We start from the raw sequence: 144,179 nt of genomic DNA, 5'->3' as shown, positions 1-144,179 counted from the left end.
TAATGATAATCATCACCAAATTGACATTGTTGTAAGCATATTAGAATAGACGGCCGGTTAAAACTGTCATTTTAACCGCCTTAAAATTCCCAGCTCTACATGTCCATAGAACACTCTCCATGCCGGGTGTGTTATTAAAAACATGAGAACCAGGCGTTGTATTAAAAAATATTCATACTTTCTAAGAAAGAAGTTTTATTTGACTATGTTATTTGAGCCTTATTTGGATAAGATGATTCTGTTAACATATAAATCACATCAAGTGATTTTATGCAACTGTGATATTGATGTTCAGGTTAACCTCAAAATCCTAAGAAAACTAAAATTAATGATTGCTAAATCAGGCTCGATTAAATAAGGACGAAAATCCCGAAAACCGCTTACGCCAGAACACTTGGATATATAATAGTCCAGTCATTTTGTGGTTGAACCTGCAACTTATTGCAAAAGAAGCTTTCTTACCGCCAATCGTTTCGAATAAGTCCCTAGATCAACATACCAAAAGTCCCAAAGGATCCATGCATGGGAACATCTCGAAAATTTAACGGATTCTAAGTCGTGCTTTTGCGTAACATGAAAACGAGGCTCAAAAACAGAAATTCTGTTATTATGCTTGTTTATGGCCAGAATTTCATTCATTTTATCCAAAAACCATGAAATGTACTTTAAATATGCCTGAAAACTTTCATCCGAAGGAAAAATTGATCAAAAAGTATTCTGTAAGCAAAATAAATCTCATTATATGGGGTGCGCGCGGACTGCGCGTGCAATGATTTTGCCGGTCAGTATATGGTCAACTGCGTTTGACGCATATATTAACTCCAGAACTTCCCTCTACCCTGATCCTACCATAGGATGACTAATGCTACCAAGGAAGCTTATTTGCGTGTGAAAGGCTCCTAATTGCAAAATAACTTTGCCTAAGTCACGGTTAGCTGGTTCGGCGCTGATGATGTGGAACACCTTCCACCAAAGGGGCTGGTCAAATGTGACGATGGGGTTAGCGATGTTGTGGCGCCGCGCATGTTCAGACACAAATTTTTTAGAGTGGAGGAAATACATGTCACGTCGCTTGGGTTCAGGTCCCCTGATGGTTACCCCGGTGGACAGCTTGCATCATTCCAGCCCATGCTAGGCGTGTGGTGTTAAACAGCAGAAACGTCTTTCAAAGTATGTCCAAATTCGCTGTGGGATCTACTACTACATTTTTGCAACAACTACGTTATTGTACTCTATTTCCACTTGTGATTGCCTTGGCTCAGATGGCGGGCGTATCAGTATTTCTTTTTTTCCAGCTGCTGAGATGTCTTGAGGACTAATCTTTCGTCTCGGGACTCGACGGGACGCTTCTTTTTCGGTCAGTGCCAGGAGTGATGGTACAAATCATGCCCATGCCATGAAAGGTGTCGTTACCGTCAAGGGTTCGTAGATTATGTTCCACATTGTCAGCTACGTACTAAACAAACTCTCTGCCATAATCCAGAAGCCATGGCGATGAAGGGTGTCTATTAAAAATCGCGAACTTGTAAAGGCGCAAGAATCACTCTTGGTCGCGCCACCTAAACGATAGCCCGTCCAATTGATGCTAACTTCCCGTTATCTTTACCAACCAGAATACCCTCCAAAAACATCTTTAGCATGGCTGGGAGGAATTCAGCGCTTTTCTCAGCTTCTTTTTCGATCAAAGGGTAGATTTCGATGGATGTTTTATGCAATTTGATGTCATTCTTGATCAACCTTGAGGCAATTCAGATTATACTTAATTTTTCCGTGTCCAGATCAACATCCTTTTGTTGTGAGTGAAATTTGTGCAGAATATCTGATGCGGTACGTACTTTCAAAGTTTTCCTGAAGTCTTGCTTTCATATGGGTGCGGCTATGCGGCAGTAGTCAAGTCACCAAGATACTCCTCCATTTTATCCATTAGATCCATGACAGTAATTTGTTCGTCGTCGTTCTCCTTAAGAAAGCTCGCCACTTTGACAAACGCTTCGTTTTTTTCCTCATCTTGTGGACGTCCGATTTTTCTTTTCTTACTATCAGGCTGATCTGTAGCCTCCCACGCAGTCGTTCTTAGGGGGCGATCGTGTATCGTCCCTAAGAACGACTGCGTGGAAGGCTAGCTGATCTGAGGCACTGAATACTTTTGGCATTTGTTTCTTGGTCCTGAAGTTGACGCTGCATAGCTGATGGTAAACAGCACCGGCGGCCGGCAAATCATAGACATTTGAAATTCTCGCCTGTACCACTTCAGCCCAAAAATCCCTTCTTTCAGAACATGCCTCTAGTACAGTCTCTCTTGTCTTGAGGGTTGTCACACGGAACACTTCTCCTGGCTTTTTCTTTTGCTCCTCAAAATCAATTTCGTTACCACAGTAGAAACAGTCCGTATTAAAGCTAAAGAACCAATGAACGACGTTGGCTTAAGGTTTGCGAGCTTGCAATTTCTTGTTTCTTGGCTTGGGCAATGTAACTAGGGTGGGAATACGCGCGGCGACATGTCTTGTGTACCTTTTAACCGGGAACAGTTTGGATGTTGTCATTGCGCTCTGCACTTGCGCGGTTTATACCCTCACTTCCCTTCAGACGGAGAGATACTAGTGTCATGTCATCTAGTCTTCAAGCGATTTTTGGCAAATCGCACAACACATTTCATCCATTTTAGGCTCTTGCTGGTCTAAAAATTACCAGGATACAAATTAGACTGTGTCAAACGTGCAATAGAATCATAGACGCTCTATGTTTAGTCCAATAAATTTCAGCAATCGGGTTTAAAACCTTTCGGAAACATATCATTCTTTATAAGTAGAAGAAAGGATAACATTGTTCTTATTTTAACTCACTGCAGCGTCGTATGTAGTGATCTCGCTTTTTAGTTTATATTTTCGAAGCCAGAATGTAATACGTTGCATTTCAACTGCGCTGAAAGACTCAAAGAAATACTGTAGCCGCAGAAACTCGCTAGAATCGGTTTAGAAACAATGCTTTGGATGTGATACACTATGATTCAGCAAAGGGAAACGTCTCCATTTTGAAAGAAAATTACTCTTGAAGAGAACTCAGAATACACTTACCTGGTCGGAGCACAGAACATTGAAGTTCTCAAGCCATTTCGTTCGACGGAGATTAAAATATCTGCTGGCGTCAAACACAGCACACTATAACCTGCGAACTCTCCCGCCTTGGGTGTGAGTCTCGGCTCCGAGTTAAAAACTTCGATCTCACGCCAACTCACGCTTTTCTTACTCTTTCCGCACGAAAATTAAGCTTTCTTAAATTGTATCACTATTTTTGAATAAAGGTTTAAACAGTTCAACATGTTTCATTAAAAAGTAAAAAAATAAAAAATCGCTCCAGATAAAAAAACAACTTAATGTCATTTAGTCCTATACACAGGGTTGCGAGTTTTAACACGGCAAGCACCTGAATCGAAATACACTTAAAATTAAAGCTGTGTACATATGAAATGTCCCAAATTAACTTGATTTCTAAAATAAAAAAACCTTCCACTTGAGATATCTTTCAAATTTTGTTGTATTTTTGACTTTTAAGGCATAAACACGCGCGTTTTTGTAAAAGCTTTATTAAGCCTCGTTTCCATGCATCTCTAAAAACGTGTCTCGAAGCTTCTCAAAAAACCCATTTTTCAATAACTTTCCCTTCCGGGATTTTCTGGGACTTTTGATATGTTATTAACGATAAGTTTCTCGGTCAAAAACCGTTGGAATTTCTTCTGTTGCAATTAGTTGCAGGTTGACCCATTATTTTTAGTAAAATGACTGGACTATATCTTTTACAGTGCCAACAATACAGTTGTTGAGGACATGACCTTTTTAATGATTAAAATCCATAAGTTGCGGTAGCCGAATAAAACTAACATTGTCAACCTATCAGTCAGAACAAGTAATTCGTTGACAACTTATTGGATAATAAACATTTATCTGACTCAATCTTACGGAATGTTGCCTGCCATGTTTTTGCCAACTCAACCCACTGACGACTTCCTCGAGACTTCCTGTGCTAACTATCACGTATGAGAAGACACAAGACACATATGGTAAACCAAAACAACAAGTACAAATATAAACGCAATGATAAGTGCCAGACCACATGACTGAATGGATTGGCGCCTTACTGATTTGTTTTAGCCTGCACCAGGCGTACGGTTAGTTGGGTAGCAGCGCGAAAAAAACGGCGAGCGAAAAATAAGGGGAGGGGTGTGGGAGAAAATTCAAGGAGAGAGAACGAAATTCATTTCGCACTGAATTTTAAGAACTCCTAAAGCGAACGAATTTGGTTTTTGATTTTGGAGTAAACAAACAGTCCTACGTGACTTAACGGTTCATATCATAATTATGTACATCTGCCTATTAAACATCAGTCTTCTGATAACGTATTCGTTATATGTGTTTTTAAAGTGCACATCATGAAGGAATAGTTGTCAAAAACCTTTTAACGTGGTCAACTCTGTAAAACTGGCTGATTTCTCGCACGAGTGCAGTTTCCTGTCGGACTTTCGCCCTGTGCAGTTAGACACTTTCGAAAAAGTTATATGTTTTGTCGTCTTCGATTTCTTGGCCCCTTTCTATCGCAAGATGAGTCTACAGTTCTATAGGATCTCAAACATTCTGTGAAGAATGTTAATGTCCTGTATTTATAGTGACACCAGGACCAGCTGTTTGATTAAAACTGTTGCAAGATGCGCCCATTCAGTTCTTATCACGGATGTTTATTTGTTGTCTTCATCCAACCAGGATAACCGACCATCTACTATGTTTATCGTGTTTATTATTCGTAGAAAGAGTTGACGCTCATTCTAAGACAGTCGGAAGTTTTCCATTATTAAATAAGATCTGCAAGAAATCTTTAATTCTATTGTTCTCGAAGGGAATCGAATTTCAGGAAATCTGTATTTAAGGTAATTTTTAATTCCGGGTAGCTCCACGACATGTCTTTTGCCCCTTCCATATATTACATTTCTCAGCTGTGATCATTAAAAGACAGGTCAGCAAGAACCATAACGTCGCATCGTGTCTCGTTTTCAACGTCTCTTCAATTCGGTATATACATGGATTGTCGTTAGTTATGACCGGTACAGTATTTTATCTTTACCACAAAAAAAAAAGGTTTCTATAAACAGCTGTTTTGTAATCCTTTTTTTTTATTTTAAATTGTAACGTATTACAAAAATATGGAACCGTGATATTATTACAAACTTACAAAATCGATGGAACCAGATTTGTTTTTACAAAATTCGTGCTGGTATCAATCTTATATAATATATATATAATACATTGGCAAATAAATACATAAATAATTTTTTCTTCGTGGCCAATCAAGTATAAATATATGTAGTTTCTCGTCAATACCGTTGTGACTGGAATTCTATGCGCAATGGCAAGCCTTAGTTCTTCTAACTTTTCTCTTTCCTTTGCTCCCTACATGTAAATCGATTTCTACAAAATCATATACGGGAGAGCATTTTGGATATCCGAACTGCGGTACATTGCCGAGGCACTGAAAACTAGCAATGTTACAAACCAGTTCAGCATATCCATAGCAGTAATACTGCCCTTTAACACAACTGCTCGCCGATGTCGACGGTTGGAATCGCGCTGCTTGGCAGAAGTCTCTTAGGTTGTATGTCACCTCTCTTTTGCCTCTGAAGCCTGACGTTTCATTTTGTACTGACTGGTTTGTTTCTTCTTTTTCTGTGGTAAAAAGATACTCCGTTTCATCCTGTTCTTGCGGCTCAAAGTACGGTTTGCCAAGTACCTGATTTTGCATAAGCATACACCCAAAAAGGACGAACAACAACTGCAACGAAAACGTAAAAGACAGATGAAGAGTTTAAAGAAATTATATTTTAAGTAATATGTAGTTGGGCAGCGGTTTTTAAGATAGCAGACGAGCCTTCTTGGCCGTAATTTTAAATATGACAACCTACATATACAGCTATTTCAATAAGCGTTGTCGGGTCAAAGCTAAAACCTAAAAGGCAAGACCGAATGGCGTTTTGGGTATTCACTGCTAATTTACATATAAGCTTCACCTGCATTAAGGTCGCGGGGGACACCTTAGGCTCATCATTATGCATTTATTTAAAGCGTATGCACGAAGTACAACGACTGACATCGACAACTTTACGAGATATTTATGACTGGACAAAAATATGGGCGCGTGCGCGTGATTTGTAAAAAATCCCTGTTTCTTTGATATTTTAACCAATTTAAACAACACTTAGCGATATACGTTCATATAGATTGTAGGAAGTCTTTGAGCTTAGTTTCATTTAAATTTGAATATTTCTGCAACTCAAAGTAATCACAAAAATATTCGGCATAAACAATCGTGTCCTATTTAAAAACGCATTGTTCTCACCATAAAAGCGTGGAATATAATTACCATAATTACATCTCTCCTTGGCAAAATGATCGTATTTAGGTCGGGACACCTTCGGAAATCTCAAAGTTTTGACTTTTCCGACAATTTTGTGGCAGAGAATACAGCACGGATACAGAACTTCATGACTTGCCACTGCAGATAGATAAACTATGAATACTGTAGTGTGTCATAACAGAAGCGGAATTTTAAATGAGCGCTTTTGGAAAGAGGTAGAAGACATTAAATTCAAATTTGCGCACTTAAACCGCCGCAATTTGCTGGCAAACTTTAAATTAAAAAATCCGCTTCTGTTATGACACTCTAGAGGTATTGACTGATTAGTTTTTGACAAGATCCCAGTGTGCTGTCTCCTACTCGTTCCGCAAACTCTGCCACAAAATCATGTTTCAGTTTCCCAATTTGACACTCACGAGGCTATAACATCGCCGTTAAATGCAATCTACCAAATAAAAGACGACATTCACAATCTTTCATCATTTCTTAATGTCTCTGTAAAATTTGAGCTTAATCGCACCCAAAACAGCTGAGAAATAAGCGTTTTAAAAGATGCAGGTCAAGCAAAATTTCCCTTCATGAATTTATTCATGCTGTAGGTATCCCCCGCGACCTTAAATACACAAATTTGTATTTCGCACGTGAAGAATTCACGAGTTTGTTTCTTCGTTTCAGGAAGCCTTTCTGTAGCTTTACTTTCACTGTCGCTTGGCTCTGAGTTTTTGAAAATTCTTCTTTAATTCAGTGTGGCTAAAAGCACCTTGTTTCACATGTTTGAAGAAAAAGAAAACGTGAAAATTTGCGTTAGTCGTTTCACTATATAATTTAGTATTTAGCACGTGCAGTTACTCTCTTCTTCTACCCATACTGCCTTTCAGTCTTGTCTTTAAGCTTTGATCCGGACAACGTTAACTGAAATAGCTGTATCGCAAGATGGCAAATACCATATACGTTATCGAGACAATTTGTTGAATAATAGTGAAAGTTTAAATCTGTTGCTGACAACTTTAAAACCATCAACATTTATAGCATTAAAGGAGCCGAGGAAGGAAAGCTTCTAGCATTCCGTTTCCCTCAGCTTTTATCATCGAGAAGACCAACGACTCGACTAGATACATAATAGAGCTCATCTCGCAAAACAGACATAAAGTATTACGCACATCTAGGGTAATGAAATGGAGCAGTGATTGATCAGGTAGCAGTGTTATGGTCTACGCCAAAGAAAAACTTTTGTTTATAAAAAAAGGTATTAATTTCACGTAGAATAATGTAAATATTGTCTTATCTTCTTGATGTACTTTGCATACGAAATGTTCCATAAAATGAAGAGTGAGAGTTTCATGAACATAAGAATGTGGTATAAACCATTTTGCAACATACTGCAGTCTTTTTGGTACGTCATCACTATGGTATTTAATTATTAAAGAAAGAAGCTTGATGGCTTTGCAGTAAAACAATCTAAGGTGGACTTCAGTGACTATTTTTCTTACATGAAGAAGTAATATTTAGTTTCTTACCGTTGAACACAGGTTGAACTTCATTTTCATTCTGACTTAGTCTTCGAAAGGCGGTTGGTTTATAGTCTTCACAGATTCTTCAAAATATGTTTGACTTTTTTCTTTATGCAGACCCGCATTTATATCTCCCGGGGATGCAGACTGGATTTGCTATTTTTAACGGTAGCGTTGTTCGTTATTTATGGTCTCCGAAGTCAGAACTGTTTAAGCGTTACTTGGGGAACAAAATTGTTTCCTACATTTCCGTTTTAACGCATGAATTCTCAAGCTGGCCCTGCGACGCCGTACATACAAGAGAAAGCTGGACACGAGATATTCTTATTCTGCCAGTTTTACACTTGCTTGGCCGGTGGGGTGTACATCTAGGGCTATTTTTATGCCAAGTACTATCAATTTGAATGAATAATAATCCATAGTCTTGCAGATAATTTTATAGCGAAGGTTAATTATTCACAGGAAGAGCTGAAGGCACACCTTCAGCACAACCATCTTACGTTTAACTTCAACCGTTCTTGATCGCTCTTGAATCGTAAATGTACAACTACATTCAATTTACCGTCAATTTATTTTGGAAGTCGTTGTAGGTGTTTATGGGTATTAACCGTATTACCTCCCAAAACTGATGAATTCGTTACTTCTCCTTGCAATTCGAATGGACAGTCAACTACACAGGTGAGGAATGAGAGGAAAATAATGAAAATCAACAACTAGTTGATATCGTGAGCATTTAAAAATAGACGGCCGTTTAAAACTGCCATATTAACCGCTGCCCTACATATACATAGAGCACTCTCCATTGTGTGTTATTTAAAAGACGAGAACCAGGCGTTTTATAAACAAATATTCATACATTTCCAAAGAAAGAAGTTTTATTTGGCCATGTAATTTGAGCAATTGCATGAAGTGATTTTAAGCAATTGCGATATCGATGTTTAGGTTTCTCCCCAATTCCTAAGAAATCTAAAATAAATAATAGCTAAATCAGGCTCGATTCCGGTCAATAATGACGAAAACCCCGAAAACCGTTAACGCCAGAACTAGTGGATATATAAGTCATAAACCAGATAAACGACCTGCTGGCATGGTTCACTATAAAGAATAGGGAAGATCAAGAATGATTACGAAGAGTCGCTTTTTTAACTTGTAAATTGACTCAATTTTCCAAGATGTCTGGAGTGTGACGTGACTCTTTTAATTTAATTCCAACGAAAACTTACAAAAACTAAAACTAAACTCAAGTGAGATACTGACCCGGAAATCCTTTAACGGAAGCTGCAAGAATCATATATTTTACAGTGCCAACAATGCAGTTGTTGAGGACATGACCTTTTTAATGACTAAACTTTATAAGTTGCGGTAGCCATAAAGCTAAGATTGTCAACCTATCAATCAGAACAAGTAATTCGTTGACAACTTGTTGGATAATAAACATTTATCTGACTCAATCTTACGGAATGTTGACTGTCATGTTTTTGCAAACTCAACCACCACTGACGACTTCATCGAGACTTCCTGCACTAACTATCACGTATGAGTAGGCACAAGACACACGGTAAACCAAAACAACAAGTACAAATATAAACGCAAGGATAAGTGCAAGACAACCACATGACTGAATGGCTTGGCGCCTTACTCGTTCGCTTTAGCCTGTACCAGCTGGTGATCGGTTAGCTGGGGACCAGTGCAAAAAATTGCGAGGGAAAAATGACGGGGAGGGTTGTGGGGGAGAAGGAGAGAGAACGCTTGTAACGATTTTTAACAAAATTCATTCCGCCGCTATTAAGATCTCCTAAAGTGAACCCGTAATAAACTAACAGGCCTACGTGACTAAACAGTTCATACCATAATTATGTACATCTGCCTATTAAATATCAGTTGACAAAAAACCTTTTTAACGTGGTCAACTCTGTGAAGCTGGCTGATTTTCTCGGACTTTCGCCTTATGTAGTATACACTTTCGAAAAAGTTATATGTTCTGCCGTCTTCTTGGCTCATTTTTATCACAAGATGAGTTTACAGTTCTATAGGAACTGAAACATTCTGTTAAGAATGTTAGTGTCTTGTTAAAGTGAAACCAGGATCGGCTGATTGATTAAAACTGTTGCAAGATGCGTCGATGCAGTTCTTATCACGGATGTTTATTTATTGTCTTCATCCATCCAGGATAACCGATCATCTACTCTGTTTATCGTGTTCATTATTCGTAGAAATACATGTAGTTGGCGCTCATTCTAAGACAGTCGAAAGATTTCCAGTATTAAATAAGATCTGCAAGGAATCTTTCTGTTGCTCACGAAAGGAACCGAATTTCAGGAAATCTGTATTTAAAGTAAGTTTCAATTCCGGGTAACTCGACGAGATGTCTTTTGCCCCTTCCATATATTACATTTCTCACCAACATGAAACTCTCCGGTGTTGACAACCAATCAGAGGGTATAGTAGAATCTGGTATACCGGAACGAGCTTTCGTCAATGACAAGATTGTTTAAAACCGTTCCTTCCCTCCCTCGCCCCAAGCCCCTCACTATTTTCCACTTGCCGTTTTTTCCAACAATCCCATTTTCGTGTCTCGTATACAACGTTTCTTCACTCAGGTTAATGCATGAATATTTGTAGTTAGTCGTGCATGACCGGTAAAGCATTTTATCTTTACCACAAAAAAAAAAAGGTTTCTATAAACAGCTGTTTTGTAATCCTTTTTTATTTTAAATTGTAACGTATTAAAAAATATAGAACGGTAATATTATTACAAAATTACAAAATAGATGGAACCAGATTTGTCTTTAAAAAATTCCTGCTGGTATCAATCTTTTTTTTTTTTACAAATATATAATACATTGACAAATAAATACATAAATACATTTTATTCGAAGTCGACCAGGTATAAATATATGGAGTTCCTCGTCAATACCGTTGTGACTGGTGTTCTATGCACAATGGCAAGCCTTAGTTCTTCTAACTTTTCTCTTTCCTTTGCCCCCTAAGTCGATTACTACAAAATCATACACAGGAGAGCATTTTGGATATCCGTACTGGGGTACATTACTGAGGCACTGAAAGCTAACAATGTTACAGACCATTTCAGCATATTCATAGCAGTAATACCGCCCTTTAACACAACTGTTTGCAGATGTCGACGGTTGGAATCCCGCTGCTTGGCAGAAGTCTCTTAGGTTGTAGGCCACTTCTCTTTTGCCTCTGAAGCCTGACGTTTCATTTTGTACTGACTGGTTTGATTCTTCTTTTTCTGCGGTAAAAATCTGCTGTGTTTCATCTTGTTCTTGCGGTTCAAAGTACGGCCCGACGAACAACAACTGCAACGAAAACGTAAACTGACAGATGAAAAAGAATGATGTTTTAGGCATTCTGTTGTTGGGTAGCGCTTTTTAAGATAGCAGACGAGCCTTCTTGAGCGTAATTTCAAATATGACAACCTACATAATATTATATCGCACGATGGCAAATACCATATATGTTATCGAGACAATTTGTTGAATAATAGTGAAAGTTTAAATCTGTTGGTGACAACTTTAAAACCATCAACATTTATAGCATGAAAGGAGCCGAGGAAGGAAAGCTTCTAGCATTCCGTTCCCTCAGCTTTAACCATCGAGAAGACCAACGACTCGACTAAATATATGGGAGAGCCCATCTCGCAAAACAGACATAAAGTATTACGTACATCTAGGGTAAAGAAATGGAGCAGTGATTGATCAGGTAGCAGTGTTATGGTCTACACCAAAGAAAAACTTTTGTTTATAAATAAAAAAGGTATTAACTACACGTAGATTAATGTAAAAATTGTCTTATCTTCTTGATGCACTTTGCATACGAAATGTTCCATAAAATGAAGAATGAGAGTTGCATGAACATTAGAATGTGTTATAAAACCATTTTGCAGCATACTGCAGTCTTTTTGGTACGTCTCCACAATGTTATTTAATTATCAAAGAAAGACGCTTGATAGCTTTACAGTAAAACAATCTAAGGTGGACTTAAGTGACTAGTTTTCTTACATGTAGAAGTAATATTTAGTTTCTTACCGTTGAACACAGTGAACTTCATTTTTATTCTGAATTAGTCTTCGAAAGGCGGTTGGTATATATATATAGTCTTCCCAGATTCTTTAAAATGTTTGACTTTTTACCTTATGCACACCCACTTTTATATATCCCGGGAACGGAGACTGGATTTGCTATTTTTAACGGTAGCTTTGTTCGTTATTTATGGTCTCCGAAGTCAAAACTGTTAAAGCGTTACTAGTAGCTGGGGCAAGCAATATATAAAAACAAACAAAACAAAGTTCAAGTTTATGTTTGAGTTCAAATATTCGTATTCTTATTCATTAATTATAATTGGCTTACCATTTTGGGCAGGGGAACGGTTTAATAACTAAAGTATTATAGTGCTAGTACTTATAATAGACATTATTTACATGTAAATGATTTCGGGCCTTTATTTCAAAACTACATTAAAAAAAAACTTTGACAGAAATAAAACAATTTCATAGTATTTTTACAATATTTTTTGAAACAAAAATTGAAAAAGCCTGCGCTTAGGCTCCGCTGTGAATCATTTGTACAAATAAATATATTATTACATCATAAATAAGGGGTCTGACTCATGATAATCACTGCCTATTACAGCTGCACGATTTTGTCCATTTCACTCTTTTTGTACCTTGACGCGTAGTGATGCTTACCCACACGTGATTGTGAAAGCATCTTGGAAAACCATGCTGGCCAATATTGCTATGGCAAGCAAAGCTGTATCCTTCACATACAGCCTCGGCAAAGCCTCTGCAATTATATCGTGCCTTCACGCAACCCCTTGATGAAGATCCTGGGCCTGTATATGCTGGACACCAGCACTTTAAGTACTCCCATGGTTTGGTTAACTCGTCACATTCCTTGGATCTTTTTACTCGGATTGCTGATGTTCCGTTTACTGCGTGACTGGCTTCAAGTTCTTTTTCAGCAAAATTCTGATCCTTCTGTTCTAGTTCTTGTGACGTGAAAGGTTTAGGCAGAGTGTGATTGGGCAAAAGCATAACAGCAAAAAGTACCATCACAAACTGCAACAAATAGAGAAAAAATATTTAGTGAAAAAAGTGTTTCCTATTCAAACACATGAATTGTTGAATATCAACTGTAACGGCCATGCTCTCCTTTATGGACACTGGACCTACGCCCGCATAAGGTGGATAAACCTCTATTCTGTATGGTCAACGTTTTTCTAGATCATAGATAATATAAATGATGTCCCAAAATATTCAAAACCCACGTCGAACTTTAAGCCACAGCGGAGTGGTTTCACTTAAATGTCTTGGACGTATATACCATAGACCACAGAATAACGTGGTCAATTTCTTTTTTTACGAAACAAAAAGCACCGGATATTCAACAGCGATTTGAAGAAACCCTGTGCGAATTAACGCATCCACAACAGCTCGTAAGAGCGCAATTTCCTGCTAGAAAACTTGACGAGTTTAATGGAATTTTTACCGCAAATGTCAGAAAGTGAATTACACCACTCGCTGTTTTTTTTTTTTGGAAAAGTCGCAGAAGTTTTTAAAATTTTCCTAAAGTTGCCTTGCAATACGTTAAAAGCTATTTTATTGCTATAGCCTATTAACTCGTCGACCATGGCTCTTGACCAAGTAGCGCGCAGTCTCGCAGTTATTGAAGAAGATTAAATAAACTACGAAAACTCGTCAAAAACTTCTTCAATGAGGCAGAAAAATAATCTTTCAGTAATGGCGCTTGCTTTTCCAAATTAACACTTAGATAACAGTTTAGCCAACGATCTTTTTATTTTGAAAGTACTGGTGATCTAGCTAAGGTAAAAGAATTTATTTAGTCATTTAATTTGTGTTATAAAACTATTGGACTCTGTGGTGTATAGCAGAACCGCAAGGACCGTCCTTCAGAAAATCAAGATACCAGCAACCCATTTCACAGAATTTTAAACCGCGTTCAAATTTTGTTCATTATGAGCCCTTGAACAATAGTCAAAAAATCCGGTTATCATGTACATAACACTTTTTAAGGCGAATCGACATTATGATTATTGAGATTCTCCTTTTAAACAAACCATAAGATTATAAAAAGAAACTGGAATGACCTCCTATCTCACCTTTGTAGTTAAGTTGATTTTCATTTTCAATCCTAATAGTCTGCCCGTTGGTACTGATGAGTTTCTGTTAGGAAGTTTGCAAATCTTTTTAATTTCTTCAAAATCTTCTAGACTTCTTGGCTTAAGAATCATTGACTGATAATTCTCCCTCGCATCAGATCTTTTATATCTGTCGTGGGAGTGTTTATTTGCTATTTTTAAGAGAGGTATATTAAATTATTTTTAGCCACGGAATCAAAATAGTTCAAGCGTTAGTGGGAAAAATTTCACAGGATTCGTTAAAGTTTTCCGTTTTATCTCCTTAAAGGTCTAAAACATGATTAACATGAGGCGTACTAGTTCATACTAAGAAAGGAATATATTTTACTTGCGTTACTAAGACAACCATCCTGTTAGAAGCTTAACATTGACGGTTTCCAGCCTCGTTACTTTGTAGGCTATAGGCAGTCTTGTATTTGTAAAAAATCTCTGTTTTTGTTCGTTTTAATCCCTTACAAAATCCTAGTTATACTGATTTTTCTTTAGGCTCGGTTCTTAAATACTTCGGAGTAATATTTTCTGCCGGAAGATAATAAACAAAATGATATTTAAATTTTCACAGGAAATGCTGAAAGAGAAGGCACGCCCTCAGCAAAATACTCATACGAGTGACTTCAACCATCTTTATCCATTCTTAATCCATCGTAATCTATTGTTGTTTCGGAAGTTTCCATTATCGGACATCTTAACGTTTGTTGATATTATATCGAGAAAGTCGAAAGTTTTATTTTTTCTTAAGAATATCAAAATAGTTAAGAAATGTTACACCAAAATTAATTATCACAGCTATTAAGAAACGTACAGCAAAACAGTTAGGAAACTCGGGTCAGTGAAAAGGTCTAAATCAAAGCTCTTCAGGAAAAATAGGGAAAAAATGATAAAGATTAGGAATATGTAAATAAAATAAAAGAGAATGATTATGCTGGGAATGTCTCTTAAGAAGTAACACTATTCTAGCTAACTTCTTGACTCTTTTGTCAAGCAAAAAGGGTACTGTATTTCTTCCAGAAATAATTTCTAAAACAACAATCGTGTTCAGTAACTTCCTCTTTACGCTTAAAAAAATTAAGCGTCTTACTGGAAAATAAATAGTATGGAAGATAATCATAGCACCAAAAATAATCTTTAGCACCACTCTATAACAGCCTAAAGGAACAAGCTTAAGGTTGTCCACTAGGAAGTCGGCAAAGTTGTGCTAGGTTATTTAAAAATTCACCAGTGTTTCAACCCGAAAAGAGACGACGACCAAATAGGGTCCTGCTACTGACTCATAAAAGACGCCCAATATCAGAAATCTTGCAAATCACCAAAAGCACCGTAAAAGTATTTAGTCCGTACCCAGGAGATTTGACATCTCATCCGTGAGACCGGAACAAGTTATGAGAAATGTTTACGTATTAATTTATTTTTACTGTCTCGGGAATTTTTTTTCGCTCTCGGTACACCCCAGGGAGACTGAGTTCTACACTAGGCAGAAATTCGAATTGTTTTTAAATCTACCAGGGCTTAGCCTTTTCAAGCAGGGGTCAATTCAATAAAACATTTACAGGAGTAATTTACAAGTGTTGCTATTGTTCTCAAATTCTAAAACAATACACTTGTAAATTACACTTGTAAATGTTTTATTGAATTGACCCCCCCCTTTTTTTTTTTTCCCCAGGTTTGTTACAAGGGGAAGTCCTCCCTAAGAACTAGCTAGAGGAAAGTATACGTGTAAAACGCAAGAACAAACTATAATTAATAAAACATTGATGTGTGAAGGCGACCTAAGCATTGACACAAGGATACATACAAACAACTCTGTGAACGGTCACGATGCACGAATGGATAAAGTGACGAAAGTATAAATGTATGAGTAGGCATAAGACATATGATAAACCAAAATAATAAATACAAATATAAACGCACGGATTAGTGCAAGACAACCACATGACTGAATGACTTGGCGCCTTACTGGTTTGCCTTAGCCTGTACCAGCTGGCGATTGGTTAGCTTGGGACCAGCGTGAAAAACAGCGAGGGAAAAAATAAGGGGGGAGGGGGGGTTGTGGGGGAGAAGGCTAGGAGAGGGGACGCTTGTTGAGTTTTTTAACAACATTCATTCCGCCGCTATTAAGATCTCCTTAGGTGAACCCGTTTGCTTTGTAATTCAAGAATAAACTAACAGGCCTTAGTGATTAAACGGTTTATACCATAATTATGTACAGCTGCCTATAAAAATATCAGTTGACAACAATAACAAAAAAAAAACCTTTTTAACGTGGCCAACTCTGTGAAGCTGGCTGATTTCTCGCGAAATTTAAAGTGATTTCCTGTTGGACTTCCGCCTTGTGCAGTTAGACACCTTCGAAAAAATTATTTGTTCTGCCGTTTTAATTTCTTGGACCATTTTCATCGCAAGATGAGTCTACAGTTCTATAGGATCTGCAACATTCTGTGAAGAATGTCAATGAGTTGTGTTTGAAGTGACACCAGGACCGGCTATTTGATAGAAACTGCTGCAAGATGCGCCCATTCAGTTCTTATCACGGATGTTTATGATATTGTCTTTATGCAACCAGGATGACCTACCATCTACTCTGTTTATCGCGTTCATTATTTGTAGAAAGAGTTGACGCTCTTCCCAAGTCAGACAGACGTTTTCCAGTAATAAGATCTACAAGGAATCTTTCTCACGGTTGTTCACGAAGTTCACGAAAGGAATCGACTTTCAGGAAATCTGTATTTACGGTAATTTTCAATTCCGGGTAACTCCATGACATGTCTTTTGCCCCTTACATATATTACATTTCTCACCAACATGAAACTCTCCAGTGGTGAGAAAAGATGACAAGATCAACCAATCAGAGGGTATATAGTTGTAGAGCAGGAGGGCATTTTGCGTGCGCATGCGTGCAACCGCTGTACAAAGACCGCGTGATCTTGGGAATAAAAATGGCGCGGAAGATTCAAACTTTGTTTTTTGTACTGTTTATCGTCACATAATTTAATATAGACGTAAATTTCGCTAAGAAAAAGTGTTTTGTGTGTGGCAAGGCTCTTATAAAGCAGATTTTCTGGCCTGCTTCGGGATCGTTGTTGCAAATAATGGGAAAATATGTGGGACAGGTAGGAAAGCCTTCACCGACAAAAATCAAACAGGCCGTAAAAAGAGGAAAACATTTATCCGTGTGCAGGAGTGTGATAAATTAGGATCAAAACTTCACATCAAATCAATTGCTGTAATACAGGCAGAGTGCGAGCAATATTATAGCTTGTCGGGAGATTTTTTGCCTAAAGGGACGGCCACCAAAGAAAAGGGTTTTCCCTGAGGGGAACGACATGTTTGGGTGTTCTGCACATGATAATGCAGCTCACTGATGACTCCAAAGCAAAGCCAAGTTGCCCTTTGACTGGCAAACAGGGTTTCCTGGAACAAGAACTGCAGTTCTTTTAAACACATTTAGGCGACACAGAAGTAAAACAGCCGTTATAACAGAATGAACATCAAACTTAAAGAAATAAACGTTGAATGAAAAATTGAAAATAACATTGTTTATAGTTAAAAATTATTTCTTAAGACATTTTATACAGCAGTTATTAGAACGTTTCTGAAAAATATATATATCGCTTGTTCGTTTTATGCTATTTTTTGACTGGTGATCAAGGCTAGATTTTGATAAAGGAGCCAAAAATGTACTAATTAACATAGTAAAATGTAAACAAATAGTCTACCAGCAAAGAATTACCATAACACTTTAAAATTAAGACCGATCGCAGTAATTATTTTCTTGTTCAACAGAATAATTGTGGTATCATCGAAATGTGAAGTTATTTTGACCAATGCTCACGTTTAAGGAAATAATCACAAACGATAGTTTCTCTGTTAGGATAAACCAGCGAGAACGTACGTTAAAGAAAGCTAAAAATTTCCACAATTGACCATTTTTTAACGCTACCTTCGCAGCATTAGGCGATAGTTTAAGTACTTCAGGCTCCATATATCATCGGTAGACGTTGGAGATCAAGGCTAGATTTTGAGATTTTTGCATTGTGAGAACGACTAAATTGTAGTTTTATGACAAATCTGAACAAAATCATGACCACTCGCTCAAACCCGGGATACTTGATTATTACATCGTATAGTTAAAACTGCTGTTTTACACTTTAGTACTAAGGAGCCGTAGCGCTTTGTCCGTTTAGATCTTCCGGCTATTAAAAACATGGGCAAGGTATTTAGGTTCTCGACATTCGGTCGCCATTTTGTCCACGTGCTATGTTTAATACACATAGCCAAAGTCGATCAGATAAACAGCACGCCGACACCAAACTTTGCTTGTTGTTGTCAGAAGATAAAGCAAGGACTCTTAGTATTGTATACAGCAAGTAAAACTTAAAACACGTTTCATTTTGAGCTAGAAATTAGGCCATAAATTGTGGAAAATATGTAAACAATCGATAGCAGAACTTCTCTGTCGTGCGCACTAGTCCATATCGACGCATGCGCACGCAAAATGCCCTCCTGCTTAGTTGTAGTATACTGGAACGAGCTTTCGTTGACAAGATTTTTTACTAGCGTTCCCTGTTTTTCTCGCCCCCTCCCTCGCCCCATACCCTTACTATTTTCCACTCGCCGTTTCTTACACCAATTCCGTTTTTCGCGCTGTTCCCTAATTACTCGGCAAACACCTGGGATAGGCTAGTTTGCTTAAGCTCGCCAGTAAATTAATGACACTTTTACTGGTTCTTTTACTCAGTTGTGCGAATTTGGTATGTGCACCTATACAGGCTTTTTTTTCTTCTGTGTCAGCTATTTGCATTCTAAGGGACCGTGCTACGTGCTCGTCGATCAAAACTGAGCTGTGATCCTTAAATGGCACGACAGAAAACTCTGAATGAAATTATGTACGCGTTACTAAGTTTTGTCTCGCCATAAGGTCGCATCGTGTCTCGTTTATAACGTTTCTTCAATCAGGTATATACATGAATTGTAGTTAGTCAGGACTGGTATTTTACTACAAAAAAAGGTTTCTATAAACAGCTGTTTTGTAATCCTTTTTTATTTTAAATTGTAATGTATTACAAAAATATGAAACCGTAATATTATTAAAGAATTACAAAATCGATGAAACTGCTGGCATCAATCTTTTTTTTTTACAAATATATAATACATTGACAAATAAATACATAAATACATTTTTTTCTTGGCCGATCAAGTATAAATATATGGAGTTTCTCGTCAATACCGTTGTGACTGGGATTCTATGCACAATGGCAAGCCTTAGTTCTTCTAACTTTTCTCTTTCCTTTGCTCCCTACATGTAAATCGATTTCTACAAAATCGTATACGGGAGAGCATTTTGGAAATCCGAACTGGGGTACATTACTGAGGCACTGAAAGCTAGCAATGTTACAGACCAGTTCAGCATATCCATAGCAGTAATACCGCCCTTTAACACAACTGCTCGCCGATGTCGACGGTTGGAATCGCGCTGCTTGGCAGAAGTCTCTTAGGTTGTATGCCACCTCTCTTTTGCCTCTGAAGCCTGACGTTTCATTTTGTACTGACTGGTTTGATTTTTCTTTTTCTGCAGTAAAAATCTGCTCCGTTTCATCTTGTTCTTGCGGCTCAAAGTACGGTTTGCCAAGTACCTGATTTTGCATAAGCATACTCCCAAAAAGGACGAACAACAACTGCAACGAAAACGTAAAAGACAGATGAAGAGTTTAAAAGAATGATGTTTTAGGTAATCTGTGGTTGGGCAGCGCTTTTTAAGATAGCAGACGAGCCTTCTTGAGCTTAATTTCGAATATAACAACCTACATATATCGCACGATGGCAAATACCATATATGTTATCGAGACAATTTGTCGAATAATAGTGAAAGTATAAATCGGTTGCTGCAAACTCTAAAACCAACAACATTTATAGCATTAAAGGAGGAAGGAAAGCTGGCCTCTAGCGTTACGTTTTTTCAGCTTTAACCATCGAGACGACCAACGACTCGACTGAATACATGGGAGAGCTCATCTCGAAAAACAGACATAAAGTATTACGCTGACGCACATCTAGGGTAATGAAATGGAGCAGTGATTGATCAGGTAGCAGTGTTGTGGTCTACGCCAAGAAAACGTTTGTTTATAAATAAAAAAGGTATTAACTACACGTAGAATAATGTAAAAATTATTGTCTTATCTTTTCAATGTACTTTGCATACGTAAGGTTCCATAAATGAAGAATGAGAGTTGCATGAACATTAGGATGTGGTATAAACCATTTTGCAGCATACTACAGTCCTTTTGGCACGTCACCGCTATGTTATTTTATTATCAAAGAAAGGAGCTTGATAGCTTTGCAGTAAAACAATCTAAGGTGGACTTCAGTGACTATTTTTCTTACATGTAGAAGTAATATTTAGTTTCTTACCGTTGAACACAGGTTGAACTTCATTTTCATTCTGACTTTAAGTCTTCGAAAGGCGGTTGGTTTATAGTCTTCACAGATTCTTCAAAATGTTTGACTTTTACTTTATGCACACGCGCTTTTATATCTCGCGGGGACGGAGACTATATTTGCTATTTTTAACAGCAGCGTTGTTCTTTATTTATGGTCTCCGAAATCAGGACTGTTTAAGCGTAACTTGGGGAACGAAATGTTTCCGACATTTCCGTTTTAACGCATGAATTCTCAGACTGGCCCTGCAACGCCGTGACGTACATACAAGAGAAAGCTGAAGGAGATAGATTCTTATGCCAGTTACAAGACTTGCTAGGTCGGTGGGATGTACAACTAGGGCTATTTTCATTGCAAGTTCTATTAATTTAAATGAATAATAATTAACAACGAAGGTTAATTATTCACAGCAAGAGCTGAAGGCACACCTTCAGCACAACCCTCTTACGTTTAACTTGAACTTTTCTTGATCGCTCTTGAATCGTAAATGAACATGTACAACAACATACAATTTACCGTCAAGTTATTTTGGAAGTCGTTGTAGGTGTTTATGGGTATTAACCCATTCAATTACCTCCCAAAACGGATGAATTTTTTACTACTTCTTGCAATACGAATGGACATTCAACCACATATAGGTGAGGAGAATAATGATAATTATCAACAAGTTGACATTGTTCTGAGCATATTACAGTGGAACCCCGATATAACGATCCTCGATATAACAATATTCCCAGTATAACGATGAAAATTCTAGATTTATGTCGCGGAAAAAGTAACAGGAAAATGTATGGGACAGAACACCGATATAAAGATCTTCGATATAACGATAATCCCGATATAACGAAGAGAATTTAGCGGACCAAATGTAAAATCTTCTCTGATATAACGATATTATCATTTCACAGTCACAATTTAAGCAAAACATTGAATTTATTCCAATAAAATGACAGTAATCGAGTAATCTCTAACGTTTCTGACAACAGCTTTGTACGATAATATATGAAAGTGATACTGTATTTAAAACCTCTTTATCTAGTAACACAGTACAGGAGGACAAAACGAAGCTGTTCCACTGAAAAGCTGTTCTTCATGCACTTTCCAGCTGGCTGAGAAAAAAATTCAACCCATCTGGCTGGCCGTGTTTTTTTTTTGTAATCGGCAGTTTTCTTGCTTTCTAAAGTATAACCATGTAAAATTTCGTAAAAAATCTAATGACTGGTTCGTTAGAAATCGTGCGTTTTCTCGGCCAGGTGGGAAGTGCATGAAGAACAGCTTTTCTGTGGAACAGCTCCGTTTTGTCCTCCTGACAGTATATGTTAGGTTTACCCCGATATAGTCATATTTTCGGTTAATTTGCAGCCATATCGTTATATCGGGAGTTTCGATATAACAATTTCTCGATATAACGATATAGTTTTAATGCTTCCTTGGCATATCGTGTACGCACTGTATCGGGGTTCCACTGTAAAACAGACGGCCTGATAAAACTGCCATTTTAATTATATAATTAAGGAACGTAAAGTATTATATAATTAAGGAACGTAAAGCGGTTATATATATATAACCGCTTTACGTTCCTTAGCCCTACATGTACATAGACCACTTTCCATTGTGTGTTATTTAAAAAAAAAAGAACCAGGGGTTTTATTAACAAATATTCATACGCTTCCTAAGAAAGAAGTTTTATTTGGCCATGTTATTTGAGCCTTATTTGGATAGGATGATTTTGTTAACATATAAATTGTATCAAGTGATTTTATGCAATTGTGATATCGATGTTCAGGTTTACCTCAAAATCCTAAAAAAATAAAATTGATGATTAATAAATCATGCTCGATTAAATAACAATGAAAACCCCGAAAACTGTTAACGCCAGAACTAGTGGATATATAAGTTATAAACGACCTGCTGGCATGGTTACCTATAAAGAATATATAGGGAAGATCGAGAATCATTACGAAGAGTTGCTTTTTTCGACTTTTTTTGCTTGTTTACAAGCAAAAAAGTAGAATAGCGTTTACATGGGCTCAAATCTGAACCGGAAGGGATCGCATTTTTGTTAACTCTCAAGGGAATACTTTCCGCTGTGGGTGATCAAAGCGCGTGACTTGTAAAGTGTCACTCTATAGTTGTGCTTCAGCACTTCCGTTCTTGTAGTAAAAACGTGACTTGTCAAATTTACAAACATTATATAAGGATCAAAAACGTGAGTAGCCTAAATCTTACGTCACATAACCAATTAAGAATGTAAGCGGTTCAGCGCAATTTTTACTAGTACAAGTCTTTAGGCGCTAATATTAATTTAACCTAAAACGATAAACAACGCAAATTTGTACTCGTACAAGTCTTTCACACACTAAAACGTTGCTAATAGTTAACCAAAGGGAACTCATTTCGTGACAATTGATTATTTCTGCTGAGTTGCACAATTTAGAATTGCACTTTTACTAAAAATAGATTTCGCTGCATGATACCCCTCGCGTGAGTCGGACAACAATTTTAGTTTCGGCAGAGGCTTTGTATGGAGGGACGCATTCTTGACAAAAAAAAGGGCGAAAAAGGCACAATTTGAGGCCGAGATTCTCGAAAGGCTCGAAAAATGATAGATTCCAAACATTTTTGCTTTAGTAAGTGAAAAACAGATTGAAGGTATCCAAAAAATGGCCCAAAATTGAATTTATTAGTCGAAGATCAGGCAATGACACCTTGATTCCCACTGCAACATTATTCAGGCTGCCGAGAAATTTAAGCGGCGGATAGCGAATTACTATCGAATTATATAATTGCGAAGGATAGCACTTGTATGTTCGCTTCATTTAGGCCCCGGAAAGATCGTCGGTTGCAAGAAATTCAGAATTCTTCCCGAATTTGACGGCACTGATCGCCGGCCATCCGTTCTCAGTCGACACATGATAGATAGAGGGCGAAAATATTATGCTATTCAAACGCCTTTCTAATGGAATTGACGGCAGGGTTTGATTTTAATAATTTAAATTTATCCCCATTACTATTACAGACTGCAGCTACAGCTGCCGAACTCGATCAGTCTATATTAAATACGCGACAATTGTGTAACGAAATTGACCTCTATAAATATTCGGGTCAGGCAAGGAGACCGATCGGACGAGCGTTTCTTTGTGTAATTTTGTGGTGGCATAAATCTGAGGTTAGCTCTGTTGTGTTGCAAAATGTGCCACTAAGAACAGTGTAAACGTTTTGCATTTCTCATAAAAATAAATGTTTTCTTTCAGCAAATCCCGGCAGCAAATCGGGCCTTTATAATCCATTCAATAACTGAAAGTAAAACATTTTACACATTTATTGAATAATCACTCTGTTTGACAAACCTTTTGTTTCAAACCACGGTTTAAGCTTTCTACGTTGCACAGGTAAGGCTTTCTCTCGAATTCCGAGCCAATCTGGCCATGGTTTTGTGCCTGGGTTTTGTGAAACAATCGCCAAATATGCCTCCGAAGTGCCCGCCAACCATATCATTGTTCTTACAGAGAGCGGTTTGTTTGTCCGAATTTTATCTGACTCACACCGGGGGTCAAATTCTGTGACGTCATTAGTGCGCTTCGCTAATTGCAACATCATTAAATGTGTTAAGTGATATTTACAAGTGTTTCTGTAGTAGGCCTTTCTCGATTATGCTAGCATTTTTTCCGGCATTTTTTGGGAAAACGAGCATTTTTTTTCGTTTTTTCTTGAAAAAGAATTGCTAGCATTTTCTGTCATTTTTCATGACTGTGATCCATATTTCAGAACTCAGAAGGATAAATAATCCTAAAGTTTCACAATTTTGACTACTTAATTTGATTGTTTTCTGTCTGTTTCGACTGTTTGTGCGTTGTGTTACTTGTTTACTTGTGTTGTGTTACTTGTGTGTGTTTTTTTAATTTTTTTTATTTTTTTTTTAATTTTTTTTTATAAACAAACAATTATTAAGTATCACCTGTTGTTGACTGATATGAGCATATAATGTAAGAGTTTGTACGTTTTGTTTGAAATAAAACAGAGCATTCTTTGGAATTCAAGTGGCATTTTTTAAGAAATCAGGCATTATTTTAGCATTTTTTTGGCCTCATGCGAGAATTTCTAGGAGCATTAAATGCCAGTTTTACTAGCATAATCGAGAAAGGCCTATTCTGTAGCCTGTTGTGAAATTACTTCCAGTGGAAGCAGTAAACCCCCCGGGGGGGGGGGTGCTCCCATAAATTTCGGATAGGGGTGTGCCCCCAAGGTTCTTAAACCCTTACCCTATTCAAGGATAAAGAAAGCGAAAATTTATACCCTTTTTAAGGGTCCAAACCGAGAAATGACACCCTATTCAAGGGAAGGAGACGCGTTCCGTGATGACCCAAATAACGGCTAACCGCGCACGGCCAAACACAAATCTTTATAAAATCGCTTTACTAATACTTGAACGGGTAGTTCAGTTTTAAGATACCTTTTTTTGTTTATCTGGGCATTTATTAAAGCTGATAGAATATAGGTACCCTATCTAAGGATCACACCAGGAACAAAATGCCAAAAGGAGCAAAAATGATACGCTATTTAAGGACCGAGAACCTCAAAAATCATACCCTATCGGGCGGCACATACCTATATAGCCCATATATGGGAGTACCCTCCCCCCCCCCCCCCCCGGGCAGTAAACGCTAAACGTTTCTTCTGTTCTGAAGTTAATGCATCGCCATTAGAAAAATAAACAGCAACGGTTTTACTGGAAATGTAGTCGTTAGAAATGGCATGTGTAGCCGTAAGGTAAAGAATAACGCGAGGAGAAGCGGCTTTTGGTAATATTCAAACAAAAATGTACTTCTCAATGTGGGGTTAAGATTGCGTGACGAGACAAAAGGTAACTCTGTGGTGCGTAACCTAACGTGCGATCAGGCGTTATTTTTCTCGCTCAACGGAAAAATGAGCCTTCCCTGAGCCTTCCCTCCGCCTTTTTAACCAAGCCAAAGTATATGAATCGCAAAGCACCCAGCCGTCGCGACTGACAAATACAGCATTTCCTCCGCGAAAATAAAAAAAATGCTTGAACTGAAAGACGTTTGAATTCTTCCATGATATGTTCGAACAACAATGCCCAGCATAAACCTTTTACTCATACTAACTTCATGCAAAAAAAGTCGATATCTCGAAGAGACCTTTGATTTGAACTTGTAAGTAGTCTCAATTTTCATGAGATGTCTGGCGTGTTACGTGACTCTTTTAAATTCCAACGAAAGCTTACATACTTATAATTACTTACTATACTGACCCGGAAATCCTTTAACAGAAGCTGAAAGAATGATATATTTTACAGTGCCAGCAATGCAGTTGTTGTGGACATGACCTTTCTAATGATTAAAATTTAAAAGTTGCGTTAGCCATAAAGCTAAGATTGACATCCTATCAGTCAGAACAAGTAATTCGTTGACAACTTGTTGAAAAATAAACATTTATCTGGCTCAATCTTACGGAATGTCGTCTGTCGTGATTTTGCCAACTCAACCCACTGACGACTTCCTCGAGACTTATCACGTATGAGTATCACACGACACATATGGTAAACCAAAACAACAAGTACAAATATAAACGCAATGGATAAGTGTAAGACAACCACATGACTGAAGGGCTTGGCGCCTTACTGATTTGTTTTAGCCTGCACCAGGCGTTCGGTTAGTTGGGGAGCAGCGCGAAAAAACGGCGAGCGAAAAATAAGGGGAGGGGTGTGGGAGAAAAGGAGAGAGAACGAAATTCATTCCGCACACTTTTAAGAACTCCTTAAGCGAACCAATTTGGTTTGTGATTTTGGAGTAAACAAACAGGCCTACGCGACTTAACGGACGGTTCATACCATAATTATGTACATCTGCCTATTAAATATCAGTTTTCTGATAACGTATTCGTTATATGTGTTTCCAAAGTGCACATCATGATAGAATAGTTGTCAAAAACCTTTGAACGTGGTCAACTCTGCGAAGCTTGCTGATTTCTCGTGCGAGTGATTCCCTGTTGGACTTTCGCCTTGTGCAGTTAGTCACTTTCGAAAAAATTATATACTTTACCGTCCTCTTGGTTCATTTTATATCGCATGAGTCTACAGTTCTATAGGATCTGAAACATTCTGTGAAGAATGTTAATGTCTTGTTTTTATAGTGACACCAGGACCAGCTGCTTAATTAAAACTGTTGCAAAATGCGCCCATTCAGTCCTTATCACGGATTTTTATTGTTTTGATCAAAGCAGGATAACCAATTTTCTATTCAGTTTATCGCGTTCATTATTTGTAGAAAGAGTTGACGCTCTTTCCAAGCTTCAACTAGTCGGAAGTTTTCTAGTAATAAGATCTTCAAAGATCTTTCTGTTCTTCACGGAAGAATCGACTTCGCCCCCCCCCCCCCCCCCCCCCAGTATTTTATCTTTACCACAAAGAAAAAAAAAAAGGTTTCTTTAAACAGCTGTTTTGTAACCTTTACAAAAATATGGAACCGTAATTAATACAACATTACAAAATCGATGGAACCAGATTTGTTTTTACCAAATTCCTGCTGGTGTCAATCTTTATTTTTTTTTACAAATATATAATACATTGACAAATAAATAGATAAATACATTTTCTTCGTGGCCGATAAAGTATAAATATATGGAGTTTCTCGTCAATGCCGTTGTGGCTGGTGTTCTATGCACAATGGCAAGCCTTAGTTCTTCTAACTTTTCTCTTTCCTTTGCTCCCTACATGTAAATCGATTTCTACAAAATCATATACGGGAGAGCATTTTGGATATCCGAACTGGGGTACATTGCCGAGGCACTGAAAACTAGCAATGTTACAAACCAGTTCAGCATATCCATAGCAGTAATACCGCCCTTTAACACAACTGCTCGCCGATGTCGACGGTTGGAATCGCGCTGCTTGGCAGAAGTCTCTTAGGTTGTATGTCACCTCTCTTTTGCCTCTGAAGCCTGACGTTTCATTTTGTACTGACTGGTTTGTTTCTTCTTTTTCTGTGGTAAAAAGATACTCCGTTTCATCCTGTTCTTGCGGCTCAAAGTACGGTTTGCCAAGTACCTGATTTTGCATAAGCATACACCCAAAAAGGACGAACAACAACTGCAACGAAAACGTAAAAGACAGATGAAGAGTTTAAAGAAATTATATTTTAAGTAATATGTAGTTGGGCAGCGGTTTTTAAGATAGCAGACGAGCCTTCTTGGCCGTAATTTTAAATATGACAACCTACATATACAGCTATTTTAATAAGCGTTGTCGGGTCAAAGCTAAAACCTAAAAGGCAAGACCGAATGGCGTTTTGGGTATTCACTGCTAATTTACATATAAGCTTCACCTGCATTAAGGTCGCGGGGGACACCTTAGGCTCATCATTATGCATTTATTTAAAGCGTATGCACGAAGTACAACGACTGACATCGACAACTTTACGAGATATTTATGACTGGACAAAAATATGGGCGCGTGCGCGTGATTTGTAAAAAATCCCTGTTTCTTTGATATTTTAACCAATTTAAACAACACTTAGCGATATACGTTCATATAGATTGTAGGAAGTCTTTGAGCTTAGTTTCATTTAAATTTGAATATTTCTGCAACTCAAAGTAATCACAAAAATATTCGGCATAAACAATCGTGTCCTATTTAAAAACGCATTGTTCTCACCATAAAAGCGTGGAATATAATTACCATAATTACATCTCTCCTTGGCAAAATGATCGTATTTAGGTCGGGACACCTTCGGGAATCTCAAAGTTTTGACTTTTCCGACAATTTTGTGGCAGAGAATACAGCACGGATACAGAACTTCATGACTTGCCACTGCAGATAGATAAACTATGAATACTGTAGTGTGTCATAACAGAAGCGGAATTTTAAATGAGCGCTTTTGGAAAGAGGTAGAAGACATTAAATTCAAATTTGCGCACTTAAACCGCCGTAATTTGCTGGCAAACTTTAAATTAAAAAATCCGCTTCTGTTATGACACTCTAGAGGTATTGACTGATTAGTTTTTGACAAGATCCCAGTGTGCTGTCTCCTACTCGTTCCGCAAACTCTGCCACAAAATCATGTTTCAGTTTCCCAATTTGACACTCACGAGGCTATAACATCGCCGTTAAATGCAATCTACCAAATAAAAGACGACATTCACAATCTTTCATCATTTCTTAATGTCTCTGTAAAATTTGAGCTTAATCGCACCCAAAACAGCTGAGAAATAAGCGTTTTAAAAGATGCAGGTCAAGCAAAATTTCCCTTCATGAATTTATTCATGCTGTAGGTATCCCCCGCGACCTTAAATACACAAATTTGTATTTCGCACGTGAAGAATTCACGAGTTTGTTTCTTCGTTTCAGGAAGCCTTTCTGTAGCTTTACTTTCACTGTCGCTTGGCTCTGAGTTTTTGAAAATTCTTCTTTAATTCAGTGTGGCTAAAAGCACCTTGTTTCACATGTTTGAAGAAAAAGAAAACGTGAAAATTTGCGTTAGTCGTTTCACTATATAATTTAGTATTTAGCACGTGCAGTTACTCTCTTCTTCTACCCATACTGCCTTTCAGTCTTGTCTTTAAGCTTTGATCCGGACAACGTTAACTGAAATAGCTGTATCGCAAGATGGCAAATACCATATACGTTATCGAGACAATTTGTTGAATAATAGTGAAAGTTTAAATCTGTTGCTGACAACTTTAAAACCATCAACATTTATAGCATTAAAGGAGCCGAGGAAGGAAAGCTTCTAGCATTCCGTTTCCCTCAGCTTTTATCATCGAGAAGACCAACGACTCGACTAGATACATAATAGAGCTCATCTCGCAAAACAGACATAAAGTATTACGCACATCTAGGGTAATGAAATGGAGCAGTGATTGATCAGGTAGCAGTGTTATGGTCTACGCCAAAGAAAAACTTTTGTTTATAAATAATAAAGGTATTAATTTCACGTAGAATAATGTAAATATTGTCTTATCTTCTTGATGTACTTTGCATACGAAATGTTCCATAAAATGAAGAGTGAGAGTTTCATGAACATAAGAATGTGTCATAAACCATTTTGCAGCATACTGCAGTCTTTTTGGCACGGCACCACAATGTTATTTAATTATCAAAGAAAGGAGCTTGATAGCTTTGCAGTTAAACAATCTAAGGTGGACTTCAGTGACTATTTTTCTAACATGAAGAAGTAATATTTAGTTTCTTACCGTTAAACACAGGTTGAACTTCATTTTCATTCTGACTTTAAGTCTTCGAAAGGCAGTTGGTATATAGTCTTCCCAGATTCTTCAAAATATGTTTGACTTTTTAGCTTATGAACACCCGCTTTTATATCTCCCGGGAACGGAGACTGGATTTGCTATTTTTAACGGTAGCGTTGTTCGTTATTTATGGTCTCCGAAGTCAGAACTGTTTAAGCGTTACTTGGGGAACAAAATTGTTTCCTACATTTCCGTTTTAACGCATGAATTCTCAAGCTGGCCCTGCGACGCCGTACATACAAGAGAAAGCTGGACACGAGATATTCTTATTCTGCCAGTTTTACACTTGCTTGGCCGGTGGGGTGTACATCTAGGGCTATTTTTATGCCAAGTACTATCAATTTGAATGAATAATTATCCATAGTCTTGCAGATAATTTTATAGCGAAGGTTAATTATTCACAGGAAGAGCTGAAGGCACACCTTCAGCACAACCATCTTACGTTTAACTTCAACCGTTCTTGATCGCTCTTGAATCGTAAATGTACAACTACATTCAATTTACCGTCAATTTATTTTGGAAGTCGTTGTAGGTGTTTATGGGTATTAACCGTATTACCTCCCAAAACTGATGAATTCGTTACTTCTCCTTGCAATTCGAATGGACAGTCAACTACACAGGTGAGGAATGAGAGGAAAATAATGAAAATCAACAACTAGTTGATATCGTGAGCATTTAAAAATAGACGGCCGTTTAAAACTGCCATATTAACCGCTGCCCTACATATACATAGAGCACTCTCCATTGTGTGTTATTTAAAAGACGAGAACCAGGCGTTTTATAAACAAATATTCATACATTTCCAAAGAAAGAAGTTTTATTTGGCCATGTAATTTGAGCAATTGCATGAAGTGATTTTAAGCAATTGCGATATCGATGTTTAGGTTTCTCCCCAATTCCTAAGAAATCTAAAATAAATAATAGCTAAATCAGGCTCGATTCCGGTCAATAATGACGAAAACCCCGAAAACCGTTAACGCCAGAACTAGTGGATATATAAGTCATAAACCAGATAAACGACCTGCTGGCATGGTTCACTATAAAGAATAGGGAAGATCAAGAATGATTACGAAGAGTCGCTTTTTTAACTTGTAAATTGACTCAATTTTCCAAGATGTCTGGAGTGTGACGTGACTCTTTTAAGTTAATTCCAACGAAAACTTACAAAAACTAAAACTAAACTCAAGTGAGATACTGACCCGGAAATCCTTTAACGGAAGCTGCAAGAATCATATATTTTACAGTGCCAACAATGCAGTTGTTGAGGACATGACCTTTTTAATGACTAAACTTTATAAGTTGCGGTAGCCATAAAGCTAAGATTGTCAACCTATCAGTCAGAACAAGTAATTCGTTGACAACTTGTTGAATAATAAACATTTATCTGACTCAATCTTACGGAATGTTGACTGTCATGTTTTTGCAAACTCAACCACCACTGACGACTTCATCGAGACTTCCTGCACTAACTATCACGTATGAGTAGGCACAAGACACACGGTAAACCAAAACAACAAGTACAAATATAAACGCAAGGATAAGTGCAAGACAACCACATGACTGAATGGCTTGGCGCCTTACTCGTTCGCTTTAGCCTGTACCAGCTGGTGATCGGTTAGCTGGGGACCAGTGCAAAAAATTGCGAGGGAAAAATGACGGGGAGGGTTGTGGGGGAGAAGGAGAGAGAACGCTTGTAACGATTTTTAACAAAATTCATTCCGCCGCTATTAAGATCTCCTAAAGTGAACCCGTAATAAACTAACAGGCCTACGTGACTAAACAGTTCATACCATAATTATGTACATCTGCCTATTAAATATCAGTTGACAAAAAACCTTTTTAACGTGGTCAACTCTGTGAAGCTGGCTGATTTTCTCGGACTTTCGCCTTATGTAGTATACACTTTCGAAAAAGTTATATGTTCTGCCGTCTTCTTGGCTCATTTTTATCACAAGATGAGTTTACAGTTCTATAGGAACTGAAACATTCTGTTAAGAATGTTAGTGTCTTGTTAAAGTGAAACCAGGATCGGCTGATTGATTAAAACTGTTGCAAGATGCGTCGATGCAGTTCTTATCACGGATGTTTATTTATTGTCTTCATCCATCCAGGATAACCGATCATCTACTCTGTTTATCGTGTTCATTATTCGTAGAAATACATGTAATTGGCGCTCATTCTAAGACAGTCGAAAGATTTCCAGTATTAAATAAGATCTGCAAGGAATCTTTCTGTTGCTCACGAAAGGAACCGAATTTCAGGAAATCTGTATTTAAAGTAAGTTTCAATTCCGGGTAACTCGACGAGATGTCTTTTGCCCCTTCCATATATTACATTTCTCACCAACATGAAACTCTCCGGTGTTGACAACCAATCAGAGGGTATAGTAGAATCTGGTATACCGGAACGAGCTTTCGTCAATGACAAGATTGTTTAAAACCGTTCCTTCCCTCCCTCGCCCCAAGCCCCTCACTATTTTCCACTTGCCGTTTTTTCCAACAATCCCATTTTCGTGTCTCGTATACAACGTTTCTTCACTCAGGTTAATACATGAATATTTGTAGTTAGTCGTGCATGACCGGTAAAGCATTTTATCTTTACCACAAAAAAAAAAAAGGTTTCTATAAACAGCTGTTTTGTAATCCTTTTTTATTTTAAATTGTAACGTATTACAAAAATATAGAACGGTAATATTATTACAAAATTACAAAATAGATGGAACCAGATTTGTCTTTAAAAAATTCCTGCTGGTATCAATCTTTTTTTTTTACAAATATATAATACATTGACAAATAAATACATAAATACATTTTATTCGAAGTCGACCAGGTATAAATATATGGAGTTCCTCGTCAATACCGTTGTGACTGGTGTTCTATGCACAATGGCAAGCCTTAGTTCTTCTAACTTTTCTCTTTCCTTTGCCCCCTAAGTCGATTACTACAAAATCATACACAGGAGAGCATTTTGGATATCCGTACTGGGGTACATTACTGAGGCACTGAAAGCTAGCAATGTTACAGACCATTTCAGCATATCCATAGCAGTAATACCGCCCTTTAACACAACTGTTTGCAGATGTCGACGGTTGGAATCCCGCTGCTTGGCAGAAGTCTCTTAGGTTGTAGGCCACTTCTCTTTTGCCTCTGAAGCCTGACGTTTCATTTTGTACTGACTGGTTTGATTCTTCTTTTTCTGCGGTAAAAATCTGCTGTGTTTCATCTTGTTCTTGCGGTTCAAAGTACGGCCGACGAACAACAACTGCAACGAAAACGTAAACTGACAGATGAAAAAGAATGATGTTTTAGGCATTCTGTTGTTGGGTAGCGCTTTTTAAGATAGCAGACGATCCTTCTTGAGCGTAATTTCAAATATGACAACCTACATAATATTATATCGCACGATGGCAAATACCATATATGTTATCGAGACAATTTGTTGAATAATAGTGAAAGTTTAAATCTGTTGGTGACAACTTTAAAACCATCAACATTTATAGCATGAAAGGAGCCGAGGAAGGAAAGCTTCTAGCATTCCGTTCCCCTCAGCTTTAACCATCGAGAAGACTAACGACTCGACTAAATATATGGGAGAGCCCATCTCGCAAAACAGACATAAAGTATTACGTACATCTAGGGTAAAGAAATGGAGCAGTGATTGATCAGGTAGCAGTGTTATGGTCTACACCAAAGAAAAACTTTTGTTTATAAATAATAAAGGTATTAACTACACGTAGATTAATGTAAAAATTGTCTTATCTTCTTGATGCACTTTGCATACGAAATGTTCCATAAAATGAAGAATGAGAGTTGCATGAACATTAGAATGTGTTATAAAACCATTTTGCAGCATACTGCAGTCTTTTTGGTACGTCTCCACAATGTTATTTAATTATCAAAGAAAGACGCTTGATAGCTTTACAGTAAAACAATCTAAGGTGGACTTAAGTGACTAGTTTTCTTACATGTAGAAGTAATATTTAGTTTCTTACCGTTGAACACAGTGAACTTCATTTTTATTCTGAATTAGTCTTCGAAAGGCGGTTGGTATATATATATAGTCTTCCCAGATTCTTTAAAATGTTTGACTTTTTACCTTATGCACACCCACTTTTATATATCCCGGGAACGGAGACTGGATTTGCTATTTTTAACGGTAGCGTTGTTCGTTATTTATGGTCTCCGAAGTCAAAACTGTTAAAGCGTTACTAGTAGCTGGGGCAAGCAATATATAAAAACAAACAAAACAAAGTTCAAGTTTATGTTTGAGTTCAAATATTCGTATTCTTATTCATTAATTATAATTGGCTTACCATTTTGGGCAGGGGAACGGTTTAATAACTAAAGTATTATAGTGCTAGTACTTATAATAGACATTATTTACATGTAAATGATTTCGGGCCTTTATTTCAAAACTACATTAAAAAAAAACTTTGACAGAAATAAAACAATTTCATAGTATTTTTACAATATTTTTTGAAACAAAAATTGAAAAAGCCTGCGCTTAGGCTCCGCTGTGAATCATTTGTACAAATAAATATATTATTACATCATAAATAAGGGGTCTGACTCATGATAATCACTGCCTATTACAGCTGCACGATTTTGTCCATTTCACTCTTTTTGTACCTTGACGCGTAGTGATGCTTACCCACACGTGATTGTGAAAGCATCTTGGAAAACCATGCTGGCCAATATTGCTATGGCAAGCAAAGCTGTATCCTTCACATACAGCCTCGGCAAAGCCTCTGCAATTATATCGTGCCTTCACGCAACCCCTTGATGAAGATCCTGGGCCTGTATATGCTGGACACCAGCACTTTAAGTACTCCCATGGTTTGGTTAACTCGTCACATTCCTTGGATCTTTTTACTCGGATTGCTGATGTTCCGTTTACTGCGTGACTGGCTTCAAGTTCTTTTTCAGCAAAATTCTGATCCTTCTGTTCTAGTTCTTGTGACGTGAAAGGTTTAGGCAGAGTGTGATTGGGCAAAAGCATAACAGCAAAAAGTACCATCACAAACTGCAACAAATAGAGAAAAAATATTTAGTGAAAAAAGTGTTTCCTATTCAAACACATGAATTGTTGAATATCAACTGTAACGGCCATGCTCTCCTTTATGGACACTGGACCTACGCCCGCATAAGGTGGATAAACCTCTATTCTGTATGGTCAACGTTTTTCTAGATCATAGATAATATAAATGATGTCCCAAAATATTCAAAACCCACGTCGAACTTTAAGCCACAGCGGAGTGGTTTCACTTAAATGTCTTGGACGTATATACCATAGACCACAGAATAACGTGGTCAATTTCTTTTTTACGAAACAAAAAGCACCGGATATTCAACAGCGATTTGAAGAAACCCTGTGCGAATTAACGCATCCACAACAGCTCGTAAGAGCGCAATTTCCTGCTAGAAAACTTGACGAGTTTAATGGAATTTTTACCGCAAATGTCAGAAAGTGAATTACACCACTCGCTGTTTTTTTTTTTGGAAAAGTCGCAGAAGTTTTTAAAAATTTTCCTAAAGTTGCCTTGCAATACGTTAAAAGCTATTTTATTGCTATAGCCTATTAACTCGTCGACCATGGCTCTTGACCAAGTAGCGCGCAGTCTCGCAGTTATTGAAGAAGATTAAATAAACTACGAAAACTCGTCAAAAACTTCTTCAATGAGGCAGAAAAATAATCTTTCAGTAATGGCGCTTGCTTTTCCAAATTAACACTTAGATAACAGTTTAGCCAACGATCTTTTTATTTTGAAAGTACTGGTGATCTAGCTAAGGTAAAAGAATTTATTTAGTCATTTAATTTGTGTTATAAAACTATTGGACTCTGTGGTGTATAGCAGAACCGCAAGGACCGTCCTTCAGAAAATCAAGATACCAGCAACCCATTTCACAGAATTTTAAACCGCGTTCAAATTTTGTTCATTATGAGCCCTTGAACAATAGTCAAAAAATCCGGTTATCATGTACATAACACTTTTTAAGGCGAATCGACATTATGATTATTGAGATTCTCCTTTTAAACAAACCATAAGATTATAAAAAGAAACTGGAATGACCTCCTATCTCACCTTTGTAGTTAAGTTGATTTTCATTTTCAATCCTAATAGTCTGCCCGTTGGTACTGATGAGTTTCTGTTAGGAAGTTTGCAAATCTTTTTAATTTCTTCAAAATCTTCTAGACTTCTTGGCTTAAGAATCATTGACTGATAATTCTCCCTCGCATCAGATCTTTTATATCTGTCGTGGGAGTGTTTATTTGCTATTTTTAAGAGAGGTATATTAAATTATTTTTAGCCACGGAATCAAAATAGTTCAAGCGTTAGTGGGAAAAATTTCACAGGATTCGTTAAAGTTTTCCGTTTTATCTCCTTAAAGGTCTAAAACATGATTAACATGAGGCGTACTAGTTCATACTAAGAAAGGAATATATTTTACTTGCGTTACTAAGACAACCATCCTGTTAGAAGCTTAACATTGACGGTTTCCAGCCTCGTTACTTTGTAGGCTATAGGCAGTCTTGTATTTGTAAAAAATCTCTGTTTTTGTTCGTTTTAATCCCTTACAAAATCCTAGTTATACTGATTTTTCTTTAGGCTCGGTTCTTAAATACTTCGGAGTATTCTTAGTAACTTCGGAGTTATATAAAGATAATAAACAAAATGATATTTAAATTTTCACAGGAAATGCTGAAAGAGAAGGCACGCCTTCAGCAAAATACTCATACGAGTGACTTCAACCATCTTTATCCATTCTTAATCCATCGTAATCTATTGTTGTTTCGGAGGTTTCCTTTATCGGAAATCTCAACGTTTGTTGATATTATATCGAGAAAGTGGAAAGTTTTATTTTTTCTTAGAATATCAAAATAGTTAAGAAATGTTACACCAAAATTAATTATCACAGCTATTAAGAAACGTACAGCAAAACAGTTAGGAAACTCGGGTCAGTGAAAAGGTCTAAATCAAAGCTCTTCAGGAAAAATAGGGAAAACATGATAAAGATTGGGGATATGTAAATTAAAAAAAGAGAATGATTAAGCTGGGAATGTTTCTTAAGAAGTTACACTATTCTAGCTAACTTTTTGACTTTTTTGTCAAGCAAAAAAGGTACTGTATTTCTTCCAGAAATAATTTCTAAAAGAAACAATCGTGTTCAGTGACTTACCCTTTAACGGCTTAAAATAATTAAGCGTCTGACTGGAAAATAAATCGTATAGAAAATAATTATAGCACCAAAAATAATCTTTAGCACCCCTTTATAACAGACCTAAAGGAACAAGGTTGTCCACTAGGAAGTCGGCAGAGTTGTATTAGGTTATTTAAAAATTCACCAGTGTTTCAACCCGAAAAGAGACGACGACCCAAAAAGGGTCCTGCTATTGACTCATAAAAGACGCCCAATATCAGAAATCTAGCAAATCACCGTAAAAGTACATTCTTTAAGTGTTTTGCCCGTACCCAGGGGATTTGACATCTCATCCGTGAGACCGGAATAAGTTATGAGAAATGTTTACGTATTAATTTATTTTTACGGTTTCGGGAATTTTTTTTTTTTCGCGCTCGGTACACCCCAGGGAGATTGAGTTCTACACTAGGCAGGAATTCGAATTGTTTTAAAATCTACCAGGGCTTAGCTTTTTCAAGCAGGGGTCAATTCAATGAAACATTTACAAGTGTAATTTACAAGTGTAGCTATTGTTCTCAACCTCTAAAACAATAGCTACACTTGTAAATTACACTTGTAAATGTTTTATTGAATTGACCCCAGGTTTGTTACAAGGGGAAGTCATCCGTAAGAACTAGCTAGAGGAAAGTATACGTGTAAAACGCAAGAACAAACAAGAATAAATAAAACATCGATGTGTGAAGTCGACCTGAGCATTGACACAAGGATACATACAAACAACTCTGTGAACGGTCACAATGCACGAATGGATAAAGTGACGAAAGTATAACTGTATGAATAGGCATAAGACATATATGATAAACCAAAATAACAAAAAATTAATACAAAAATAAACGCACGGATAAGTGCAAGACAACCACATGACTGAATGACTTGGCGCCTTACTGGTTTGCCTAAGCCTGTACCAGCTGGCGATTGGTAAGCTTGGGACCAGGGTGAAAAACAGCGAGGAAAAAATGAAAAAATGAGGGGGGGGGTGGGGGGGGGGGGGTTGTGGGGGGAGAAGGCTAGGAGAGGGGACGCTTGTTGAGTTTTTTAACAACATTCATTCCGCCGCTATTAAGATCTCCTTAGGTGAACCCGTTTGATTTGTAATTTTTGAATAAACTATTAGGCCTAAGTGACTAAACAGTTCATACCATAATTATGTACAACTGCCTATAAAATATCAGTTGACAAGAACAACAACAAAAAAACGTTTAAACGTGGCCAACTCTGTGAAGCTGGCTGATTTCTCGCGAAATTTAAAGTGATTTCCTGTTGGACTTCCGCCTTGTGCAGTTAGACACCTTCAAAAAATGATTTGTTCTGCCGTTTTAATTTCTTGGACCATTTCCATCGCAAGATGAGTCTACAGTTCTATATGATCTGAAACATTATGTGAAGAATGTTAATGTTTTGTATTCGAAGTGACACCAGGACCTGCTGTTTGATAGAAACTGCTGCAAGATGCGCCCATTCAGTTCTTATCACGGATGTTTATTATATTGTCTTGATCCAACCAGGACAACCTATCATCTACTCTGTTTATCGCATTCATTATTTGTAGAAAGAGTTGAGGCTCTTTTTAAGCCAGACGGACGTTTTCCAGTAATAAGATCTACAAGGAATCTTTCTGTTGTTCACGAAAGGAATCGAATTTCAGGAAATCTGTATTTAAGGTTATTTTTAATTCCGGGTAACTCAACGACATGTCTCTTGCCCCTTCCATGTATTACATTTCGCACCAAAAACTCTCGTGGTGATAAAAGATGAAAAGATCAACCAATTAGAGGGTATATATATAGTGTTGGTATACCAGAACGAGCTTTCGTTGTCAAGATTGTTTAACAACCGCTCCCTCCCCTCCCTCGCCTCAAGGCCCTCACTATTTTCCACTCGCCGTTTTTCACACCAATCCCGTTTTTCGCGCGCTGTTCCCCAATTACTCGGCGAGCATCTGGGATATGCTAGTTTGCTTTTGCTCGTCAGTAAATAAATTACACTTTTACTGGTTCTTTTACTCAGTTGTGTGAATTTTTGTATATGCACAGGTACAGGCATTTTTCTTCTGTGTCAGTTATTTGCATTCTAAGGGACGATGCTACGTGCTCATCGTCGATCAGAACTGAGCTGTGAGAATTAAATTGTACGACAGAAAGAACCTGAATGATAATTATGTACGCGTTACTAAATTATGTCTCGCCATATCTCCATAAGGTCGCATTGTAGTTAGTCAGAGGCACCCAACGAGACAATTTTACTATAGGTGTCAGAACACCATTTTTACGTTATACGTGTTCTTTATGTGCGATTTAAAGCCTTATTTTTAAACTATCAAACTTTAGAAAATTTTAGGGATTCTCGAGAATCGTAGCTGGCCTTTTTTCCTACCCAAAACGACATTTTTCTCTCTCCAAAAACAACATACAGTACTATTCCCATTTCACGAAAGTTTGAGTTAAAGAAATCTCCAGCTTTTCATCACACTTTAATCCGATAATCGATTGCGATTATAGATATTCCGAACAAATATTCACCGAAACGGTCTGTTGTGTGCCCCTGGTAAGTCATGACCGGTACAGTATTTTATCTTCACCACAAAGAAAAAAAATGTTTCTATAAACAGCTGTTTTGTAATCTTTTTTTTTATTTTAAATTGTAACGTATTACAAAAATATGGAACCGTAATATAATTACAGAATTACAAAATCGATGGAACCAGATTTGTTTTTACAAAATTTCTGCTGGTATCAATCCTTTTTTTTTTTTTTTTACAAATATATTATTTTACATTGGCAAATAAATACATAAATACATTTTCTTCGTTGTCGATCAAGTAAAAATATATGCAGAGTTTCTCGTCAATAGCGTTGTGACTGTTGTTTTATGCACAATGGCAAGCATTAGTTCTTCTAACTTTTCTCTTTCCTTTGCTCCCTAAATCGATTTCTACAAAATCATGTACAGGAGAGCATTTTGGATATCCGTACTGGGGTACATTACTGAGGCACTGAAAGCTAGCGATGTTACAGACCAGTTCAGCATATCCATAGCAGTAATATCGCCCTTTAACACAACTGTTTGCAGATGTCGACGGTTGGAATCGCGCTGCTTGGCAGAAGTCTCTCAGGTTGTATGTCACCTCTCTTTTGCCTCTGAAGCCTGACGTTCCATTTTGCACTGACTGGTTTGATTCTTCTTTTTCTGCAGTAAAAATCTGCTCCGTTTCATCTTGTTCCTGTCGTTCAAAGTACGGTTTGCCAAGTACCTGATTTTGCATAAGCATACTCCCAAAAAGGACGAACAACAACTGCAACGAAAACGTAAAAGAGAGATAAAGAGTTTAAAAGAATGATGTTTTAGGTAATCTGTGGTTGGGCAGAGCTTTTTAAGATAGCACACATCGCCACATGTTATCGAGACAATTTGTTGAATAATAGTGAAAGTTTAAATCTGTTGCTAAAAACTCTAAAACCAACAACATTTATAGCATTAAAGAAGGAAGGAAAGCCTCTAGCGTTCCGTTTTCCTCGGCTTTAGCCATCGAGTAGGAAAACGACTCGATTTAATACATGGGAGAGCTTGTCTCGCAAAGCAGACATAAAGTAGTACGCACATCTAGGGTAATGAAATGGAGCAGTGAGTGATCAGGTAGCAGTGTTATGGTTTACGCCAAAGAATAACGTTTGTTTATAAATAAAAAAAGGTTTTAACCACACGTAGAATAATGTAAAAATTGTCTTATCTTCTTGATGTACTTTGCATACGAAATGTTCCATAAAATGAAGAGTGAGAGTTACATGAACATAAGAATGTGGTATAAATTATTTTGCAACATACTGCAGTCTTTTTGGTACGTCATTACTATGGTATTTAATTATTAAAGAAAGAAGCTTAATGGCTTTGCAGTAAAACAATCTAAGGTGGACTTCAGTGACTATTTTTCTTACATGTAGAAGTAATATTTAGTTTCTTACCGTTGAACACAGGTTGAACTTCATTTTCATTCTGACTTAGTATTCGAAAGGCGGTTGTTACTGTAGTATTCTCAGATTCTTCAAAATGTTTGACTTTTACCTTATGCGTACCCGCTTTTATATCTCCCGGGAACGGAGACTGGATTTGCTATTTTAATCGGTAGCGTTGTTCGTTATTTATGGTCTCCGAAATCAGAACTGTTTAAGCGTTACTTGGGGAACGAAACTTTTCCTACATATCCGTTTAAACCGCATGAATTCTCAAACTGGCCCTGCGACGCCGTACATACAAGAGAAAGCTGGACACGAGATATTCTCATACCAGTTTCACACTTGCTTGGCCGGTGGGGTGTACATCTAGGGCTATTTTTATGCCAAGTACTATCAATTTGAATGAATAATAATCCATAGTCTTGCAGATAATTTTATAGCGAAGGTTAATTATTCACAGGAAGAGCTGAAGGCACACCTTCAGCACAACCATCTTACGTTTAACTTCAACCGTTCTTGATCGCTCTTAAGTCGTAAATGTTGAGCTATACATTCAATTTACCGTCAAGTTATTTTGGAAGTCGTTGTAGGTGTTTATGGGTATTAACCCATTCAATTACCTCCCAAACTTGACGAATTTGTAACTTCACCTTGCAATATAGGCGAGGAGAATAATTAATGATAATGATCAACAAGTTGACATTGTGTGAGCATATTAAAATAGACGGCCGGTTAAAACTGCCGTTTTAACCGCTTTAAGTTCATCCGCCCTACATGTACATAGACCACTCTCCATTGTGTGTTATTTAAGTGCTACCGACTGGAATTTTCGAGAAAAAAATTTCAAAACTCCTAATTCGCATTTCTTCATATTCAGTCAAAAGAAACCCTTTGGTGAACTATTTACGAAAATGACATTTAAAATTTTCAAAGGGTTTTTATATTTGAGAAAATCGGCAAAAGGTTAAAAGGCCGTTTTCGCGTCCCCGCCGCCATAAAATTTTGTCGAATTTTTGTGGGTATTCAAAACACTCGTACGGAAAGAAGGTTGAACGTATGAAATTTATCTTTGGCAGGTATGCGGGGCATCCAATATACTACACAGAAACCTAAAAATATTCTAAAACGATGCAATTAAACAGATCTTTTTTAAAGACCGAAAATTGGTATTTTGAGCACTTTGGTAAACACTTGAAACAAGGGTAACTTTGGTGGCCATAATCGTGTCCTGGTACATCGAAATTTGGAATAAAAAATAGATCGGCGTCAAGTACTATTATGGTTCTGTAACATATAAAAAATCCAGCCCGGGCAATTGAAAAACCACCCGTTGAGAGAAGTAAACGCATAGTGAATATTTCATGTATTGACTACAAAAATTGTCACGGTCACGCAACACTAGTAAACACATTTCGATCTGATTTATTCAATGTGTTTTAGTTTTGCTCACTTTGGCTACAGTTTATGCTCGAAAAAGTCTACCTATCTTATGTATAATTTACTGTTTTGTATTCATATAAAAATTAATTTTAGAGGATGGGATAATTGATCTGACCGCAAAAATACAAAGGTCAAGTTTCGTGTCATATTTACCGACTTTGCCGCCCACACTGTGTAACTCGCACTGTGAAAGAAATAAAACAATTCAAAGCGAAATGTCTTCACAAAGTAGTCTCGAAGCGTGTCATATTTTATCCTGGTGGTTCTGTTTCATTAAATTGCTAACTATTTAACACTGGTAAAAGTTATTTTTAGTTCCGGCTGTATCGATTCTGTAAAGTTTTTCGAATACCTCAGTCTGTGTGTCAACAACATGAATTTTGCAAATACATGTACAGTATGTGTTCATAAACAAGATGATGATCTTAGGGGTCGACCATTTAACTCTTGACGGGGGGGGTGGATGATTTCTGGTCAGCAAGATATTTTTTTCCTAGCAACCTGATGGGCAGGATATTTTTTTTCTCTTCTAAATGCCGTGCAGGATATTTTTTTCCCCTCCTCGTTTCTCTGCAGGATTTTTTTTCTCAAAAAGTGTCATGTGTTTACATTTACAGAATTTACCCGGTATTTACATTTACATTGTGGTGATTGTTGTAATAGTTCAATATAGAGCTGCAAAGCCTTAAAATGTTGTAAGCTATACAAAATCATTCTTGTATAGCTACATGTTTTCGGAAAGTCAAGTTACCTATAAAGGAACTGTAGGCTAACTAGGCTAGCCAATGTGTTATTTAGGGTAACCATAATGGCATGCATGACTCCTATGACACGCAATCCTTGTTGACCGTGCAAGCCAGAAATCCCTTATCCCATTATATAGGTCTATTAACCGCAAGCTACCTAAGCTAATAACTATAGGCTAACCGGAATGTTGTTTTGGCTAAACCAGAATGTGATTTAATAGGCTAACTGGAGTGGCTCGCTGGTTCACAGATTATCGGACCCTAGGCCCTATAAAGCTAAGAATGCATTGCACATTCTGAAGCATGACCAACTCCAAAGGGAGCAAGCAAAGAATGGTTGCAGTTTTGCTGGGATTTTGTAAAGTCTCCCTGGAATGATGAAATAGCTTTGCAACATTTTTTTTCTTGCTTGCAGCAGTGCAAGAAATTTTTTTTACTTCATTTGTGCTGCATGCAATTTTTTTCTTCCGACAAGCGTTTGCAGGAAATTTTTTTTCGAAATCATCCACCCCCCTCTCAAGAGTTAAATGGTCGGCCCCTTATCGACAAGCGTATCTATAGGAGAACATCGAAAAATGAAGTAACTGTGTTCAACTGCTTGTATATTTTCCTTTTAAGAGTGCGGGTCCTCGACTTGATATTATACACCAGAACTGATACATGTTTACCAAGAACTGCAAGAACTGGAATTAGATGTCTGTCTGAATGTCTAATGATTTCCTGTTTAACAATAAAAAAACACTCTTGGCTATAAAGCAAAAGATACTATACCACCAGCAGCAGCTTACCATACATGTCCAAACATAACAAGTAACGATTCTCGGCTGGTTGAGCAAATACCAAACACATTCGAAAAGGCGATCTCCACAGCCGTTGTCAGTCGTCGTCACGCTCTCCACTTCGCTCCACTGTTCCCAAGCTGTCTGCCTTTCTCCCGTTTGCAATTTTTACACAGGTTCTCTGTCTTTTTACCGCGGCATTCACAACCAATCTCGACTCACTCTTTGTACCTCCAGACTCTTAAAATCAAATTCCATCCTTTGGATAGCGGGGAAAGGGAAGGTTTTATACGGGTGTTGGGTTGGGGGGGGGGGGGGGGGGTAGGGGGTCAAGGTTTATTTTGTCATTGATCTTATTGTCCCACAAAGTGACTGACCAGATTACCAGAATTGCAGAAGTAATCGTTACCTTAAGGTTGATATTTTTAGCGGCTACTTATTTAAGCCATTTTTCTGAGCAATATTTAGTGACTATTTAATTTTATAGCTATTTCAGAATTTGTTTTTTTAAACCAGGCCCTTGTGTGGGAAATGTTCTAGGCAAACTCTCTTTCGAAGAAAAAACTGTGGCAGCTACAATTCTTTTGCAATGAACTTGGACTAGCTGTTCCTGTTCCACAAGTGAGGAAAAGGGCTCTTTATGTGGTCCTGTTGCAAGAACTTGTCCAGGAATGTAGTTGCATGAATGCGGGACCAAGTTAAAATGCTCTGTGTTCTGTTGCGTCTGCAACTATTAAAATCAGTGGCGGATCAAGAGGAGAAGCCATTGGGCCCTGGTCCCCATTATTTTTAGGCTAAACCGAGGCCCACGGGACCAAGAAAAATCATCTTCAAGAGCTATTAAATTTCAGGTCAGGATGATTGGGGCCCCCACCTACCTTAAGGTCTGGATCCGCCACTGTTTAGTACACATAAGCTAGCTCCTAATAAATTGTCCAATACTAAGTGTCGTCGTACTAGCCGTGCATTTAAAATTACTGTTTTATACACCTCGAGTGACTTCTAGTACACGCATCTCCAAGCTACGTGAGATCCGACAAAGAATTGTGCCAAAGTCTTCCTAACGTTGTGTGGCCCTCTGCATTTAATCGTCCCACATATCCTAAAATAAGGCAAAGGGCAAACCTTTAAATACTGAGAAGTGGAGACAGGAAATGATTTCCGACCAATTTTTTTCTGCAAGGTTGGTCCTTTTCTTCTCTCTACTACAAGGCTTTTTGTCGCTGTTGTTTCTTTTTTTTAAGTTAAACCTCTCTTCCTGAATTCCTATCCACCTCAGTATCTGCGGGCTGAGGGCCAACCCTTAGCTAGTTCCCAGGCTGCTGTCAGTACAACATACCTCAAGGGTGCAATTTTTAACGGCTTCTAATTTTAGTGATTTGAGCGAGTAGCACGAAAATCGCTAAATTAAGTACTCACTAAAATTAGTCTTCGTCAAATTTATACTCGTTAAATTTTAGTACCTCCCTCCCCCTCCCCAAACGAAAATAAATTAATCATAGTCGACATCAAAAATTCTTTTAAGAAATGGATATCGAAACCCCGGGGGGGGGGGGGGTACTCCCATAAATTTCGGATAGGGGTGTGCCGCCATGGTTCTTAAACCCTGACCCTATTTAAGGTTAAAGAAAGCGAAAATTGATACCCTTTTTAAGGCCCAAAACCGAAAAATGACACCCTATTTAAGGGGAGGAGAAACGTTCCGTGACGACCCAAATAACGGCTAACAGCGCACGGCAAGACACAAATCTTTATAAAATCGCTTTTCTAATACCTGAACTGAAAATTCAGTTTTCAGATATCTTTTTCTCGTTTAGCTGGGCGTTTATTTTAGCTAATAGAATTTAGGTACCCTATCTAAGGATCACAGCGGGAACACATTGCCAAAAGGAGCAAAAATGATACCCTATTTAAGGACCGAGAACCTCAAAAACCATACCCTATCGGGCGGCACATACCTATATAGGCCACATATGGGAGTACCCCCCCCCCCCCGGATCGAAACTTTGTTCTTTCTGACAATGCCGTCTATTGATTCTGTTCTTTTACTGAACATTTATTTCCATCTTAGCTATTACTTTATGAAATACTGGTTTACACTGGGTATCTTTTTTTCTAGGGCATGCTGTTTTTTTTTTTTTTAAAACAATCTGAAAATCGCTAAATTACACTGTCGCTAAATCTTGCTCAAAAAAATCGATAAAATTACTACCATCTTAAACCTTAAGGTAACTGATTACACCAGGTAATCTGGTTAGTCACTTCGTGGGACAATAAGATCAATGACAAAATAAACCTTGACCCCCTACCCCCCCCCCCCCCCTACCCCCCCACCCAACACAACACCCGTATAAAACCTTCCCTTTCCCCGCTATCCAAAGGATGGAATTTGATTTTAAGAGTCTGGAGGTACAAAGAGTGAGTCGAGATTGGTTGTGAATGCCGCGGTAAAAAGACAGAGAACCTGTGTAAAAATTGCAAACGGGAGAAAGGCAGACAGCTTGGGAACAGTGGAGCGAAGTGGAGAGCGTGACGACGACTGACAACGGCTGTGGAGATCGCCTTTTCGAATGTGTTTGGTATTTGCTCAACCAGCCGAGAATCGTTACTTGTTATGTTTGGACATGTATGGTAAGCTGCTGCTGGTGGTATAGTATCTTTTGCTTTATAGCCAAGAGTGTTTTTTTATTGTTAAACAGGAAATCATTAGACATTCAGACAGACATCTAATTCCAGTTCTTGCAGTTCTTGGTAAACATGTATCAGTTCTGGTGTATAATATCAAGTCGAGGACCCGCACTCTTAAAAGGAAAATATACAAGCAGTTGAACACAGTTACTTCATTTTTCGATGTTCTCCTATAGATACGCTTGTCGATAAGATCATCATCTTGTTTATGAACACATACTGTACATGTATTTGCAAAATTCATGTTGTTGACACACAGACTGAGGTATTCGAAAAACTTTACAGAATCGATACAGCCGGAACTAAAAATAACTTTTACCAGTGTTAAATAGTTAGCAATTTAATGAAACAGAATCACCAGGATAAAATATGACACGCTTCGAGACTACTTTGTGAAGACATTTCGCTTTGAATTGTTTTATTTCTTTCACAGTGCGAGTTACACAGTGTGAGCGGCAAAGTCGGTAAATATGACACGAAACTTGACCTTTGTATTTTTGCGGTCAGATCAATTATCCCATCCTCTAAAATTAATTTTTATATGAATACAAAACAGTAAATTATACATAAGATAGGTAGACTTTTTCGAGCATAAACTGTAGCCAAAGTGAGCAAAACTAAAACACATTGAATAAATCAGATCGAAATGTGTTTACTAGTGTTGCGTGACCGTGACAATTTTTGTAGTCAATACATGAAATATTCACTATGCGTTTACTTCTCTCAACGGGTGGTTTTTCAATTGCCCGGGCTGGATTTTTTATATGTTTCAGTACCATAATAGTACTTGACGCCGATCTATTTTTTATTCCAAATTTCGATGTACCAGGACACGATTATGGCCACCAAAGTTACCCTTGTTTCAAGTGTTTACCAAAGTGCTCAAAATACCAATTTTCGGTCTTTAAAAAAGATCTGTTTAATTGCATCGTTTTAGAATATTTTTAGGTTTCTGTGTAGTATATTGGATGCCCCGCATACCTGCCAAAGATAAATTTCATACGTTCAACCTTCTTTCCGTACGAGTGTTTTGAATACCCACAAAAATTCGACAAAATTTTATGGCGGCGGGGACGCGAAAACGGCCTTTTAACCTTTTGCCGATTTTCTCAAATATAAAAACCCTTTGAAAATTTTAAATGTCATTTTCGTAAATAGTTCACCAAAGGGTTTCTTTTGACTGAATATGAAGAAATGCGAATTAGGAGTTTTGAAATTTTTTTCTCGAAAATTCCAGTCGGTAGCACTTAAAAATGTAGAGCCAGGCGTTTTATTAAAAGATATTCATTCCCTTTCTGAGAAGTAAATTTTATCTTGGCCATGTTATCTGAGCCTTATTTGGGTTAGATGGCTCTGTTTAATTATATAGGAAATATGATTGCGAAGATAGTGAATAATAACAAAGACTGCCATTGTCGAACTTGTAAATAGGCTCAATTTTCCAAGATATGTGGCGTGACGTGACTCTTTTAACTCTTTCAGTGCTAAATTTCTCCAAAAACAAGGTTATTTTCTACCGTTAAACTGAATTTTTGATGCTACGATCCTGAATTTCCCTTAAACTTTGCTTAAAAAGCACTTTTCCACAATGTAGCAAGATTTTGATGAAGATTCCATTGAAAAATGTACAAAATTGTACTTTGGGGCATGCGCATAAGCCAAAATTTGGACTTTTTTTTTTTTTTTTTTTGCGAAATCGTTTCCATTTTTTTCTTGCTCCTTTTCCTTTCGTTTCTCTCGGCTTTGTTATTTCCACTTCTTTCTACTGTATCCGTCCTTCCTTTAGACCAAAAAAGTTTTGATTAAAACATTGGTAAACCCTGAAAAGAGGACCTCGATCTTTTACATGTGTTTTGGCCTGTTTAAGCACCGATTTTGCACTAAAAAGTGATTGACTTTTTCTCGATTAGCTCTGTCAGGATGCGACCGATACGCAAAATGAATAGTTCTTTGAAAAGGTCAAACCTAGCTCTATCAGATGCTTATAACTAAAATCTGCTGACTTAACATTTTTACAAGTGTTTTATCGTAATATCACTATATGTTTTGACGAACACGCCGCCTTGAAAAGTTGAATATTTACAAGATGACACTTGTAAAAAAGTTTGTTGGGTGGCCACGGTAAGGCGCGTCGCACTGTAAGATCTCCAAAATTTTCAATCCGGGTGATTCGACGACATGTCTTTTGCCCCTTCCATATATTACACTTCTCCCAACATGAAAATCTCCAGTGTTGATAAAGGATGACAAGTTCAACCAATCAGAAGGGAAAAAGTAGTGGTATAACGGAACGAGCTTACGAGCGTTACCTTCCTCCCGCGCCCCAAACCCCTCACTATTTTCCACAAGCCGTTTTTCACACCAATCCCGGTTTTCGCGCTGCTCCCCACTTGTTCGGCCTACACCTGGGATAGGCTAGTCTGCTTTAACTCGCTAGTAAATTAAAGGGGCAGTGTCATGGGGATTTTGATGCATTTGTCGCCATAACGGAGCTAAAATTATAAATAAATAGCTTTGCTCATTAGAGAGATGTGCCTAGAACACCAAGGTGAAGATATTAAGTGAATCATTCAAAGGAGGGCAAAGTACAATAGGTTTTTGATGATTTATTCAAGATACATGGGTAGTGTTTGAAAACGTCTGCCAGACGTTTTCAATTTCTGATTAAAATCTCATGCTTCTACAACTCATGTTACCACTTCTTTTGTTACTTTGGTAGACTGTTATAGTCATTTTTAACAAAGCCAAACCATTTTTTTTAGGTTTCATGAAAGTAATTTTTTTTTTGGACTTTTGACTTTTCGAAGTGATGCTGATGATACTGCCCCTTTAACGATACTTTTTCTGGTTCTTTTACTCAGTTGTGCGAATTTTGTATATGCACCTAAACAGGCTCTCTTTCTTCTGTGTCAGTTATTTGCATTCTAAGAGACCGTGCTACGTGCTCGTCGATCAGAACTGAGCTGTGATCATTAAATGGCACGACAGAAAGAACCTGAATGATAATTATGTGTGCGTTACTCAATTCTGTCTCCCCATATCTCCATGAGGTCGCATCGTGTCTCGATTACAACGTTTCTTCAATCAGGTATATACATGAATTGTAGTTAGTCAGGGGCACCCAACGAGACAATTTTACTACGAGTGTCGGAACACTGTTTTTACGTTATACGTGCCCGTTTTTGGCGATTTAAAGCCTTATTTTTGATCGCTAAGAAAAGTGTATCTTTTCGGATACGCTAGCCGAACTATCAAACTTTAGAAAATTTTAGGGAACGAAATATTATTAACCGAACTTACGAGTCACTGTTGCCTTCTCAAAAATCGTAGCGGCCTTTTTTCCTACCCAAAACGACATCTTTCTCTCTCCGAAAACGACATGCATTACTTTGCCCATGTCACGGAGTTTGAGATAACAAATCTCAAGCTTTTCATCTTGCCCCTGGTTAGTCAGACTGGTACAGTATTTTATCTTTACCACAAAGAAAAAAATGTTTCTATAAACAGCTGTTTTGTAATCTTTTTTTATTTTAAATTGTAACGTATTACAAAAATATGGAACCGTAATATAATTACAGAATTACAAAATCGATGGAACCAGATTTGTTTTTACAAAATTCCTGCTGGTATCAATCTTTTTCTTTCAAATATATAATACATTGACAAATAAATACATAAATACATTTTCTTCGAAGTCGATCAGGTATAAATATATGGAGTTTCTCGTCAATACCGTTGTGACTGCTGTTCTATGCACAATGGCAAGCTTTAGTTTTTCTAACTTTTCTCTTTCCTTTGCTCCCTAAATCGATTTCTACAAAATCATACACGGGAGAGCATTTTGGATATCCGTACTGGGGTACATTACTGAGGCACTGAAAGCTAGCGATGTTACAGACCAGTTCAACATATCCATAGCAGTAATATCGCCCTTTAACACAACTGTTTGCAGATGTCGACGGTTGGAATCGCGCTGCTTGGCAGAAGTCTCTCAGGTTGTATGTCACCTCTCTTTTGCCTCTGAAGCCTGACGTTCCATTTTGCACTGACTGGTTTGATTCTTCTTTTTCTGCAGTAAAAATCTGCTCCGTTTCATCTTGTTCCTGTCGTTCAAAGTACGGTTTGCCAAGTACCTGATTTTGCATAAGCATACTCCCAAAAAGGACGAACAACAACTGCAACGAAAACGTAAAAGAGAGATAAAGAGTTTAAAAGAATGATGTTTTAGGTAATCTGTGGTTGGGCAGAGCTTTTTAAGATAGCACACATCGCATGTTATCGAGACAATTTGTTGAATAATAGTGAAAGTTTAAATCTGTTGCTAAAAACTCTAAAACCAACAACATTTATAGCATTAAAGAAGGAAGGAAAGCCTCTAGCGTTCCGTTTTCCTCGGCTTTAGCCATCGAGTAGGAAAACGACTCGATTTAATACATGGGAGCCGGAGCTTGTCTCGCAAAGCAGACATAAAGTAGTACGCACATCTAGGGTAATGAAATGGAGCAGTGAGTGATCAGGTAGCAGTGTTATGGTTTACGCCAAAGAATAACGTTTGTTTATAAATAAAAAAAGGTTTTAACCACACGTAGAATAATGTAAAAATTGTCTTATCTTCTTGATGTACTTTGCATACGAAATGTTCCATAAAATGAAGAGTGAGAGTTACATGAACATATGAATGTGGTATAAATTATTTTGCAACATACTGCAGTCTTTTTGGTACGTCATTACTATGGTATTTAATTATTAAAGAAAGAAGCTTAATGGCTTTGCAGTAAAACAATCTAAGGTGGACTTCAGTGACTATTTTTCTTACATGTAGAAGTAATATTTAGTTTCTTACCGTTGAACACAGGTTGAACTTCATTTTCATTCTGACTTAGTCTTCGAAAGGCGGTTGGTATATAGTCTTCTCAGATTCTTCAAAATGGTTGACTTTTTACCTTATGCACACCCGCTTTTATATCTCCCGGGAACGGAGACTGGATTTGCTATTTTTAATGGTAGCGTTGTTCGTTATTTATGGTCTCCGAAGACAGAACTGTTTAAGCGTTACTTGGGGAACGAGACGTTTCCTACATTTCCGTTTAAACCGCATGAATTTTCAAACTGGCCCTGCGACGTCGTACATACAAGAGAAAGCTCCAGAAGAGATATTCTTATGCTAGTTTCACACTTGCTGGGCCGGTGGGATGTACATTTAGGGCTATTTCCATGCCAAGTTCTATTAATTTGAATGAATAACAATCCATGGTCTTGCAGATAATTTAACAACGTAGGTTAATTAATTATTCTCAGGAAGAGCTGAAGGCACACCTTCAGCACAACCATTTTACGTTTAACTTCAACCGTTCTTGATCGCTCTTGAGTCGTAAATGTAGAACTACATTCAATTTACCGTCAAGTTATTTTGGAAGTCGTTGTAGGTGTTTATGGGTATTAACCCATTCAATTACCTCCCAAACCTGACGAATTTGTAACTTCTCCTTGCAATATCAATGGACAGTCAAATACTCAGGTAAGGAGAATAATGAAAATCATCAACAAGTTGACATTGTTATGATTATTTTTAAGTAAACGTCAGGTTCAAAGTGTCATTTTAACTGCTTTAAGCTACCCAATCGTACATGTACATAGACCACTTTCCATTGTGTGTTATTTATAAATGATATTCATAAAGGATATTCATACTCTTCCTGTGAAGAAAATTTTATCTTGACCATCTTAACCAATGTTGGTTTAGATGATTCTGTTACATACAAATTGTATCAAGTGATTTTCTGCAATTGTGAGATCGGTGTTCAGTTTTACCTTTAAATCCAAAGAAATCTAAAAGAAATAAAAGCCAAATCAGGACGAAAACCACGGAAACCGGTAATAGCAGTACTAGTTGATATACACTCTTTTTTTAGAGAAGAACGTCTAATTTTCGGCCGAGGCTATATTGTTTCGAAAATTTGAGCCTAATATGTTCTTAAAATGTTCTTTTTTTAATTTTACAAACGAAGTGGTATTGCAGTAAATTAGTTCCTAAGAAATATGCATATGTTCACATCACCAGTGAGTGATGATAATGTTGGTTACAGGTCAGGATTTAAATAAAAATTTATTCATTTAGTACATACTCACAAAAAATGGGAAAAAAATAAAATTCGTTCTTTCCCAAATTTCAGCCTTTGGCACGTTGCTAGGATGTTCTTAATTTTTTGCCTTTTTTCAGCCTAGACTTTCCCGTGCGATTTCTTAGGGAAATTTGTTTTATATTAGATTTTCACGCTTGTGAAGATTTTTAACAAAATTCATCTCCCGCCATTGGGTTTGTGAGTTTAGAATAAACTAACAGGCATACGTGACGATTGTACGGTTCATACAATAATTTTGTATCGGTTTTCTGATAACGTATTCTTTATATGTGTTCAGTTCTAAAGTGCACATCATGAAGGAATAGTTATCAAAAAAATCCTTTCGAACGTGGTCAACTCTGTGAAGCTGGCAGATTTCTCGCCGAGTGATTTCCTGTCGGACTTTCCTCTTGTGCAGTTAGACACTTTCGAAAAAGTTATATGTTTTGCTGTCTTCTTGGCCCATTTCTATCGAGATACGTCTATGTTCCCTAATCTGAAACATTCTGTGAAGAATGTTAATTAATGTCTTAGCTTGTATTCATAGTGTCATTAGGACCAGCTGTTTGATTAAAACTGTTGCAAGATGCGTTGATTCAGTTCTTAACACAAATATTTATTATATTGTCTTGATCCAACCAGGATGACCTATCATCTACTCTGTTTATCGTCCGCGTGTTGCATTATTCGTAGAAAGAGTTGACGCTCACTCTAATTATAAGACAGTCGGAAGTTTTCCGGTATTAAATAAGATCTGCAAGGAATCTTTCTTTTGCTTCACGAAAGGAATCGACTTTCAGGAAATCTGTATTTAAGGTAATTTTCAAATCGGGGTGACTCGACGACATATCTTTTGCCCCTTCCATATATTACATTTCTCACCAACATGAAACTCTCTGGTGTTGATAGGAGATGTCAAGATCAACCAATCAGAGGGTATAGTAGAATCTAGTATACCGGAACGAGCTTACGCTTACAAGATTGTTTACAACCGTTCCCTCCCCCCCTCGCCCTAAACCTCTCACTATTTTCCACTCGCCATTTTTCACACCAATCCCGTTTGTCGCGCTGCTCCCTAATTACTCGTTGCACACCTGGGAAAGGCTGATTTGCTTTAGTTCGCCAGTAAATTAATGACACTTTTACTGGTTCTTTTACTCAGTTGTGCGAATTTTGTATATACACTTATACAGGCTCTCTTTCTTCTGTGTCAGTTATTTGCATTCTAAGGGACCGTGCTACATGCTCGTCGATAAGAACTGAGCTGTGATCATTAAATGGCACGTCAGGGAGAACCTGAATGATATATAATTATGTACGCGTTACTAAATTCTGTCTCTCAATAAGTTCGCATCGTGTATCGTTTATAACGTTTCTTCAATCAGGTATATACATGAATTGCAGTTAGTCAGGGGCACCCAACGAGGCAATTTTACAATAGGTGTCGGAACACCGTTTTTACGTTATACGCGTCCTTTTTGTGCGATTTAAAGCTTTATTTTTAAACGCTAAGAAAAGCGTATCTTTTCGGATATGCTAGCTGAACTATAAACTCTAGAAAATTTTAGGGACGAAATATTATTATCCGAACTTACGAGCCACTGTTGCCTTCTCGAAAATTGTAGCTGGCCTTTCTCCTACCCAAAACGATATTTTTCTCTCTCCGAAAACAACAGGCATTACTTTGCCCATGTCACGAAACTTTGAGCTAAAGAAATCTCCAGCTTTTCATCACACTTTAATACGAAAATTGATAGCGATTATAGGTCTTCCGAACAGATATTCACCGAAACATTCTGTTTGGTGCCCCTGGTTAGTCACGACCAGTACAGTATTTTATCTTTACCACAAAGAAAAAAAAAGGTTTCTATAAACAGCTGTTTTGTAACCTTTTTTTATTTTAAATTGTAACGTATTACAAAAATATGGAACCGTAATATTATTACAAAATTACAAAATCGATGGAACCAGATTTGTTTTTTTCAAAATTCCAGCTGGTATCAATCTTTTTTTTTTACAAATATATTATTATACATTGGCAAATAAATACATAAATACATTTTCTTCGTGGTCGATCAAGTAAAAATATATGGAGTTTCTCGTCAATACCGTTGTGACTGTTTTTTTTTTATGCACAATGGCAAGCATTAGTTCTTCTAACTTTTCTCTTTCCTTTGCTCCCTAAATCGATTTCTACAAAATCATACACGGGAGAGCATTTTGGATATCCGTACTGGGGTACATTACTGAGGCACTTAAAACTAGCAATGTTACAGACCAGTTCAGCATATTCATAGCAGTAATACCGCCCTTTAACACAACTGTTTGTAGATGTCGACGGTTGGAATCGCGCTGCTTGGCAGAAGTCTCTCAGGTTGTATGTCACCTCTCTTTTGCCTCTTAAGCCTGAAATTTCATTCTGTACCGACTGGTTTGATTCTTCTTTTTCTGCGGTAAAAATCTGCTCCGTTTCATCTTGTTCTTGCGGTTCAAAGTACGGTTTGCCATGTACTTGATTTTGCATAAGCATATTCCCAAAAAGGACGAACAACAGCTGCAACAAAGACAGATGAAAAAGAATGATGTTTTAGGTAATCTGTGGTTGGGCAGTGCTTTTTAAGATAGCAGACGAGCCTTCTTGAGCGTAGTTTCAAATATGACAACCTACATAATATTATATGGCACGATGGCAAATACCATATATGTTATCGAGACAATATGTTGAATAATAGTGAAAGTTTAAATCTGTTGCTGACAACTTTAAAACCATCAACATTTATAGCATGAAAGGAGCCGAGGAAGGATAGCTTCTAGCATTCCGTTTCCCTCAGCTTTAACCATCGAGAAGACCAATGACTCAACTAAATACATGGGAGAGCCCATCTCGCAAAACAGACATAAAGTATTACGTACATCTAGGGTAAAGAAATGGAGCAGTGATTGATCAGGTAGCAGTGTTATGGTCTACACCAAAGAAAAACTTTTGTTTATAAATAAAAAAGGAATTAACTACACGTAGATTAATGTAAAAATTTTCTTATGTTCTTGATGCACTTAAGCTTTGCATACGAAATGTTCCATAAAATGAAGAATGAGAGTTGCATGAACATTAGAATGTGTCATAAACCATTTTGCAACATACTACAGTCTTTTTAGTATGTCACCCACTATGTAATTTATTATCAAAGAAAGGAGCTTGATAGCTTTGCGACAAAACAATCTTAGGTGGACTTCAGTGACTATTTGTTTTTACATGTAGAAGTAATATTTAGTTTCTTACCGTTGAACACAGGTTGAACTTCATTTTCATTCTGACTTAGTCTTCGAAAGGCGGTTGGTTATTGTCTTCCCAGATTCTTCAAAATGTTTGACTTTTTACTTTATGCACACCCGCTTTTATATCTCCCGGGAACGGAGACTGGATTTGCTATTTTTAACGGTAGCGTTGTTCGTTATTTATGGTCTCCGAAATCAGAACTGTTTAAGCGTTACTTAGGGAACGAAACGTTTCCTAGATTTCCGTTTAAACCGCATGAATTCTCAAACTGGCCCGGCGACGCCGTACATGCAAGAGAAAGCTGGACACGAGATATTCTTATGCTAGTTTCACACTTACTTAGCCGGTTGGGTGTACATCTAGGGCTATTTTTATGCCAAGTACTATCAATTTGAATGAATAATAATTCATAGTCTTGAGGATAATTTTATAGCGAAGGTTAATTATTCACAGGAAGAGCTGAAGGCACACCTTCAGCACAACCATCTTACGTTTAACTTCAACCGTTCTTGATCGCTCTTGAATCGTAAATGTAGAACTACAATCAATTTACCGTCAAGTTATTTTGGAAGTCGTTGTAGGTTTTTATGGGAATTAACCCTGTTACCTCTGAAAACTGATAATTTTTTTATCTTCTCCTTGCAATATCAATGGACAGTCAACTACACAGGTAAAGAGAATAATGAAAATCAACAATAAGTTGACTCTGTAGCTGTGTGAGCACTTAAAAACAGACGGCAGGTTAAAACTGTCATTTAAACCGCTTTTTAAATGTGTAGGGCTTAAAAGCCCTGCATGTACATAGACCATTCTCCATTGTGTGTTATTTAAAAAATGAGAACCAGGCGTTTTATTAACAAATATTCATACACTTCTTAAGAAAGAAGTTTTATTTGGCCATGTTATTTGAGCCTTATTTCGATAAGATGATTCTATTAACATATAAACCCTTTTAAGTGATTTTATGTATTTGTGATATCGATGTTCTGGTTTAGCTTAAAATCCTAAGAAAACTAAAATTAATGATTGCTAGATCAGGCTCGATTAAATAAGGACGAAAACCTCGGAAACCGGTAAAACCAGTACTAGCGGAGGCTGCTGGTATGGTTCACCAAAAATGTGGAAGATTGAGAATGATGACGAAGAGTGCCTTTGCTGAACTTGTAAACGAAAGGGCTCAATTTTCCAGGATGTGTGGCGTGACGTGACGTGACTCTTTTAAAATGTAAAGATAACTTACAAAAGTTAAAACAAAACCCAAATGAAAAACTTACCCGGAAAAACCTTAACCGGAAGCTGCAAGAATGATATCTTAAACATGGCCAACATTGCAGTCGTTTAGAACGTGACCTTTTTTAAAGATACATAAAAAAGTTAGGTTACGGTTGTCGTACAGCTTAGATATTCATCCCATCAGAAAGACCGCATTTTAAACCAGTTCTTCGTTGACAATTTGTTCGATAATAAATAATCATCCAGCTCAATCTTTAGGGCTCCTGTGCTAATAATCTGGCGATCCCGGCGGGTGATATCCGCTCCGATTTCGACGCGGAATTTAATATTAGATTTTAATAGCTATTTTATACTCGAAATGGCGCTATATTTTGATATCTATCTTATGCGTTTTCGTTGATTTCGGTAGCAAAGGAAAGATAAAACTCAGAAGAACAAAGCCTTGCCATTGTGCTTGTGACACAAATCGGAATGATGCTTCGTATCATCACTTTTAAAATCGCGAGCTCTTGTATAAACCGGATAACCTTTGCTAACCTTCGAACGCGATGTTCGACGAGTCTTTGGTCTCTGATGAGTCTCTTGGCGGAGACGAAACATGCGTGTTAGGATAGCCACGAAATTATTCTTTAATTCACATGTTACGCAATTGGGAATGCTTAAGTGAAAGATGCAAGGCCAGATTGCCCCCATCATTTCAAACGCGATGTTTGAAGAGTTGACTTCATCGAAATGTCTCTGATAAAACTCTTCAGTGGCGGAGACGAAACATGCGTGTCAGACTTGCCATGGAATTAGGCTATATTACTTTAAGGGTTTTCCTAAGCTTTTCATCTCCAGTTACAACTGAGCGGCCGGGTAAGGTAACCTATCTAGACTCTATCTATTCCCAAGAAAACCGGCCAAGAGTTAGGATGTTAAAAGGAAGTGGCCCGTTCTTGTCGAGAGATGCCAACACGTTAGTCACGCGATTTCTATTTACGATTCTTGTAAATTATCATCAACCGTAATATTTTTACAGGTACACCTGTAGTGAAACTGCGGTTGGGAAACGCTTTTCAAGTTTTCAGACGATTCTACTTGAGCGCACTTCAATTACATCAAACTAGGTATATTCAACAATTATCCTGTGGAATTGCGCGGGCCATCTATAGGGATCGTGGCAATTTGTTGAATAATAGTGAAATCGATGTTATACTTCACTGCTGGAAACTCAGAAACCGGCAACATCTTGCATTTATTTAACTTAGCATAGAATTCCACAACACTACCGGGACATAAGGCATGTAAAAACCCCTCCGGCAATCTAGAAATAACTGAGTACATATAGCTAGGGTTGCAACTGGGTTGCAACTGGGTTGCAACAGGCAAAGATAACCTGTGATTACTATTTAACAATTAGACTACGAGCCAATTGTGCACCTACAATATTTTGCACTTTGAAGACAAAAATCAAGAAAATTTACCACTTAAAAAGCTACTCGCGCGCGCGACTGTTTTCTATCGGCGAATAGAAAACAGTGGGAGAACCAATCAGATTCGCGGATTTCCAATAGAACACAGCTGAGTTTCTACTAATGATCTTTATAACAACCGGCGAAATGGCTGAACAGTCTAACGAGAAAGTAAATTACCATTCTTCTCAACTGGATGACTCGAAAAAAGAGGAAAAATTAAAACCAAAAGGCAAAGTGAATGCAAGATTGTCTTCGTCGGGCGAAACTCGCTTAGTTCAGGCATTATGCCAAGCTGCCAGTTTAGTTAACTACACAATTAATATATATTTAACACTTCTGAATGTCGGCTATTTCATTGCTGGATATGAATTACGTACTTTCCTTTTTAAGAAAACTTTCGAGCAAAGATTGTCTTGAGTAATTTTGCGATTCTCTGCCAAGTTTTATTTACTTTTAAGTCTGGTTTCCAATCCGAAATAAAAAGACGACTCGATGCCGGCAGTGTTTAAAATATCAATGGTTTTATTATTTTTTTCTAAAAAAACCCACTGAAAATATAATAATAGTATTAGTTGATGTTCTTGGGCGTAAGTATGTTTTTGGCCCTTCTCAGAGCTCATTTAAGACGGTTTACGAAACAAAAACTTGCCACTTTTTTCAAGATGCGTTGTTTATGACGTAGCTCCTTTAAAAACATGTTAAGAACACATGTTCAACCCACAGAAATCATTGTTAGGTTTCCTGCTCACGCCGCGCGGATTTACTGAACGAGGAGGCGTTGGTATTTTCGCACGTATTTGCGAATTTGGCTAATTTATTAGAGCAGTGGTTTGGTGGTTTATGTTCTTCCACGATTGTTTTTGGTTTTTGTCACTTTCTTTCCGGCTTCTCTTCGGCAGTTATGACCTCAACTGTGCGTCTGAACCGCGTGCCAAAACTCTGCTGCCAAGGACTTCTCTAATAGCCTTCTACGCAGCCGCAATTTGAGAAGAATACGCGAGAAGCCAAAATAACGTATGTGTAGGAGGTTATTTCGCGAATGTTGCGTGGCCCGAATAAGACCTAGACTGAGGCTGGTTTGCGAAATATGGCCGCCAACTTGCCTCAACGGAAGGGTCGAAGACAGTTAAGAAGAAATTGTGAACTGTATCGCATTTTTTATGAAGAGGGGAAAGGTAGAGAAAGAAGAAGTTGAGACGTAAAGCAGAGATTTTAATTTACTCTATGGAGCAAGTAACCAGTTGTGCTGGTGAGTTTTTTTTCTGGCAATCGAAGGGTTTTTACTCCCTTGTTTCCCTAAAGCGGCCTTCAAACGACAAACTAAAGTTGGCAAACTCATGTTGGCAAACTCAAGTTGGTGTGTGTGAACGACACAACAACAGTTGGCAAACAAGTTAGCAAACTGTTGGAGAGAATAGAAACAAGTTCTATTGTCGTCGTCAACAGTTGGCCAACTTGTTTGCCGTTGTTGCGTCGTTCACACGCGCCAACTTGAGTTTGCCAACACGAGTTGGCCAATAGTTTGTCGTGTGAAGGCCGCTTAACACTGCCTCGTGTTTGGATTTGAGTTCAAGTTTCATATTCGAGTTAAAGTTTTTACACGGGAAGAACCTCAACGATCTCTACAAACAAATATTATTATTATTATTTTTAATTCCTTTCTTCAATGATAAACATGTTTATATTGTTACAATATTACATGCAAAAAGTGAACGAGTTGATTTGTTTTACAAAACTCTTTTCGGTGTCAATTATTGTACAAAAAGTATATTATACCTTAATAAATAAGCACATAAATTTTTATCCGTTTTATACTTAAAATACATGCAGTCTCGCATTATTGTCAATACGAGTCACTACGCACAATGGCAAGCCTTAGTTCTTCTAACTTTTCTCTTTCCTTTGCTCCCTAAATCAATTTTTACAAAATCATATACGGGAGAGCATTTTGGATATCCGTACTGGGGTACACTGCTTAGGCACTGAAAACTAAGAAGTTGACAGACCGTTTCAGCATAACCATAACAGTAATACCACCCCTTTACACAACTGTTTCCCGATGTTGACGATATATAATGGGCTGCTTGGCAGAAGTCTGTCAGGTTGTATGTCACCGCTCTTTTGGCTCGGATGCTTGGTGTTTCATTATGCACTGCTTTGTGTGATTCACCTTCTTCTTCGGTAAACCACTGCTCCGTTTCATCTTGTTCTTGTGATTCGACGTACGGTTTACCTTGAGTCTGGTTTTGTAAAAGCGTACTCGCAAAAAGAACGAACAATAGCTGCAACGAAAATACAAAAGATATATGACGAGTTTTCAGAATATAGCGTAATAACGAGTATAAGGTAGCTAAAAATTTTATGGACGAATCTTTGCAACCTTCGTATATTGAAGTATATCTCTTAAGACGGATATCGATCACTATCCTATCTCGCACAGAATGCCAAGCTTCAAGAATTAGTCGTTGTTTCCACACCGTTGACCTGTCAACAATTTCGACGCTCTCCAAATCTATTTGATGGTCGTTAAGCATATGGTTGTTTGCCATCAAAGAGTTTCTATCCAACGTTGCGATGGCCTTTGCGTGTTCTTTCATACATGTTTTAAGCGCATGTGATGTCTGACCAACATAAACACAGTCGCAATCGTTACACTTAATTTTATATACAATTCCTCTGGTATCCTCTTTTCGATCCTGTCTTAATGATAACCTGTGGTTTCTATAAAGCTTTATAACAACGAAAAGGCTGAAAAAGCGAACGAAAAATAAAAAGTTCTCAGTCTCCTCAGCTAGATAAAGAGGGGAACTACTAAAAATCGAAGAAGTATCAAGGCGGCAAAGTTAATGCGTAAACCTGTGACTACTCGAGAGCAGCATTTTTGCCAAGCTAATACAGTAAACACCCGCTTATAAGAACAAGTAGATTAAGAGCATCAGGCCGATATTTAGCCAATAAAGCACCATATAATTAAACAGAAACAATTCGGTCTGATAAACAAAACAAATTCTTATATAAAATAAACAAGAGGATGCTAGCTATAGAATGAGAAAGTAACATATCTCATGTTAAAGTACTATGAGGTGCACACCTATATTAGTAATATTATGTGATGATAACGATGATGATGGGTGTTTACTGTATTTCATATAATAGCCAATCCGGTAACCTCAGAATTTCGTAGAAAGCTGGTATGAAACCAGTTTTACCTTGGTCTTCAATAACTATACTGTGACTTATAAAACGATGAACAGGTATTTGCAACATTTAGGTTCTTATACCTTCAAACACAAGTTGAACTTCATTTTCATGGTAGCGTTTTCAGAGGGAGGTTGGTGGTTCTTCCTCTTCTCAGATTCTTCAATGTATTTGGTTCAACAACCGGAAACGAGAAGCGAACGACAGTAGAGGAAGTCTTCATCGTTCCTTACATGTGCAAATCTTTTATATCTCCCGGGAGAGACTATATCTGCTATTTTTAATAGAAGCGTTATCCGTTATTTTTGTCATTTGAGTCAGTGCTGTTTAAGCGTTGCTGGGTAATAATGATGTGTCATTATTTTGCTGGGGGAAAGTAACACAGCTTATACATTTCTGTTTTAAACGCTTTAAGTCTCGAACTGCTTAGATAGTGCATGAAATAAAAGGCTGTGCAAGAGATATTCTGGCGGCCAGAAGATATTTCCTACGGCAATAGATTTTTAAAAATTCCCTACGGCAAAAAGCTTTCAAATGCAATGACTTGAGAATTGAGTAAAAGAGACTTGAAATCAAAAATTTAATTCATGTTTATAAAAATCTTTTGTATGAGTAATATATTCATGCTGGCAATTTAACAACGATGATTTATAATTCAAAGGAAGAGCTGAAGGCGCGCCTTCAGCATATTCCCCTTACTTTAACGCCAACAGTTCTTGATCGCTCTTATATGTAACGTTACAAGGGAATTATTGTATAGTTATTTTGGATGTCGTTATAGGTGTATCAGGGTATTGAACCATTTTATTTCATTCCAAAAGTTATGCATTTCTAACTTTTCCCTACCATATCGACGCACAGTCACCCACACGGTGAAGAGAATAACGAAAGCATCAGCTAGTCGATACTGTTATGATTATTAAAAAAAGCCAGCTGGTTGAAGCTGTCGCTTAACCACTAAAAAATTCCCATGCCATACATTCAATAAAAAGAGAAAGAGATATATATCTTACTAGCTAGACGCCTTGTTGGGAAGGTTTTAAAGTATTGATTTTTAATTATTTATTATTGTTATCATTGTCCTACATGCCTATACTACCAATCTCTTAGCAAGGACGTTTCCATAAAAAACTTAGCTTGGCCACGATATTTTAGATTATACTGTCCCATCATGTACAAATTACAATTCTGCAATCCACCGTACGGACAAGATAGCAGCTGTACGTTTTACCACAATACCTTGCGAGCCTAACACACAAAGACAGTAAGGTAAAGTACCAGGTAAAATAACAACTAAAGCACAATAAGTCGGGCGCAAATTGTACAGGAAGCTGGAAGTAGCTATCTTTGCGTAACTCATAAAATTTAATAACTTTTTTTAAATTCTTAATAAAGGTGCTTAACTGGTGTCAGAAAAGAAGCAGATTTAGCTTTAATTTTTCAAGAAAACAGAAGTAATTTGTCAAGCCACATAAAAAGCTTGAACGATTCTGACTAGAAGTTTTAAAAGAATTATCGGGAAGCCAGCATCGTAGCCCGGCATGGCAACACCAGCGTTGATTAGAAAATGTATTTTCCGTTGGTATTCAGCGTAATAAGGTATGCAAATCAGACGTGGCAGTTTCTTTTCATATGATTAAACCCATTCAATGTAGTCGTAAACGAGTATGAAAGTTGTCTCTCATGAGAGATTTCGTCAACTCTTATCGACTATCACCAACTCGGGCCAAACGAGAACGAGAGTCCGTCAAACTCTGAGTCTCATCGATTTCTTAGCACGTTGAAAGTCGATTAGAGCGCACGAAAGTCAATGAGAGTGCATGAGAGTTCCATGCCAAATGAGAGCGAGAGTATGAACTTTCATCAACTCTCATCCTCATTTGGCCCAGGCTTTACGAATACGAAATGAGCACGTGCGCAAGAGTCCACACCTTCATAAGGGGGCGTCATATGCGCTTTGACAACCCCAGGAAGGTAGGGAGAATTGCAGTTGAAACTTTGCGATCAACTAATCAAAGAGATTACATATTAAGTCAAATGAATAAACGTTCATCTTTCCTAAATCCATTTATTTATATACAATAATTAAATGTAGTTACAAGAATACGGACCTTTAACAATAAAATATTGATACAATATTACAAAATGGAAGGGTCGAGGAATTATTTTTATAAATTCCTTTTACAATCAATGAAAAAATGTACAAATACACATAAAAAAATTAATAAGTTAAATATTTAGTTCTTCCTTCATCGTGTACTAAAATACATGCAGTTTCTCTTTAAAATTGTGTTTGATAACACTATGCACACTTGCAAGACACTGTCCATCTGACTTTAAACTTTCCAATCATCACAAAATTATTATGATAGACGGGGATACATTTTGGAATCCTGTGCTGGGGTACACTACTGTCGCACAGAAAAGGAGCGTACTTATTACAGACGGTTTCAGCATAACCAAAGCAGCCATATCGCCCTTTAACACAGGCGTTTTTAGATGTGGATATCAAACGGGCTGGCACTGGGCAGATTTCCGTCATGTTTTTAAACACCTCTCTTTTGGCTCGGATGCCTGACGTTTCATTTTGCAGCGCTTGGTTTGTTGCAAGCTTTTCTTCGCTAGGACTTTTCCCCGTTTCATCTTCTCCGTATGATTCGTATGGTTTACCATGAACGTGATTTTGTAGAAGCATACTGGTAAAAAGCACAAACAATAACTGCAAGGAATACAAACAAAATGTATTAGAGGGTTTAAAGTGCTAATTTGTGGGAAAAACAGTTAAAATTTGATAATAATAATAATAATAATAATAATAATAATAATAATAATAATTATAATAATAATGATGATGATGATGATGATGATGATGATGATGATAATGACGATTATAATGACGATGATGATGATGATGATGATGATGATGATAATGATGATAATTTGCGTCGAATTCCTAATTTCGTGTGGTGTCCTGTGCACATACTGGGTATCCTGCGTACACCAGGGGAAATTTTGGAGTTAGCAAAAATGCCCCACTTTCATGTTATCGATCTTGATTTAATGCCCGTACACACGAAGACATACCAAACACGACATCGCAATTATCAACGCAGACCTTCACTGACATTTCGATTTGTACGTTTAACTCTATACTGTTGGTAAGTTAAACTAAATGTTACTAACTCCCCATTCAATGTAGTCGTAATGTTTATCCAAGTCTAAGGGAGGTGTGTGCGAAGACTGGTGAATACATCAAACGGTAAATTTTCATTTTGCTGTCAACCTTCTCGCCTTCAATGACTAATGGCCATGCTGTTTCGGTGAGCCATGTTAAAAAAAAGCGCGTCCTGATCAGCCATTGAACTCAGCAGTCATTAAGCAACATGACAACGTCACGGCCTGTGGTCACAAAATAAATCTACCGAGTTAACTCGGCGGCAAGAATGCCACAAAAGTGACACATGCCAAGCGAATTGTATAGGTCAATTGCGTAAAGCGGGCGGATTTAAGGCACACACAATTGACTGAAACGCACTCCGCTATTTTATGATTACTACTAGTAATAATAATAAAATAGCTGCCGTTTTTTCTCGACGTCACCATTCTTTTTATAATTAAGCAAGGGAAAAATCACGAAGGTGGCCATTATAGTAAACTGGGTACTATATAGTAAATGACGCAAAGAGTACTGCACAAAATAGGGTAAAGTGGCGCTCACTAGTTAAAGATCTATGTTACAGTTAGGAACGAAGAGGATTAAAGAAGAAGAAGAAACTAGGTTCTAAATGTTTAAAACTGCTGGAGCGATCTGTGGTCATAGCTTAAAATATAAAAATGGTTTAAACAGATCTAAAAATATAAAAAGGATACTCTAAATTTTCGGTCGCCTTCTGCGGTCTTCTTCAGAGAATGATGGATTTTGCAAGGTTCGCAGAATTCTAATAAGTTGCATTGACGTTATTGTTCGTTGCCCCCCTGGGGAGCAACTAGCGATGCGTAAACCCTTGGGAAGGGCGCTCTTTCGTTTATAGTGTTTTCGTCGAGGAAAGAATGTAAAGACTCCAGAAACAGTCTTTTGTTCTTGCTGCTCACACCTGTTTCAAGAATTTCGGCGTAACTTGGATGTATGTCGTGGCCGATTTCTGCATGATGTTTAATCGCGGAGTTGATATTTCCGTTTGTCCTTGGACCGACCGAATAAAGAGCGGTTGAAAGGAATTGTATACAAAGTGACTTGCAGAACATGCTCATTTGCATACGTTGGGGAAAGCAAAAGAAGCTGGAAATCGCGAGGAGCCGAACACAAGCCCGGAACAAACGGAAATATCAACTCCGCGATTAAACATCATGCAGAAATCGGCCACGACATACATCCAAGTTACGCCGAAATTCTTGAAACAGGTGTGAGCAGCAAGAACAAAAGACTGTTTCTGGAGTCTTTACATTATTTCCTCGACAAAAACACTATAAACGAAAGAGCGCCCTTCCCAAGGGTTTATGCATCGCTAGTTGCTCCCCAGGGGGGCAACGAACAATAACGTCAATGCAACTTATTAGAATTCTGCGAACCTTGCAAAATCCATCATTCTCTGAAGAAGACCGCAGAAGGCGATCGAAAATTTAGAGTATCCTTTATATATTTTTAGATTTGTTTAAACCATTTTTATATTTTATTCTAAATGTTTTAGTTCAAATATTTAGTTTCTTACCTTTGAAAACAGGTTAAACTTCATTTTCAGACCGAGTTTGTATTCCGAATGGGGTTGGTACTTGTTCTTCTTCTTCTTAGATTCTTCCAAATGTTTGTCGTTGTGCATGTTGACGGTGCACACAGCACATCTTAAATATCTACCGGGCGAGACTGTGTGCTATTTTTAATAGAAGCGTCGTTCATTATTTTTGGCCTCGCAGAAAGAACTGCTCAAGACTTTCTAGGGGAATGAAATGCTGCTTATATTTCCGTTTTAACAGGTTAAAGTTCTCAATTTACCCAGGTCGTCTATACGATATTCTTATGATTACATTGGGTCTGTCAGTTGATTTTAAGGCAATAGCCTTGAAAATGTTAATGAATTTTGAAATGAGTAAGCAAGACTTTAAGTTTTAACAAAATCTTAATTTTAAATATTTGATTAATGTAAAATTTCTTCATGACAAACATTTAACAAAGAAGGTTAATTATTCACAGGAAGAGCTGAAGACACGCCTTCATCAGCTTATTCCTTTTAAATTTAACTTCAACCGTCTTGAATCGCTCTTGCATGTAAAGGTAAAAGCCACGTTCCAGTTATTTCGGAGATCGTTATAGGTGTGTTTGGGTATTAACCGGTTATACTACTTCCCAAAAGTGGTTAATTTATATATTCTACTTTAAATACCAATGCACTGTCAACTTTTATAGTTGGTGAGAATAGTAAAGTTATTAATAAGTTGATATTGTTTCAGTGATTGTTTTTAAATAAACGGCTAAACCGCTTTTAAAAGTTCCAGAAGCCGTCAAGCCGTACAAACAGCATTTAGCATCAAGATGCTAAAGCAAAAGCAAATCACAAAAGAAACACGCTTAAAACCGTAGCCCGATAAAACAGTAGGAACAGCAAAGAATCAGAAAAGCATTAATTAAATGCATAACCATTTAATGATTAACAATAATTTTACGGCTGCCATGAAGCTAAGATATTGATCTTATCAGCGACTTTCTATTTATCCCTTCATTTTTGTTTTTGAACTGATAATTAATGATAATAGGCACGAAAAGTGAAATGTCTGAGTCACGCTTTAAAAACATGCCGTTTCCTCTTTACATCCGGATTTGGGTCCTGTTTCTTGGCAATAGAAAGACTTCTATTCCCCAATCAGGTCTAACTGGGTATGGAAAGCGTTAAACATCTTTTCAGGCAATAAAACTAAAGATCACAAATCGATTTTTCAACGAAATTAAATCCGTCAACCGAGGGCTGTCAGGTCAATAAAATCAGAGTATGTGTTTTTACAAGTAGTTCAAGTGCATTTCAATTGAAAATGTGCGCAGTTCTCGATTATAGTAGAATTAAATTTCAAATTGTAAGGTCATATAAACTTTCTATTAAAACTATAACTATATTTATTTTATCGCCTTCCAACAGCGGATTTAGTTTCGTTCAAATAACGAGTTATTTGTATGAATATATTGGACCCTGGAGCAATTGATTACAAAGATATCGTTATCTTCAAATCCAGTTCAGACAATAATAATAAGATTCATCCCGAATGTTGCAAACTCATGTCGTTGCATGAAACGCACTGCCATTAATGATGATGATGATGACGATGGCGATTACGATGACGATGACGATGACGATGACGATGATGAGGATGAGGATGATGATAACGGTTTATGGGACAATGCATATATCCACACAGTGAACCATTATGCAGTGTTTTAATGTGTCTGTGTACTTTTAAACTAGTACTGCATAGCTGCCGTACACTCACTCAATTTTCTTAGAGACAATTTGTTACAGGGTGAGGAAATTGCACACGCAAAGTTAAGTGTCAATAAACTGTTTAAGAAACTCGATGTAGGCTTTTCAGACTCCCTGCGCAGCCTTAAAACGTATATAAACACCCAAACAGCTCCACTGATATCTAACAAATAATATTAATCATTTAACAGAAAAGAGTTCCAGTTTGGGACAAAAAGAAGAGAACTACGGGAAATGCTTAAAATGACCTCGGTAAGGCATTCTTGTTCCACATGTACCCACAGGCCCAGGTTTTATTAATCATTGCTTTATTTTTTTTTTTTGTCTTCATTAGTTTAACAAGCCACTGTACTCCATGATATAAACGACTGAATGCTTCTGACGTCGAAACAGTAACTTGAAAAACAATATCGTTGCTACGGTAACATCTGTTGATTGTAGATGAAAACAAACAGATATTTGTCACATATCTGTTGAAACATGTGATGAGTATGACAAAAAGTTCCACTAAAAAAAGCTAGCCTCCTTAAATAGGGATAACGGAATTGAAATGTCATTCATTAAACGACAGCTTATCCTCGTTGTATTATACCAATAAACATTTTCTTTTACTTTTACAAAAATAGAGGAAACAGGTTGGTTTGATGAATCCATGTTTTATGTAAACATCAAACGAGACGTAATAAAGAGCCTTATTCTATAAACGGATGCGAGAATGAAACTGGCTTTTATTAGTCAAGATTATTTCTCACGCACAAATATCAAAATAGAGAAATAAAAGAAAACTCTGACATTTTTTGCAGCTTTTTACAAAGAATGGTTGTATGTTTATCGTTTAATGAGGCTTCATCCATGTAGATCAATCCTAAGATACAAATTACTAAGCAAATAGTAATTTGGATCAGTTTTATTAATTACTGTTGTGTAAATAGACCAAACAAGTTAAAAATTTAATTAAATTCATAACAGTGTACTGCTTACTTACATTCACAAATGTTCTAATTTAAAAGGTAAACCCGCGTTTCTCTGCATTTATTCAGAAAAAAAGACAAGGGCGAGCACAGTATCTCTAACTGGGCTTCGAAAATGATTGAGACAGATGTGATTTTTCTTATTGTTGCCAATGGACTTCTTAGCTTCATTGGGATTCTCGTCAATTTTTTGGTGATCTTGGTTGTGCTGAAAAATCAGCAAATGCGGAATGAACTAAACTTACTCGTTGCCAGCTTATCTGTTGCGGACCTGATCGTTTGCTTCGTGGCACAACCGATGTACATTGTTGTTTTGAGCTCTGAAGAAAGCAAAGGATTTAGATATGTTTTCGAGCTGACAGCCTTCATCGGTCTTCATGCGTCCTTCAACAGCCTTACTGGAATAACAATCAACAGAATGGCCGTGCTCCTCCATCCGTTTTCCTACACCATGTCTCATCATCGTAAACGATTGTATATAAGCATACTTGGCGGGATTTGGGTTTCGTCTGTAATCCTTGCCTACTATTTCACCACAGATTCTGGGCGAGCGATTACCCCGTACGTACACACTGTCATGTTCAGCATGTTCATCTTTTCATATGCGTATATATTCTGGGTGGCAAGAAAACAAGTACGCAAGATTGCAACTCAGATGCAGTCGGTTTCTTTCAACCATAAGGCAACGAAAATTCAGAGCGAAAACAATGCTGCCAAGACTTCGGCAATTTTAGTGAGTGCCTCACTAACGTGTTTTTTCCCTGATATTGTGTTCGACTACATGCAAATCGTAGACGAAATGAGGTTTAGCTGGTCGTTCACCCTCTTGTTTTTAAGTTCTTCGATAAATCCTTGTATTTACGTCTGGAGGAACGAAAGATTCCGTCTGGCACTGCTGCGAACAATTCATTGCATTCCGGCTTTGAGAGATCGCATTATATCATCGAATCGGGTTTATCCAGCTCAGATGGAGAGTACTAACCAAAAGGGAGTATCAACGAAAGGAAAGGCGAGCACAGTTCAGGGACAAGCCAGTTGCAGTATTGAGGACCTGGAGTAGAATAAACAAGAAATTTTCTGAAAAAATCTTGCACGCCTACCGCATGTTCAAGTCTCGCATAAGATATCTTTATGTTGCCAGATAGCGATGAAACATCACGTTTCTTTTCGTTTTTAACATATCGTGCTAAAATTGAACTTATCATCTCGAGAATGAGGTCCGATATACAAAAATGTACGCCCTAACAAAAGAAAAGGTTTAAAATAGCGAATTCCAGCAACAGAATTCAAGCTGGACTGATGGATCATTCTAGTTAGTACAATATAATTAATATTTGGGCAAAAGTTGTAGTTTCTCAATGTCACCGCGAACAACTATAACTAATTTAATCAGCCGGCGGCAGACTATTTCAAAATTTTTACTCTACAGGTCATGATTCTGGACAAAAATGTCGTTCGTTTGATGGTGAGTTAAAAGACGCCTTATTAGGTTAATTTTTTCAACCTCAGCGTTGTGAACAAATAGTATATTTGTGTTTGAATATTTCATTTTGAACCTTTGTAATTCGGACTGAGAAGAAAGTCATAATTCCCAGTGGATAAAGCAAACAAGTATAATCTGCAAAGGTAAACCTGTCGATGTTGTTGTCATGCGGACCAGTTTCAATTATACCTGAAACACGAGTTAATAAAAGAAAGCAAAAAAAATTACAAAAGTGCTTTTTTTTCAGCTGTTATTTCTTTTACCAAAAAAAAGCTCCTCTTTCTTTAAAACCGAAAAACAACCAAAGGAAAATAAAATACATAAGTTTAGTAATGGTGACTGAAAAGAAGCTTATCAAGTTATTAAGTATGATGTCTCGGGAATCGAGAGCCGGCTACTTCAGTATTGAAGTTAGCATGGAAATAATTAAATTTATAATTATACTTTGCTAAAAACAATTGTACGAAAACGTTCATATGTTATTGACACTAGCCTTTTCGTTATATTTTAATTGCACCCGCTACAACCTGTCATACAAACTGTTATAAATAAAACTTAGCAACTGGATAACTGCGACCACGTTCGCACTGAAGTTTTTTTTTTCCTTTAAATATCTTCTCAAGCAGACAGTATGAGGAGTTTTCAAAGCCATGATTATATAAAATCTTGTCTTTGCACGTCAATCAGCAAGCATCATAATCTTTCGACAGGAAATCGGCAAATATTGACTAATCTTGCACAACTAGAATATTATAAATGAAAACCACCGATCTAGCGAAGGTTATTTAATTTCGAGCTGCTTTTGATCATCATATCAATCTACCGCGAGGAGTTTTGGCGCATATTGGGTTGCGAATTCCAACTGCATATATTTTTTTCATAAAAAGATGCATAAATCTCCACGTTTTCGACCGCGTCTCGTTAGCTTTTAATTTCGTCCATACTAAACTTGGTTTCATCGTCTAAATGCTAAATAAATGCTATAAGCAGGCCATATTCAATCAGGGGCGAAAAAAAGCACGAGAAAGCAAAAATTTCTGTGAGGTTTTATCGAAACGTTCAGTTCTTGTATAGTGACCACTACGATAACTTGTTTGTAGGGGGAAGCTCAACATGACGTTATTAATTTTGGTGCTTTGTAGCCGTACCCGTTGTAATTCACTGGGAATTTACATAACACTCTTGTCATGGCATTTAAGGTTGCTTACAGATCGTTTCGTTCTTTTCTGTTTTATTTCCTTTGAAAAAATAAAATTCTGAAAGGGAGGTCATTGACATAAATTTCAATTAGAACTTGAGAACCGACAGGTTGCTGTCACCAGGAATAAACTTTACAGTCGATGATCAAATCTCATGTCAGCACATTGCAAAATTAAATTTATCTATTTTCTAAGTTTCTTTTAATTCTTTTTTTTCTTTCATTTTTTTTTTGTTCTTTTTTTTTGTGAGAAAGTATGATATCCTCTTTTTCTGACCATCAAACAGCCCATGCGTGTGTCGTGAAGAAGCGCTTTCTGTCAGAGAGAAAAACGTTTTATTCAAATAGACCTTTTGCCAGCTACTTGTCATTCTTTTGTGTTCATGCAAATCTCCTATCAAGCCTTGCTGAAGGGTCAAATATCTTTTGATGTTTCAACATGCTAACAAGGCTTGAAGAGCAATTTGCAGGGACACAAAAGAATAACAAGTAGGCTGCAAACGGTCGATTATGAGACACGAAAAACACGTTGCCACGTTTTGACGGCATTTTTTTAAAATAAAGCTCCAATACTTGAAAAGAACATAAACGTTGCAATCTTAGGCCCCGTCCACACTGACCCGGGTAAATTTGAAAACGCATCTTTTTTTCTCCGGTTAGGCCAACCGTCCACACTGAAACGGCGTTTTCGGTCACCGAAAACGGAGCTTTTCAAAAACGCTCACCAATGAGCGTTTGGACTTGAAGTGTGAAATAGTGTATTTTTATATTTTATTGTAAATAGTTTTAGAGGGCCACTGGTTTGTTAGTATTTTTTATGTTATTTTAGTGCTACCCTCGTTAAATAAAGACTTTTCTTTTACTTTTACTTACTAATGAAGCGTATCGTTTTCAAATTTACCCAACAGTTAATGTGGACGGAAAACATTTTACGCGGCGTTTTCAAATTTCTCCGTTTTTAAAATTTACCCGGGTCAGTGTGGACGGGGCCTTAATGAAAGCCAGGAAATTTCCTTTGAAATTTCCACATTTGACTTGATACGACATTTCTTCGACACCGTCCACTGTGAAATCTACCTGCAAACGTTTGTATACAGAGTCAAATATTTATCTTGGATAATAGGGTGCTCTGGCTAGCCTGCGTTGCAGACGAACTAAGCCACGGTACCTGGATTTAGTTTGTCTGCAAAAAAAGTTTAAACCTTGGTGAAAGAATGCATTAGCCTTTTGAAAAATCTCAACGTTGGCCACCAATAAACAATTAACCATTAATTTTTTTTTTAATTGTCTGAGGTTTTGACGTCATTTTCTTAAATAAAAGGCCAACTTTCTACTTCGTTTAATAGTTGGTATGCCTTGCAGCCTGCGTGGCTGGCGTTCAAAGGGGAAAGAGAAGTGGAGTTCGGGCGCGAAGCGCTTTGCCCTCTCTCCTCGCACCTCACGATCGAACTCTCCTTCAACTTCCCCTTTGAACGCTGGCCACGCAGGCTATATTCTTTGAAAGATTGCATCAGCTCCTTTTGAAAAATACCAGAAAAATATTTGACTTGGTAAGAATTTTTTCTGGGACGGTCCACTGCAAAGACAAATGCTTGTTTCGTTCCAAAAAATTGACACAATTATAAATATTTTTCGCTCTACAAAATAATACGTGTTTGCATTGGTGCCTGTGCCTGTGATAGCAGTAAATAAGGAAGATGGAAACTATTAACTTGAAATGTAGCCTTTTCGGAGAAAGAAAAGAGGTATGGGGACACCTGCTTCTAAGGCAATTATAGCCGGAGGATTAAGTACTGCGGGGAATCCAATTTTGTTTGTAATCATAACATCGCAAGTGATAAACAAAATAGGAAAGACACATGACAGGACTCTGATTTGTTTAAAAACAAGTATAATTACAGACAAAAAAAATCAAATAATCTCCACTATAACAAAACTTGAGAGTGAAATTATAAAAGTTTAGCTTTTCTAATCATAAAAGTGATTAACAAAATCGGAAGAGAGCGAAGCAGGAGACCAAAAGCCATTAATATGATTACAAAGCAAGTGTCAGGATAGTATAACAACTGAAACCGATCGAACTGTCGACATGGTCGGTCCAGAGGTGATTCTCCTCATTGTTGTCAATGGACTTCTTAGCTGCATAGGGATTATCGCCAATTCTTTGGTGGTCTTGGTCGTTTTAAAAAATCAGGAAATGCGAAATGAACTTAACTTACTCATCGCCAGCTTAGCATTGGCAGATTTGTCTGTTTGCCTCGCGGCACAACCGATGTACATTATCACATTGAGTTCTGAAGAAAGCGACGGTTTCAAATATGCCTTTGAGTTAACAGCGTTTATCGGCCTTCATGCCTCCTTTAACAACCTCACTGGAATAACAATTAATCGCATGGCCGTGCTTCTCCATCCGTTTTCCTACACCATGTCCAATCATCGCAAACGCTTTTACGCTGCCCTGCTAGGAGGTATTTGGGTTTCGTCTGTAATCCTTGCTTTCTATTTCACAACGGATTCTGGGCGAAAGATAGGCCCGTATGTACACACTGTTATGTTTAGCATGTTTATCTTTTCCTTTGCGTATATATTCTGGGTGGCAAGGAAACAAGTACGTAAGATTGCAACTCAGATGCATTCGGTTTCTTTTAACCATAAAGCGATAAAGATTCGGAATGAAAACAGTGCTGCTAAAACTTCAGCAATTTTGGTGAGTTCTTCACTGGTTTGTTTCTTCCCTGATATCGTGTTCGACTACCTGCATATCGTAGACGAGATGAGATTTAAGTGGTCTTTCACTCTCCTGTTCTTAAGTTCTGCTATAAATCCTTGTATTTACGTCTGGAGAAATGAAAGATTTCGTCTGGCACTGCTGCGAACAATTCATTGTATTCCAGCTTTGCGGGATCGCATTATATCATCGAATCGGGTTAATCCTGTTCACATGGAGAGCACTAACCAAAGGGGAGTGTCAACCAAAGGAAAGACGAGCACAGTCCGAGGACAAGGCAACTGCAGTATTGAGGACATGGAGTAGAAAAAACAGCTTAGTACTTCTGCACCAAACCCTTTATCTGTCACATTTTCAAGATTGGTACTCCCACACAAGATCTTAGCTCTGCGAGATATAGTTAAGGCCTCCTAGATTTTTGTTTGTTTGTTTGTTTGTTTGTTTCAGGGCTGTTACTAGCAAGAGGCAAGACGAGGCACTTGCCCTTTCTAAATCCTTACCCAAAATTAAAAACAAAATATGTTTTATTGGAAAAATAATCCCCAGTTGAACATGATTGATTTTTCTCATAGACTACATTTTGTACCTCATAAAAAATGTATCTGAAAACGATTCAGAGCTTCCAGATTTCAAAATTTTCTGGATGGCATGCCCCAAGAATCCACTATCAAGATAACCCTCGTCTATGGTAAAAAAGGTCTGGTTACGGCCCTTACTTAAATATATGCTCACTGCCAAAGAAAAACAACACAGTAAAATAAGAAATCCCCCTGATGAAGTGGAATTATTGATAGCGGATAATTGCTAAGTTACAGAGAACTTTGACCAATTTGTTGCTGGTTTTAATTAGATGGACAAACCACCTTCTTTTTAGTACGGGTACTGGTAGAGGTATTGACCCTTAACCCAGAAGGTACCGTCTATCAACATCTTTTTCGTCTTTCACCTTAGTGGCATGTTTGAATATAAAAGAAAATATATTTGGACACGTAGAAGCTTCGACACATTTTCTCAGTGGCTATAAAAATAATCAGGGGTGGCTTGCAAACATAAACCTGTAGATATTTTCATCAAACAGATCGATCAAAATAGAGAAAAAACGACAAGCACTTTTTTCCATCTGTTGCTTCCTATAACAAAGTAATCTCTATTTTATTATTAAAAACCATTGTCCATTGTTTAAAGATACTAGAACATCTTAGTATTGAATTACGAGCATGGGAATATTTTTGCGATTTGGCAGCAGAATTACAATTAGATTTCACTGAAAAGTGTGCTTAAACATGTACTTGTCATTGACACTATCCATCCTTTCTCTTCCAAACATGATAAGCACTCGTTCCAGGAAAAAAAAACCTTGTAGCGCATTATGATATGAGAAAAATTTAGCAAAATAGTTATGTTAATGGGCTGAAATACAAAATTTCTCGGACGTTTCGAGACTTCTGTCTCTTCATCAGCGCAGAAATGCCGTTAACGTATAGCTTGTAATGGAAAAATTACCTTGATTCTCTGTGACGTCGATCCCGCGTGGTTTTGAACCCATGGCCACGGTATTAACGCCATGTTCGTGTCCGTTATCTGCACCGGGTTCAAAACCACGCGGGATCGACGTCGCACAGAAGCAAGGCTAATTTTCTATCACAAGACTCTACATCCAAACGGAATGAACATTGACTTTGCTTTTCTGTGACATTACAAGCGCGGCGGCGCGCTTATGTATGTCGAAGACGCACTTTAATTTTTTTTTAAATTTATGAGCGCGTGCTACCAGCTAACGGCTTTTCTAAGCTGATGAAGAGACAGAAGTCTCAAAACGACCGAGAAACTTTGTTTTACAGAAAAAAAAAAAAAAAAAAAAAAAAAAAAAAAAAAAAAAAAAAAACCAAAAAAAAAAAAAAAAAAAAAAAAAAAAAAAAAAAAAAATAGTCAAGAGAGTAGGTAAGTGAATTTTATCGGATATTTTCCCTTTATTTTGAATTATAGTTTTTACGATCGTTATATTCCCAAACAAACCCTTATAATAACGTTATTACGCAATGTCACTATGTAGATCTATATTTGACGGCTCCTTTAGGACTTGGGATAACTATTTGTAATAAGGTAGTGGCTATGACGTCAAAAACTAGAGATGGATTGAAGTCTATGTTTTACGTTTTGTATGTTTCATCGAATTTACAATTAAAAAGTTATTTTAATTAAGGTTTTAAGCTCAATTTAATAGGGACATAATGGGCCGCTTAGAAATCGTTTCATTCCAGTTCTTTATTTATTCCTAAAACAATATATAAAATTCTGAATAGAAGCATTGATGGTACAATTTTTAACGTACAGTCCAAACGCGAAATGAATTTTAATTACCAGCTAAGAAACCGACAAGTTGCTGTCAGTGGGGAGATAAATACAATATACAGTCGCCTGTGGATCTAAACTCACGTCAACACATCAACATAATTTCCTATCTTGACAATCATGCAATTTGATCCGCTTTTTCTGTTCTGCCCCCCCCTTCCCTTCTCCCCTCTCCCCCCCCCCCCCCCCCCCCCCCCTCTCTTTTTTCTGTTCCTTATAGTTATATTTTGTTTTTGCAAAAACGTATGTATGTGTATTTAGGATATACTGCGGTTTTGTCTTTCTTTGCCTTTCAAACAGTCTTAACCGTGTAGAAAAGAATACTTTTTTCTCTGCCACGCAGGGCCATGTGCTACTCGAAATTAATGGCAGTTGCAAGTAAATCCTTTTTCACTTTCTGTAATCGTATCTAAAGCAAAATTCGTGATTTTGATTGGCTCTGCGCGCACCTGTTTGTCCCGTAATTGGCGCGCGATCACGACGGTTTCCAATTTATTTACAGGTATCCAATTTGAACAAATTCAAATTCAAATTAGATACCTGTAAAATTACAGTTAAAAATATCCACTTATTATAATATAACAAAACTAAAGAAGAAAATTAGAAATGTTTAGCTTTTCTTATTACATAAGTAATTAACAATATCGGAAGAAAGGTAATTGGGAGACCTATTGTCATGACTACGATTACAAGGCAAACTCGTGTTTCGCTGGCTGCCCTTATTTACCTTCAAGTACATAAAAGACAATTGTTACCATAGCGAGTGAAACCACATTTCCAACATGGTTGGGACAGAGGTGATTCTTCTTATTGTCGTCAATGCATTTCTTAGCTGCATTGGGACTATAGCTAATGTTTTGGTTTTCTTGGTCGTTTTCAAAAATCAAGAAATGCGAAATGAACTTAACTTACTCATCGCCAGCTTAGCATTAGCGGATTTGTGTGTTTGCCTAGCGGCACAACCGATGTACATTGTCACATTGAGCTCTGAAGAAAGCGAAGATTTCAAGTATGCGTTCGAGTGCACAGCCCTTTTCAGCCTTCATGCCTCCTTTAACAACCTCACTGGAATAACAATCAATCGCATGGCCGTGCTCCTCCATCCGTTTTCCTACACCATGTCCCATCATCGCAAACGCTTTTACGCTGGCATGCTAGGAGGAATTTGGGTTTCGTCCGTAGTCCTTACGTACTATTTCACCACGGATTCTGGGCGAAAGATAAGCCCGTATGTACACACCGTCATGTTCAGCATGTTCATCCTTTCTTTTGCATATATATTCTGTGTGGCAAGGAAACAAGTACGCAAGATTGCGTCTCAGATGCATTCGGTTTCTTTTAACCATAAAGCGATGAAGATTCGTAGTGAAAACAGCGCTGCCAAAACGTCAGCAATTTTGGTGAGTACTTCACTGGTTTGTTTCTTCCCTGATATCGTGTTCGACTACCTGCATATCGTAGACGAGATGAGATTTAAGTGGTCTTTCACTCTCCTGTTCTTAAGTTCTGCTGTAAATCCTTGCATTTACGTCTGGAGAAACGAAAGATTTCGTCTGGCTTTACTGCGAACAATTCATTGTATTCCAGCTTTGCGGGATCGGATTATATCATCGAATCGGGTTAATCCATGGTCACTTCAGATGGAGAGCACTAACCATCAAAAGGGAGTATTAATGAAAGGAAAGGCGAGCATAGTCCATGGACAAGGCAACTGCAGTATTGAGGACATGGAGTAGCCAAACATATTATCTGCCGCCGGATATCCAAGTTTGGTACACACAAGATCTTGGCTTTGCAAGCAAGTGATATAAGACATCCTAGATTTTGGTTTTGGGTTTGTTTCCGTTTTTGCACCGTATGTACAATTAAGAATGTAGTCCAGTACTTAAATATACGCTTACAGCCAAGGAAAAACAACACAACACTGTGACAAGCAAAGCTTACACTAATTTTGCAAAATACGAAATCAGCCGGCGGAATACAAGTCGTTTAGAAAATGGACTGGCTTTAGTTGTATATCATTTTGCTCATCAGTGCACTGACAAGGTAAGAAGTAAATCGGATGATTGCAAAGTTACAAACAGCTTTTGCGAAGAACTACTTCTTTCCCTGGCACTTCTTTTTTTACGTGTACTGTAGATGTATTGATTATCGACCAAGGAAGAACTTCAAACAGCATTTTGAAAAAAACGACAAGGACTTTAACAGCTGTTATTTATTCTAGCAAATTGAAGTTGATCTCTTTTAATATTTTTAAAAACCGAAAAGCCATCGGTCATGATTTTGAAATAAAATGTTGCTTTATCTATCGCATTTTATATAGGGGAACGAGTATACCTTAGCGTAACATTCACATGGAAATCTTTTTTGGGATTTGACAGCAAGTTTGCAATTAGATTCCATTGAAAAATTGCGCGTAAACATGTAGGTATATTTGACACTATCTATTCTTTATCTTCCAAACATGACAAGTACCCGTTACTGCGTGTCGCGTTGCGAATTTTTTTTTTTTTCAGTCAAGAGAACTTGGATGCAAGCAATTGTAAAAGAAACGAAGAAAATGAATAATAAAACACCGTTCACATTGAAATTTATTGTCATACTGAGTTAAGAGTTGAAGAAGTTATGGTTATTCGACTAAGACCTCATAGCCGGCCAAAAATATTACAAATACACCTTCCAGTTCTATACACAGAGACTGACATACTGATAAGAGTTATGACGCATATTAGGGTGCAAAATCTACTCGAGAACGTTTACCTACATGGTACTACTGATACATATAGGGTGCTCTGGCCAATTATGGGTATATTTTCGTGTCAATTAATATAGCATTCACTAGCAGCTAGGTAAAAATTTTCAGTAGTTGAATATTTACTTAGTGGGATACCTTTTTTGTAATAAGGTCGTGGCTATGACGTCGTAAATCATGGGTTGATTGCAATTTGGACGATTTTCATCCTCGCAATTCAAATAAGTAAGTAAGTAGGGAAGTAAGTAAGCAAGCAAGCGCAGCAAGCAAGCAAGTAAGTAAGTAAGTAAGTAAGTAAGCAAGTTAATTTGCTTGAAACAATTCGGGCCGACAAGTCATAGCGTGTAAACCGGCCTTTATAGAATTAAAAAAAAAATGTCTCCCATTTAATGGGCCGCTTAGAAATCGTTGCTTTCTCTTATTTCTTATAAAAAATATATATGAGGTTTCGAATGAAATATTAATAGTATAAATTTTAACAATCCAAACGCATAATGATTCTAATAACCAGCTACGATCAATAATAAGTTGCTGTCAACAGGAAGTAAAAGGCAATTCACAGTCTCCTGAGGATCTTATCTTACGTCAACACATCAAAAAAAAAATTCCTTTCCCGACCTGCATTTCGATCCTATTTTTTCTTTTCCTTTTTGTTATATTTTGTTTGTGCAAAAACGTAGGCTAAACTGCTGTTTTGTCTTTCTTTGCCCTTCAAACAGTTCCAACCGTGTAGAAAAGAAGTTGTTTTTCCTCTGATCATGACTAAGGAAAACGCACTACTCGAAATTTATTGGAAAACATGCGCCCATCTGCAACAGAAAAACAAAATGAAATACAATAAATTAATTAAATAAATCAGTTTTCACTTTCACTTTACCGACATTCAATTCGATTAATTTGGCTGTCTTTAATTTCGTTTCAAAGTTTTGCCCAACCAGCTGTTTTGATGGGATGCGTCAGCTTTCTGTGAAAACTTCAAGGGGAATCATTTTCCACTTATTTTTGGCCACTTCTAAAGGGTGGCTTTTAGTGTTTTTTCGTATCTGGCGTAGCACACAACTTTTAAAATACTCTTAGAACGAACTGTTGTTTTTTGCTAGATTCAAGATTGTAATCAGGATACATTTTGTATCAGATGATTGTATTAGGATACATTTTGCATCAGATGACTGTATCAGGATACATTTTGCATCAGATGACTGACTGACGCATCCTCAGGATACATTTTGCATCAGATGACTGACTGACGCATCCTCAGGATACATTTTGCATCAGATGCCTGACTGACGCATCCTCAATAAACTCTTCACATTGAATGTCTCGTATTAGTGTAGTCAGAATTTATTATTTTAATCATGGCGAATTATCTACTCCTCAGAAGCTTACGACAATCACGATTATCGACAAAAAAGGACAGGGGCAAAATATTTGTTGGGGGGGGGGGGGGAGGGGGGGGGGGGGGGGGGGGGGGGGGGGGGGGGGGCCCCCCCCCCCCCCCCCCCCCTCCCCCCCCCCCCCCTCCCACTACCCCCTCTTTTCTGACTGGCGTCCTAGATAACAAAACAAGGAGGTTTTAATACAAAATGTCGTATAGTATACTTCGAACAAGTAAAATATTAAACTGAAGTTAATGGATTCGCCGCTTTCTTGTTTCTGTGTCGTGGACGAGGAGTCTCTCGAGCATTTTTTTTTCTTAAAGTATGTATGTTTATCGTCTTTGGCTTTCAGTATTAGACTGGCTCGGTCAAGTGTTATTGGATAAAATATTGTACATACATAGCTTTTAGTGAAACTGATGTCGTTTTTGGTTTCTCGAATACTAGTAACAAGGACATAAAAGAATGTAAACCACGTAATTCTGATAGGCTAGTGTCTTCTATATCAAGGTAGAGCCAATGAATATATTCCACTCTTAGCCTTTTAAAAGCCAAATTCAATTACACACGTAAGATCGAAGAGAATATTGATGAATGAAGCCCACGATAAGCTGCTAAGTCATTAAGAAATTGAAATACTACTTCCGATCCGAGATAACTACTGGCTTTTCTTAATTATTATTTTTTATGTTTTTTTTTTTACTTTTCTTCGCATAATGCATGTTAACTTTATGTCATTTTTTTTTGCTTTTATGTATGTATGTATGTATGTATGTATGTATGTATGTATGTATGTATGTATGTATGTATGTATGTATGTATGTATGTATGTATGTATGTATGTATGTATGTATGTATGTATGTATGTATGTATGTATGTATGTATGTATTTGTATGTATGTATGTTGTTTTCTTATTAATTACTAAAATTTGATTAAAAAGAAATAAAATACAAAAAAGTAATCGTGTAAGTGATTATCACAATAGTCGGACGACGCTACTTAGCAGGGTTAATGAAGGGATCTATTTTTCCCTTTCTCAGCTCGACGTTTTCCTTTTTCTGTCGTCATCTTATTCAGTACCCAAATCTCCCTGAGTACGGAATTACCCTGGTCCCTTTCTCGTGCCCAGACGCCCTCTTGATACCCTCTCCTTCCCTCAGCTTGCGCATTGTGAACAAAAACAGTTAAAGCATATTCAGTTTTGACGAGTTACTTTATTTCTTATACATGTCCATCACTGTTTGTCACTAATCATTGCCCACATGTCAAATGCAGTCTTCTTTTTTTAACGTTTAACCTACGGAAGATGAAAAATTCGTATGAAAGTTAAGCAGACAGTGAAACATTCCACAATGTTGTCATTAGGTTTTAGTAATCTACATAAAAGTTAATTTGCTGGGAAAGTTGAGGTGAACTGGTTACTGCATATCCTGTTCCAGGCTCTCGGTAGTTGGGGAGAGCGAAAAACGCGCGAGCGAACTACCGAGAGCCTGGAACAGGCTTGTTACTGCATGCAAAGCGTGTACATTGGTATTTCTAAGGCAAACTTGAAAAGCAATTGTTGTCAAGGACTGTGTGGAGTTTTAAATTTTGCAAAAGGAAAAAAGGTGCAGGTAAGTCATATTACACATAAACGTATGTTTTGCAGTCTTTTTAGAGTCGATCGATAAGAAGACCGTGTTGGTTATAGAAAATATATCAACAAAAGCAGATGTATGCGAGCTAACTACTTACACTCGTTGCATGTTTTGGGACATTCCTTCCTAAAACTTGGCATTCTATCGCAAAAATATCGATTACCAGCACAATAATCTTTCGTATCTCTGCAATCTGCAATGAAATATATGAACAGGGATCACTGAAACTTTCTACACGTTAGGCGGGATTGCGAATTTATAGTTAATGGTTTGGATTCACAGAATCTGAAGCTTTAAGGAAACTTCTCATCTAATGAAAATTAAACTTGCGTTTTTAAAGTAGGAAAAATAAGTGTACCCCACTTGTAACGATGGAAGATTTAGATATAGTCATTTCCTTATAATTTTATAGGAGGTTTTTATCTCGAATTAGGCGAATTTAGTGCTAAGGCTCTTATTGTATTTCTCGCCATTTAAATTTCATTGAATAACATCTTCTTCTACGCACAAGTAATGGATAACCGTGATGCTAAGTTCAAAAATTCTCAGATTAAATTTAATGTAAACTAATGTATGCAAGAAATTCGATTGGTGTCTTTCTGAGCCTACTTAATAATCTTAAAATTGATTGATTAATTGATTGATTGACTGATTGATTTAAAAGCTTACAATTTACACACGTATGAGCAATCGACTCTCCCACAGTTGCCTTTTCTTGGTGAATTATTTCATTATTTATACCTTAAGCTAATTAATAGGGACCTTCAGATTTGACTGCGAGTACAACATCGAGTCGGTCGACTGTTGGAATCTCGCGTTCCCCCACTTCTCTCCCTTGCTGACTCACATTCGGGGGGGTGAGGAGGAGGCACACAATGGTGACTCGTCTCTCTCATCTCGTCTCTCTCCTCTGGTCCCTGAAGTACAAACCAGGCGGTGGAGGTTTCTCTGTTATTGGTGGCGGCTTGGTATCCGGGCTAGTGGTTGGCAGTGGTGGTACTGGTGTCTCTGGCGCTGGTGGTTGTGGGGTGTTTTGACCGCCTCCATCACCTTCTCCTGTGAAATAAGGGCCGGAATACTGAACAGAGTTGCAAAACATGTTTCTGCATCTTGTGCATGAGAAAAACGCACAAGCACGTCTATGGTATCTTCAATCGTTACAATTCCTTATTCGTTCCTTAATTAAAACGATGAACATATTTGATAGCGGCTCGTATCCATCCGTTCTTTATATGGCTAAACGATTGTTTATTTAACAAGTGCGTCTATGGCTAGACGCAGTAATTCATTGGAGGTCCTCTTTCTGGGCACGATCGAATGGGGCAAGACGAGTTCTCGACGCGCGACAAGAAATGAAAGGATTTATAGTAATCGAGGATTTCAAGTCAATTGTACTTTGCGCTCCTTTTGGTTGCCCCACTGGTGTCTATATTATGATTTCCCCAACCATGTTAAGCAAGGCTAGCGCTTACACTTGTATTGATACCATTTCCTATGCTCACATAATCTTGCAAATGAACACTCAATTTTCTTCGTCACACAAATGTGTAAGCTCTCCCTGATTCCTAATAAAAAGTGTGTCTGGGAACATTTTGAACTTAAGCATATATCACTTACATACCTATCATGTCAAGTATCCACGATACATGGTTTACAATCTTTGTGAACACCGTAGGATAAGCAGTTGTACACCGTTTCATTCCAAAACTAACAGCTCCATGCAGATACCAAGTGTTTCCCATCTCACAAACAAAGGGTCCACCACTGTCACCTCGGCAACCTCCAGACGCACCCTCCCGTCCCTCCCCAGCGCACAAGTGCACATTACTGTCATATAAACTCCTGTACTTTGCTTTGCAATCTTCATCAGACCTGACCGGAAGCTTGGCCTGTTTTAGTTTATCAGCAGCTGGGCCCCAACCGGAAACAAGACCCCAACCTACAAGGATCAAATGTACCTGAGATTGTTAGCAGGACATAAACGTGCTTTAATGAGAGATGCACCATTTTTTTAAAGTAAGCTGTCTACATAAAAATCATTAAATGAAATCAACATGTGACATTTTATCTTTAAGGGGCAATAGCTTACTTTACAAATAATATTAAGTTATACATCAGCAGCCAATGCAATGATGGACGAATTCTGGAGCAGAAAGATACGTAACGTCTATGAAGACACTCCTAAGGAAGTAATTTCTTTTCATTGTCATTAACATGCATTCTCCATGCGTTACTGTAACCCTGGTACATCAATTACGAAATTTAAAGTACCAATCAAGCGCATTCCTTATTTTCTGAGTTTTGAGATAGTTTTAAGAAAGGCGAGCAGACAGAAAAGAGATCACACACTTCAGGGAAAAAAACAAATGGGGTATTTCAACGTAAGCTATCGCAAAAAGTCTTACCAACGATCCTATGGCTCAAAAACAAAGGTCCTTAAAGTTTGAAAAAAATGAAAAAAAAAAAAAGATGACTGACATCGCGAAATCATATTTGGCGCAAAAATAAAGCAAAACAAACCTGTTATATAACATTTAGCGTTCAAGTCTGGGGTTTTATTGGGAAGACAAACTGTTGCCACTTTGTCACTCAGTTCCACTGGGCTTTCCAGTTGAAGAACAGCAATGTCGTGCCTTAGATGTTTCATGCTAAAACCGCTGTGCATGTGTATCGCTTTGACCTTTAGCTTCTGTTGTACATCAGTTGTACCTTTTCGTCTGTGAGCACCTAGAGACAAGCAGAATGGAAAAGTGCATCTCAAATACTTGTACATTGGTTGGATACTGTTATCTTGAACTCCCCAGGAAAATTAAAAGTTGGCCAAGATAGCGGAGGAAGGTAGTGGAGACTTGGCACGTAATACAGTTCAGAATAACAGCGGCTATTTTTTTTTCTTTCCTGACAGAGAAACTTGAGATTAGGTAGATACTTCATAGAATGTTACTGTAGAATCGCAGATTTTAAATACAAAAAAATAATGAAATTTGCGTAGTACTGTACTGGCTACCCCACCACGAGAAAGCAGGGATAAAATTAAAATTAGATCAAGAGAAACTACAAACTGTTCAATTACCGAGATAACCTATTTCGAGATGACTTACAATATTATTGACAAATACGACCAAATGCAAAGGAAATGGCGTTTTGTTCGAGATAGCGGGATACTATTGCGGGATCCTATTGAAAGATCATATTTGCAGGCGCTCTGTTTCCTTTTTTCCGTTACAGGAAAAAGAAGGTTGTATGGCTGCATGCAGGGTGAAATAGTTTGCACCCATGCTAATAGCACATTTGTTGGTTTCCAAACGCAATATTGGGCATGAAAAATGTGTCATTAACGAGAAGTGTAGCAATATTGGATGCAAAGTGAAAACTAACCCAGAGTCAATTGTACTACGGCAACAATTCTGTCAAATTAAACGAAAGACAACGCTTTCCAAGAATATGCGAAAAAAACTTTCTCTATCTTACCAACAACTACTGTGTATGCACTTGGATCAGGAGTTTTGCTAACGCAATGTGCTGCAGTCACAATCCAATCAGGCCTTATTAGTGATCCACCACAAGTGTGGTAGCCGTTTCTACGGAGAGAGATCTGCCACGGCCATGAGTGCGGGGCTGCATTTTGACCGTTAACCACCCGAACTGAGGATGGTCGCTTGCCACACCCTGTTGATTAAAGACGAAGCCATTAATCAAAAGGGAACTGAATTTAACATTCTACTTTATGTCTCAGAAACGTTCACTCACTGTGCAAACTCTAGAGTAATAAATAAACATGCAATTTAACAATGTACCATTAGACTTGCATTTTATTTTTATTTTTCAGGTTTTAACATTTTAATGACAACAGTTGTTGTTGTTGTTGGTGGTGGTGTTTCTCTTATCATGATTTTAAAAGAAATGTATTCCATTTTTTTTAACATGAGAAAATAGATTAAACTATTAAACCATAACTTTATGCTGTTACGTAGAGTTGCCACGAATTCGAAGAGTATTTCAGGTTACAGGTCCTATGGGTCTCTTTCTTTATCAAAGCTTTTCAAAAGTCATTTTTGTCGAATATGGAATGAAGTTTAGCTCGAATCAATGTGCTCTCTTGTTACTAAGCAATTGTTTTTAGTTACGCCCGCATTGTAGATATGACATTCCAGAGCGTCGCAGGAGAATAACCAGTGATTTAAGCAAAATATAACAACATCAGAAAACAAATTCAACACAGTAACAAACTTTGATATTTACCGTCACCCAACGCAGCTCTAAGTGAAAGGAAGATTAGGCCAACGAAAATCACCATCTTTAAGAAGTAGATAATAAAAAATTTGTCAGACTTTTATTTGATGCAGTTAAAATTATGTGCACCATCACCTGCCGCAGATGTTTTAAAGCTGCTCTAATTTATTTCACTTCAATCTCTCCACAGTCCTTTTTTGGTCATTAACGTATCAATGGAAAACATCAAAAAACTTAAGAGCTTTATTACATATAGCTACACAACTTGAGTTATATTAAAACAACCCATATACATTTGCTACAAAGTTCCTTTAAGAGAAAAAAGTAGCAAATTTTGAGTTGGATTGCTACTCACATTAACAACGTTAACTAGAAATAACACTCCCACCTATAGAGAAGTATACGTATGTGCATGCCAAAGACAAAAAAGGGGGATAAAACAACAGAACAAGCACACGACATATTTTGAGGCTGATGACCAACATTAAACGCACGATGAGCCAAATAAAACAAAAATAATATAAATAAAAAAAACACTAACCTTGACAAAGCGCAGGTGCCAACAGGGCAACAATTACAAACGTGAGGACGAACATCGTAAGATGATTTCGTCTACCCGCCTTTTCAATACTATAAAATGTCGCTAAATATCGGTGACTTTTTGATTTTGAAGAATCCTAATCTTTTATGCGTGAAGCGTGTCTCTTATTCTTTCAGGCATTGAAAAGCGCAAGGGCTTTATTGGATTTAACTAAACAAAAGGTCTCTTTTGTATAACAAAGAAATGGGCATGACAGAGGCTAAACCGATATAATTGATCAGTTGGCTTGACTGTGACCTTCATTCGATGCCCATCTGCAAAGGTGTGTGTAACATGTCAGTTCAACCTGATAACACATACTGTTGCCGGAACCACATCATGTTAGATTTCCACATACTTTTCAAACATGATATTTTGTTTTGAGGATAGCGATAGCCCTGTTCTGCGTAAAAACAAAATGCCGTTAACTGCAAGGAGAGGAGTTTTTGAGTTACCGTATTTTCTCGATTAAACGCCGGACCCCGATTAAACGCCGGCCTCGTATAAACGCCGGGTCAAAATTGCTAGTTTTTAAATAAACGCCGGGGGCGTTTGTTCGAGGTCCCGGCGTTTATTTGAGGTCAAGCTAACAAGTAAATATATTCTGTTTGTCACAAATCTCGATTGCAACATAAACTATCTAATCCGTAATAGTGCACCTTTGGGAAATAATCACCTTTGGATACCCAGGGACACTTTTTCGGGGCAGAACGAAGAGAAAAATTGTCCCGCCTTGACAAAATGCAGCTTGGTCTCGCAGCGCGGTAACAATAAATCAATCTGAAAAAATTGGCAGAAAATTGCTGTCCGTTAATAAACGCCGGGCCCCATTAAACACCGGCTTCAATTAAACGCCGGGTTCACGAAGTCAAGTTTGAAATAAACGCCGGGGACGTTTATTTGAGAAAATACGGTACCTTTTTCATTCTTTTAGGAAGAAATATAGAAAGAAATATATTATTGATTTTTTTCCTGGTCGTATTAATGCAGGGATGAGTTAATAGACCTCATGCAGACGACGATCACGTAACTTTTATCCTACCAAAACTTCAGCCTAAAATTAACGAACGTTAAACTGTAAAAGTTTGTGATACTTTATATAATTGAAAACTTGTTTAGTAAATTTGGTAATTCTAAAAAAGAGTTTTGTCTTACACTGACTTCAAAATCGTCAGTCTTTCATATCATCCCCATTTGTGTTCCTTTTTAGTGTAGTGTTTGTACACTACACTAATGGAGTTAGTTTAGTATGGAAGCGAATTCCGCTACGCCAGACGTAAACAGTTAATTGCGCGGTCAAGTGGAACAAGCACGTAGACATACATATGCAAATTAGACTGGAACTGGCTTGTTATTGTCCACGAATGTTCTAGAGCAATGGGTTAAAAAAATTCGCGACAAGGCTCAAACGCGCTCTGGGCAATTGAGAGAAAAAAGGTACTCGCAACATAAGATAAATGTACTTCACCAAAATAAACTGATTAAAGACTTACAGCCAGTGTACAACTCTGTGAGATGGTAACAGATTCACGCGAGTAATAACGCAAACAAAATACTTGATGTAAGACTTCTAAGTGGATTCCGGAGATACCGGCAGTAAAATGAGAGGACATTTAAAACTTATAAAGGATACACGTCACGCAAGCCAGTAGTAAGAGATTAATATTTGAGCTCTGGGCAGTTAATAGGGAAAAAGGTCATCGCAACATAAGATAAATGTACTGCACCAAAATAAACTGATAAAAAACTTATAGCCAGTGCCCAACTCTGTGAGATGGCAACAGATTCACGTGAGTAATCGCGCAAGCAGAATGGATTCCGGAGATACCGGAAGTAAAATGAGAGGACATTTAAAACTTGTAAAGGATAAACGTCACACTAGCTAGCCTCTCTCCTCCGCAGAGGCCTCTTTCGTGTTTCGTACGGGCTGGGAAATGGGGAGAGGTGAAAAGTAAGCGCGCGGAGCCTGGAGAGAAACGAAACGAAAGCGCGCGGGGGACACTGTGTTTTCCCCTTCCCCCACTAAAGAAGCCTCTGCGAAGGAGAGAGCTAGCTAGCAGTGAGTGATTAAAATTTGAGCTTGCTGAGACGTCAGCCTGGTAGCAAGTTCATACGGACATCATTATTGAAGAATGTCACAAGGCTGACTCTAATTATTTTCCGTACAAAAGCTACCTTCTTTAGTCACTGAGGTGATGTGCTTAAGTCTTTTTTAACAAAATTTATAGTTTAGTCACTGCAAGATCTGATCATAAACCGTTTTCAATGTGTTAGGGGAAATTCTTCTTTAGACAGATCACGTTATTAAAGAACGTGGCAGGATGACTCGAATTATTTTCAGTAAGTAAGCTACCTTCTTTAGTCACTGAGGTGATGTGCTTAAGTTTTTTTTTTCACAAAATCAATAGTTTGATAAGTGATGCCATTAACTACCTCCCTTATTTACTGCAAGATATGAAAAACCGCTGTTAACGTGTTGGGTGAAATTATTCTTTAGACAGATCATTATCTCGTCTGACAATTGCCAGACATACAAGCTCGACTGGTGACGAGTCACGTGACAACTCTCTCAAACACTACACTGTCCGTTCGGACCGCTCGTTAATTATAAGTCCCTCTAGCTTTGACCTCTTAAAAGGAGACTTAATAGGGGCGGGGGGCTGGGGGTTAAGAGACGGAGTGGTTTTTTTTTTTTCAAATCATATATTTCAGTTATGGTGCATAAAAAGAAATGAAGTCCGTTTTTTATTTTTTTAAATTGATTGCAAGGCTTGCACAACGACAAAATAATATTTATTGGCCTGATATTCGACTTGCTGGAGAGGTCTTTTTTAGGGTCAGTATACGTAATTTTTGAGGGGCAGTATTGAAACCAACCGTGACTTGGCTAACGCGCGTTCACCCGCTTTTCATATGCTGAACCTTAAGGAAAATAGTGAAGTTTAAAATTAAAGAGATCAATCTTGTATAAATACAAACAACACTTTAGAAGTTGTTCCGAAGAATTCCAAGAGTGAAAACATTTTTAATAACAACCAAAGGGAGATACGATATGGACCCTTTAAGCCTTTGAGAACAACAACAACAACAAAACAAACAACAGTGGTATTTGAATCGTTGATTTTATTTTCCGCAGTACTGTTGTATTATTTAACGCTGACCCATCATATCATGACAGTCAATTACTGATTTATTATTGAATGCTCAACCTACGGAGAAAAAAACAACAACAGAAAATGTGTAAAAAAAAAGCGAGAAGAGGAAGTGACCAAGTGTATTCATTTCTAGTTAGCATCATAACCATTTTAAACTATAACAGTTATTATAATTTAGTCAAAATGCTTACAATTATTACAGGTAACTGGGCAATCCCTCTTGATGTCCGGCATGAAGCGACAAAATATTTTGTTGTCTGAACAGTCTTCTCGTTTATCTTTGCAACCTGTGAAATGAGCACAGAATGATAAAAGGAAGCCCTCATGTTTCCGTTTTGTTGTCAGTTTACCTTACTTAAGTTAAATAGGCTGTAAGCGTCAATTAGTTGAAATATGGCTATTTTTTGTTCCACAAGACAAGCTTACCAACAAGAGAACTCAGGAAACGAAAATCGCAGTTTTTTTTAATATGCTACTTACTCCAAATTCGCTTTGTTTTGTTTTATCTTAACAACAGTTTCATGTTTTTAACTTACCTGGCGGGAATGTTTTTGGAGGCCGCGTTGGGACTGGCGGTCGGTTTTCTAGGAAATGAAATTGATAGAAAATTTGTAACAATAATTTTGTTATTTTAAAGGCAATCATTGAACTAAATTAAGCCCCAAAGCTGGGTACCGTATTTTCTCGATTAGACGCCCCCGGCGTTTATTACAAAGTTGACCTGGTGGACCTGGCGTGCATTTGACTCCTGCAGTTTTTTTAGCCTGGTTTTCATTTAGCAACGGTTTTTATTCGTAGTTTTTGACAACTACGTATCTGTTTAATATAGCTACAGCTTATCATAGCTTAAATAAATATCCTAGGGACCTATATTTAACTCCACCTTGGATACCCAGCGTTTTTTCGGTACCCGGCGTTTAATCGAGAAAATACGGTATATTAAATCACTATCAGGGACAACAACACAAAATGGCTTCCAATTACATTTTAACATGCAGTACAGTTCCTTTCTTAAAGAATTGATATTTAGTTCATTCATGTCTAAAAAGCAGTATTTAGCATACTGGGGCATTAACTAAGGCTTAGCTGAGGGGGAGGGGGGTGCATGGAACTATGGAACTTTAAACGGGCTATTAGTTATTCTTTACCTAGTTTGTCCATTATCCAAGGAATGTAAGTTGTGATTCGTGCAAACACGGTGTTATACTTAGTCGGGCATCCCCGCTTGCCAAAGCTAACAGCACCATGAAGGTACCACGTTCCACCCTTCTCACAGACAAGCGGGCCCCCGCTGTCTCCCTGACAACCACCTGAACCACCCGAATGTCCCTGGCCAGCGCAAAGGTGAGCCTTCCTGTCATAGCGACTGTACTTCTTTTTGCATTCTTCATGTGACACTACTGGTATCTGTGCTTGTTGAAGAATATCTGGTGCTGATCCACCCCCGGAAAGACGTCCCCACCCTGCCACGGAGACCATAAAGGAAAATACGTCAATGATTCTATTTGAAATTAAAATGAACCAAAAATATCTAAACGTCAATCTTTAATTCTCTTTATCTCATATTACAGATATAATTTGAAGCAGTAAGGTGGCAATGAGAAAAGAAAACATCTACTAAAGTACAGTTCTTTTTCTTCCACAAAGTATATCAACCACGAGAACGAGTGTTTCATCAAATTTCTAAACACCGAAACCAGAGAGTCAAGAATACAACGCCTACCGAAATTCGAGACAACGTTAGAAGAAGTCTGCATAGCAATCAAAGAAAATTTACTTTTACTTTTAGAGGTAGAAAAGGTGAAGGTCTCTCAGTAGGAGTTAAGCGGCCTTCACACGAAAAACTAAAGTTGGCAAACTCATGTTGGCAAATTCAAGTTGGTGTGTATGAACGACACATCAACAGTTGGCAAACTGTTGATGAGAATAGAGACAAGTTCTATTTTGTCGTCAACAGTTGGCCATCTTGTTTGTGCCGTTGTTGCGTCGTTCACACATACTAACTTGAGTTTGCCAACACGAGTTGGCTAATAGTTTGTCGTGTGAAGGCCGCTTTACGCTTCTCACGTTAAGAAATGAAAAAAGGACTTGGTTAATTATCTGATTTGTATTTTAAACACTGAATCTTTTTCCCAAGAAACGTAGTGAGAATACATTGAAGAATACTAAACCTGTAATGTAACATTTTGTCCCGGGGCTTGGTTCCTCCGTAGGAAGACAGACCGGAGACACTTTGTCACTTATCTTAGCAGAACCTTTCAGCTCAAGAACAGCAATGTCGTGCAGCAAATTTTGCATGGTAAAACCGTTGTGTTTATAAACAGTCTTCACCTTGAACTCTTGTTGGACAGCCGTTGTACCCTTTCGTCTGTGACCACCTGACAAACAGATATTTTTGTCTCATATAAGAACATAACAAGGTGAATTTTTCAGCAATAAAAAGTACTAACTCTGTCTAAAAATACCAGTGGTAATGTTATAAGAAATAATTGAGTATCATCAACTAAGATATCTTGCTTAGTGAAGAAGTCACAGTTTCTGTATTCTCAAAATAATCATCAGTTTTGTTTCGTTTCGTTAAACTATCCACTAAATTGCCTTGTACTTTAGTAGATATTCCGTTTGACTTAAATTTTATATTCCAGTTTTCATTTTTATTGGTAAGACATCTTTAGCGATTAACAAAGTGAACAAACTTAACGGAACAGCAAAAGTGATAACAACTTGGTACGCTGCATAGGCAACAGATTATACGCTGCATAGGCAACCGTGTATAATAATTTTCAAGACCTGAAATTCAGTGCACCTCAATTTAGTTTACCTACTACCACTGTGTATCCGTCAGGATATGGACCGATAAACACAATGAGCCGCGGTCACAATCCAGTTAGGTTTAATCAGAGATCCACCGCAAATGTGGCGACCTCTGACACGGAGAGAGACCTGCCATGGCCATGAATGAGGGGCTGCATTCTGACCGTTAACCACTCGTGCGGAGAACGGTCGCTTTCCACATCCTTAAAAACGAATGGTAAATAAAATGATAATGATAATGTATTTATATAGCACATTTTCCATGTGTTAATGTTCAAATGCGCTTTACCCATTTTGTAATTTAGTACATACAGTCAAGGCCAGGCAACAACACCGGGAGCTTCGCGCCCTACTCTTTGCGAAAAGCGAAAATTACAATGTTAAAATGAGCAGCCGGCCGTAATTAAGAAATTATTCTTAATTTCGACAAGGCAGATCAGAGGACATTTCAGTGGAGACTTTTGCTATAGGGAGGGAAATATTGCCAGTTTTAGGAAGATTGCCCGATAACAGGATATTTCACCACCTTACTTCACGGCACTTCTGTTAAGAATTGAAAATGAGCCATGTTTCTAACAGTTCTAATAACCATCATAACCTTATCATTTTTTGCTAGTTTTATAACAACAACTAAACGGCTTACCTTGGACGATTGAAGGCGCCAACAGTGTAATGATTACTCCAATGAAAAGGAACATCTCTGAACAACTTTACGTGCTTTGTTGTTACACTGCCAGTCTTATGTACCTTGCTTGCTACCTTTTGTAATACTAACCATGCAGTCTGTTTATATATTTTCTTAGCTGGTTATACTTAAAAGATATTGCCATTAGAAGAAATATAAATCTTTCACGTAAGAAATTTACTAGAAGGCAGCTTTTGTAGGTAACACAAGTTTATTATTAAAGATAGATACACATAATGCTTCTTCCTTAAACAGAAAATGAAAGCTCTGGTGCAGGTAAACCAACATTTAGTTATTTCGGATTATGATTCGGGCAGATCATGAATTCATGACATGCTTCACCTGCAAAGTTATATGAACATCTTACACCTGATAAACCCAAGGTGGCATAGTTTCTTGGTAAATGCTAGCTTTCCATACGGACACTCCAGGGCCTTATTTATTGTAAATTCCCTGTTGCATCCCACGAAGGAGGGGGAAGAAGCTTTTTTTTTTTCAGAGGGGGATACTGAATTTAGCAAAATGTCAGTAGATTGTTATTTTAACGCTTCCTTAAACAACCAAAATTAGTGTCCATTGTGTTATATTTGGATGGATATATTCGTTTCAAAAATCGTTTGTGTATGAAAAAATATCACTATCAAATTTATCTTAATTCAAACCAAAACAGGTGCTTCTTTTGAACAAACATAACACGTCTCTGTGCATACTCTCTAACAACGCAAAATGCAAAACAAGATTTACGATATGGGTTTATAATCAAAAAAGTTATAATTATTATTACTTTTTTTCATCCGCTACTAAGCCCTCCTCTCTAATTAGGCCTTAGTTTATTGCCAAGATTCCCCATTTCCCCATTCGTCTAACATCCCCTTCCCCTCCCCACTTCCCCCTCTTTTTTTTTCAAAACGACATTTAAACGACAGTCTGTATTACTGGTGCTGTTAAACCGTACCGAACCCGTCCGGTCACTTATTCTCATTTAGTGTATACCACACAAGTAAATAGTGCTTTTCGCGCGAGCTGATTGGTAAACTCGGAGGTGATTCAGCAAAGTACTATTCACCTCCGAGCAGCTAAAGAGAAAAAAAAACTGCCTTCGCGCGTCGCTTGTTTACCGAAAGTAATGTTTTAGTTGCTCAACTTGTGTGGTATATACTAAAACAATATTATTCACCTCAGTGTCGGTGAATGTTGTGGTTTTACCTCCACTTCGGTGAATAATTGTTAATTAGTACATGGCGAACTGTGGGAGGAAAATAATACAACCTGGCCCATGCTAAAATAAATCGTAAATGATCGCGAAAGCTGGAAGGGCGGATTATCAGTTTCAATCAGTAATTTGTCCTTGATCTTCGGCTGTATGACATTTTACCTCTTGTGCTAGAACTTGACTATCTCAGATGCGTATCATAAAATCTCGAAAATATCCCCCATTAAAAAATAAAAAACTAATCCTCAGACACAAACATTTCAGACGCAAAAATATGTAGTTAATATTCCTAACCCATAACTTCTACTATAATTATGTAAACAAACAACATAACCAGAACATTTTAGGGGAAAAAGGGTGACAGATTGAGCACTCCAATTCGAATCCCCCAAGGGTACTGAGTTAGAGGTGATAATCCTGTCTAGGGATTGATAGTCCCCAGGATACCTAATAATCGCACCGGGAGTGCTAATCCCCTAGTTTACTTAGTACGAGGTGCTAATCATCAAGAAGGGGTGATAATCCCTCAGGGGTACTGATTGAGAGGTGATAATCCCCCAGTTTAAGGAGTAATATGAGCGTATGCGGTACAGGGTGACCTATAAGGGAGCACTTAAATTCTGAAGTCCCCCCCCCCCCCCCCCAACGTCTGAAAAGGCCCACCAAATCTCAGGCGTAACGTCTAACCCTGTCGCTTTAACAGGGTTAACATTTCAAACGGTGTGAGTGACAGAAAAAATATATATATCAGTTAAGAACATATGCTATACAAAAATCATAGAAATACGTGTTTTTGTATGCTTTCCTACAGTATGAAAATAAAGTCTAAAGTATAAGATTATGTCAAATTCTGCCCAGGCAGTTAACAAAAAATGTTCATTAATTTCATCGATTGTCTTATGGACAATAATAGTTTTATGTAGGCCAGAATTAGGGTAACAGAGGATAGTTACTTAACTAAAAACAACAACAAAAACCGACATTTCTGCAACTGAAAGTGTCTTTTATTTTTGCTTATTATTCTATTCAAATGAAATCTGAATGATGCATCGATGTAATCCAGCTTCTCTCGGATTATCTTATTCCGATCTAACCTGTAGGGAGAAAAGGATATCGTATAAACGTTAGCAGCACAACAGTTTTACCTACAGGTAGGTAGGCAGGCAGGCAGGCAGGCAGGCAGACACCACCGGCTAATATATTTCTATGTGACACGATGCGATATTGTGTACTTTATATTATAAATGTTAAGTTATTTCTTTATTTATTTTTTGTGGCAGAAAATAAAGCAATGCTTTAATTTACCATAACTGACGATTTTAAGAGCTACTTACAATTATTGCAAGTCTTCTTGCAAAGGTCCCTGACTATTTGTGACACGCTGCAATAGTGAGCATTTGCTGCACATGCGTCCCATCTGTCTTGGCAATCTGTGCAAAGGATGTGATTTATATAGAATTAGTTCAAGTTAAAATATCCGAAGATTTGCATACTAGATGTGTTGCCCCAAATTACACAACTGTGGTGAACCTTTTGGGTATGGGACGCTCTTCTCAATTTCAATCGTAGTGACTACCCTTCCAATAAAGTTGCGTCTACTTCGTGCGGCTGTTTACTTTTAACATGAAATTATAAGTCGGGTTATCAGTTGCTTTAAAATTCCTGATAGATTAGAGATCTCTTCCTTTGGCGTTATATTTAAGATTTCCTGTATTTCCCTCGAGGGGTTTGTAATAACCATGCAGCCATGAATGGATTGAACACACTGATTTATTCGACACGAACTCACATTACAAATCACGTGATCAATGTCACGCAACAGATCTAAGTCACAACATTCCTCCCCTCTAGGATTACAAACTATCTGTCCCAAAACTTATGAGAAATCACTCGCAATCACTGGAACAGCAAAACAGAAACTTATGTGTCCTCTAATAATAAACAGTCCCTGTGATAAAGTCACAATCAACACAGGTAGTCTTTAAGGTATTCTCTGATAACAACTGTCCCTGTGAATAGTCACGATTAACACAGGTAGTCCTTCAGATATCCTGGTCTGACCCTTTTCCGCACAGGGCGTGACCTTAGAGGACTTGACTCCACGGGTGTCTGGGTAGGTGTTGCTGGTGTTGCCGGTGGAGCCTTAGGAACATCAGGCTCATGGCTAACAACAGGGTCAGGTGACGTTACATGAACATCAGGCAAGGAAATTGGTGTCACGCTGGGTGTGTTGCCCGCAACTGGTTCTTCCACGACCTCATTCTCACGGCGTCGAACATGGTCATGATGCCGCCGAATGACAGTTCCGTCGTCTAGCTGGACACGAGTTGACACCGGACCGGTTTTCTCCACAATTGTCCCCGACATCCAGGTCTTTTTGTGCCGGAAATCTTTTGCATACACAGCTTGACCTTCCGCTACTTCCCGCGTTTTGGCATGGTAATCGTGTGCGGTTTTCTGCTGAGACTGTTTGTCTCGCACCTTGTTGGCCACGCTCGGTATCAGGCGATTAAGCTGTGTGTGTAGCTTGCGTCGCATAAGTAACTCAGCAGGTGGAACTCCTGTCGTGCTATGTGGTGTGGTCCTGTAGCTGAGGAGAAAGCGTGATAGCTTGGTCTGGACGCTGCCCTCCTCCATCTTCTCATAGCCTTCCTTAAAGATTCGCACAGCCCGCTCCGCCAAACCATTTGAGGCAGGGTGATATGGTGACACCTTGATGTGCTTAATTCCATTCTTCTTCATGAACTCCTGGAATTCTGAGCTAGTAAAGTTGCTTCCATTGTCGCTGACCAGTGTTGCTGGTAGGCCATGTGTAGCAAACATCTCTCTGAGTTTCTCAATGGTGGCGGTGGACGTGGTGGACCTCATACGATGCACTTCCAACCACTTCGAGTATGCATCTACAACTACAAGGAACATTTCTCCTTTGTAAGGTCCTGCATAGTCAATGTGAATCCTTGACCATGGAAGTCCCGGCCACTCCCAGGGGTGCAACGGCGCCTCTGCTGGTGCACTCTGATTTGACTGACATTTGTCGCAGCTTTTCACTTGCTTGACGATGTCCTGATCCATGCCTGGCCACCAAACGTAGCTTCTTGCTAGGGCTTTCATGCGAGATTCACCAGGGTGGGCCTCATGCAGTTCAGTGAGCACTTTCGATCTTCCCTGCGGCGGTACAACCACTCTGGCTCCCCAAAGTACACAACCATCTTCTACGCTCAATTCGGTCCGCTTGGTGAAGTAAGGGTTTAGCTCTTCGGAACTGTTCTTAGTCGGCCATCCTTCCAAAATGAAGTTAAGCACTTGTGAGAGGATTGGATCCCTCTTGGTCCACTCTTTGATGTGACCACTGTGCACAGGTGTGCCTTCCAAATGTTCCATTAACAAGATGGTTTCACCTGGTACTGGAACTTGATCAGGCGTCTCAGGCAAGGGTAGCCTGCTCAAGCCATCTGCATTGCCATTGGTCTGGCCGGCCTTGTACGATATCTTATACTCATAAGCAGACAAGGTCAGTGCCCATCGCTGGATTCGCGGTGCTGCAAGGGCAGGAATCCCTTTCTTCTCATTCAACAAACCTTCCAAGGGTTTATGATCGGTCTTGATGGTGAATGGGTGTCCATAAAGGAACTGATTGAACTTCTTGACGCCAAAGATTATTGCAAGAGCTTCCTTCTCAAGGGTTGAGTAGTTCCTTTCAGCTGCATTGAGAGATCTGGACATGTATCCAATTGGTCGTTCAGCTCCGCCTTCCACCTTGTGGGATAGGACCGCTCCCACTCCGTAATCGGACGCATCGGTGGCAAGGATTAGTTCCTTCGAGGGGTCAAAATGGACTAGCAGCTCGGCTGATTGCAACAGTTCCTTAGCTTTCTCAAATGCTTCTTGCTGTTCTTTTAGCCACTGCCATTTTGATCCTTTCCTTAAGAGCTGGTGTAGAGGCTCCAAGACGGTTGCTAGATCAGGTAAGAATCGATGGTAATAGTTGAGCATGCCCAGAAAAGCTCGTAACTGACTGACTTCCTTTGGCTCTGGTGCATTCTTGATTGCATCAACCTTCGCTGCCACAGGCTGAATGCCATCACCATTGATTACATACCCACAGTATGTGACTTGCGGCTGCATGAACAGACATTTTGCCAGGCGTAGCCTTAATCCTGCATCGGAGAGCCTGCTAAGCACTGCTTCTAGGTTGGCTAGATGATCTGTGTCATTCTTTCCACTGACTAAGATATCATCAACTCGTACTACAACATGGGGAATGCCTTGTAGTAAGTTCTCCATTGTACGCTGGAAAATTCCGGGTGCTGAAGAAACCCCAAAGGGCAGTCTATTGTATTGATAGAGTCCCTTATGAGTATTGATTGTAGTGAATTTCTTCGACTCCTCATCCAATAATAACTGTTGGTATGCCTGTGACATATCCAGTTTGGTGAATTTGTTTCCTCCGCCAAGTGTGGCAAGCAGATCCTCAGTCTTGGGGATCGGGTAATTATCTAACTTGGAGACTTGGTTGACAGTACACTTATAGTCACCACAGATACGCACTGATCCGTCTTGTTTCACCACTGGAACGATTGGCGCTGCCCATTCTGTGAATTCTACTGGAGATATGATGCCCTCACTTTGTAATCGCTCCAGTTCCTGTTCAACTTTCGCTTTCAGGGCATAAGGTACTGGACGAGCTTTCATGAACTTGGGTGTGGCCCCTGGATCAACGTAGATTTTGGCTTCGGTGCCCTTCAGTGTACCGAGTCCTTCGCCAAAAACATTCTTGTGTGCGTCTAGGACCTTCTGCGGCTGAGGGTTAATCTCCTGTACGTTAAAGATACTGTTCCAATTAAACTTAATTACTTGTAGCCAGTCCCTTCCAAGTAGATTTGGACCAGGACCCTTCACCACCATGGCTGGCAAATTATGCTGTTGGTTTTGGTACTTAACAGGAATCAGCACCTCTCCTAACACTGGTATTTTCTCTCCTGTATACGTGCTCAATATGGCATTGGAATTCTTTAACTCTACTTTGTCACCTAACTTGCTGTAGGTTTGTTCATTAAGCACAGTTCTGGTAGCACCAGTGTCAATTTCGAAATTGTGCTGTTCACCACAAAGTTCGACACTTACTTCAAACGCCTTCGGTTTCCTTCCGTCCCGAATGTGGTACATGGTTGCTGCATAAACATCTTCTTCCCTGGAAACTTCGTCCACTAAATGTGTAGACTGCTTCTGGTTTCCTTTTGTTTGCCAACTGTCTCGTGAGGGTGGTTTAGTTTTCCGTGAATCGGTTCCTTTACTCGGCTTTTTCTTGTAATTTTTCTCGCCATAACAAACTTTGGACAAGTGCCCTTTTCGCCGGCATTTAAAACACTGAGCATCTTTAAATCGACAGGCTGAAGCTTCGTGTTTCTCTCCACAACGGTGACACTCAGGATCTGCACGACGATCTTTGTAATTCTTGTCACGAGCGCCAACTTGATGTACTTTGCTGGGGGTCGGTTCGGACTGAATGTCAACCACGTGCTTCGCTGCCAACTCTTCTCCAAGAGCGATTTCCTCGGCCTTTTTCAGGGTTAACTCCCGTTCTGCCAGTAATCTCCGCTGTATTTTCTTGTCGTTAATCCCACAGACTAATCGGTCTCTCAGCATTTCAGGCAAAGTCTCGCCGAAATTGCAATGTTCGGTAAGCTTACGTAACTCCGCCACATACGCTGCAACTCCTTCGCCTTCGTTTCGATTTCGGCTGTGAAATTTGAAACGCTCCACTATCTCGCTAGGCTTGGGCGAAAAGTGCTTTTCCAATGTATCGACAATCTTCTTGAAAGTTGTCTCCGCTGGTCTTGCTGGTTGGAGTAAATCCCGCAGAAGTGCGTATGTTTTACTCCCGCAAACACTGAGTAAGATCGCTCGTTGTTTCGTCGCGTCTTCTACATCGTTTGCCAAAAAATACTGTTCGAGTCGTTCGATATACTGGGTCCATGACTCATCTGATTCTCTGAATTCGCCTATCTTTCCGTAGGTCGCCATTCCTACTCGAATCTAGATGGAGTTATTCTCGTCGCCAATGTAATAACCATGCAGCCATGAATGGATTGAACACACTGATTTATTCGACACGAACTCACATTACAAATCACGTGATCAATGTCACGCAACAGATCTAAGTCACAACAGGGTTGCTGGTTGTTGTTAACGTTGTTCACAGAAGTCACGTGCTTTTTATTGGCGGGGATATTAAATACACCTAAGTCCGAGCTGGTTTCTGTGTTACTTATCCTTCGACTTTGTGTTTTTGTTTGCTTATTTATTTTTTAATTCGATATAACATACGTGGTTACAAATAATATGGGTGTAGAAGTATCAACAGCATTAGTAGCCGTATTACAACGTTGTTAAAACAAAACGCTTTAATAAATTACAGTTAAGAGGAAAACTGGTACACATTTTAAATAATATCGAGCACCACGGCTTTATATAATTCATCTTTTATAATTGCCTCTGAAAACAATACTTACCAGGAGGTGGCGGCGGTGGCGGTGTTGTTTGTGGGGGTGGAGGAGGTGGTGGTGGTGTTGATTGTGGTGGTGGAGGTGGTGGTGGTGGTGTGTCTGGGGGTGGCGGCGTGCCACCTCCTTCTCCTGTTGAGTAAACGAAAGCGTAATTAAACATATTTCTGTGCAGAATCTTCGTGTGTACTAAATTCGTAGTTGGTACCACTTTGATGGTTTTAAATGAATCTCAGCGACGCCTAAAACACAAGATTCAGGTACGATTAAGAAGTAGTAATAGGACTTTGAAAATTTCAGTCCAGCGAAAGGAGGGGAAAAAAGCCACAGGACTAAACCGGTCCTGCAGTGGTACTGTGAACGTATAGTATCGTGGTACACTTTAAAAAAACTTATTTCTGTGTTCTTCCAATACTTTATCCCTGTGCTGAATCAGTTTGAAAACATTTCATTAAACTGCATGGGGAAAATCGTTTCAAAATGCCGCTTAGGCATACATGTACTTACATCACCATTCAAAGCATTATTGCAATACGAACCTATTTTCTCTAGTATCCAAGACCTGTAACTTGTAATCCTTGCAAACACTGTATAGTGGGTTGTTGGACAATCCCGTTTCCCGAAGCTGACAGCACCGTGCAGATACCACTTGCCCCCCATCTCGCAAACAAGTGGACCACCGCTATCTCCATTGCATCCTCCCGAAGCTGCCGCATGCCCCTCTCCGGCACACAAGTGAGCGCTGCTGTCAACTATCCCGTACTTCTTCTTACAATCACTGTGTGACACCAGTGGAAGCTTTGCCTGTTGAAGTATTTCTGGCAGTGGCCCGCCTCCAGAAGTGCGTCCCCATCCTGAAGTAATTAATAAGGTTGGTATTATATGTTTAAAAGATACTATCAAAGCTAGAGTGAGCTATTATTTTTAGTCAGTGAAAGTTTTATAATTTTTCTTTATTATATGTAATCGCTGTATTAACGTATACTTTATTAGGAATCTTCTTTTTTTTACTTAAAGAAAGAACACGCACACTTACACACGAAAAAAAAAAAAACAGTTCACTTAAGTATACTGAATGGAGTGTGTGGAATGTTACACGGATACAACTACTCCGGGAATATGTTATGCTCGTCTTTTGCGCGCCTGGCGTTCGTCTTCCAAAGCCATTTCGGTCCCAAGAAATAATTTTAAACTTCAATTTTACATGTATCAAAGGGCAGTGTTAGTTTCACGCAAAAAAAAAAGCTCTTCATGTTTTCTGAACGAAAGATTTTATTGCTCGTTTTTAAAATCAACCAATAACAACTGGATCTTTGTAAGTAAACATTATACAAAATACCTTTAGGACCCGAAATGTCTGCGTCACTTTTCTGAAACACGCGCCAGACCCCCGGGGGGAGGGGACTCCCATATTAAAGGGACGGGGATGCTCGTCGGAAATTTTGAAAAGAACCCCTAAAAGAGACCAATCTGGGTGTGGCTCAAGCCTTTCTTGACCCCTAAAAGATACCAAAAAACTAAGAATGGAGTTTATATTTGTATATTTCTTCGTGTGTAACCCTAAACGAGACCATTATGGCTAAAAATATTGGCGTTTTGGGCGTTTTTCCCCGGAACACCCTAAGCGAGACCAAAAGTCCGAAATTTATACCCCTAAGCGAGACGACGAGCATCCCCGTCACTTTCATATGCGAGTCCCCCCCCCCCCCCCCCCGGGGGCCAGACCTTCCACTCTGTGCCGCAACGGAACACATTCGCTTGTATGATTATTACGATTTTGGCGCAGTGTATACTTTGGTTTTCATAAATAGAAGAGTCAAACCTGTTATGTAACACTTGGAATTCAAATCTGCAGCTTGGTCTGGAATACAAACTGTAGTCACTTTGTTGCTCAACTGTGCACTCCCCTCTAACTGAAGAACGGCAATATCGTGTTTAAGATTCTGCATGGTAAAGCCGCTGTGTTTGTGGAGAGTTATCACTCGAAACGTCTGTTGTACAGATGTGGTTCCGGATCGCGTGTGTCCTCCTATAACAATTAAAAAAAATGTATGAACCTTGCCCAGTTGCCCCCTTTCGCACTTTCTGGCGTCCCAGCATTTTAATACTTCTGTTTTTTTTTTTTTGCTTTTGTGCCTTCTTTATGTTACAAAAAATGATATGAGATTTTATTCCATGTTAGGTCACTCCATATGTCAGAGAATTGCCTACAGTTACAGGGCTATAATTTACGTGGAAACTAATAACGTACCCACGACAACTGTGTATGCACTTGGCGAAGGATTCCTGTCCACACAATGTGCTGCAGTCACAATCCAGTCAGGTCTTATCAAGGATCCACCACAAATGTGTCTTCCTCGTACACGGAGAGAAATCTGCCACGGCCAGGAGTGAGGACTGGCATTTTGGCCATTCACCACTCGGGCGAAAGCAGGACGCATACCACATCCTGCAAGATGTATGAACGTATATTTTTTATATTTAAAAAAACCCGCATAACCCGAAGAAGGGGACGTTATCATACATCAAACACATCATAAACGTCTAATATACATATCAAACATTAACTTTACATAAAATGATTCCATTTTATGATAGATTTATCTAAAGGCTACGATTTGTGAATTATTAAACTCATTCCGTTCAGTAGCATTTTTAGGCTGCACTATAATTTTCATTTGTAGGATACTAAGAACACCTTTGTTTATTAAATCACACATTTACGTTTTAATCTATACTTACTCGACATACTGTATCAAGGTAGGCCCTGTTCATAGACTGCTTATGGTAATATAAATCGATATTCTCCATAGTTTTAAATTTAATGATGTAAAGAAAATTAATAGAAATTAGATTTATTCCCCTTCAGGTTCTAGCTTTCAGTAACTCATATCCAAATAAACAGACAGACTAGATTCAGTCTTTTAGCTCTTACATAGCTCTGTTTATAATGTTATAGCCATTTCATACCAGGTTCCTTTCTAAATGTCATTAAAATGCTAAGTATTTTGAGTTAAAAACATTTAAAAATAGTACTCTTGATGAAATTTATATTTTCTGTTAACTAACACGTCGAAGTTGTCTTCTATTCAACTAAAAGCGTTTGATATGAAATTTCCTTTCCAAATTTTCCTTTAAATAAGTTCTGATAAGGAGGTTGTATATTCAACTATTTACGGCTATTAATAATGCCATTACAAAATATGCTTAACCGTTGCAAGTTGTTTTACTTACCTTCGGAATAAGAAGGGACAAAGCTCGCCAGAGCCAGAAAAATGAGTGAGATCATCTTGAAAGTAGAGATCCTCTTTCTGCCCATCACTTCTTTTGGAACATATATCTTATATCAGTCACTGCAATGACGTTTTCCTGGCACCTGCTGACGTTTGCTGAAGCTGATTCAACAGGAGAGAGCTGATTCTACAGAACAACCGTTTCTGTCCAACAAACGCTAGCGCTATGTAATTATAAGACGTCGAACAATTGTCTTCAGAAGGAGATCGACTAGCTAAACCAATTGCTGATTCAAAAGATGAAAAAAAAGCAAATAGTCCAAGTTAAGTTATTGAATAGAGAAGGACAAGTGTTCTCAAGTCTTTTGACTTTTAAATTCAGTGTTTTATTCCCAAATACAATTATCGCTCACGAAAATTGAAACAAGTTTCTTTGGAGCCCTGAATTTTTCAGGCTTTTTTTTTCTTTGCTTAAATTGCAGGGCTAACAGTCAGGATCGTGTCAATGCTTGAAAATGCACCATTTGAAGCTTTTTGGTTCAACATGGGCGCATTGAGCGTTTGCCTTGGCTCTAAGATTGAGTAAACAACGTAAAGAACATCAAATGAGCTGAGGAATTGAATAAATAATGTGAAGCTTTTGCCAGTCCCTTGACAGAAAGAATCAATATTAGCAGTTACCCGTCACTCACGAAAACCAACTGAACAAATCATGCATCTGAATATTTTGTCTTCAGTCGAGAACAGCTTTCCATCTGGCAACACTGCAAACAAACCTAAAGGAAAGGCATGCAGAAACCACAAATGCTTTCTTTTTTTCGATATTCAGAGGTAAATATTTGTAGATTCTTCACAAGACGTCCTCAATCTACGTACATGTATAAGAAATCACTTTACCCCGTAATATGCGTAGAATTTTTCAGCATGCTTCCATTAATAAGGCTGCATTTGTTACCGTATTTTGTTGAAATTGCACCCTACCGTCATCTCATCCATTAAAAGGGGTCTTTATTTCCCAGATAACGATAATAAAGATTTATCCAAGCCTAAAATTGGAGCACCCCAATTGTTTTTTTTTTATTAAATTATTATTATTATTTTTTTTTTAATTTTGGTAAGAATATTAAAAGTATATACGAGGGCCCATGAATAGGTGCAAGATGAAATATCTCATTGCACAACAAACTATGCTCAGAACAAAATGCGGAAAAAAAATAAGCTCATGCACAGGATTGCGAAATAAACCTACAGAAAAGCCTATCAATTCACGCAGGCGACAGAAATTAAAATTAACTAACAGTAAAAGAAAGTCCACTCTTGGCAACTTATAAAATCAACAACATACAACAACTCACGGTAACTGAAAACCAAATCACTGTAAAATCAAATCAACAATGGCAAAAAAAAAAAAAATCAACTGACGCCAAAAATCAATGGGGGGGGGGGGGGGGATCACAGTAACAGAATTTGCTGGACTATAATTAAAAAGGCTGTATGTGTACAACAAATTGGTAGCAAAAGCGGCTGATTTAAGGCGAAAAGCAGCAAAGAATTCACGGAAAGATACCAAAAGCGGCCGATTCAATTTCGTGAAAACATGTTTTCGCCATGACATTAATTCGGCTCAGAAAAATTTGTTACCACAGTTACATTTCAGTCTTGTGTTTTATCTTTAGCAAACTTGCATTGGTCGATTCTAAGCGAAGCCTCGTTCCAACACAATCATTTTGTAGTCTTGATACATTTAGTGTCATATATTTCTGTTGTTTTGTTTGTTTGACATGTAATGGTGACACTTGAAATTTATTTTATAATACTATGCTACTGTGAGAAGTTTCAATGTTTCTGGTTAAGCCACTACAGATTTGTGTCTCATTCAAATTTAAGAGATTTGTATAGAAAAAGCCACCCTGGTCTGCCTAACCTCGTTTTCATGTTTTTGACCATACAGATGCCCCGGTAAATTCCCATTAGTTTAACGTTTAGCATTTAAACTTCATACACTGCTTTACTTTGACTTGATCTGTAAGTTAAACTAACTAAATTTTGTTGACAAATGATTTAAAAGGCAGGGCCCAAGACTGTTCGATTTCTGAGAAATAAGTTATCCTTTGGTTTTTGACCAACTTGAGACAAATAGTACTTTCGGTCTACCATAGCAAAGAAACACGATTGAACGTTTGGCGGAGGGACAATATGATATCGAAATGGACAATGTTTGGCGGAGGGAGGGGGCAGAGAGTTATCGTGGGCATTAAAAAAAAAATAACAGCTGTTTGTCGAATAGTTTCGCCGTCAGTGCAGGCGAAAAGAAAGAAAGAAAAAAAGTAACATTTTAAAGTCATTTCCAGCTCACTTTATTTCTCTTACTACATCATATTGAAAAACAAGAGGACGAATCCAGTTAACAACTTTTCTTGTTCTATCTTAACCTGGTAAAAAGAAGAAAAATATAAATTAATACATTAATTAGAACAATTTGTTGCTTGACGGCTCAAAACGTGTAAGAAGTAACTTTCTGCTTCTTTGAGCAACCAATATGCACAAAAGGCTAAACATGAAGACCAAAATATCCGATAGCTAAGATAAGAAACAGTAACGACTTTTTGTTTTGCTTTACCTTTAAGTTTTTTTAATTTGCTTTTGACGAACGAGAACTTTTTTAAGTTAAAGTTAGAGTACATTTGTTGTTGTAGCAACTTAGAATTGAATAATTCGCTTGAGTTTTGGTAAACTTTAAAAAGCGATTTGAAGAAAAGGAGTCTTTCATTTATAACTTAATCTACTCACAGGCGCCGCAAGTCGCCCGGCAATTGTTCCTCACAAATGGCCAAGAACAGCGGTGACGATGGTTGTAGCAATATTCTTTACCCCAGCCATCTTCGCACCCTGTGTGAACAAGATGCTAAAAATAAATGGACTTAACTGACTGTACTACAGTGAACTTATTATTTTGTTATCTTTTACAAGAGAAAGATTTGTCAAGTTCGAGTGTTTGGGCACTATTAGTTACAGTTTCCAAACACTTACATTTCTTCTGCTGTCGTGTGGCATAGTATTTGTTATACTCGCAGGTTAAAATGTTTTAATATTAAGGTAATAATCATTAATATTGTGTTTCATCATGTCTATGTCAATCTCATAACAGTAAAAGGAGCTGTACTTACCAGGCTGTGGCGGTGGTCTGGTGGTCATAGGTGGTCGCGGTGTTTGTGGAGGTAATGGTGGGTTGGGTCCATTGCTTCCATCTCCTGTTAACGAAATTATAAAATGTAATTATTAAATTTAATTGTGTAGCGTGAATGGACAAAATGTGATTTTAAATGAGAAAAGAAAACGTAATATCAACATTGATACACAGGTACATTCAGTTAACAGCTTTGGAAATGAAACAACAATTTATTGTTTCATACTAGCCTTATCTGTGTGTTTGGCACTTTCATACACGCATGATAATGATGCCATTAACCTGCTTAGTTACTTTCCTCTACTCGCGTGGCCAGCCTCCAAAATAGAGGCTCTTAATCTAAAGGAAGATTAGAATACTCGTCCATATGACAGTCGACATGTGAAGTCAATCTCACCCTTGCAATACGCACCTATTTTCTCTAGTATCCAAGACCTGTAACTTGTTACCCTTGCAAACACTGTAAAGTGAGTTGTTGGACAATCCTTCATTCCAAAGCTGACAGCACCGTGCAGATACCACTTGCCTCCGACCTCACAAACAAGCGGACCACCGCTATCTCCGTTGCATCCTCCTGAAGCACCTGCTCGGCCCTCTCCGGCACACAAGTGAGCACTCCTGTCAATCGTACGCCACGTCTTCCGGCAGTCATTGTGTGAAACGAGCGGGAGCTTGGCCTGCTGCAAGGTGTTTGCTGCACCAAAATGAGTACGGCCCCATCCTGTGAAAATTCAACAACCATCATATTTTATTGTCATGTGGCGATAATCAAGTGACTAAACAAATGGTCTTCAAGGAGTAAGCCGAAAAAAATACAAGTTGCTGACGTCTTAAAATGGTGTCGATTGTATTTTTTTTATTTGTCTCCTACACGGAAAAACTAACGGGTGTCGTATTCAACATTTTGAGAGTACACAAACCCACATATTATCTTACTGCTGTGTAGTTTACAGTGAAAATTTTTATTTTGGTCCTCGTTAGGAATTATAACAACAAGGGAACATTAAAGCCATGTTTACACCGGACCGGTCCGGAACGGATCCGACCCGATCTTCGGACCGGATAGGCCTTCTGTTTACGCGGGACCGTTCTGGAACCAGTCCGGAACAGATCCGAAACTGGAAACCTGCTATTTTGCAGGTCCAGTTATGGATCGGTTCCGGACCGGTTCCAGAACGGCTCCGTGTAAACACATGGATCGGTTCCAAACGGTTCCGTGTAAACAGAGGCCGATCCGGTTCGGAACGGTTCCGGTCCGGTCCCGTGTAAACGTAGCCTAAGATTTGAGATCCTTAATCGGGAAAGTATGTTAAAAAGGCGACTATTGTTCTCAATTGTTCTTCACAGGAATACGTCACGCTTCGAGACAGCGTTATATTTCCTAGTTTAATGTGGCTGATTTATTCGGTGAGCGATAAAATGTTTCTTATTTTGGGGTGTATATGAATGATCTAAATAAAATTCATTTAAGGGAAAAGTCATACTACCTGTTATGTAACACTTTGAACTAAGATCTGCATCTTTGTCTGGAAGACAAACTGTTGTCACTTTGTCGCTCAATTGTGCACTCCCCTCTAACTGAAGAACTGCAATGTCGTGTTTGAGATTCTGCATGGTAAAGTCGCTGTGTTTGTATAAAGCCTTCACCCGAAACGTTTGTTGCACATCGGTGATTCCAGTTCGCATGTGAGCACCTATGAATGCAAAAGGAAACTGCTTATACAACTGGCGGAGGTCTCCTTATGAAGATACATGTATAGTTTTGTGAGATTACAACAGCGCTACAGTCATAAAAGAAAGGCTATGACGTGACTTAAATCTTACCCACTACAACTGTGTATCCACTTGGGTTTGGATTTCTGTAAACGCAATGCGCTGCAGTCACAATCCAGTCAGGTCTTACCAAAGATCCACCACAAATATGTCTGCCTCTTACACGGAGAGAAACCTGCCACGGCCAGGAGTGAGGACTGGCATTTTGCCCATTAATCACTCGGGCAAAAGTAGGACGCATACCACATCCTGTAGGGTAACAAAATGCAACAATTCTGACTAGCTAAAAAGGAACTTAGGTCATTACATTCTACTGCTTATATTACGTTTAGTTATTTTAAATAGCCTGAGTGTAGTTGTAGTTTTATTTGTAGTTGTTTTTCGACGTTGTTTCTTTTCCTTTTTCGTTTGCTTTTTCTGTATGTCTAATTATTTTCTTCTTTCTCTGTTCTGTTTTTACACTGATGTTACATTTTTTTTAAAAGCCAATTCCCTTGTGGATCCATATGTACTCAAAAAGAGGTGGGGTAGGGGGGAGGGGGAGGGAAACCTTTCAGATATAACTTTTCCCACTATAAAAAGAGAGAGCGACCCTCGCCATGCCTTTCATAGCTATAAAAATCACTGACTAATATCACAGGGTAGCTTTTTAGATTAGGTTTGCTTTTTGTTCTTTTGTTCTGTTTTAGGTGTTCGTTTTTTCGTATGTGTGTATTAGCCCCTTGCTGTTTGCTTGTCACTTTTTTAAAAAAACATATAAAATAAAAACGGAATTTGACCTTCATAGTCTTCAAATTTAGCTCAAAGTCAATTGCTTTATTGTAAAGTTTCTTACAAAATGTAACTGATAGTTTTTACCTCATCATTACTCTGCATATACCGCGCTAAATCAAAATTAACTAGTCTAACAGGCGTTACACTATTAAAAAAAAAAAACATCCGCAAATGTTATGTACATACCTTCGGAAAAAGAAGGCGCAAAAACAGCCAGAGCCAGTAAAATGAGGGCGATCATCTTGGAAATAAACTCTATCAGCACCGCAAGTCTCTCTCTCTCTCTCAGTTCAGCTACTTTCACTGCATTGATCTTATACCAATTTCTTTATTTATCGACGTAACGATATCACCTGTAGAAGTTTGCTCAAGCTGATTCCGCAGAAAGAAGATCCTTACCAAAAAGCGTCACCGCTGTTTAATCATTTGCGCATAAAATGTTTTTGATCTGATTGAACGATGTAAAGCAAAGATTAAAAATGAAAAATGTATCCAACTTTTTTGATGGATCTGACTTCTTTAGACGTCTATAGGTTACTAACGGAACCAGCTGGTCAAACAAATGAATTTCAGACTTTTTACTTTAATATATTGCAATTTTACACCTTGCAACATTGTCATATTAAAAATATTGTTTGCAAACACAGCTAAAATTGCAAGGCAAAACTGTACTCAGATTTTTTTCCGATAACGTGAGTATTTTAAAAATGTTAGCAAAATCTACAGCTTTATCTCGTGTTGTGGTAATTTAATGTACGTAATGTTTTTAGAATAACTGCTAATTAAATTTGTTCTGCTATGTGGCAAAATTGTCTTATTTTTCGAAGGGAGAAATTTTTTGGTCCTTAACAGAACGTTGTTACCAAAATTACATCTTGCATCGGCTTAAGTATCGTTAGATTGTTTTTTTTTTTTTCGCGCTCTACGTACTAATACTTTTAGATTATTAAAACAAATAAGAAAAAAAGACGAAAAGAGCGAGTCTTTCGCGGAATGGGAAGGGGAGGTTGTTATTTAACACAAAAGAGACTGTTTAAGAAACATCTGCACAAAATTTAAACAAATGTTTCTTAACCCTCGGACGTACAAGCAAACCCATACCCCCACCATCGTACAGGGGGGGTGGGGGTGGATGGAACCCCTCCTCGGAGTTTTCGTTACATTAAGGCATAGCGAAATTATTTTGCATTGAGAAGAAAGCCATTAGCTTACTTTACAAGATGACATAATTTTAATTGGCTGTGACGTCATATGACGTCACGTGACGTCATTAGAGCCACCATCTTGGATCCGCCATCTTGGATTTCAACATTTTCTTAGAAAGTCACAAAAAAACGGAAATTGATGCAAAATCAAGCCAGAATTCTTATGGAATATAAAAATAAACAAATCTTGCACTTCTGTTTCAAAAACTGGAGAAAATGAAGAAAATTGTTAAAAATGACGCTTTTTGGAAAGACCTGCCTGTTTTTCTGACGTTGCCATGGCAACGTCAAATGTCATGGACACAGGGTTGACAAATCAAAATTTCCGCAAAGGATAAATGAACAGCAACTGAACGTTTCAGAATTGTAGGTGGCATCCCCCCCCCCCCCCCCCCCCCCTTGTACGTCCGATGGTTAACATGATTTAATGTAGTTGGGCCGGTTTAAACACACAGCTACTTTGAATCTGCAAGTAGAAACTCTCATGAATTGAACAAGCGAGACTGTTCTTGTATTAGTTGATTGTTGTCAGTTTTTAAATATTTCTCTTTTCGTCACTTAGGTATGTCAACTCAGTTAATAAAGCTTATAATAGGTCTGTGTTAATGTTTTGAGATGGGGACAAAGAATAAAAATAAACTCGAGCCATTAAAACAAAACAAACCGATATTTTCACCCTAAAGTGTTTTATTTCTGTCTATACGTTCAGTTCACATCCAGTAAATTGACGAATATAGAGCCATAGATTCATTTGCATAGAATCTAACTTTTTCTCGAACCCTTGTTCTTCACTTAACCTGTTGAGAAAAAATAATCATAAGTAATATGGACTATATGTGTCGTGTTTCAATTTAACCCTTGGTACAATTTGCCATTTTCCATTGTTTTTTTATTCATTTAACATGTATTACCATACACAAAAACAAAAAGAAAACACTTAATTGTACCAATAAAATAAAATTAAACCACAACATATGCAGCGTTTCAAATCTGTTTTGTATAGTTCAAACAAAATTTTCGAATAAATAAGTATTAAAAAGGTCACATTTTGACAGTTACATATCGGTATATTTTCTTGAGAAAGAAAAGGTTTAACTCCGCAGGTACACTTAATGCAGGACCACCCAATCCCCCCCCCCCCCCCCCCCCCACTCTTTCGGCAATCACATATCCCTCCTACCTACACCCCACTCTCCCCTCCAGTGCAACTCCTAATGTAGACGGGGTAGATCAACCATGCAGCAAACATTACAATGTCTTTATTATATTGACAAATTATAAGTGTTTTATTTATATAAAGTAAAAGAGGTTGGAAGTTACTCGGTGAAAAACGGTTGCTTTTAGATGATCTACAAAGTATTTTGCTTTTGTTGCGTTAATTTTTCGCGTAACGGTTGCTCAAAATATCGTAGAAATTAGCCTCATTTAGAATATATCAAATTTCTTTATTATCACTACTCTGTTGGACACGGTTCACAACCTTTTGTTTGCTTTTCTCCTCGTTTCTTCCTTATCCTTTTCTCTCATTCTGTACTTTCGATATACTGACTCCGAACGGGATTACTAAGAACCGGAAACTACTTACAAGATCCGCAAGTCTTTCGACAATACTTTGTCTTGAAGCTTGAATATCGGCAATAGCCTCGACGGCGATAGTAGTAACAACGAGTACTACCCAATCTGTCTGTACAGTCTGTGTGGACAACAATTTTATCAAATGTAATCGATTAAGGTTAGCATAACAAAAGAAGTCCAAAACTGACGAAATATGTATCAATTTCAGACAGCCAGTATTTCTACTGTAGTTTAATCTATATCTTTAATTTTGCGATATTTACTTCTGAGTTGTAATTGTTGTTGTTGTTATTATTATTGTTGTTGTTGTTTTAATTCCTATTTCTATGAGGCTCTTTTGATCAACGAATGTAAAAAGCGCTCTAGAAATTATTAAGTTATTATTATTATTTTGGTTGTTGTTGTTGTTGGTGGTGATGGTGGTGGTTCTGGTTGTGGTTCTGGTGGTGGTAGTGGTTGTGGTCGTGGTTGTGGTGGTGGTGGTGATGGTGTTGCCAGTCGTCCCGGAAGGTTTTGAACTTATATCTATTGGACAATTCTTGGAATTCCTTCCTAAGGAATACAGTTTGTTCAAATGTAGTCTGTTCCTTTCTCTTGACAAGGCCGCCAGCATCTTGTAGCACTTTTCTAGCTTTTTTATTCAACGATCACGAAAACAGAAGACAATTCCAAACAACTAGTTATTGTAAGACGATTTATCTTAACGTGATTGTTTTCCTCGCGTTTTATAAATCTTGACTCTCCACTCTCGTATTCCCATAAAGTCGGGGCCATGTATTTTTAGTCTATAGCTTATGAAAGGAAAAAAACATACATCTTACTAAAATGATTATTGGCGCAGTATTACTTACCAGGTGGTGGTGGCTTTGTCGGTGGTGGCGGTGTGTTAGGTCCTCCGCCTCCTCCACCTCCTCCTCCTCCTCCACCTCCGCCTGTTGAACACGATCATCATCATCAACATCATCATCATCATTTTATTAGCCATGTAGCAGTAATATAACAGTAATAAAAATTATGATAAGGCCAGGAGACCTCTAAGAACCCACCAGGCTTATAAGGGAGGTCATCTTAGTTATCGATTTGAATAAACTGTCATTAAGTATCGATTAAGCGATCACTGTTTAAAACGAAGTTAAAAATTTCGTTCTAAGAACAATCCAAAAAGAAACAGGACAGGTTCTTAATTTCGTATTTTCAAATTTAAAATAATAGTGCAACAGTGCAAAACCACGTAACCTAAGAAAAATCAACAGAATAAATCCTTCTAAATTGATCGTATTTGATTATTGCTTGTCTGTTTCACACCTCAAAGGTACTGGCAGTGTTAAATAACAAAAACTCTTCTCACTTAATTACCAAATTGAGACCCGGTGCAAAGATTCACTTTATTATCAATCCGAGCTGAAAAGCTTGAATGCGAAGTCCTTTAAAATTTACTAACCTATTTTCTGTAGTATCCACGATTTGTAGCTTGTTATCCTAGCAAACACTGTATAGTGGGTGGTAGGACAGTTCCGTCTTCCAAAGCTAACAGCACCATGGAGATACCACCTGCCTCCCATCTCGCAAACAAGCGGTCCACCGCTGTCTCCATTACATCCTCCTGAAGCACCTGCTCGGCCCGCTCCGGCACACAAGTGAGCACTCCTGTCAACGCTGCCGTACTTTCTTCTACAGTTAGCATGTGACACGAGCGGAAGCTTAGCCTGTTGAAGGATGTCCGCCGCTGGCCCTCCGCCGGAAGTGCGTCCCCAGCCTGCATTAATTTCATTAGACACCATATTAACTATTGTAATAAGTAAACCGAGATTGTGGATCGAAGTGAATGGTAGCTTGATTTTTGCCTAAGCGCCCCTTAAGAAATTGACAAACTGACACATTTCAGCTGGCAAACAGAGACCTGGATTGCATCTTACGAGCTTCGCTGAACAGTGTTAATATGATCGTGACATATAAGGGATATTAGTAAAGTTGCATATTAGGGTTTATTTATTTTTCTTCTCGTTTGTTTCATATATATTATATTTTTGGTATTGATAAGTAGCGTTTTCAAATGAATATGTATACATTAAAAATGTGCTTTATGGGTTATGGAAGCAACATATCTTTTGCTTTGTTTTTTTTTTTTAATTTGAAAGGGTATTATTTATTATTATGCTGATGCGTTGAATGAATAAAAAACTTATCAAAAGTCATACCTGTTATGTAACACTTGGAATTCAAATCTGCATCATTGTCTGGAAGACAAACTGTTGTCACTTTGTTGCTCAACTGTGCACTCCTCTCTAACTGAAGAACTGCAATGTCGTGTTTGAGATTCTGCATGGTAAAGCCGCTGTGTTTGTAAAGAGTCTTCACTCGAAACGTTTGTTGCACAGATGTGGTTCCCCTTCTTCTGTGAGCACCTGTAGTAAGTTTGAAAGGAAAATAATCAATGTAAACGTGAGTACCTATCTAGTTTTATCATTTTTTATTTACTTTCGGTGGTTTTGACTGCAATTTTTATGAGGGATTACTGACTGTAAAACCTTCATCAAAAAAATCATCAAACTTAGATGTACATGTTTGATTACCTCTGTCATCAGAAGCATCAAGAAACTGTTATATTTGTCTTTTTTATGCATTTTTGTTTTTATTGCATTCATATATATTTTATCATGTGCCACATGCCATCGATCGAATCAAGCTTGATGCCACATGTGACCAGTAAGATCCCGATGAAAAGAGACATCTTTCTTTGCTACGACTCAAACATGTTAACACCTTACCTACTACAACTGTGTATCCACTTGGGTTTGGATTTCTATAAACACAGTGTGCTGCAGTCACAATCCAGTCAGGTCTTATCAAGGATCCACCACAGATATGTCCACCCCGCACACGGAGAGAAACCTGCCACGGCCAGGAGTGAGGACTGGCATCATCACCATTCACTACTCGGGAGAAAGCAGGACGCATACCACATCCTACATGTAGTGAATTGAAAGAAAAACGAATTCCGTATCAGTGTTTTAAAACCGATTCCAAATTATTTGTCAACAATTTTTGTATCTAATTCCTTCAAACTTATACTCAAAACAACTGACAACTGCATACAGATACACTTTCCCATGATCTTATTGCCAGTAATACAAAAGTTCATGCAAAGACTGCTTTCCTTCAAAAGTAGTCCGATGGTACAACATCTATACATCATATTCAACTTTATTAATGTCTGGCTGAATGGAACGAATGAATGTAAAGCGTCCAAAAATGTTTCTTTTAGTATTTTAGTGGTAGCGAGTTTCAGTGATGACGTCATATTGCCACAAAATGGCGTCTACGTTTCAAGTGTGCCGTAGACGATTTTAATTTACTATCTACAAAAAAATACAGGGAACCTGTTAAGACCAAAATTAAACAGAATACTAGAATGTGGATGTAGTGGCTGTAAAAACCTGATTGGCCTAGAAAAGCGAATATAAGTGAGTAATTTAACAACTTGATGTTTTAACTGAAGTGTTCCTCATACTGGTGGTCAAAATTAAGCTGTGCATCATCATAGTTTGAATGTTCGCGTAAGTAGTATTCGTTTAACTTACCCTAAATATGTCATTTACAATCAAATCATATAATTTTACAAACGTGTTTATATAGCATCACTGACCAGACGAAGGCGGTTGCGGTGGTCTTGTAGTCATCGGTGGAGGTGATGTTTGTGGGGGTGGTGGTGGTGCTGGTGTTTGTGGGGGGGGGGGGGGGTGGGGGTGGTGGTGGATTTGGTCCTCCTCCATCTCCTGTTGACGTACCAATTAAAAATTAAGTTGTAATTAGTTCCACTTGAACACTAATAGTCGGAACACGTGCAACCTCGTGAACTATTCCTCTATAAACATTGAAGAAAAAAATCTTGGTTTTCACGTGACGCCATCAAAATTCTAAAACCCAGAATCGCAAGAACATTGAGTTTTTATCTTTCATTAGCTATTAGACGTCCTTAATATATATCATGTTGAAGGTTTTTACCGACATAGCATTCGCCGTCTTTAAGATAGATCATCTTGAATTTCGGAGTTTCACGCCACACGAGATCGAAGATGGCCGTCAGAAGGCTGTCACGTTTTCTTTAAAAAAATGTTTCATCCTGCGATTTTTAACAATCTGGACAGTTGAGGTTTTGCGGGAAGTGTTTATGTGAATGTTTACTTGTTCATAAAGGTGATTTGACTGCTTTTTGTAGCAGAATTAAATGCCAGATATTTTTATTGATTTCTGGCGGCCATGTTAGAGTCCAAGCAGTTGGACTCCAACATGACGTTTCCATACTGTGCTCTCTAAATTTGCGCAAAACATTTTGACGGGGTCGGAATAACGTACAGACCTGAGACTTAGACAAGATGTTTATATAGTAGTCTTCTACAACCTTTAATATTCTTGATTTTTTTGATTCAGTACTTTTGGAATTATTTTTTCGCGGCGTGACAGTGGCGTGACAGTGAAAACCACCTATATAACTTGTATATATTTGCCCCATTACTTTCTTGCATCATATTTCCATATATAGATTTATCATTTCATTTATCTACTTTCGCCCAGCAGCACATTTCAGTAAATACCGTAATGATTCGATTTAGCGCCCGGGGCGCTTATTTACTTTTGGCACCTCAAGGGAGGGCGCTTATTCGAGACAGGGCGCTTATTCGGGACAGGGCGCTTATTTAAATTTTCGAGAAACAACTAAATCTTCAAAACAAAACTTAAATAAATATTAAGGTCGCGCAGGACCCTTGCAATCATTAGTATGTATTTATTTAAAGAGTATGCACGAACTGCCGGACGACTGAAGCCGACAACAAACGAAATATTCATGAGAATGTTTGTTTTTAAACTCTTTTGTACAAGTAATTACTAGTTATTGTTTTCAGCTTTGTGCCACGTGCGCTGGAACATAGGAAATTATCATAAATAGATTCACAGCTTTGAATATATCACACGTTGTTGTAAACATTGACTCGGAAGGTCTTCGGAAGCCTCAAAACCTTCAATTTTGTGTCCAAGTTTTCTCCGCCGATATAGAATTTCAAGAGTTGATTCGCGAGGAACATAAACTTGGTGTACTCTATTGTGTTCTGGCTAGAGCGAATTTTTAAATTTCCTTCTCAAAATGAAGATAGCATGTTTCAAAGTTTAGATTTCACATTTTTACGCTCTTAGAAGCCATTAACTTGTAGCAGTTTTTGAAATCGAAAATTTCGTTCTAGTGGGAACACAAAAGAAGTTACGATTTATCACTAAGCTATATAATTATTTAATTTGGTGCGCTGTGCTAGCTGAAAACTTGGACACAAACAGTGCATTATCTTCAGTTAAACTTTTAAGGGCTTGTAACATCACAGACAACGGTCATCTCTCAGTAAAAGGACAATCATGATGTAATTCCATCATCCCTGAGTATCCTTATTAAATTTTAGAGGAATCGATATTCAAAATGTAGCGAATTAAAGCTTTACAAGATAGCACTCCAACAAGAAATTTGACTAATGAATTTATTAATGAGCAAGGGTCCTGCGCGACCTTAAGATAACTAACAATGACAGAAACTGTAACAGTAGCAAATTGTTGAAAGTTCACTTACTTTTAAAAGAATTGTTCGTTTCCGCAGTAAATATATGACGTCAATGACTTCAGTAGGGGCAGTTATCCACAATAGGAGGCGCGTATTAGAATAGGTGCACTTATAAGAATGGGGGCGCTTACTAGAATGGGGGCGCTTATTGGAATAGGGGCGCTTATTGACAAAAGCACATTCGAATGGGGGCGTTTATTCGGAAGGGGGCGCTTATTGGAAGGAGGGCGCTAAATCGAATCATTACGGTAGTAAAATAGTATTTATTAGAAGTTTGAAAGTGCCCGTTTATCGAGATTGAAACTTCCATCTATTAAATAAAATTGAAATCGACTACATCTGTTTTAAACCTTACAAACCAACCTATTTTCTCTAGTATCCAAGACTTGTAACTTGTAATCCTGGCAAACACTGTAAAGTGGGTTGTCGGACAATTCCGCATTCCAAAGCTGACAGCACCATGCAGATACCACTTGCCTCCCATCTCACAAACAAGCGGACCACCGCTATCTCCGTTGCATCCTCCTGAAGCCCCCGCTTGCCCCTCTCCGGCACACAAGTGAGCGCTTCTGTCAATGCTGCTACCGTACTTCCTTCTACAGTCATCGTGTGACGCGAGCGGAAGCTTAGCCTGTTGAAGGATGTCTGCTGCTGGCCCTCCGCCTGAAGTACGGCCCCAGCCTGCAATGAAATGCAATTTTGTCTCGTTTCTAAGATGTTTGATTTGTAGGAGAAGGGAACACAATGAGATTTAAAGTCGCCTAGTTTCATGAGACTAAGAATAATTGCACTTTTGTCAATCACAAGAAGCAAGTGACCGATGTTCCATTAAAGAAATTTCATAGCTGCCACAAATATTAATAACTTAATGAAAAAAATTCGAACCACCTTCGCGTATGTGCTCTCGATTTCATGATCAACAACGAGTTCCTTGGTATAAATGGCGTTTCGCTTGGCAAAATTAAAGTGTTAAGGTCGCGGGGGACACCTTAGGCTCATCATTATGCATTTATTTAAAAAAAATCAGTCTGGCGCAAATGAGTGTTCCAGTCGACGTAGCATGGTGTCATGATCAACTGTATCAAAGGCAGCACTCAAGTCGAGCAGAATTAGCAAAGTAACACGTTGATCCTTCATGTTGAGGAGAATGTCATTCATAACTTTAAGCAGTGCAGTTTCTGTGCTGTGGTTCTGTCGATAGGCTGATTGGAACACAGGGAACAGATTGTTTCAATTTAAATAATACTGTAGTTGCTTGGCCACAACAGTCTCAACTAGCTTTGAGATAAATGCCAAATTACTCACTGGTCTGTAGTTCTTAAAGACAGGGGGTAATCCATCCTTTTTCAACAGCGGCCTTACTAGAGCACACTTCCAGGTGCGAGGAAAGTAACCAGAATCAAGCGAATGATTAATTATTTTCGTGATCGGAGGCAGTAGCACATCAATACACTCAGTGAGAAGCTTGGTTGGAATAGGATCAAGAGGACAAGACTTCTTAGTTGAAGCTGTGATTAGGTCAGACACCTCCGATTCGGACAACAGATCAAATTCTGAAAAACAGGAAGCAGCTACAGTACTAGTGGCGTTGATAGTAACAGACAGGCAGATCTGGTTTGTAATAGCAGACCTGATATCAGTAATTTTTTGGGCGAAGAATTTTCCAAAATCATTAGCCAACTGATAATCATTAGTAGATAGTGGAAGGCCAGAACCTTTCGATAAGTTTAGCAGGGACTTGCTTGCTCTAAATAATCTTCTCTGATCCGTACTGTTCTCAGTTATGAAGCTTGTATAGTAATCACTACGAGCATTGTTCATCAAAAACGTCACTCGATTTCTCATAGTATGGTAAGACAGTAAATCGATATGTGCTTTAGAAGCTCTCCATTTCCTTTCAGCTTTCCTCCTTTGTCGTTTAGCCAATATAATTTCGTCATTCATCCATGGAACACAAGGTCGAATGGTAATATTCTTATGCTTAACAGGAGCGTGACGATCCAACAGGGAACGTAATGCGTTGTCAAATAAGGCAGCAAGCTCATCAGGATCATCAGTATTCATTTGAAAAAGTTCGCTGTTACAAATGTCATCCTTAAATGCATCTTTATCAATTGATCGCAGCTTCGCTTAACAACTAGTGGCGACATCAGCCCGAACCCTGGTCCACCCATTACATCCTTTACAACAAATCGTCGAGCCGTGCAACATCGAAGCCATTATCATAGCGACCGATCATGAAGTACAAATGCACGAAGTACAACGACTTACATCGACAACTTCACGAGATATTTATGACTGGAGAAAAATATGGGCGCGTGCGCGTGATTTGTAAAAAAACCCTGTTTCTTTGATATTTTAACCAATTTAAAACAACACTTAGCGATATACGTTCATATAGATTGTAGGAAGTCTTTGAGCTTATTTTTATTTAAATTTGACTATTTCTGCAACTAGTGTACTCAGAGTAATCACAAAAATATTCGGTATAAACAATCGTGTCCTTTTTGAAAACGCATTGTTCTCACCATAAAAGCGTGGAATATAATTACCATAATTACATCTCTCCTTGGCAAAATGATCGTATTTAGGTCGGGACACCTTCGGAAATCTCAAAGTTTGGACTTTTCCGACAATTTTGTGGCAGAGAATACAGCACGGATACAGAACTTCATGACTTGCCACTGCAGATAGGTAAACTATGAATACTGTAGTGTGTCATAACAGAAGCGGAATTTTAAAAGAGCGCTTTTAGAAAGAGGTAGAATACATTTAATTCAAATTTGCGCACTTAAACCGCCATAAGTTGCTGGCAAACTTTAAATTAAAAAATCCGCTTCTGTTATGACACTCTAGAGGTATTGACTGATTAATTTTTGACAAGATCACAGCGTGCTGTCTCCTACTCGTTCCGCAAACTCTGCCACAAAATCATGTTTTTCCCAATTTGGCACTAACGAAGCTATAACATCGCCGTTAAATGTAATCTACCAAATAAAAGATGACATTCACAATCTTTCCTCATTTTTTTATGTCTCTGTAAAATTTGAGCTTAATCGCACCCATAACAGCGGAGAAATAAGCGTTTTAAAAGATGCAGGTCAAGCAAAACTTCCCTTTACGAATTTATTCATGCTGTAGGTATCCCCCGCAACCTTAAAACGCTATGAAAAGGACAAAATTAATCGTTGATATCTTTTTTTGTAAGGACTTGGGAGAGTGTGGTAGTGCGAGAAAGAGCTTAAGGTAGAATAAACTCAAACCTGTTATGTAGCACTTGGAATTCAAATCTGCATCTTTGTCTGGGAGGCAAACTGTTGTCACTTTGTCGCTCAACTGTACACTCCTTTCTAACTGAAGAACTGCAATGTCGTGTTTGAGATTCTGCATTGTAAAGCCGCTGTGTTTGTGAAGAGTCTTCACACGAAACGTTTGCTGTACAGATGTGGTTCCCCTTCGCCTGTGAGCACCTGTAGTAAGTTTGAAAGCACGAAACATTTGATTTTAAATGTCAAATCAACGATCATAATCTCGATCAAGCTCAAAACACCTTGTTTAAGAATTATGTTTTCGATTCTTTTCTTTCCAAGTTATATAATCTAATGTTTTGTCTCAATTAGGTGAAGAAATATTATAGTAACGACTAAAAATCCCTTACACTTTTAAGGCAGGGACTTGAAGACGAAAAGATAATGACTTCCTCCCGCTAACACCTTGTTTATCTCCGAAAGCATTTTAGCTACGACATTAAAACTTTTATGGGGCATATATGCATTGCTGAAATAAAAATCTTTAATTCAAGAATTTTAGTAGTATAGTAGTTGGGGGTACGAGACCAAAAATTTTTGGATCTCTTACTCCCCAACTACTATACTACTAACCAGTGCTGGATTTAAAACTGGATCCAAAACTGGATTCAAAAAATAGAATCAAAAATGGAATCAAAAATGGAATCAAAAAAATGGAATCAAAAATGGAAATTAAAAATGGAACCAAATATCAAAATCTCTTATACTCTTTTTCAAAATTTTGGATACAGTGTGTTTAAACAAGCCTTGATATCATAACTAAAATATCAATCTGGAAAACCAAGCGAAGCCGAGTTTTATGATGTTTTTGAAATTTATTTCAAAATCTCTTATACTATTTTTTTAAAAATCTTGCATCTTAGTGCGTTTATAGTGGATGGGTCATTTCAACATTCAGTTATATCTATATTATCATCTCTTATACTAAAACTCTATTTTTGATGTTATAATGACCATATGCTAAACTGTTTATACCATCATCAAGTACATACCGTTTATCATCGAAACAACTAAGTGATATTTTATTAATCTCGTAGCTTCCAAGTTTATGGTTTATACTCCGAATAGTTTTCATAGTATGACGCATTTGTTTATTTTCAAATAGTGTCTGTTTATAATTTTCATGTTTTAATTCTTGTCTGATGACATTTTTCTTAATACCTTTAGCTGTTTTTTCTTGTTTGTTATTATTTTTAATGTAAGAATACATTTTACTTCGTAGGCCTATGAATTCACATATAGGCACTGATGAAGCCTCATCTTTGAATTTACCTATTACTTTTTTATTTGTTTTATTGAAAAAAGGAGAGTTTTCAGGATAATCGCTGTTATCGAATTTATTTTTATCACTCCAAAAATCTTGATATACATCTTCAGTCTCGATTTCATAGGTTAAGCTGTCAGTATCTGTGAATAAAAGCTTAGCTTTATCTCCATACTTCTTTTTAATATAATTGTAATGAAAATCATACATAAGAGTTTTGCTTAAATCTAATATGCACATACCAACGTAAGAAGGTCGATTGAGAGTTAGTGTTTCTTTAATTTTATGAACTGCTACTAAGTTTTCATTGAATATTTTACAACAGACATATGTTGGTTTTGAAGCAAGCTTTAATAATTTTTGTTTATCAGTCACTAACCGAACGTCAACTCTTTTCTTTAAATTTTCCATTGTTTTACCAAAGACTGAGTTGTTCATGAGCTTGAAAAAGTCTTTCTCGAAAGCATTTTTAGCATTTTTGCGTTTTTCTGTGTTATAATCGATGTATTGTTTTAACCATGGCGATTGATTGAATTCTAATGCTCTATGAACTTTTGTTAATTTTAAACCAAGATCTAAATATAGCTGTAGATTCCTGTAATGCAAAACATACTTTTCTTTGTTATTTAATGTTGGTATTAGCTTATTAACAAGGCCTGTTGATATATTGTATTTTTCAGCAATGTTTTTGCAATAATCTGATAGCATGTCTTTGGTTACTTTAACTTTTTCTGCTCCTAATGGATAGTCATTATGAAGGTTATGCAGTTCATTAGGATACTTTAAATCGACTTCTAAAATTAATCCCTTATTAGAATCTTCTTTATACTTAGCTAAGTTTGTTTCATTTATCTGTTTTTGTGTTAACCATTTAAATCCTCCTTTTGGTAAATATTGACTCATGGAAAATCCGTACAAATTATTAGAATCGAGGTACATTATATACTTTGAGGTTGAATTTTTATCATATTCATCCATGTATTTATTGTTTGCTTTACTATGTCTATTTGCTATGTAACTGATACCACCTCTCATACCCATTTCGATAAATTGATGCATGTCAATGTCAGTCATTAACTCTAATTCGATGCCCGTCATCTTCAGCATGCTGTCCCATGATAATGCTGGACTAGTAAAGTAATGACAAGGATCGAGTTTATAGTATTCAAGGCATGTTTTTCTAAAGCTTTCAAACACATCTGATAATAATAATACATCACTTTTAAGATATAAATCATGGTACTCACCCATATCATTAATCTTAAACATTTTCCACACATTTTTAACATGTTGATAGTCTTCATCACTGATATGCTCATTATTCAATATGCTGTAGAAGTCTTCTTTTTTGGGTAGTTTTTCATTAAATTTATCAAAGCTATCCATATAATCATAACAATATACACCTTTTCTTGACATGAGATTTAGCTTTTCACCTTTGAATATTTCAGAAGTATATTTTAGTGATTCTTTTGGTAGATTACTTACTAATTTATCAAGACTAGAACTCATAAACTGAAAACTATCTAAAAAGGTTAAATGATTACCAAGCATGAAGGCCATATACTTTTCCATATTATTGGGTATAGCATTGATTTTCATCTCTTTGATCTCTCCTTTTTTGTTTTTGTATGTATGTTTCTTAACAATAGCTCCAATCTCTTGCATAATAAAATGGCTGTCATAACCCCGAAGATTGTGAAAGATGACTGGTATCTTTATCTTATCAGGCTCTATTCTCAATTTAAGATTACATTCTTGATGAGCTGATCCGCGAAATTTACCTGTGATATGGCAATGATCTCTCACTCGTATATCATCATCATTATACACTTTATCACAGATATAACATACTTTTGCTTGTTGAAATTCTTCTTCTTCATCTTTAGTCATCTTTAATGGTTTTTTGAAGAATTTTCGCATAGTCTTTTTGCAATATTTAACTTCATCTAACATGGCTTCCATGAATTTATAAACAGCTTTTTCTCCTCTGTATATTTGAACAGTTTTTGAATATTTATCATCAAGGCAACAAACAACTTTATAACCATATCCACAGTCTGTATGCTTTTGGTATGCCTCTGTATATGATTTATCATCATTACGTTTGCATCCAGATACCTTGTATAATAAACTTTCAAAATCAGCATATATAACGAATGGAACTTTTTGCTGTTTATGGTAGTTGTTGAATTTTAGTATATTATTGTCTTTTGTTGGCATTTTAATAGCTTGAGTTCCGTTTACTTGTATACAGTTTTCCTTATGATCGTTCAATACTCTTTCAGAACTGAAGCACTGCAGACAATGCATACAGAAGTGTTTCCTTTCTTTATGTTTTGTTTGATTGTACATGAATTTGTTAAAATCTTTAATCAACACATAATGATTGTTTTCATTTTCAGTTATCAATAATAAATTCATCTCTTTATCATATTTTTCTTTTGAAATAAAGATGGGAAATGGCTGTTTGTCTTCATAACCGAATACATTGATATTGATTTCATTCTGTTTCTCGATTTTGTTAAACTGCTTTATATTCACGGGAAAATTAATTCCATCGTAATTTAACTTTTCAACATATGCCTTATCAGATTTTTTAATCCTTTGAGGGTATTTATCTTGCGGATTTAAGCATCTGATATGACACCAACGAAAGCACTCATTATCCTCATTTTTCATGTTAATCAATCCTTTTGAACTATTTCTAAGTTCTGGTGGTAGCTGAATATAGGAGGAGCCTTTTATTGGTTCATATTTTACTATATTAATATAATGACCATCAACTGATTCAATAGTCCATCCTGAACCTTGACTAACCAATTCAGCTACGAAATTTAATATCATTTGTTTAGATGCTTGTAGTGATTCTTCGATCTCTTGATTATTAATTATGGTCTGTGCTTTACTGTTGAAATAAGCGGTTTTATATATTACACTATCTTCAGACATTTTAGTGAATTTCACCTTAAGAGTTTCAGCAAATTTGAGTCCTTTCATGGCTGATAGTTCTTTTATGATATGATATTCAACAGCTTTCCTTGTGTTTTGTAGTTGTAATAACGGGTCTTTGTTGTGTTTTATACCAATTTCGAAAGACTTTGTGTAGCCTTTTAGAGCTCTGCTGACTTGTTCTATTTTAGTCCTTGGTAATGGAACTGGTTTTTTTGGTTTTATAGTCCTAGGCTTTGGTGTAGGCCTATAATCATCTCTAAAATCAAGGGGTGGTTGAATGATATTTTCCTCATAATCATCAATCATCTGTTTAACACTCTTACGAGGAGTTGGGATTGGTGGTCGTTGTTTGTAAATATTAGGTTGGTTTGCTTTTAGTGATAATATCATTTTTATAAGATCGGTTTTTGATAGCTTAGCTAGATCTGATTCGTTCATATTATTAGATGAGATATTTTTATTTTCCATTTTTTTATACTATATGAAATTATTATTTCTTTAAGTGTCTTATAGTAAAATTATTTTTTTTATTTTTATAAGATCGGTTTTCGATAGCTTAGCTAGATCTGATTTGTTCATATTATTAGATAAGATAATTTTATTTTCCATTGTGTATTGTTATTTTCAATTATTTCAAATCTATCATCATCTTCTATTGCTTTGAAAACAGCATTTTTGAAATGTTTTTTTGACTTCAAATGTGTCCATTTAGCTGCTAATGAACTATCGTAATTACATATATCGCATTTCCATCGTTTATTTAACATATACTTAGTCTTTGAATTTTTGATAGCGTTTATTCTATCAGCGTCGTTATCATACTTTAAATTTCTTCCCATTTTCTCTTATTATACTATAAATGATATTTCTTTATATCTTTTACTATAAATATATTGTGCGTTTAAAAATAACTAGTAATAAAATATTATTGGTTGTCATCAACAACAATAACAGTATCATATCAATACTGTGTAACCAGCCTTATAGCCTTCTTCAATATATGTTACATAACTTGTCTTTATATATGTGACTGTTATAGTGCGTTTAGATATAAACAGATAATTATTTTCTTTAATATATATATAGAATGACTGATATAACATTAAATATCAAACACCTTTTAGAATCTGATCAAAGCTCGAATGATATAGCCTTCATTATTAAAATGCTATCTTCAGACCTTAACAGCAGATCTGAAATATCAAATGAACACAAAAATCATGTACGTTTAGAGTGTATACCTGAAGACCAGAAACGACGACGTGGAAGACCTCGTAAGGATCAACATTAAATACATAATTATTCAGTTTACGGTTTTAGCCATAAGTTATAAATGATTAATGACTAAACCATTGACCGAAAAAACCTGCTGACGCGTCAGCAGGTATTTTAATCTGGTGTGATTATGAGTAAGAATTTTTTTATTATAAACTTTTTGAGTAAAGTTTACTCAAAAAGTTTATATGCGTTGCGTATTCAATTACGAGTGTTTCCATAATTGCATTTTAGACGATATAACAATGCATGCAAACAGAGACAAACTCGATGATAGTCTTCATAACTTAATTCTATTGCCTTGAACCATCTTTATATAAATATATTTATATATGAGATGTTTTGTGATACACAGATACATAGCGATTTAAAAATAATGGGCGAGGGTTCTTGTATTTTTTGCAATGAGTTATTATATACAGGCGATAAAGTTGTTGATCATTGCTGTGATAAACCTGATATTTTGGAAGATGCATATATGAAAGTATGTCAAAATTGCGGGACTCAGAATTATAAATATATTAGCGAGTATTTTGATTTTTACGAGAACAGAGACAAAATATGGCATAAAAGCATATATAACAGAAAATACCATATCGAGAACGTATTAAACAATATTTGTATTAAAAATGGGGTGCAATTGACTGTAAATCATCGTCATAAAATTTATAAGGTTTTTCATGAAATCGATAGTATTCTTCCATCTATAAATAAAAGAAGAAAGAGGATGATCTCAAGTAAATATATTATACGAGAGCTGTTTAAAATGCTCGGTATCCCATACAATTTTATACAGATTTCTGAATCAAAAAAAACACTAGCGTTTAATGATCGGTATTGGGGTGAGATTTTATTGTTGAAATTTGATGAAATTATTAAAATTATTCTGAAGTGAATTTTTTATCATATTTTACCATATACTTATCTATAATCGGGCTGTTATCACTTATGTAGTCATCGGTGTTTTTCATTGTTATTAGGATATTGGATAGGTCGAATTCACCCGTTCGCAAAATAAATTTTAGTGTGTTAAGTATATGCATATAGGATTGTGATGCATATAAACAATTTTGAATTTTTAAATCGAGATTTTGATGATGCATCCAGCCTTGTATTAAAAGCGCTATTGTACTAATTGCAACCAAACTAATACCTCCTGTAGCAATACTTGATGCAAGGGAGCCGGATGCAAAGAGAATAGACAATGAATTCCCTAATAATTTCCATTTTTTGAAACGTTTAACAGCCTGCTTATAAGCCCAACATTTTCGATGATATGTTTGATAATAAGCTTTCAATTCTATAATTTGTTCTTCAGTCAGTTCGCTTGATATATGGTTCCATGTAAATATGCATTTTCGATGTTTAGTCATATATATTAGTTATATATGATTTTTTTGTTTTATCATTTTGTCATTTTAGCATTGCGCTTGTTCTTTATTGTGTAATACAGCTTCCTTATGTTTTGAATTAATCTCTCAATAGAATCAATAATATTGCTAACCAATTTCACTGTTTTCATATAATTTAATTAGATAAAATCGTTGGAGTTAGATAATTTATTCGAAGAATACAGCCTTTGTTTTATCTAAAAATTGGATTTTATGATACTCTCTACCGTTTATCGGATATGTAGTTTTACTAAAAGCGATTCTTTGTACATAGTAATCTGAACTGATTTTAATGTTGGATGCATTGATATTAAACCCAGACAATGTTTGATCAATACTCATAGCATTATTGCAAACAGCGATTCTAAATTGATTTCCTATTTTAGTATACCAGAGATTCAAATATTTATCAAAATATGTTCCTCTTATTTGCTCTGTATATGAATCTAGATCATAATCGATGAATAGCTTATTATGCTCAACTTTAACCCACGGAAAACTAAAACTATCACCCTCGATAAATTCAATTTTAATCCTTTTATTATCACTGGGCTTATAGTCATATTTAAATGCCATATATATAGTCCAGTCATTGGATTCAGTGATATTTTCATTTAAATTAATTTCGAAACCACTCATAAAGCCGTTTTTTGGATTAAAATCTTCTAACAATTTTGTGGGATTAAAGACAAGACCATTATTTAATCCCTGAATTACCGCTCCGTTTGCATCTGACATGATGAATTCAGATGGATCCGTTAGATCATAAAAATACTCGAAAATTTTATGGTAATAGCTGATGTTTCTTTTCTTATCCATTTTTAATTCAAGATCAGACTTCAAATTGTCCCGAAAATGTTTTAACTGTTCATAATTAACAGCTTGGTCATTAGTAGTAGCTGGTTTAATACCATAAATAGCCTTTGTTTTCATATCAATTGATGCATTGAAAGCTATTCTATCATTTTCAACATAATATAGCTGATCGTATATCCTAGGATCAACGTTACTCTGATAACCTTTTATTCCATAAATCACGATATATGTTTGTAATTTTGGGACATATGCGTTCCCTGATTTCATCTTTAAAACGATATCAACATAGAGATAATTATTAGGATGTTGTTGATATTTATTAATTTGTGCTATTGTTCGACTATATCCATCATAAACTCGCGTAGTTGATTTGTCGATGTTGTCGATTGATGAAACAATATCGATATCTAGACTATCATGATCTATTTCAGCTGGAAAAAATAGCTCGAAAACCATTGTGTATCGATTGATTGGTAAACTATATACATTGATACCTAATCTGCTTGAGTAGTAGCCTTTATTGCTGTCAAGTACCAGCTTACTGTCTACAACTTTCGTATTGATCTTATGGTATAAATTCGGATGATCGATTAAACTGCCTAACTCGATATCATCTTCCTCACTTAATTGATTGATACTATCGGTCATTATATGGGCAAACGTGTTTTCTTGACCAACGGAAGTTATATGACTTTCACCAACATAATCAAGCATGTATTTTTTGTTTACAGCGTCTGTATCATTGGTTGGGTTTTTTAGATGGGTTATATTATACCCACCCATATGGAGATTTGCCTGCATCATGTTACTACCGTGAATATTGAGCCTATTTTGTAAGCTCTGAGCTAAGCCATTACCAACGGATTTAGTTAGAAAAGTACTGTCCACATATACCTTCGAAGCCTTACTGCTGGCTAAAATAGCACCTGTTTTCTTCGTTAAATATGTATCATCAGCGTACGATTTGTCCGCTTTAAGCGCGTCTCTGGAGTCAATATATTCTTTATTCATTACGTTTGACATATTGCTGTATCCTGAATCGAATTTCGGTACGTTTATTATGCTTTTAAACGTCTGTTCATCATTGGTACTGAGATCGGCTTTATCAGTGAGTTTGGTGTCGAATTCAGTTTTAACATCTGTATCTCTCATGTCAACATATTGCTTCGATACAAGACTAGTAGGTCCGTATAGACCAGGATACCAATTTTCTGTATTGTGTATATTACCTTGTCTAGCATCAAAATCGATTCCATTTTTGGATTTTGTTAAACAATTTTGTTTTAGATATCTCTTATTAATAGCACTACCCAAATCCTTAGGATAATCATCAGATTCAAATGGTATGTCATCTTGAGTTTTTAACCCAAATATTTTCTTTTTTTCCATGCTGTAATCTCCAGAAGTGGTCAATTTGAACCCAACCCCAGCTGGTCCTTCTTTTCCAACACTACCAGTTATTGCATTCGCAGTATGATTGCCGTCAAAAAATCCCATATGTAATTATGTTATATATTTTCAAAATAGTTCTTGATGAATTTTTCATTGTGATTGGTGTTTGTCATTGATAATGGTTTCAAGATGTCAAAATATTCTTTTTTGAATACAAGTGCTTGGTGTAAAAAATAAAGACAATAATAACCACATAAAACAGACTTGAGGTCTTGATATTGAGAATTATTAAAAAGAATATTGGTGATACCATCTCTCTTTGCTCTCATTTCAAATTCTTGGGGGTAATGCATTCCGAAACTGTCGAAATACCATAATGTTTTGTCATTTTTACCTTTTACACAACAAGTCCAATGAGTTCCAGCATTATTCAAATCATCTAAATTGATAACACATGGACTATGTTTTTTAGGCATATGTTGGTTTCTGCTATATATGCCGGTAATATCAATTTTTAAATAATCACACCAATTAATCAAATCTCTATCGGTCAAAGCTTTATTAATGAATTTTGGTTTATTTACAATCTCAATCCAATTATTGGAATGGTTGGTTGCGTTACTTTTTTCTTCATGGTTCTTTTTTTTATTCCTGAACCTTTCTGATCCCAAGTACCAATGAAAGGGGGACTTTTGTACAGGGCATAATCGTTGATATTAAATGGTCTGTTACGCAATCCTTGTCCTTGGCTTTTTATTGGAGGTGGATACGGTCTATTTTGAAGACCCATACCAGATTGTATCATTGGTTTAATATGAGAAATTTGTGTTTTTGAAATTTTTATATCAACACCTTTATTGAGGGTTTTCGATTTTTTGATCTTATTGATCTGTGTTTTTGTCAGAAACATTTTGTCGTTTCCAGACAAATCATTAGACAACAATCTCAGTGTTATTGGAGATTTGGTCATGATGGCTTTTGTGAGCTTCAATTTCTGGTTTCTGCTTAATGATACAGTGTATGGTTTGTATTCAGTCATATATATTAACGTTACATAAAATACATTTGATTAACGAATCAAGCTTTGAGGAGAACTTTACCATTGACGATATCAACACTAAGCTCTTCTTCATGGAGAATCAAAGCATAGAGGCTGTAATTTGCATTTGGATTCCCAGATAGTTTATAACTGAACTGGATTTTGGTCGATCCACTTTTAATTTCTTCCTCTTGGTTTCTAAGATCAAAATAGATGAGCCCATATAACTCTTTAAATGATTCCAGGGTGATTGTTGGAGAAGTGTAATAAGCATTGAAATCTTTTTGATATTCCATCAATGCCCTATATGTTTGAACGATCTCTGTATCAGGTTTTAATTCTTCATTTGGATAAAAAACGCCGTTACTCAACTCAAGCCTTGCATTTGAAAATGTTCGGTTATTCGCGATGTTATATGTATTAAATATAAACGGATTCTGTGTTTGATCATTCATTTTTGTATCATTAAGAGCCCATATAAAAACATGCCTCGGTTTACGAATAGAAGAAGTAATCCTGAATGTACCTTGACGAGACGCTGTTGATGGAGAAATTTCAATTCTTTCTTTGAGATATGACCATGTATGTGGCTTTAGATATGTTTTAAGATAAATTTGCTCACCCTCAGCATTAAATATCATTTTCGGTACCCATAAAACAAGTCTAGTGACAATAAACCTTCCTGGGTCACCCCCAGCACGAAATATTACATTGTTATCAGTTTCAAGATTGACATCAATGGTTACTTTACCATTGGGTGCTATTTCTGTCTCAAAAGAGTTGAAAAAACCATATCTGTTCAATGGTAGTATGATGTTATTTTCAGCAGCTTGCGTGAGTAATGCTTTTCTTTTTGCGAAACCCTCATTGTAGTTTACATTATCTCCATCAACGAAATTTCTTACTTCATAAGCATTACCAGCGTTGTTTGCACCGTGTTGTACTGCTCTCATTGTATATTTTAGAATCACAGCTCCGACGGCTGTATCAGGGTAATTAAACATGCTTGGTCCGACTGTTTCAGTGTAACTTGATGATAATTCAGTCAGATTTTTCACATTGATAGCATGATTAAGCCCTGGTGTATCCAGAGCATTCACTCCGTTGAATTCAACCTTCAACTGATTGATAAGTGAATAACCGGAATTGACGGTTGCAACCCGATCAGCAACATCATAACCAGTGTTATCCATTTTTGTGATTTTAAAATCGACAGAAAGGTATGAATTATACAAGTCAAAAGGATGAGTTTCACTGCTACTGTCAATGACGAAACGGTATCCACTCTTCTTTTGAAATTGATTGTTTGCAGGTAATGTTATTGGATTTTGTAATTCAAATGAGACATATTCATATCGTTTGCAATATTTCGAACTTCTGAAAGACATTATATAATAATGGTTTACATTATTTTACATGTTGGTTAATTTGTCGAATTCCAGACTGAGAATATCATTCCTCAATTGTTCTTCCGTCTTTTTCGTTCTTTCTGGTTGGAATTTTTTGTTTTCAGGATGTGATTGTAATAAGCTGACGATCATATCTCCCTTATTTTCTGATTCACTGTATTTTTTCAGTTTTTCTGTTTCTTTCTTGGTTGCTTTATTCAGTCTATTTTTGATGATGTTGCCAGTTTTATGTGCAACATGTTGTAATCCTTTTTTACCGGCTTTTTTTGCCAAATCTTTGGTGGTTTTACTTGTCAATGATTTTTTTGCAGTGGAAATTAAACTGTTCATAATACCACCTCCTTTTTGGTGATCATCAACTGGGTCACCGGTTTCAATGTCGATGTAGTATGACATACCGGTATTCATATCTCTCACTTTTCTGATTCTGCTCATATACGAATACGATATATAATATCACACTTCTTTCAACAGCAAAGTCAAGTTAATTGGTATATTATTGAGATGGATAGGGTTGTTCAATCCATCAGTGATATATATCCTCAATTCTTTGATGATGTTGGTATTGATTTTGTTGAAAAGGGGTCGAGGTATTGTTTCTTTTATTTCAAATGGATAAGATATCTGCAAATTGGCAACACTAAAACGATAAAGTACATCACCTTGCGTCCCAGAAACAAGTGAGTCGCTCAGAAGATTGCAATGAATGAAAATGTTATCAACATTTCTTGTTATGTTTGGAGCATTGGATCCGTATTTTGTTGATGTGATGATTTCTTTATTGAAACCAATCAGTTTTGAGAAATCACCTTCTCTGAGATCCAATTGATATTTTTCTTCCAATTCAATATACACCTTCAATAATGATGATGAAAATTCAAGTGAGATACCTTTCCCCTTATCGTTTAAATCACCATTCACTTCGAGTATTTGTGAAATATACTCATTGATGTCTGAATAAGAATAATTACCATCACGGAAAACAATTTCAACCCAATTCGCTCCAGAATCCTTGCTGTATTTTATTTTGTTATTTCCATACTTTGAAGACACATTGAACCAGCTATAAGTCATTTCAGCACTGTAAAGAGCCAAATAATATGTTTTATTCCTGTCTAGGACTATTTCAGGCACATGATTGATGGTAAAATCATGAGACATTGAATCTCTTATACCATCATTGCTATCCAAAAACATCGGGATTTCCATTATATCATTAGATTACATTAATTGAGTCCTGACAAATTTATCGTATTGTGTTTTAGCTATCACACCTTGTTTGAGTAAATAATCAATGATCTGCCACATTTCATTTCTGAGAACAATACTTGTATTACCAGCCCTTTTGCTTCCAGCCAACAAAGTCAATCTTTTCATCAAATCGTTTGGGTCTGAGTATATCATTGTACCTCCAATCAGTTTTGATTTCCCTGATGATCTATGTTTTGGGATGTTTGATAACATATTGAGATTATTGAATATTTTGATTGCTTTTGATGAATACTTTTTCTTTGGATTAAACCTCTTTGTGATGAGATCAACGAGTGATTTGTCAGCAATGTCTTCATAAACCATTTTACCATCTTTCACGGCTTCGATGACCATTTCATTGATTAATCTTGGTACATTTATGAGTAAACCGCCATACTGTCCATTGTTTATCTTGTAAGCATTCCGCTTCGGCTGTTTGTAAAACCTGATACCATCGCCTGTTTTTTCCCTGAAATTGATTCCTTTTATAACAGTGCGATATTTACTCAATATCTCTTGATCTTTCCTTGCGTTATTTTTAATAATCCGATTTGAAGATCGTCTTTTTCCAGTAAGATGAGATATTGCTGATCTAACTTCTTTTTCATCTGGAATATCATTCAAATCAGGATCAAATCCATATTTTCTTATGATGGTTTTTTCACCTTGGTTAAAGATATGTTCTTCAACGACTTCTTTTTTTGGGACTTCTTCATCTTCATCTTCTTCTTCATCTTCTTCAGGTAATATGTCTAAAGGTTCAAATTTTGATGGTAAATCACTTAACCAACTTTGAACCCCACTTTGTGAACCAGATGATGACATTGTTTCATTCAACATATCAACAGCTGTAATTAATTTTTCTTGTTTTTCATTCAAGTTTTCAATTAATTTGTCTTGTTTTTTATCGATGGTTTCTTTCACCTCTTTCTGAGATGTTATAACGGGTTTGAATAATTCCTTGCTTTCAAATTGTCTTGATTGTTTTTCATCCAGTGTGTCTTTTATTTGTTTTCTGATTTGTCTTTTCAAAAGATTATTCTCATAATGCTTCTTCTGATTCTCTCTGAATTTTTCGATATCCATATATAATAGTTTAGATAAATGACAAAATTAATATATCAATTGACATAAATGCTGGAAGACAGATATTTTAATGTACACAATATATATATTGATGAAGATTCCAAACTATGACAACATCAAAAAAGAAGCCAAAAAACGAAGCTTAAATAACTTCTTGAATGAAGAATTCAGAATGCTCATTTGCGGTCAAAGCAATTGTGGTAAAACAAACCTTCTGATGCACATATTGAGAAAACCGCTCGTGTTTTATGACAAGATAATATTTTATACTCCGAATAGACATCAAGACAAAATAAAAGATCTCGAATCATTGATGGATGACATATCAAAAAAGGTTGGTTATGATGTGCTAGAGATTAAGACTGCTGATGAAATAATGGATACTGAAGAATATCCCAACAATAACAGAAAAATAGTGGTCTTCGATGATTTGATAAATTGTTGTGACAAAATTCAATCCAAAATAGCGAATCATTTCACTGACGGAAGACATCATAATATAACTCCCATTTATTTGAGTCAAAGTTACTATGATGTGCCTCAGAAAATAAGACTGAACAGTTCACATATGTTATTATATCCACCAGCCACAAAAAACCATTCCAATCTGATCGGCAAAGAAAATAGAATAGATCCCAATTTATTTGACAAACTGATGCCCTTCGAATTTTTGTTCATTGATAAAGAAAAGAAAAGCTGTAAAAAAATTTTTGATGAAATTGTATAATCAATATATATAATGGTTAGATCATATTGCGTAAAGCAGAAAAAACAGACAGAATGTGTACCAGAAAGTGAAAAATATTTTAAAACCAAAAATGGCCGAACTATGATGAAATGCATATGCTCTGAATGTAAAAGCTTTAAAACCAAATTTGTCAGTGAGAAAAAGGGGCGAGGAGTTGGTGAAACGATTAACAAAAAGGTCGGGGAAAAAATTCCTGGTTTTCAACAGAGCCAAGACATTGCTAGCTTCATTATGCGTATAACTGGTGGTGATAAGGATTTATTTAAAAAGTATTGGTCGGGAGATATCGTAAAAGGCATAGTAAACCCTCGTAGCGGTATTCAAACAAAGAGTTTTTGGAAGCCAGCAGGTTCGTATGCTAACGAAAATACCGATCCAAAATGCAATTACAGTGAATATAAAAACGGTAAATGGATTAATCATTATTGCGATTAATATCTAATCAATATATATATAATGGTTAAATCGTATTGTGTACGTGAAAAAATACAAACTAATTCAGTTCCTGGTTCTGAAAAATATGTGAGAACAAAAAACAATCGTTTAATGCTCAAATCGGAATGCATTTCTTGTGGTATTACTAAAACTAAATTTGTCAAAAGTCAAAGTGGCGGAGCTCTTGCTCGTTATAAAGGCCCTTCTACTGTTGATAAAATAGCCTATGTAGCATCAAATTTTGTAACTCCATCACCTAGCTTTGCTTCAATGGCAAGAATTTTAGCAGGTCAAACTCTCAAAGGTGTAAAAGACAATGTTGATTACTATAAAAAGGGTAAGGGTTTTGATATCCACAAAGCTATTCTGAAAGTAGCTCCAAAAGAAGGCTTTGTTATACCCGGCCATAAATATACCGGTCCCGGGAATCCTCTTGAAAAACAGGTCAAATGGGATCCAAATACTGGTAAAATACTTAAGATATATCAAAAACCAACTGGTAAAACAGATGCTGTATCGATGCAACATGATGTAGATTACAGCGTCTGTGCAAATAAACCCTCAAAAGATCAGGTTAAATGCAAAAACAAAGCTGATAAAAAGATGGTAAAAGCCCTCGATTCTATTCCGTGGAAAGACAGACAATGGGGTCATGCTATTGCTCGTAATACCATTGCAACAAAGGAAAAGTTGGGTTTGGGTGTTAAGCCAAAAAAAAACGTAAAAAAACGACAGGTGAAGAAAAATGGCAAGAAAAATTAGCTGATGAATTACATACAGCAATAAAACGTAACTTTACTAAACGACGTGTTATAGTTAACCATATTGATGAAATATGGTGTTCGGATTTGGTCGAAATGCAACAGTTTAGTAAATGGAACAAGGGATATAGATATCTTCTCATGGTACTGGATGTTTTCAGTAAATATGGTTGGATAGTGCCTCTAAAAGACAAAAAAGGTGAAACTGTAACTCAAGCATTCAAAACAATATTCAAAGAGGGGCGTAAACCACAATATCTTTGGACTGATAAAGGGAAAGAGTATTACAATAAAAATATGAAGGAGCTTTTGGAAAAGAATGGTATAACACTATACTCAACCGAGAACGAAGAGAAGAGTAGTGTTTGTGAACGATGGAATAGGACAATTAAAACCCGAATGTGGAAGCAGTTTACCGTACAAGGCAATACTATGTATGTTGATATGTTGCCCAAATTAGTGAAGCAGTATAATAATACCAAACACTCAAGCATTAAAATGACACCCGTAGAAGCATCGAGGAAAAAGAATGAAGGCTTAGTATATTTCAATTTATACGGTGATATGAAAACATCAAAACAGAAACCGAAATTCAAAATAGGTGATAAGGTTCGAATATCGAAGTATAAAAGAAATATTTTCGATAAAGGGTACACGCCAAACTGGACCGAAGAAATTTTTACAATCGATAAGATACAATACACTAATCCTATTACTTACAAATTGAAAGATCTCAATAATGAAGACATACAAGGGAGTTTTTACGAGTCCGAACTATTGAAAGCAAAACAAGAAGTATTTCGTATTGATAAAGTAATTCAGCGGAACTATAAGAAGAAACAAGCTTTAGTGAAGTGGAAAGGTTATAGTGATGAATTTAATAGTTGGATACCAATCAAGGATTTACAGCATATTTAAACGCACTAAAACGCAAGATTTTTAAAAAAGAGTATAAGAGATTCATGAAAAAACGCATAAAAATAAAAACATACACTATATATATAGATAAATGACAAACATGAAAATAAACATGGAAAATTTAAAGAAAATATGTTTCAAAGCAAATACATTCAAAAATATGTCTGATGACGCAATAAACACACTGAAGTATATCGTAACATTAAAAGAATTATCAAAACTCGGAGATTTGGTATATGAAAATTTAGACACTTTAGTATATTTAGATAAAAAACTAAAGGAAGATGGACATTGCAAGCCATTAACAAAATTATTAAATGAAGAAAATGAAACAAGCAAATACCTATGTAACATTTACAATGATTTAAACAGTGTATTATCCGACCTTGAAAAAGAAAAAATGAATTCAAAAATAACAAAAATCATAATCGTTTTAGAAGATAATTCACAACAGATATTCAGTACAAGAGATTTACCATGATAATAAAAACAGCATAAAACTCGGCTTCGCTTGGTTTTCCAGATTGATATTTCAGTTATGATATCAAGGCTTGTTTAAACGCACTATTAATGATATAAGAAATTAATATATTGTGTTATTAATATATAACAATTGATGTTTTGGAATGATAATATTGTTAATGCCCGATACCAGAGATGGTTTACCAAAGAAGACAAAATGAAAGCTATAAGGCGCACAAAAGCCCGTTATATGCGAAATACACGATGGTTTTGTGAGCAATGTAAAAAAGAGTACAGTCTGGGTAGCAAGTGGACCCATATAAGACAATCCCATTCGAACGCAGTATAAAAAAAGTTTAAAAAAGAGTATAAGAAGTTTTTTTTATTTTGAACCTAGGGTTGAGTTAGGCTTGGTTTTACAGGCTTGGTTTTACAGGCTTGGTTTTCAAACTTGATTCCATTTTGGTTTTCAGTTTGGCTTCGAGGTTTGGTTTCATTTTTGATTTTATTTTTGATTTCATTTTTGATTCCATGTTTGATTCCATTTTTGATTCTATTTTTTGAATCCAATATTTGAATCCATTTTTTTGAATCCATTTTTGAATCCAGATTTTGTTCAGTTTTGGATCCAGCACTGGGATCTGATATTTGATTTCCATTTTGGATCCAGCACTGGGAGTAGTATAAGAGTTGGGGAGTTCAAGATCATTTTTGCAAAAATGATCTGGTGCCCCCAACTCTTATACTACTAATTTTCCTTGAAGAAAATTATAATCGAAAGGAATAATTAAACGAATCATTTAAGGTGAGCAAAATTAAATTTGACAGTGCCATATACGTACATGTATTGGTTTAATAAATATTTGTTTATATCACTTTACAAATAGTATAGCTATAGCTACTGGAATAACTGATCATCATTTGCGATGGGCCGCAGTTCTTCTTGGGAGGGTCTCTTGTGCAGAGAGATGTCTGTGTTTTGGGGATGCTAAAACATGGCGCCATAGTGTTTAATATGTAACCGCTAAAGCAGTCTAACATCTTACCCACTACAACTGTGTATCCACTCGGATTTGGATTTCTATACACACAATGTGCTGCAGTCACAATCCAATCAGGTCTTATCAAGGATCCACCACAGATATGTCCACCCCGCACGCGGAGAGAAACCTGCCACGGCCAGGAGTGAGGACTTGCGTCATCGCCATTCACCACTCGGGAGAAAGCAGGACGGTTACCACATCCTACGTCCAGTTTATTAGAAAAAAAAAACACTTCATTAAAACTGCATCATTCGCCCATTGTTGTGGTCTTTGGTAGAAATTTCGTATAAAATGATAACATAATTTCACTTTTTAATGCATTTTTGTGTTTGAAATATATACCAATGCACGTAAAAATGGTCAAAGAATTTTGAGCGCACGGTTTGCGGATCATAGAACAATAGGCAACCTTGGAAAACATGTAAACGTTTCTCCTCTTTAACTTTTCGCACGAGACCTAAACAGCTTTTAACTTTGCTAATGAATATTGCTGACGCCTAACTTTCCAGCAGTGAAATGAAACTGAACTTCTAGCTTAGAAAATATCGGTTTTTCAGAGTTTGCTGTTTCGTTTAAACAGATAAGGCTTAAACAACTACACGTCAACGTCTCAAGGGAGTTAGTTGGTTGCATCCAAACATATGATTTCTACTTGATTCACAACAAATAATCAGTCGCTTCCTAGCATCTATCACGTCAATTTTTTTCGTCCAGTTCTGAAGCATTGCCGTTAACGCAAGACGGTACATAAGTAATGGTACATAAAGTACTTCCGTATACCGTAAATTTAAATGATTTTGTATTTTTAAGTTTGTTTTTGTCCGAGAACGTAATTTTCGTTTTCAGTGAGATAAAAAAAGACTTCAGGGTGTTCATCATCTTAGTCAATTATTAATCGAAGTTCTTACTTAAGCACACCCTTTACCTTTTACCTTTTCTCGGATTTTTAACCTACTCTATGACATACTCTACAGATATATGGCGATAATATAAGAAAATATTTCTTAACAGCGAATATAATGGTAAAAGCCTAGAACCAGTTAAAAAAAGGTTCATTTACCTTCGGTAACAGAGGGTACAAAGATGGCCAGAGCCAATAAAATGAGGGAGATCATCATGGCACGTAGAGAACCTCTCTCTGTGAATGTCTTTTAAGAAAGGGGCCTTATAACATAATTACTTCACGCCGGCAATTTGAGCATCTGTCCCCGTTTGCTGAAGCTGGTTCTACAATGAAAAGCTATTCACCAAAAGAACCTAGCGCTGTCTAGTCATAAGCACACTGAACAATTTTTGTCGAGTAAACCTAATAATGTTTTGATCACACAGTGCTAACAGATGAAAAGGTGTCCTCGACCGAAAAGAAAAGCTTCGAATTGAAGTGTTTTTCCAGTTGGCTCTCATGAGTGAAGGTTGATTGCTAATATTGATTCTACCCGCCAGGGCTCTAGAAAAAACTTAAAAAATCTTGTCCTTCTCTATTCAGTGCCTTAGATAGTTTAATCTTTGCATCTATTGAATTCGTCGAGACATTATGCAAGCAAAATCGATTGAGAGACGTGTGCAGCCACGCAAATGTGTTTTCCTTTGGTGCTTTTTTTAAACCCGAATTAAGCATAAATTTTTTTAATTTATAAAGCGAATTAACTACCGCTAAAATAGTTTTAAGCTAAAAAGTGTTTATTCTAGTTATTTTTAATTCATTGAGTATATACTCTACCGCTAAAATAGTTTTGAGCTTAAAAGTATTAATTCTGGTTATTTCGCAAAGAGAACCGTGAGTTGTAATATCTGCCCAGAAGATAAGAATTAAAAAAAAAAAAACGTTTGGCATAACTTGAAATTTTGAAAAGGTGCAACTCATTTTAATTAAAAAAGTCGATTAATTTTAATGAACTTTGTGGTACCGTGCGTGCAACTATAATATTAACACGTAAAGAAGAAAAAACGTTGACCAAGTGAAAAGCAAAAACCATGAACGATAGCCAGTGGTATTCTGGGTATACGTATGCAGCATTGTTGAGCTTATTTTTTCTTTTAATTTAAAATCAAGATATTTTCTTTCTCTGCGTGCTTAAAGGGCATGATTTTTACAACCTGATGTCTTATTATCATGTTGATTTTGTCACAGACGGTGATTATTTTCCCGATTTGCCAATAAACATTTAGGTCGCATCATTTATGGATTATGGTTCCTATAGGTCAACGTTTCTTCAATCAGGTGTATGTTTACGGGATTTTTAATTACAAGTGAATACCGATTTACTCGCCTGATATAAAGTGACGATTTTTTCGGCTGATAAAAGAGCATTATTTCATCACAACAGCAGAATGTACGTATTAATAAAAATATGGAACAGTTATTGGGATACAATCCAGCGAAATGCTCTCACGGTAGTTGGTGCTGAAATTCTACGACGATATTCATAACAACCACGACGGGCTAAGAATTAATTGGCACGTTTTGTGAATTAAGATAAGTGAATTGATTTATAGTGATGTTGTGATGGTAGTTGCTTAATTGCGAGCAACTGCATGTTCTGAAACAGCGAGACTCCCCAACCAAGAGGTGTCCTCGACCGGAAAGAAAAGCTTGAAGGTTGTGTTTTTCCAGTTGTCTCTGGTGAGTGAACGTTGATTACTAATATTGATTCTATCCCAAAGGGCACTAAAAAACTTGAAAAAACTTGTCATTTTCTATTCAGTGGCTTGGGTAGTACAATATTTGCATCTATTGAACTCTTTGTGATGTTTTGCAAACAATTTAAACCAGTGGTGGGCAGCAACGGAAATGAGTTTTCCTTATAGTCCTTTGTGCTCCTTTTCGGACGCGAATTGAGCACTTTATCATGTTCATTTGTAATTTTTTTACCAAAACAAAGTAATAAAAAAACGATTTACATCAATGGAACTTTTAATAAAGTGCAATTCAGTTAAATAAGAGAAGTCAGAAGAATTATTTTACCGGAACATGTGGTGCGTACCACTAAAGCATATATAAGACTTTAGCGGTATATTTTTAATTACACAAGTGAATATTAATACCGAACTACTCGCATGATATATAGTAGCTTAAAGTGACGAATTTTTTGGTTTTTAAAGAAAACATGATCTGGTCACCAGCAAGATGTATTTGATAAGACGGTAGAACAATTATTGGAATACAATCATTCCGCGAAATGCTCTTGTAACTGATCGAATCACACGGCCTTGCGCTGGCGATGTTTCATTCCGATGTCTTCCCTATCAACTG

At 37.2% G+C, this 144,179-nt stretch overlaps 7 protein-coding genes and 1 pseudogene across 10 annotated transcripts; 3 read left to right on the top strand and 5 right to left on the bottom strand.

Moving 5' to 3' along the window:
* Positions 1-69,394: 69,394 nt before the first annotated feature.
* On the top strand, positions 69,395-71,354 carry LOC144649524 (G-protein coupled receptor 83-like). Its single transcript, XM_078509039.1, has one exon. The coding sequence runs from the start codon at positions 69,426-69,428 to the stop codon at positions 70,368-70,370; it is 945 nt and encodes a 314-aa protein (XP_078365165.1). The 5' UTR covers positions 69,395-69,425; the 3' UTR covers positions 70,371-71,354.
* Positions 71,355-74,075: 2,721 nt separating this feature from the next.
* On the top strand, positions 74,076-75,771 carry LOC144643330 (neuromedin-U receptor 2-like). Its single transcript, XM_078502544.1, has one exon. The coding sequence runs from the start codon at positions 74,081-74,083 to the stop codon at positions 75,023-75,025; it is 945 nt and encodes a 314-aa protein (XP_078358670.1). The 5' UTR covers positions 74,076-74,080; the 3' UTR covers positions 75,026-75,771.
* A 2,082-nt stretch (positions 75,772-77,853) lies between these two features.
* On the top strand, positions 77,854-79,166 carry LOC144649516 (G-protein coupled receptor 83-like). Its single transcript, XM_078509027.1, has one exon. The coding sequence runs from the start codon at positions 77,854-77,856 to the stop codon at positions 78,805-78,807; it is 954 nt and encodes a 317-aa protein (XP_078365153.1). The 3' UTR covers positions 78,808-79,166.
* Positions 79,167-82,395: 3,229 nt separating this feature from the next.
* On the bottom strand, positions 82,396-87,630 carry LOC144661995 (chymotrypsinogen B-like). The gene is made up of 8 exons (XM_078522730.1): positions 87,613-87,630; positions 87,081-87,135; positions 86,310-86,507; positions 85,359-85,565; positions 84,460-84,777; positions 83,769-83,894; positions 82,936-83,031; positions 82,396-82,498 (listed from the first exon to the last, which is right to left on the bottom strand). The coding sequence occupies exons 2-8, from the start codon at positions 87,133-87,135 to the stop codon at positions 82,494-82,496; spliced, it is 1,005 nt and encodes a 334-aa protein (XP_078378856.1). The 5' UTR covers positions 87,613-87,630; the 3' UTR covers positions 82,396-82,493.
* A 3,103-nt stretch (positions 87,631-90,733) lies between these two features.
* Positions 90,734-95,155, bottom strand: LOC144643348 (chymotrypsinogen A-like; annotated as a pseudogene). Its single transcript, XR_013568894.1, has 7 exons — positions 94,264-95,155; positions 93,628-93,823; positions 92,978-93,184; positions 91,955-92,269; positions 91,343-91,390; positions 90,998-91,093; positions 90,734-90,860 (listed from the first exon to the last, which is right to left on the bottom strand). The product of XR_013568894.1 is annotated as a chymotrypsinogen A-like (transcript).
* A 1,345-nt stretch (positions 95,156-96,500) lies between these two features.
* Positions 96,501-105,372, bottom strand: LOC144643231 (elastase-1-like). Of its 2 annotated transcripts, XM_078502436.1 has the most exons (7): positions 105,256-105,372; positions 104,273-104,470; positions 103,844-104,050; positions 102,561-102,875; positions 102,031-102,153; positions 96,853-96,948; positions 96,501-96,612 (listed from the first exon to the last, which is right to left on the bottom strand). In XM_078502436.1, the coding sequence occupies exons 1-7, from the start codon at positions 105,338-105,340 to the stop codon at positions 96,608-96,610; spliced, it is 1,029 nt and encodes a 342-aa protein (XP_078358562.1). In that variant the 5' UTR covers positions 105,341-105,372; the 3' UTR covers positions 96,501-96,607. The 2 variants fall into 2 exon arrangements, with proteins under 2 accessions (XP_078358562.1, XP_078358558.1); XM_078502432.1 differs by lacking the exon at positions 96,501-96,612 and having other exon boundaries at positions 96,845-96,948.
* Positions 105,373-107,587: 2,215 nt separating this feature from the next.
* Positions 107,588-111,324, bottom strand: LOC144643302 (chymotrypsinogen B-like). The gene is made up of 7 exons (XM_078502508.1): positions 111,175-111,324; positions 110,266-110,463; positions 109,929-110,135; positions 108,854-109,162; positions 108,422-108,505; positions 108,032-108,143; positions 107,588-107,670 (listed from the first exon to the last, which is right to left on the bottom strand). Exons 1-6 carry the CDS (start codon positions 111,227-111,229, stop codon positions 108,037-108,039), a joined length of 960 nt encoding a protein of 319 aa, XP_078358634.1. The 5' UTR covers positions 111,230-111,324; the 3' UTR covers positions 107,588-107,670; positions 108,032-108,036.
* Positions 111,325-112,862: 1,538 nt separating this feature from the next.
* LOC144642661 (transmembrane protease serine 9-like) lies at positions 112,863-142,106 on the bottom strand. Of its 2 annotated transcripts, none has more exons than XM_078501686.1 (12): positions 141,987-142,106; positions 140,930-141,127; positions 122,637-122,843; positions 119,737-120,054; positions 117,525-117,544; positions 117,415-117,481; positions 116,537-116,734; positions 115,967-116,173; positions 115,210-115,524; positions 114,620-114,700; positions 113,779-113,886; positions 112,863-112,990 (listed from the first exon to the last, which is right to left on the bottom strand). In XM_078501686.1, exons 1-12 carry the CDS (start codon positions 142,042-142,044, stop codon positions 112,986-112,988), a joined length of 1,782 nt encoding a protein of 593 aa, XP_078357812.1. In that variant the 5' UTR covers positions 142,045-142,106; the 3' UTR covers positions 112,863-112,985. The 2 variants fall into 2 exon arrangements, with proteins under 2 accessions (XP_078357812.1, XP_078357819.1); XM_078501693.1 differs by having other exon boundaries at positions 114,620-114,682.
* Positions 142,107-144,179: the final 2,073 nt, after the last annotated feature.

This window comes from Oculina patagonica, chromosome 1, assembly GCF_052425735.1.
Source record: "Oculina patagonica isolate OP01 chromosome 1, crgOcupat, whole genome shotgun sequence".
NCBI lineage: Eukaryota > Metazoa > Cnidaria > Anthozoa > Scleractinia > Oculinidae > Oculina > Oculina patagonica.
Note: the sequence above shows the minus strand (reverse complement) of the source record. Positions and strands in the feature narration are given on the sequence as shown.

Bases quoted from the DNA above. Each gene is read 5' to 3' on its own strand.
- LOC144649524 (XM_078509039.1), top strand. From the start codon at position 69,426: ATGATTGAGACAGATGTGATTTTTCTTATTGTTGCCAATGGACTTCTT.
- LOC144643330 (XM_078502544.1), top strand. From the start codon at position 74,081: ATGGTCGGTCCAGAGGTGATTCTCCTCATTGTTGTCAATGGACTTCTT.
- LOC144649516 (XM_078509027.1), top strand. From the start codon at position 77,854: ATGGTTGGGACAGAGGTGATTCTTCTTATTGTCGTCAATGCATTTCTT.
- LOC144661995 (XM_078522730.1), bottom strand. From the start codon at position 87,135: ATGGTGATTTTCGTTGGCCTAATCTTCCTTTCACTTAGAGCTGCGTTG. The intron at 86,508-87,080 runs GTAAATATCAAA...TTTAATCAACAG, and splicing joins TAGAGCTGCGTTGGGTGACG to GGTGTGGCAAGCGACCATCC. The intron at 83,895-84,459 runs GTATGTAAGTGA...CTTATTTCACAG, and splicing joins GTGGATACTTGACATGATAG to GAGAAGGTGATGGAGGCGGT.
- LOC144643231 (XM_078502432.1), bottom strand. From the start codon at position 105,340: ATGGGCAGAAAGAGGATCTCTACTTTCAAGATGATCTCACTCATTTTT. The intron at 102,154-102,560 runs GTTCGTATTGCA...TTTACTCAACAG, and splicing joins TTGGATACTAGAGAAAATAG to GAGAAGGAGGTGGCACGCCG. The intron at 96,949-102,030 runs GTAAGTATTGTT...TCCTTTGCACAG, and splicing joins GCCACCGCCGCCACCTCCTG to ATTGCCAAGACAGATGGGAC.
- LOC144643302 (XM_078502508.1), bottom strand. From the start codon at position 111,229: ATGATCGCCCTCATTTTACTGGCTCTGGCTGTTTTTGCGCCTTCTTTT. The intron at 110,136-110,265 runs GTAAGATTTAAG...TTGCATTCATAG, and splicing joins TGGATACACAGTTGTAGTGG to GTGCTCACATGCGAACTGGA. The intron at 108,506-108,853 runs GTGCGTATTGCA...TTTCGTTAACAG, and splicing joins TTGGATACTAGAGAAAATAG to GAGATGGAAGCAATGGACCC.
- LOC144642661 (XM_078501686.1), bottom strand. From the start codon at position 142,044: ATGATGATCTCCCTCATTTTATTGGCTCTGGCCATCTTTGTACCCTCT. The intron at 117,482-117,524 runs CCACCACCACCC...CAAACACCAGCA, and splicing joins GAGATGGAGGAGGACCAAAT to CCACCACCACCCCCACAAAC. The intron at 116,735-117,414 runs GTCAGTGATGCT...CACTACATGTAG, and splicing joins ACCGCAACCGCCTTCGTCTG to GATGTGGTATGCGTCCTGCT.